We start from the raw sequence: 144,179 nt of genomic DNA on the forward strand, positions 1-144,179 counted from the left end.
TGCAGACACCTTTTATTATTATTATTATTCACGCGTTCATTGGTCGAGACCTCTCAAGTCACTACTTGCACAGAGGGTTTGTTTTAGTTTGCTTGCTCTGCAGGCTCCTGGGACAGAGTATAGAAACCAACTATTAACCCATCTAAGCGAGAGTATTTTCAAAATAAGAGTTCATTTTTGCTGTTAAACGAAAAGTAGCGAATGTGAAATAATTTCATAAATGAATGCAAAGTGTCGAAAATGATTTTATACAGGACTTACACTGCAGTACACTACCCACACATATAAATAGGAGAGAGAGAGAGTAATTTCACCAGTGCATATCTTCGTCTTGGGTAGACTAGGACAGCGAAGGTTAGCCAGTTTGAGCAATGGAATTATGTTGATGAGAACTAGTGATTTATCCACAACCACCACTAATACCCAGCAAACTTCGTCAACACCCCTTTAAAATTTGGGTTATTTTGGCTTTAAATTGACACTAAATATAAATATGAACTTACATACCCAGATGGAACATTCTGGACAAACCTCTGATTTCAGAGATCAAAATTTATAAATTGTGTATTTATATGGACCTATCTAGGTAACCGCATTCTAATCTTGGTTTAATTAATCCAACTAGAGTATAAACCGGACTAATTAACCCGATAAATCAAGATTCATTCTCTGGAACAGGGGCTAATATGTACTCGGGGGAAAAGTATGTCAGTGCAGGGTCTATTTAAATACGCCAAAAAAGAGTTTCAACAGAATTTAAAGACGAGAATTGGTTGTTGGTTGAGTTGGTGTTTTAAGTCCACTTTATGCACAGTAAGGCTAATCGGGATTGGACCTACAGTTTAAAGTGGGATCCGAATCACTTGTGCCTCCACCGGGTAACCCGGGACCCCTTGATTACAAGGCAGCGACGCTAAAAGACGAGAATTGTAGATAGTTCTGCGTACGCAGAGAATACTTCCATTGACCGAAACTACTACAGCTTGGTTAGTGTCTAGGCTGAACAATGGGATTTTTCTAGTCTAAAAGGAAAATGTTAAGCCCCTATCACACGGAACTGGATTTCTATTTGGAATGCTCTAGTTGACGCTGGACTGGCTACCCATTTGCTAGTTTTCGCCTCACACGGTACTTGTTATACCGTACTTGTCGATAGTCTTTCGTTCCCATAATGGCGGCCGCGCGAGATGTAAACAACGTATCACTTCACACTTTTAAAATACGATAACTATCCAACCGAGAGGAATATCGCATCGCATTAAATGGTTTTAGGTAGAGAAGAACGGCGCTGATAAAATACGTACTTTACAACGTTCACTATACACGTATGGAAGAATATTTTAGCTTTTTCAATTGTAAACATGCCTTTCGTGTTGTATGCCCTCGGAAGCCACAGACAAAAAAAGGCTACTTCTCAAACTCACAGAATATCTTCACATGACCAAACTTTGCTCTGATTGGCTGTTCCACAGAATATAGTCGAAGAAGTTAGTAGCAATTAGAACATGTCCTATTCCTCAAAACCAGTCAAGCAGTCAGCCAGGCGGCCATGATTAAAGCCCCTATCACACGGAACTGGATTTCTAGTTGGAATGCCCTAGTTGGTGATGAACTGACTTTCTGGGTAGTAATCATGGCCGCCTGGCTGACTGCTTGACTGGCTTTAAGGAATAGGACATGTTCTAATTGCTACTAACTTTTTCGACTAGATTCTGTGGAACAGCCAATCAGAGCAAAGTTTGGCCATGTGAAGATATTCTGTGAGTTTGTAAAGTAGCCTTTTTTTGTCTGTGGTTTCCGAGTGCATACAACGCGAAAGGCATGTTTACAATTGAAAAAGCTAAAATATTCTTCCATACGTGTATAGTAAACGTTGTAAAGTATGTATTTTATCAGCGCCGTTCTTCTCTACCTAAAACCATTTAATGCGATGCGATATTTTTCTCGGTTGGATAGTTATCGTATTTTAAAAGTGTGAAGTGATACGTTGTTTACATCTCGCGCGGCCGCCATTATGGGAACGAAAGACTATCGACAAGTACGGTGTAACAAGTACCGTGTGAGGCGAAAACTAGCAATTGGGTAGCCAGTCCAGCGTCAACTATAGCATTCCAACTAGAAATCTAGTTCCGTGTGATAGAGGCTTACTACCCAGAAAGTCAGTTCATCGCCAACTAGGGCATTCCAACTAGAAATCCAGTTCCGTGTGATAGGGGCTTTAATTGATACTTGACCAATTCAAACAGGCTATAAATTAATTTTGAAGACATATGAAGTCTTTTCAAGAGCCCACATTTACAGTTAGTAGATTCCTAGCGAATTAATGCATTGGGTTATAATCTGAGCTGGAGTAGCCTAAGAGGAGGACGACTGTCTAAATACACACAAAGTGGACTCCCATTCGCATTGATGCTTATTAAAAAACTATGTAATTATGACTTGTGTGCGAATTAAATGTATTTTTGGCGATGTGTGATTTCTTTAAAAATTCACATGTTAAGCATTTAACACATAATTTATAATAATTCACTCTGGGTAGGGCAATTTATTACAAAATGTTAATGAATAATATCAATTACTTAGGTAACAGTTTCATACATCGGAGACACATTTCTTCAATTTTACACAAGAAACTACTTACGGAAATGAGTTTCTCCAAGGTTTACAACGTTCGTCGAGGTATTTTCTTTCATTGTGGAATATATTTGACCGGGAAATCATGTATTTTTCAAGAGAAAAATTTCACCGACGCAAAATTGGCATTGCTTTCATTTGCTTGCCCTACGACAACCGGATGCTGCGTACGTTTGATGACGTAAGACCCTATCAGTGTTTCAACCCCCCCTTTTTTACAATGCTTGCCTAACGTAACCGAACCTTATCGGAAATGGTTCGTGGGGCTATCCGTGAATGGTTTGTGGGGCAATCCGTCAGCTACCCGTGCATAATGTATAATTTCCACCGGTGACGAACACGATAGTAGGTATTTTTCAATGCAGAAGGTTGAAACACTGCATACCCACAACCTGAGTCAAGATGTGCCCGCCATATTGTGTGTTCTGGAAGCGAAGAAAGGAATGGGAAAAAAAACACTCAGAATGTGAAAATTGATTGATTGATTGATTTAGTTTACTTTACTTCGCGTTTTGTGCCTCTTGGCTAATTTGCGAAGATGGGGATGAGTGTTGAAATGATGAAATTGATGAATGGACATTCACAAACAACCAAGCCCGACCGGGATTCGAACCCGGGACCCTTGGCGTCGCAGCGCGATGTGCTAACCACTCGGCCACAGGGTCGGGCAGAATGTGAAAAATTGTGTTTGTCTTCGTGTGAAAAGCATAATGGCACCTTGAACTATGTTCCGCAATACACAATTGGTACGAACCATGCGAAACACAAAATATACGATTTTAATGTGTCTCCGATCTATGAAACTGGTACCAATTACTTATACATTTTAAAAACTTACGTAATTTTTTATTTACGTCATTTTTCTTCTACTTTTGTCCAATCACGAGCAAGAGAATAAGTGATTGGATGAAATTGATGAAGGGACACCTCACGGAGAACATCCGTGCCAGGCCAGGGTTCGAACCCTGAACCTTTGGTGGCGAGAGACACTGATATCTTCCATTAGCATTTCGTTAAACGGTACAGGTTTTCGAATTCGGACGATTTTTATTGCAATTGGCATTGGCAACGCTTCATTTCTTCCTGACATCTTCATATAAGTGCACCATACTAATCTTAGAAGTTCTTATAAAAATTACATCATTTCCCAATCATGATATTCTCATCCTATCAGGCTCCAACTTATTTTTCTGGCGATGTTACCGTAACAAGAAATGTGAAATATGTGAACTCTCGGACATAAACATGGTAATACTCTGTACTTGCAAACGGTAACTGGGCAGACAATTATATAATTACACAAGTATAATTATTGACAAATCTGCTTCAACACCAGTAAACATGTGCTGTAATTTATCCTATGTTGCCGTACAAAATTAGATCCTGTGACCGATTTCATATTATTACTTCTACAAGTATAGACGGCTGTAATATCTAAGCATTCCCGTAAATATGAAAATTATTGGTATCCGTTCAAAAAATATTCGGCAAGTCATCAGAGATATTAAATCACTTGCAAACAACTCACCAGCCAAGCACTGAACCAAAGCATTCAACCTTTAGATATTTATACAAGCATCGGTTCGAAGAAACTGTTAAATATAGAAAGTCAACAGCATAAATATCCACTGTTTTTGTCTGTGCATGAACATTTCGTAGCACGAGATAGTCTGGCGGGACAAAGTTCGAAGAGTCTTCCGAAAAGTCTGTGTTTGTTTCTTAAGGTCGAAAACTTTCAAAGGAAAACAACGACCAAACTGACGAACGTCAGGATGAGTGTTCCAACTTCTTGTCAGTTGGTCAGGTGCAGAAAGCAGTTCACCGACAAATATAAGTATATTGATTGATTGATTGTTCAAATTGTCTTAAAACTCATTGATTGATTGAGTTGCCTTATTTTACTTAGCTTCTTGTGCCACTTTTGGCTAATTTGCGAAGATGGGGATGAGTGATGATATGATGAAATTGATGAATGGACACTCACAAACATCCATGCCCAGACCAGGATTCGAACCCGGAACCTCTGGCGTCGTAGCGCGATGTGCTAACCACTCCGCAAGGTGGGCCGGTTACAGGTATATTACGAACTGACTTTTGATATTAGGACAGTTTGGCGTGTGATTGGCAGTTCCTCAGAAAGGATGGCCAAATATTTCCAATCGAGTCAAATCGAAAATATTAACTGCGAGATATCTATTTATGAATTGAAACTTTAAATATAATTTAAGTTTAAAGGCGCATGTCAGTTTTTCTTGTGAGGAACAAGCCCACCTTGATACTTCGGTAAACAAGTTCATTATGATTACTTAACCGCGTCTAGCGGAACAGAAAGTACACGATATATCAGAACCATGCATTATGTAACTTTATCACAGTTACATAATATACAATAACAGAAAATAGTTTCAATTGGTTCCTTCATGACATGTTGAATCATTCTAGCCTCGGACACTTTTTTCTCTTGTCTACTGACACCGACTCTAGCTGCTATTAGGAAAGACCGTATTTTCTTTTATCATTCAAAAACATAAAGGGTGCAAAAGTTACATAATAACATCAAACCACCACCACAAAAAATTTCAGTCAATTTGAAGGATTTCTAACCGAGCATCATGAGGACTCGCTTTTCCTATATCTAACCATTATACAGGAAAAAACGTTGGACCGTGCAGGATCCGTGATATTAAAGAAAACAACCGCATGTTTTTCCATCTTCACTTCCAATTAATTGTAGAGCAGTCTAAAGCACTAGTTCCTTGCTTTCCTCGCCTTTGAACTCTGCATTAGTCTCAAGGAAATAATATCGCACCGTATCACAATCCATTCGTTAGGTCCTGAAACTCAAATCAAGAGAGAGAGACTGGAAAAGACATTACTTCTTGCACAAATCAAAATGTACAATTTCTCAGGGTTTTTTTCTCAAGAAGTAACTTCCGTCCGATATGTGTTCTTGATTTTTTTAAAAAATATATACGTTACCCACCTATCAGTTATAAAAATGAAAACTGCAAGAATCTACGTTAATTAAAATATTTAAACGAAGTGCATTTCTAACATTTCTCTGACGTTGGTTCTAGCACATAACTGGAAGACAAAACAAAGATCAGTTACAATATGCTATTTCAAAAGAACCATTATTATTTATATAATTTGAAAAATAACTATTATTGATTAATATGTAACGTGTGCTTGTTACCTATTCGTTTAATCTCCATTATTTTTTCTAATTGTGTTTCAAAGATCATCAGTGTCTGGTGCACATTGATGCCACTAGGAGCATCATTAGCACAGTTAACTCGCAATATAAATTTGGTGTGTGTATATATACTGTACGTAACACGGTGTTGTAAAATATCTACAAAAAAATTTGACAGCAGTTATACAACAATCATTTTACCAAATGAATCGATAGTTCTAATCAGTGGCATGCACTGACGAGTACATATTCTAGTAGTATCACTCAACCGTGCTTTTCATAAGTTTTAAATCGTAATATTTACTATCTTATCGAAGTTGTGGTTTAAAGGTGACACTCTTTTTACTTTCTTTCTCATCCCTCCTTGCGACTTCACAGTAGGGAAAGAGCTACCCCAGCTTCGTTTTCCACCACTCGACATATTACCGAAGAACAGACTGTGGAAGGCAGGCAGATTTTTTCCTTCTGTTTATAGTTCCCACGCCCTCGCCACCAGTCCATCGACCTATTAAAAGGTTCAAAGGCAGTGGTTTCGGCGGTCTATCACCACATGGACTTATAGGGAATTGTTTTCCTCTCTAAGCTCTTTCATTTCGTCTAAGGAACTTTTGGAAGAGATTTCGCGCAGTTACTGTAATGCTGGCACCGCAAACGTTACACATCACATTTATGCACAAGACAGCACGATGCAAGATAGAAGTTCTACGAAATGTATGATTTAAATACATCTTGCTACGGAAGGTATAACAACTAATTTAGTTTGATTTTTGTTGTCTAGCGTCACTTTTCTTCAACTTTTGGCTAATTGAGAAGATATTTCGAAAGGGGAATGCTGTGTCAATTTCTTCATATATGAAAGGTTGTCAATGGCAATATCCGTTGCAACAGACTCCTTCAGGAATTCCAATTTTGAGTGCCTATGCGCACAACACGTTTAACAAAGACCTATTTTACAGAATATCCTAGATTGGAAATTTTAAAAAAAACACTCCTCTTTTATAGTCTGCCCACACAACATAATGACCCCCCCCCCAATCAAGTGTTGACATTTTCAATACAGAGTATGTCTTTCGGTCTTCCATCAGAAAAAAGTGCTTGTAAATAATATACACGTAATAGTGTCATCTTGACTTATTTCTGTTAATATATTTGTGTTATTTTGTCATTTTTATTTTTAAAATTTTCATTGTTGACAATATCAGCGTAAAATGGCCATTTGTGCTGTACGGAATCTGGAATTTTCCAATGAATAAATAAATTATATATGAATGCATAGTGCATGACCCTTTTGAAATATCTTCGCCACGAGTCTAAAGTGGCAGAAACGTGAAGTAAAATAAACCAATCAAAACTACTAATTGTCTACCCATTATCAATTGCTACCCCAAGTGCCGAGTTCACTGTACTTTCCTGGTTCCACACATTTAAATTAATACCACGTCTTTGCCTTTAATCCTCTCAAGGCTTCAAGTGCTACACATCTGAAAGCCTCGCCCACAAGTCTCGGTTTCAAACTCAAGGTGGACTTTCTTACGATCATCTGGGGATGAGAGGAAAGCGAGTGAAGTCCCCGTGACCCAGTACAGGATTCTGGGAGTTTATTTTCGTCGCTTCTCTTCCGGAAATATCGCCTCTGCAAGGTCAAGTTCCTTTCTTCCCTTCTTCCCTCTGTAGGTTTCTGCTCCTTGGTGTCAAAAAGAGAGAGAAAAAAATCCCGCTAACAAAAGTGATTACGCAAAGGCCATGTCCCACGTCACACGCCTCCTCCGCTGGTCCAGGCCGGAGCTCGAAATCCATGTAGCAACAGGCCCGGCCCTGTCCAATGTTGCCATATGAAGGGAAATACTCCGTAGGAAAGAGAGAATTCGGGTAAATTTTAGGTCCAAAGGGGGGGGGGGGGAGATATTTTATGGTAACCGAAATTCTGAAACATGTACTAATTCATTTGTCTGCTGCTTCTTTGTTCACGGTCCCCGTGGCGGAGTGGTTAGCAGATCGCGCTACGACGTGGAACAATGGTCCATCTTTGGCTGATGTATGCAATGGTTTTGAGGAACATTTTCATTTACGAGCACCACCAAAGAAAACCATATTGCAGTGGAAATGTTCAGAACAACTCGTTCAGTGAATAATCATAATGCAGGACGATCCGGACGACCACGAAGCACAAGAACAAACGACAACACTGGTCGAGTGACGAACAAGGTTCTCCAATTTCCAAAGAAAAGCATACGGCGTATGTCGAAAGAATTATCTATAGAAAGAACAGTGCTCTGGAATGCTTTCCAGAATAATCGAGCGCATGGAATATGTTATTCAAAAGGAAGGAGGACATGTAGAACATGTAATTGTACGGCAGAGAGTTCTAACTTAAATAGTAGAGTGTATAAATTAATATAACACAAAATAAACAAAGTAAAATTTCGGATACCTTTTTTCTTGCACCACTCTGTACAACTACCATAGCCTAAGCCTAATGTTACGAAATTATCATCGTATTTTGTATATTTTCCTAAAGTGTAAATTTGATATCAATAAGCTTCATTTTCTGTTATTCCTTCAACAACTACAAGCATTTCTGTGAATTAATGCTTCTCTATGGGTTAATTAGTAATAATAATAATAGCCAGTGGCCAATGAGAAGAAATTTGTTTAGCGAACAACTTTTTCTGAGATGAAGGGGAAAATAGACAAAGGGAATTGTGCTCTTAGAAGGTGGCAGTACTGTTTTTATAAGCAAAGAAACTGCCAACGCTAAGGCGAGGGCAGGAAGAGGCCTAATACACACTATCATGGGCGCCAAAAACGTCCCCACCCCCGCAATAGTCCATCTTATACCCTATAGCAGGGGTCCCCAAACTTTTTCGTTTCACGGCACCCTTGCGTGTATCAAGATTTTTCCGCGGTGCCCAAGTCAGAATGTAGGCCTATTTACCACTTGGAACCCTCAGTTGTTGTGGTTAGGATAAACATACATTTCAAACTCAAAAATATTTTATATGTAAAAAGTACTAAATAAGCACATTATTTGGAACATTCATCGTATCAGTGAAAATATTGAATCACTGCCCTATTGGCTAAAATTGCCTTAAAACAATTCCTTACTGTGCTCAACTAACTTTACCCATTGGATTTATTACATAACTACATATATATGTCTGTTTATTATTAACAAGCAACAAGTTTCACGGTTTAATGCATATACTGTATCTTCGAACATCTAATGGCACATCCTCCATAAACATTAAAACCATTATGAATTTGGGAATTTGCCGCCATTTTGAAAAAGAACATGTATTCCATTTACATCTGTGCGAACTATTTGTCCAAAAATGATGGTTTCTTTGTTTTCCTTGAAACCGGCCACTTTGAACTATAAATTTGTCTATTTTTCGGAAAGAGTCGTGCTGCCAGCGTTACATCATATGGTATATATAAAGAAAACCTCAATCTTATGAGAATTTGAATAACTTCCTCGGCAACCTTTCTCGTTCAAAGAGAACCTTTAGAGTCCATCGCAATGCCCAGAGATCCCCTGGGCGCATGGGTTTTAACAACAGTGCCCATGAAAAATGCCGCATTCTTAATAAGGGCATTCGCCTAAACAGCTCTCTCACCGCGTTAATTCTGGTGGAAACACAGACCTAATTACTAAACAAATCTCAACCAGGAGAGAATTTGCCACTAGCTTATCCTAGGAGGGGGCCGCATGTGCACTGAGACGCTGAAGGAACAGAAGTGACGAAGACAATCGACTATTTAAATTCCTGAATATTTTGATAACAGCAAAATAAAACAACATATCAAGTCCTTTTACTTGTTTATTTCAAGAAAGTAGGTAGCGTTTAAAAAACTTCCTGTACATCATAGCCTTATTGTCATAGGTCACGTAACAGTGTGCGAATATAAACAAGAAGAAACTAATGTAAACATTTTGAATGTCAACATTTGAAAGTTGAGTTGAGGGATATTGATGATTGAAATCAACATCCTTGTTTCTCAGTTCGCGGCCAGTGTGGCTACCTTAATGTAGTGTCGGTTTCTTTTTCTTTGCTGCATGTGTGGTGAAATGCATAGTGCAAGGAGTGCTTATAAAAGAAAACTAATAATCTAATGAATAATTTCTAATCAGTCAGATGTGTATTTATAGTGGAAGTGAAGTACCATGATAACAAAACTGTTATTATTATTATTATTATTATTATTATTATTATTATTATTAATAATAATAATAATAATAATAATGTCAGCAGGGTCGAAAACAAAGGATGGTTCAGGGGCCCAAATTTTATACCTCCCCTTATATTTTTGACCTATTTTTGAGCTAATTGCAGTGCACTAATAAACAGAACATTTTGTTTGAAGAATCCTTTCCAAAAATTCCTGTCCTAGCTGTTCTTTGTGACATTTATATATTGCATCTTAACCATCATTTACTTCCTCTCTAACTTCGACAACAAAACGCCATTAGCCATTTATCTGTTACGTCTCTCTTATCCAGGAAAGCGGACATGACAAATGTCAAGCTCGAATAACCTAAATATCTCGAAAGAGAAGTCAAATTGCTGTTTGTTTACGCTTCAACCTTGCATCCTGTCTACGGCTATGCACACGTAGTCCAAGTACTCGCCACCAGATGTCGGAAGTTTGCACGACGACATATTTGACACGTGGTGCCATACCGCGGGACACGGATTAAACCGAAACTTCTCCAATTGCTCAAGTAGTGACGCGAGACATATCCACGAATGAACACGTGAGAGGGAACGGGATTGCGTAAGGAAGGGGGAGCATTCGCAACAGCGTGTAATCTACTGCTTCGTCCTGTCCACTAGATTTTCGCCCTATGCGCGGCCTTAGACAGACGTCTATTTCACCCTGTAGTTTACCAAATTTTCATTTCACCCACAAATGTGCTTATGCAACGTTTTATTGATCAACAATTTTTTATGAGAAGTTTAATTCCGCCAGTTTTCTTCTACTAGTGTGATCAGAATTGCATCCTATGACAAACAATGCAACAAACTCTCAGTGATTTTATTTGAAGTTTAATTTTACTATACAAGTACAGTGTACAATTTGTGGAATTTTTTACTTGTACACTGAAAAGACAAATGTTATGAAATCAGTACTCCTTGGCGTTTGTGAAAATCTGATTTGTTTTCATCTATTTGTAAAATGTGTCTGGTGTCGAAAAATTACTGATATTGTGTTTTATGAATGTAATTTGTTTACAATTTCTCCTCTAGTATTTCGGGTATTCGTTTCATGTTTTCGTCTGGAAATATGTACTGAAGGATTGCAGTGAACGGTTACTGCAACGCAAGAAATTTGTTCACAGACATGTCAAAATTTTATTTTCAATACCTGTTAAGGTCCACTCTGTAATATTTTGTTAAGTGAGCAAATTTCATCTTTAAGTTGAATGTTGAATATAATAAAACAATTCTTAACGTTATTACCAATGTATGTACGAAGTAAATAAGAAAAGCGTGACAATAATTAGATTGATTGAATATTTTACTTCGCTTCTTGTGCCACTTTTGGCTAATTGCGAAGATGGGGATGAGTGATGATATCATTAAATTGATGAATGGCGTCGTAGCGGACATTAATTAGAATTGTGCCAGCCACTCTTACTACGCCGACCAAAACTGTACACGAGACATTCTTCACATAAAATTATATTAACTGCTTTAACATTGAGCACAACAGGCAGCTGGTTATACTATTTGGTAACGGAAAATACAGAGACTCCTACTGGCTACTGTAGCTATCATCCACGGTCTCCTTTATACTGTGTAGCCTTCAATGAAAGTAAATTTATGCATATTTGAGATTTTTCACGAAATGTGATAAAATTTCAACCGTATTACTGCAATTAAAGTAACACTGCGAATAAAATCTGTGTTACAATTGATATCGCGATATATTTGTCCTTCGAAACTACTCAGCACAAATAAAATATCAAATTTTCTTCATGGTTGACCATCGAACTGCTAAATTTAATTTAGTTTTCCTGCAGAAATTTTAACCTACCGTCTTATTAGCTCCTTGAATATTTTCTCTCGACTGTTTCCCCTACACTTTCGAATCACCAAACCAAATTTATTTTTATTATTGCGTATTTAGAAATGCAGGATATTTTAACTTCCTTAACATTTTTAAAGTGAACAAATATTCCTCAAAGCAAAAAAAAATCATTAATTTGTGCACACTGAAAATTTTGATACCACTACTTTACAGGCATGTAAACAATACACAAACGGCATGAAGATAAATGATAAATGTAATATTTTACGACCCTCTCTCCAGAGGTGAATAATTTTAATTCGTTTCGTTACTTCTGGTTAGATTTCCTCCACGACTTAATTTCATATACCTTTGCAAGTTGTGAAAAAATCCAATTTGTTATAAAGTTTAATCATTTGCGACAGTGTATGGAATACTGTTGAATACAAACGTGTAAACACATCGTAAGCTTTCGTCGTAACATTAAATTACAGTCAAACTTTTTAATAAATATACAGTAGTGGCATTAATTCTGGACACTTTTGAGAATTATGATGAAAATCACATTCAAGTTTTGATTTTAATTTAAATTTACGTTTTTATTGAAGTCAGATTTTCAGGAAATAGACAAACATGTCTTTACGTTCAATGTTTCAAAGAGTGAGCACACTAAATATAATAATAATAATTATACAGAAAATGTAACTAAGTGTTCTTAGCATAACAACACCTGTAAAATGTTCATTCAGTAAAAAGTAAATTTTGGCACACACTCATTACGGTTATTGTAACTGCGTTGTGTTAATATTTTGTGGGATATCTTTTCGATTTGATAACTGCCTCGATTCTTCGTGGCATCGAGTCCACCAAACATTTGAGATCTTCCGGTATTATCACTCTAAACAATGATTGGACGATGGCCTCTAACAGCTCCCTCTTGTTGCTGGGATTCCGACGCACCACGAAAACTTTCAGCCTTGACCATAAGTTCTCAATCGGGTTGAGGTCGAACTGTTCCCGGGCCAAGGCAGAACAGTAATACCATGGTCCCTGAACCATGGCTGATTGATTCCAGCAGTGTGACACCTCGCGGCATCCTGCTGAAAGATGCACCGCTGAACGTTACCCCCAAAGAAATCACGAATTGTGGGTAGCAATTTTACCTGTAAGACCAGTTCTTGGTATTTTTTGGCATTAATGTTGCCTTCTAACACTGCTAGGCACCCGACACCATGCCTTGCCATGCTTCCCCACACCATGACACTGATAGGATGCTTCATAGTGGCGGTGGTGCACTCAGGTATCATGTCTTCACTTTTACGGCGACGCACATACCTGATACCATCACTTCCAAAGATGCTGATCTTGCTTTCATCGCTTCAAATTACTTTACCCCAATCTTCTTGTGTCCACTCCCTGTGTGCTAACGCCCATTGCACACGCTTTTTCCTCTGCTTTTGGTTGAGATAAGGCTTCTTTCTTGCGACCCTCGCTCGTAAACCATTTTCACAAAGTTTTTGTCTGACTGTTCGGTCAGAAACCACTACTCCAGAAGTTCTCAAAATGGCATTAATATATTTTGCTGTACGCCGGCGATCTTGTAGAGAAAGGCGACAGATTCTACGACAGTCTGGAGCAGTTAATTTTGGTTTCCTGCCACTTCTTGGAGCCTTTTTTGTGTTCCCTGTTGCTTCATACCGCTTGGAAACCTTTCTAACGCCTGACGTTTTGCTATTTCTTCATAAGAATAACCTTCATTACGAAGTGTCACTGCCTTACTCCTTTTACTTGGTGACCAATCAGCTCATTTTATTGTGTTAGGAGCCATTATTTGCAATTTCAGTATCACTTTTCAACTCGCTCCACTACACAGAATACCTAACGATCTTCTCTTCACAGAAGTCAGCTGCCAAGTGTTGTAAAGAATGAAAACAAAGAGTTCAGTTGGTTGAAAATACCAATAACAATACTAATAAATATACCAATAATCAAACAACAATGCTGCAGTAAGGTGTGAGCGATTCTTGAGGTCAGCGAACGATGTACAACAATGATGCTCAAAGTTGATGTAATACACAGAATCGCACATAAGCGTTCTGTTGGATGAAAATAACAATAACAATAATAATCAGGCTACAATATTGCACCAAATGCATTATTGAAGTTACTGAATGATGTAATTTAAATTGCTAAATTTTTCTATATAGGATATAGTTTTACATTCGAGGTATTCTAAAAAAAATAACATTTCACAAAAAGTGTCCAGAATTAATGCCACTACTGTATTTACGCGTCGTTGTAAATCATATTTTAAAAATAATACTTGCAGAAAAAAGTAAACACCCTGGTAATTATATCATCGATTTGTACATCCAAACACTGAACACGAATATACCATGTTCAACCCATTAAGACTGGCTAAACTCAAGGAATATAGAGTTAAACTGTTCGAAACAATACATGACAACTATGAATGTAGCGGAAAAACACTTATATAACATAAGACTTCATTCATTTACAGCCCTAAATGCCTATACTTTTAATAACCTTGCTGAATGCATACATATGACTAAATCACATTTCTTTTTGTTGTATAGCAACGCAAAAAAAGCGAGAATACACACGCTAGCTTCACCGCTTGCATGGAAGCACTAATAGCAAAAGTGACTTCACTATTCGCGGCCGATCAGCGTTGCAGCGAACATTCCAATTATATACAGTTTTTTCTTTTTTATAAATGTATATTTGGTTGTAGCTTTGCTGCTATGCACCAGTTACATTTATTTTACATTTCATAATTTTACAATTTCATAATTTTACGATTTCATAATTTTATAATACAATATTTTCTCTCACAATATAGTTGGTAAGTACATATATTATTTTCTTCGTTGGGTTTCTCAAAAGTGTTGACAAGGCGTATGGGACATTATATCCTGTTTCTTTTAGGTCTCTAAAGAAATAATCACTGATACGGTCCAGGTATTAAGCGTATGGCTACAAGGCTTGGTCTTCACGGCCGGAAGATAAATCATAAGCAGATGTATTCTGTGTGTAAATCTTGCTATATCATGGTTCAACGTATTTGAATGTTTCGGACATAACGTGCAATTTATATTAAATATGTTAATTGTTCACCGTCTGGTTTTTATCTTGTGCAACGTATATTAATCCACATTACCATGTCCTTCACTTCGAACCTATCAATTTGGCGCTGCGGACAGTGAATAGAGGATTTGAAGGATTCTAATCGTATCGTCAGGATGACTTTATGACTTTATCGGCACGGGATTATGACAAGTAAGATTTCATGGAGCAAATCAACAAGACGGTGTTTTACAGGTAACATTTAAATTTTTGCTAATTTTGTTCACGCTTATGCAAAAGGAAGTTTCAATTACACATCGTAACTTTCATACATGCCAGTGATTTCTATCAGTTAATGTAATTTGAAGTTTCAACAACATGGCTCTCAACATTGCATTCAGCGAATTTGTTGAAGAAAATGAAGATATCGAAAATTACTTCATGCGTTTTGATAAACTCTGTCTCGCCCAGAATGTGGCAAATGAAAGAAAAGCAGCAGTTTTATTAGCAGTCATTGGTCCTAAGGCTTTCCAAGTACTTCGCAATATTACGGCTCCTGAAATGCCATGTAATCTATCATATGCTGTCATTCACGACAAAATGCTTCAGTAGTTCAGGCCCAAAACCAACAAGTTTACGGAAAGATTCAAGTTTCGAAAATGTATTCAGTCTCAAGGAGAATCAGTTACTCAATTCGTAGTGAGAATCAAACAACAAGCAACCAAATGTGCGTATGATCAGTATTTAGATGAGGCACTTGGTGAACAATTCCTTGTTGGTGTACAGTCAGACAGTATTATCTGAAAGTGATATTTCCTTTGCTAAATGTCAAGAAATTGCTTTGCATTGTGAGTTATTAGAACGAGAAGTTAAATTATTCTCGAATAAGTACAATGCAGATTCTGTGACTTTTGCCACCAACTCAAGAAATTTGACGCGGATGAATCCAGATCACCACACAGGCCCTTCGACGAGTTCACGCTCGGGCGAAATGAAGCAGAACAGCCGCAATCAACCTCAGAAATCAACAGATACCAGGCAAAAATTCACACTTCCAGTGCGGCAACTGCACAAAGAATCACCCACAAGGTCGTTGTCCGGCAAGAAACGCAACCTGTAGCTACTGCAAACGACAAGGCCATTGGAATATACGATGCAGAAAGAAGCAGAAAGATAGAGCCGTGAATAGAACGTCCAGTTCAACCTCACGGAGCACAATATCCGATGAGTTGTCTACGTTCAGCTTCAACCATCTCAACACTGATGCGCTCAGTCATCATTCCACGCTGGTTACTTCTACTCAACACATTTTGGAGCAGCAATTCAGTTCGGATAGCTTCATAATAAATCTCCCAATCAATAAGTGTATTGTTAAATGTGAAGTAGATACTTGGTCTGCTGTTACTCTTTTCAACGAAAAGTATTTTGACCAGTTGTTCCCACACTATGTTAAATCTAATTCCAGCCTACGATTACGAAGTGTAAACGAAGGATATGTACGTGTTACAGCACAAACATCCGTCAAACTATACTTAGACAATAGGGATTATACTTTACCTGTCTTTCTCTGTCAGGAGAAACTTTTATATCCATTGATCGGTCGTACATGGTTGGACATTATTCAACCATCTTCGAGGCGATTATTAGTTACAGCTAGTGTTCTTTCAACTAACACCGTACAAGGTACTATTACTAACGCTGGTGCCGACGACCTAAGGCGAGGAATTTCTTCTAGATACGAGAAAATTTTTGATGGTGATTTGACCAAGCCCGTTGCACCTTATTTGGTCGATATACCACTGAGATCCAACTCTGCACCGATATTTCGTAGACATTACGAAGTTCCTTACGGTATTCGAGACCGTGTTCAGGACTCTATTCAAAATCTAGTGAAAGTAGGGTTATGAGAACCGGTCGAATATTCTGATTGGGCCTCACCACTTGTCGTTGTTACCAAGAAAGATGGCTCACTTAGTCTCTGCACTGACTTCTCAGGAACGGTGAACAAAATGACTGAAAACGTCAAGTTTCCAATTGCTAGAGTCGAGGATATTTTCTCTAAGTTGGCCAGGTGTAAATACTTTACGGTAATTGACCTTCAAATGGCTTACGGACAGTTGGAACTTTCTGAAGCTGCCAAACGCATCACTGTCGTCAACACACCTTAGGGATTATATAAACCTCACAGACTACCTTTTGGCATAAACATAAGTGGAGATCTGTTTCAAATGGTCCTAGCGAAGATCCTAGATGAAATTCCCGGAGTTTCCTTCTACTTTGATGACGTCATCGTCGGTGGTGAAACATTGCAAGAATGCTTCACACGCACGTGTGATGTCCTGAGTCGTCTGGCCAAACACACTGTGAAAGCGAGCGCCAGCAAAAGCCAATTCCTAAACTCATCTATCGAGTACCTAGGATACAAGATTGACGCCACAGGTATACGGCCGTCAGACAAGAACTTGGAGGCCGTCCTCAATTCTCCACCACCTCAAGACAAATCACAATTACGATCTTTCATCGGGATGATCAACTTTCATCGAAAGTTCTTTCCAAACTTAGCTTCGAAACTTCACTTCTTGCTTTCTTTACTCACGAAAAACTTCTCTTGGAATGGGACGATAACTGTCAATACGAGTTCAACAACATCATGGCGGAACTTCGACAGGTAAATCCTATTGTGCCTTTCGACCCAACAAAGCCAGTTGTACTTATCACCGATGGGTCTCCTTTCGGCTGTGGCGCGCAATTGTATCATTGAGTTGATAGCGGTCTACAGACCATCACCTGCTCTTCTACCACCTTCAGTGACACGGAGCGGAGATACTCCCAGGTAGAAAGAGAGAGAAGCTCTAGCCAGGGGGGTGAAACTCTAATGCCACGAGCTGTGGTCTTCGTGACGTCAGCGATGTTAGCGACATCTATTGGCAGTGCACCCAAGTTATGCGCTTCTCAGTCGCGAAGTATTTCATAGTTCTACGCTAGATGTCACTCCATCGCCAACTAACAGTGAAACCAAACACAATATACATTTGCTGATCCTAGTTACATTGAACGTTTTTAGGACATCTACTTGAAAGTTCTCGCAGGAATATCTCCAGAAGAAGTCTTGAATTTTAAGTTTGTTTTATGCACAGATAGGCTAGTTGGGACTGGCCCAGCAGGTTAAAATGGGATCACACCATTAAATGCTTGAAATGAACAACGATGTGCGGGGTATCTCCAAGGTAGAAATATCTACGCAAAGCATCCCCATCTGTCCTATTTTATAATTTATTATTTGAAAACATAGGAGCATTCAACAACTGAACTCACGGCTCGAGCTAGCATTCCCTCATCTAAAAACTTCCATTTCGAACACACTCTCCCGTCTCCACCAGTGTGATATCGAACCCGACACACCTTGATTACATGGCAACGAAGTTACCATTACGCCATCCGGGATGCGACATGGTCTTATGCATCGTGCATTATGTAATACAGTGTTGAATTTCTTTCCTTGAATAAGAAACTCGAAATTTGGCCCTGAGTTCCCAAAGAATACTGTAGACATCTTAGAACTAATTATTTATTAATTAGTATTAATTATGAATTATATCTAATCCTTGGTATTTGCTGCTTGTAATATGAAGCTTATATTACACAGCGCTTCACATTGATATTTATTTCCACAAAACATTTTTTTCTGTCATCCAGTGCTTAGCTCATTTTCTGCGGGTAGAGTTAGTAACACTCATTCAACGTTCGCCAGCCCCCGCGAGCTCAGCTTTGAATTTGAAACGGCCGTCACCGCCAGTTGGACAATAGATGTGGATAGACAAGGGTCGAAGGTGCAGGGTGATGTATGGAGGATGCTTTGATTTGGACTCGTTAGCAACGGCAGTTTAATGCACTGTTATTGTAACCTATAGCTGCAAAATTAGTTATTTCGCTCATGCTTTCATCGAAGAGAAGATGATATTAACAGTAGGATATTTAAAAGGTAAAAAGGAGAAACTTAGAAAAATATTTTAAATATATTTGTTGGTACAACCCCTCTCCCCTCCCTCTCCTCTACACAGCCTGCCATCTAGCGTGCCCACAGAGAAGCAAATCGGCAACGTAGTTGGGTGCACTGCCAATAGGTGTCGCTAGTTTCGCCCGTGACGTATTAAGGCCACAGATTTTAACATTGAGTTAACAATTCTCTCCTAGTAGTTTGTCTATGGCTCTAGCCCATGGTGTAAAGACTAAAGTGGTGGATGCAAGCCGATCCTGAAAACTCCCCCTTCCGGCGCATGACGTCATCATCGTTGCAGAAGAGGACTGAAAGGAGTCCGTTCGCTTTACAGTGAAGCGCTCTTCGTGAGACAAATTTCAACTACAGACTCAATATAACTTCAAAACACGCGGAATAACCATAACCATGGTGTACTGAACCAGGCACGTATCCAAGGAGAGGTCTTAGTGGGCTCGACCCCCCCCCCCCCCGAAAGTTTTCGGTTTACACTAGATAAAATGAGGTTTGTTATTGTTAATAGTGCGTATCCAAGGTGGAAATCAAAGGGCTCAAGCCCCCCTGTAGGATTTTTTTCTGTTTATACTACATAAAATTAGGATTTAGGCTTCTTGAATAATGTGATGATAATTTGAGAGAAATAATTATCGAGAATAGACGGAGAATGTTCTATAACCCTGTTATTGTTACTAGCGCGTATCCAAGGTGGGAATCAGCTGGCTCGACCCCCCCAGGAAATGTTTCAGTTTACACTAGATAAAATTAGGTATTTGTCTTCTTGAATAATAGGCCTATGATGATAATTTAAGGAGAAATTATTGTCGAGGCAAGACGAAGAATGTTCTATAACCCTCTTATTATTAATAGCGCGTATCCAAGGTGGGAATCAGGTGGCTCGAGCCCCCCCCAGAAAAGGAAATATATTAGTTTACACTAATAATGTGATGATAATTTAAAGAGACACACACCCCCACACACACACACACCTTCAGGAAATATTTCTGTTTACATTAGATAAAACTAGGATTTTTGGTTTTTGAATAATGTGACGATAATTTAAGGGGAGAAATACTTATCAAGGCAAGACGGAGCATGTTCTATAACCCTGTTGTTGATAATATTGCACGTAAACTTTTCTTGATCTTTCAGTATTGTCGGAGCTTTCAGTATTGTTGCAGCAAACTTGAGCACTATGTAGAGACTTGTCAGCATTTGGAAGCTGCACAGCAAAGGTATCGCCACACGTAGAGCGATTCGTTGTAATTTTTAATCTCTGGAAGGCGCGAGAGGGAATGTTCTTCAATAAGTGGATCGAACTACTGGCAATATTTATAAATCATTTATTTGCGCAACGTTCTAGAATATACTGAGGATATAAATGCGCGTTAATTAGAACCATTCCTAAATAGAAATTCTTTGACCGAACCTTGGATTCAAGAGAAAAATGGCGTTGTCTCTGACATCATTTCCTTTTAAGCGTTCAATTCAAGGACTTGTTCATGATTCATTTGATCGTGTTAAAGGTCAAATTGATCGGGGGATCGAGCTGGGCAGTCATCATGCTGGTAAATCATGTCACGTCTTGTAGCTAGAGGCACATCCTCCAACAACATTGCCATCCCGTTCAGCAAAAAATGTTCATAAGTGATGCCATTTAAGATTTGGGGCAGGAAAAATGGCTCGATGAAATGATTGTTCATTACGCCCATCCATACTTCTGCCTGGGCATGCGACAGTGGCTGGATGAAAATTACCCAAAGAAATGGATTGGCCGAGGCGGACCGATTCCCTGGCCGGCTCGATCCCCCGATTTGACGCCTTGCGACTTTTACATTTGGAGCCACATGACAAGGCACCGGTAAACTCGCAAGAAGAGCTCAGGGAGAGGATCTTAACAGCTGGTCAACACGTCAAGGCCACCATCACATCACGAGTTAAGAGACCAAATGACCCGTAAAAACGTGCGTGCCTGCATTCGTAACGGAGGTGCTCACTTTGAGCAAGACGTGGAATGTTCTTTAATTGTATTGTTCATTGATTCCATTCACATGAAGATGAATCAAGTGTTATTTCTTGTACACAAATGTTAATGTCAGCAACATTTGTACCTTGTTGGATAGCTGATGAATCAAGGAAGTAATTTACGTAATTTGTACGCTTCGTGTCATACCATTTTTTTTATTAATACGTTGCCAAGTAAACTAAGAGTGCAATTTTTTATCATCACTTGTAAGTTTAGACCCACCCGTTACTTACATGTGATTGTTATTTGGGAAAAACATTTTTTTTCAACTAACCACTTATTCGTTAGCTATCAGCAAACGCTGAAATAAGTTCCATACAATGAGCAGTTTTTTCTCAATTCAACTTTTTATGTGGAAAATTGTCATTTTTTTCAAAAACAATTGAAACTCGATTATCTCGAAAACTATTAATTTTCCGACGGGGTATCATATGGTCAAATTTATTGCAAATTGTCTCTACTTTAACCCCTTTCAGGGAATACATCTAATTACCAGTCACCCTGTATATATATATATATATATATATATATATATATATATATATATATATATATAAAGAGAGAGAGAGATATAAAATTGTTTATTTTGTTCTTCCGCCTGCAAGCCAATACCCATTCGTAACAAAATTCTTCTTTTTTAACAGGAAACCCAAAATACTTGATATTCGTTTCTTTCGTCTTTTTGTAATGATTGCTACAGCCGTAAATAGCACAGTTAGGCATATTTTTTTTTGGCAATGCACTTAGATTCTTCTCACTAGAAGTGAAACGAAGACAACAAAAAAAGAAACACCAGTTCAATGGTCTACAGAAAAGAACAAACCCGGAAACTCCACTTGTTACCCTCTGAAAAGCACCCCCTCTCTTGGCTGTGGCCACTATGTTGACGTCAGAGCTGTGACGTATGGCTGAGAGCCATGCGCGTGCATCCACCTGTCTGTCATTCCACCATGGCTCTAGCCATAGTTCACGGTATCAAGGGATTTCACAAATTTTTACTCGAATCCAAGTTCGAGATTGTTACAGACGCACGTGCTGTAAAGTTTATATTCTCCGTATCGAGCCATTTCAAAACATTCATCCAATAGATTGATGCGATGGTAAAGTGCTCACCTGTGCTTAGCACCACGCCATGAAGGCGTGTAGGGGCTGTGGGGGGTAACGCCCTACACTTTCTTGATCCGGTCATGAGTGGGGGTGATGTGATCAACATCACGCCCCTGACCGCCTTTACCCACCAGGTAACCATGTTATTCGACGCTGGGTGGGCGCCGGGGCCGCTTCCAACGTTAGAAAAGTTCCCGGATTTGAACCGGCCGGGGATCGAACCCGGGACCTTGAGAATGGTAGTCAGACGCGTTACCGACTTTTTTTTTTTTTTTTAATAAAAGGAAATACCCCCTACACGGAGGTATCCCCCACCATTCACTCTTTTTCTCACTTTTACACTTTTCAATTCTTACATTTTCTTTGTTTCTTATCAACTGGACGAACACAAATACCCATGCCTTACCCGGGACTCGAACCCAGAACCCATGGCGTTGTAGCGCGCTCTGCTAACCACTTCGCCACGGAGGTCGACACCGACTGAGCCACTACTTTTATCTTCATATATAATTCATTCCAGCAAGGTAGAAGTAGCTGACATGCTAAGCAGGTTGCCTACGCAAACACGTGACACAATACCAACTGGAGAAGAAGAACTTCATGCATATTTCGGATCCATTGAAGACGCTGTAGCTCCTCTTTCTCGAGACTCAATACAGAACGCCACTTCAGAAGACCCACTGCTCTCATTAGTTGTCTCCTGTGTAGTAAGTGGTTGGCCAGATCAAATCGACACGTCTACCGAACGGAAGAAGCTCGCACCTTTCTTCGAAAGAAGAGCTCTCCTTACGTACGAGCAGGGAACGCTCATGTGGTCGGGTAGACTTATCATTCCCACAGTTAAACGGAATGAAGTACTTAATTAGAGCTTTACACGATGGACACATAGGTTCAACTCGTATGAAAGAGTTGTGTCTATCCAGATTTTGGTGGCCCGGCATGTCAGCAGAGATTACGGATTTTGTAGCGAGCTGGAATACATGCCGAGCTAATGTTCCTAAGGTCCGCAACGGACCCAATTCTGTCCTCATCTTACCATTTTGAAAGAGAGAGAGAGAGAGAGAGAAAGAGAGTTAATTGTATAATCTTTCGTTGTTAGTTTCAAAGAAGACATTCAAATAGTAACAATGGGAAGGAATAAAGCTTACGAAAAGTTTTTGCCACCGTGGGGATTTGAACCTACGACCATTACAGTGACAACCCACTGCGATAACCACTACCCCACGAGTTCGTTCCTTTATACGGCATGATTATAAGTTAACACCACCCGCCTCTTTATAAACAACACACCCAAACGCTCCTTTGTAGCAAATTAAATAAAGGTGGTATGAATGTCACAACACATTTCAGCAAAATCTACTAAATTTACGACGCAATCGTTTTACATGGAGAGGCTACAGCTTCGAAAATTGAGGTTGTGACGTGGCTTCTTTTAGTGATTGGGTAGATATTGGTATGGGAAGGTTCTAGCGTGCACTAGGCAGTCATTTCCGAGAAAGAAACTTCAATTTTTTTTTAGGATGGTAAAGTGGTTTGGTGATAGGCTATCAGTATCACACGCCCAAGATTATAGGTTTGACTTATGTTCGATTACCCCTATTAATATTATATAGAGCAACTAAGTACTGTATTTAATTAATAATTTAAATACATAAAAATGTTATCTATTTTTAAAAATAACATTCCTTTCTAATGATTTTTAATGTTATTTTTTAAAATAATTTTCCAGAATATGTTTTTGATTTTCTCATCATTTTACAAATATTTGCATAAAAATTATCCACGTGTTATATTCGACGAAATGTCATGTACAGCGAGAGTTATACATTTTTATTTTAGGGAAAATTATCAAGAAGCAAAACAAACAAATACTATTGACATCATTTTGTGAATAGTATTTATTTTACATTATTTTTTGTTCACCATGCATAGTTGTATTCTTGTAAAAGCATGAAAAGCAATATATTTCTCTACATTTCGCAAAGAAAATAATATACGAATTTTCGTAATAAGTAAAATGCAATTAATAATTTTTCGGTTTAATAAAGAAAAAAATCGCAGGGTTAACCGAACGGGGAATCGAACACAGAATTTTACACCCCATAAAATGCCTTGTAGCATTTGCAATGAAGTGATGTAGATTCAAGTAATAAAATTTCATGCAAAACCGCACGTTATAAGATTGTTCAAATATATTAACTCAAATCAATGTGTCCATAATTTATTATACTGTCAGCCATTCGGCACATGTCGTTACAAAATCTCACCATATCACCATTCACTAATTAATCGAACTGAATATTGATCCACTTCACAGTTCAATGTGCAACAATAGTTTCGACTCATATCACGTGGGACGTAAACTCAATTCAATTCTCTCATTGTATGTAACTTGTATGTTGAGCTCATGTAGAAATATCAATTATGAGCTCTTAAGTTAATTTGACGCTACAATCGCTTGATCAACTCTTGCGTCTCGCTGCCAGACATTCTAGTACGTTCCTGTTTGCTCCAGGTCGCTTCTTCATTTCATTATCATTGTTTTTACCTCTGTTTCATTCTCATCGTCGTTATAAACCTACGTAATTTCTACTGTTTACAGTAATCAGAATCTACTGTTATCAATTATAGTACTCACTGTGTCTCTCGGAAATCTACTCAAAATCAATGATTTCCTACTGAACACTTTCAGTAGGCCTAATGTGCAATTACAGTTGAGGAACTACAGTGAAATATTCTCTTCAGTACTACATGTAATATTGCATGTAGTGTGTTTGAATTAGAATTTCAATTCAAAAGTTTGGGTGCGTCAGCACTTAGGCTATATTGCACCTGTCACTTTATACGGGGTCCAGCCTATTACCATAACTAAAATAACATAACTGTAACGTTGTGTTGTAACTAAAATATTAAAATGTTCTGAACTCTGTTAAAAGCTGAGGCTGTAAAGGGACACTCAGCACCCACAAGGACCAAACACAGGACAACACAGAAAATTATACTGGCCATGGGGACAGTCGCCAGAGCCTCGTTTGTCTGCAAACTTAAGTCCAGGGTGTACTACGTGGAAGCAACAATTGGGTGTACTTCGTGGAAGGTCATCCCTTACAGCCTTGTAGTGTGTTTAGCTCAGCATGATGGCTGTAAATGTAACTTTTTATTCCTCCTGATTAACAATTTGTTTTTATATCTATTTAAAATCTAAACCAACCTCACTTCCATGTAGTACACCCTGAACTGCATTTTGGAGACTAACGAGGCTCTGGTGACTGGACCTACTGTTAGTATAATCTTCGTAGGACTGTGTGTGTGTTGTCCTGTGTTTTGTTCTTATGTTTGCTGAGTGCCCCTTTATAGCCTCAGCTTTTAACCCAGATAAGGATATTTTAGTTTTCAGACCAGCTTTTATTTTTGTCATGATAAGGGGCTGGGCCCCTTATAGCGTGACGGGTGCATAATACCCTAAGTTTTGATGCACACAAATTGTAATTCAAATTTTAAAATCTTAACATAGATGTTTCAAAACACCTATTCATCTACTGAAACCAGTACAGTAGAGAAACTGCAAGTGAAAATAATTCATTCAGTATAGTGTATAATATGTTAAGCTTAATATTTTGGCTGTAAATATTAATTTCATTCCCCCTTATTATTTTTTGTATTTATATCTTTTTGAAAATCTGAACACAGTAGATGTTTCAAAACACCTATTGATCTACTGAAAACGGTAGACAAAAGATTCAGAGGAGTAAGTAGAAATGAGACATAAATAATACCCAAAGAAGTCAACCATTATGAATTTGTGTTACATACTTTTTTTATTTCACTTTCCAAAACCTAGGAGATCGAAATAATACATGGCATGCGATTTACTAGCGTAACGCAACTCCCATGGTGCGTTTGGGATCGAACCAAGAACCTCTAGATTGAATTGGGTGATGTAGTTATTTCTCATTCATCTCTCAGATGGTTATCACTCGCTTGGCCTAAATGTGATAAATGCAAGAGGTTACCTTTTGAAGGAATGGCGATAGAAATTAACTTAGATTAGATATGGGTTTTATACTCTCCATGACTGAACCGATATGGATTGGTTAAGAAAAGGATATTACTTGCCTTACAAATATATGGAGATTGTTCCTACGCTTGTCCTCTCAACTATCACTTGTCTCTTGTCACACACCATCGTCCAATAGTCGTTCCCCACTTTGCTCCTCTCTCACAATCCGTAGTCCTTACTCTCTCTCCTATTCTCGCCAACTGATCACACCTCCTGACAATCCCAACACTCATTCCATACCCGTCTCCCAAGTCACTCACCTAACGTTTGCCTAATTGCTTATTCTGCATTCCTTTCTCTGCTTCCTTTATACTCCTTACCCAATACCTTGGGTACGATACGCTAGACAGTCTGCTTTTCTGTGATTGATTCGTCGTGCCCAGTCGGGGATTACTACCGTTCAAGGTAAAAGGGGAAGGGGAAGAAATCCACCACAGTACCATGACATATGAAGTAACATGTTCACAGGCATCCAATACAACTGATAGGGTTCACCTGACCTTGTAAATGTGGGGAACACGTTTCACGCTGGTTTCCAGAATGCAAATACGCGGTGGCTGTGGCTAAATCTGGAACGAACGGTGGAATGAGAAATCGTTTGTAACATTTAACAATGACATTTCGCATTTACAAAATATGAGATATGTAGACTTTGATCTATTTATTATTATTATTATATATTTATTATACCACGAAAGTCCAGTTCTAAATTGCAGACATCAAAATCTACTCCAGGTTGTAAAATAAATTTGTCATAGACAGCAGATAGGTTAATAAGGTGTACAAGATTGCTAATGACTCTTAAGACAAACGTTCAACGAAGGTTATTGAGTGAGAAAATGGGAAATTGTTAAAAATTGCGGCCTAGTTGAGTGAAGGTCGGAAGTTCCAATCTCTTATAGAACCGGCTATTTTTTCAACTAATTTTTGTGAGTAATAGATTTAATGTATTGTCGACATTTATAAGAAACAAGATATGAAAACTCTCCTCCTCCGTGGCGGTGCGGTCTAAGACTCTGCGCTTTGGACTCTAGGATTCTAGTCGTCCTGGGTTCTCGGCCTGTTGTGTGTATAGGACCGGTGGCAACACACCATTTTGAGGAGATTGGGGAGCTACGATTGACTGGTGTAACCCGGTTTCAGATATCTTCTATAACGGCTGAGGGTTCGACGTGTTGACCAACGTCACTTCGTTGAAGATCTCCACAACTCTAGGTAGAATTGTGGAAGGGAGACAGTCGAGAGATAGCCCAAGGCCCTTCGAGGTTTTAAAATATGCAAACTATTCCTTCCGTAAATCTAATTTCTCGTCATTGTCATGTGAGATTTCTTTTCAGTATGACTCCTGCAATACTAATTAGTTCCTAAGTGAGATAATGAGATGGACAGAGAGATATTAAAATATGAGTTACTGTTTAAAAAATAAGCATTAACACATTTTTATATTCACATACCTCTTTACAAATTCCTGAGCACGTCACTACAAATGAACCAATCTAGTGCACACTAGAGCCTTGGCCTATAAATACCTATGGGGTATCCTAGAATTACAGTGAAACCACAACCTCAATTTTCGAAGCTGTAGCCTCTCCATGTAAAACGATTGCGTCGTAAATTTAGTAGACTTTGCTGAAATGTGTTGTGACATTCATACCACCTTTATTTAATTTGCTACAAAGGAGCGTTTGGGTGTGTTGTTTATAAAGAGATGGGTGGTGATTATATTTCTAATGAACATTGAACGAATTGGTGTTAACTTATAATCATGCCGTATAAAGGAACGAACTCGTGGGGTAGTGGTTATCGCAATGGGTTGTCACTCTAACGGTCGTAGGTTCAAATCCTCACGGTGGCAAAAACTAGTAAGCTTTATTCCTTCCCATTGTTACTATTTGAATTAGTCTTCTTTGAAACTAACAACGAAAGATTATACAATTAACTCTCTCTCTCTTTCAAAATGGTAAGATGAGGACAGGTTTCTTGGTCTCAACGCATCTAAAATCCAACATACTAGATCGACGTTATTTTCCTACTGAATTGTAAGTCCACGTTATGCACAGATAGGCTAATCGGGCCTGGACCTACAGTTTAAAGTGAGGTACGAACCACTACATGTCTCCACTTGTTATCCTGCACTGAACTTAAACAAACAGCTCCCCGCACCAATTTCTAAAACAAATTCACATGAAATATGGTATTTATAAGATAATCATTATTGATTTAATTGTTTTTATTACTGAACGTCAAATAAAACATTTTTTTTAACATCATCTCTTCGCCCATTCTCTCCCAATAGCTTTCTGTTCCTCTCTTTTCCCCCTTCCCCCCACACATGTATCAAAATAAATATTTTCTTAGGTTTGTATGTGTATAAATATAACATTAAATACCCCCCAAAATACTATTTATTTTCTACTTTCCGTCACCCCTCCCCCACTCCCACAACCCCTCATTATTATTGGCGTTCGCCAGACCATAGTGGTAATGTATCTACGTCTTGTAATCAATGTGTCCTTTTCAGAGTTCCAGTCAGGTAGCATAATATTTCAGATTCCAATTGAAATGTATCCCGAGTCGTGATTACCCTATGTGTGCAAAAAGTGATGTTAAAACGAACTCTTGACCTCAATAATTCAATTTGTGTATTTTCTTTCAGCTGTGGTTCCCTCTTTTCGTGAAAAATAACGAATTAACCTAATCATTAACTCAACAAATAAAAATGAATTTCTAAATTAATTAATGAAAACTGTTATTACACCCAAACCACTATTTTATCGTAAATGTAAATGAAATGAAATGTCATCTCACGTAGTGAAAACAATGTGAAAATTGTTCTAATAAGTGATTTATGATTGTCAAACACATGTCATGAATACATATATGTTCGTGAATTATAATTGGGACAATTTAATACTAATTTGAAACGATTAAAGGCAATTAAAGCGACAAAGTAAACTTTTGCGCAATCTTTCTGCTGATTCGCGTTATTGAAACAATATTTAACCAATGGGGACGTTATCTCATGATTGAAAATGCTGCATTGGTTAAACTTCCTGTGGACAAGACCGTGAGTCACGCCTCCTGCTCCTCCGAATCAAACTTCACTCTGATTGGAGGTTCATATATTTCACAACACTTTCTTGTTTCAGAGCTACCCAACATAATTTCGTAAGACGTTCGACTTAGAAAAATCCCATGCGACAGATATTTCTAACATGACTGTACCTTCGCCATCAACTAAGCAGTTTGGGTTCAATCACCTAAGCACCGTACTCCAAATTACATCCCAGGAGTTGTCATTCGTCGAATTGGGGGATAGTATCGTCTACGAGATAATGTTGGAAGATGGGGTCACACGAGTGGTACACCCCAGGTGGTTGAAGAGACTTGTTTCACGCGACACTACAGATGGTGACGACTTCAACGTTACAATACCAAATATAAATTCAACAAACCCCGGTGGAACAGTACCAGAACCTACCCCAGGCAGAGGCGGATACCCAGGACCAGGTCCTAGGACACCTCACTCTTCTCCGAGAAGGTCTACCAGGATTCGCCGCCCGCCAGATCGATACGGTCATCAGCATACCTGATTTTTTTTTTAATGCGACACCTGGAGGGATGATACGGTCCAGGAATTAAGCGTATGGCTACAAGGCTTGGTCTTCAGGGCCAGAAGAAGATAAATCATAAGCAGATGTATTCTGTGTGTAAATCTTGCTATACCATGGTTCAATGTATTTGAATGTTTCGGACATAACGTCCAGTTTATATTAAATATGTTAATTGTTCACCGTCTGGTTTTTATCTTGTGCAACTTATATTACTCCACATTACCATGTCCTTCACTTCGAACCTATCAATCACGCGTAGTTGCATTAAGATGACATTCAAATATAATATGATCAGGTGTTCCTTCAGTTGCACCACACTGACAGATTGGGGATTGAACAATCTTCCTAGTGTACAGGTCCTTTAGGGGCTAGGGTGTAATTTAGCCGACATCTAAGAACACTTGTTAAAGAGTTTCTTGAAAGGTTAATATCTTGATACCAAGGTTCTTTAGGTATAAGTGGTTGAATTGAATAATATTTTTTTCCCATTAGTCTTCCCTGTAATTGTCCATTGTTTCTGCCAACTTTTCAACAATTCTGTTTTAGCATGCGACTCTAGCGCTTTTGCAGAAAATTTAATCCGAAGCGATCGGTGACTTGATTCTTCAGCTACGTACTTGGCTAATGCATCTGCTATGTGGTTTTATATACAGTTCAATGTGGTTCGTACGTACAGTAGAATGCAGAGGCAAATACAGTAGAATTACCAGACAAATTGTCCATCTCTATTTTCACCTTTTACATCCTTATTATTTTTAAGGAATGGGATTTTACTTGTACTGGTTTGGATATTTTAAAAAGTGCTGCTTTGGAATCTTGCTTCAATTAAAACTAAATGAATGAACATGGTGGACAATTTGCCTTATAATATTTATGCATTCCACTCCACCGTCCGAGGATTCGGGTCTCCCTTTTTGGACAACACTAGAGCAACCTTGTGTTATTCTGACGTCACGAAGGAAAGCTTTTTTTCTTTGTGCTAAATGACTAAGTTTTTAGGTTAAGCTAGCTACGTTTAGTTCTCTTAGCATAAATAACACATTTTCGGTGTATTTATGCTAATAGAACAAAACGTAACAGACCTAACCTAACAACGTAGGCATTCCTCGTCTGATGTCAGAACGCAAGGTTGCTCTAGTGTTGTGCGATAAGGGATACCAGTCCGAACAATCAGTGGTCAAGCACGTAGAGCAGTCTTTTCTTTAGTTTATCGATGGTCGACCCAAGATTTCGTCACGCTGGTTGAAGGTTTCTGGTTCGAGTTTCAGGATGGGCATGAAGGTTTATTTTTAGCCTGAGCGCATAGTTTCATCAGTTTCATCAATAACCATTCATCCTAATCGTCACGACTAGCTAAGAATGGAGTAAAGTGACGTGAAATAAAAATGCAAAAGATACACCCGATCTTACTTCACACATTAACAAGCTAGGAACTAGCAGAGTAGTGTATTGTTTGGTGAAAGAGTCACAGAGGACAACAAAATTCATTCTTAGGCTTGCAACACTGAAATGAGTATGTACTGTAGCGCTCCTGGCCATTCTAAGCATTTGGGATCGGAGGAAAGATTTCCAGAACTGCATTACTTACAAATATGAAATGTGTAATTTGTAATTCGAATTAATACTTACCAAGCTTGAGTAGTGTTATTTGTGCTACAACCATTTCGATAAATGATGAACCCCCCTCAGGCAGATTTGGCTACACTTAAAACTTGCTCAACATGCCCATATGAGCTTTTTGCTCAAGTGTGGTACTCCGTCTAATCCAAGATTTTTGTAAAAATGCCCTCGGGAAGTTCCTGTGAAATGATGAGCCCCCTCAGATTGATTTGTCCACACTTACAAAAGGCACTTCTGTCAGATTGTTGTCCATAAGCTTGTTAAAAATATGCCCCTCTTGATATTTTTTTTGCCCATACCTAAAACTAAGCTCTTGCATCATGTTATGCATCAAATTATGATGCAAGAGCTTTTGTATTATGCAACAAATTATGATGCAAGAGCTTTTGCATTGTGCAACAAATTATGATGCAAGAGCTTTTGCATTGTGCAACAAATTATGATGCAAGAGCTTTTTGTATTACATATCAGTTAGTATTGTGAGAGTAGCTGAGGAGTACAGGTGTGTTGTTGCAGTGCTCCTCTTATTTTTTTTAAAATATAGCAGATTTGTATAAATTGAATTATAGGTTTGTTTGATTCAATATATAGAATTTTTTAATATATTGAACAAAGGGTTTATATTTGCCCTAGTTTGTTATACAAGATCAATACATGACACATGGTATTAGGTCAATGCCTTTCCATGCACATCACGACATGCCTGTGCAGACATGCAATTGTGAAAGGTCAGTGCTTCAGTGGATCAATACTTATTCTATCTTTGTGCATGTAGGCTATCCTGTACAACCTGTCATAGGTTTATTAAGTATAGAGTTTTGATTTGAACCCCAAGAAATTTATATAAATACCAAAGCCAAAAATATTAACACACATACACACACACTAAATATACAAAACACACTGCTGAACCCAACTGATATTTTTTATTAAGCATAGAATTTTGATTTGAACCCCAGGAAATCTTATATAATAAACAACAACAAAAATGCCAAATCAAAAATATTGTAATCAATGCAATAAGAATATAAGCAGCCCCAATTGGGCCAGGCATCAAAGGAATTGTAATCCAGACAAATGCAGAACTCCCACAAAAATATGCCCTCAATGCCATAGAAAATATAGCATGGAATACTTCACTTATAAACATAAAGGTACTTGTTCTGCACAGTCATCAACATTGCCCCCTCAACCATGTACATCTGGTCTGAAAAGGAAGCATGAAGCACCTGTTAATGCTAGAGCAGCAAAGCAGCCACGCTATGAACCCATCCATAGCAGTTTTAACGGCCAATTAAGGGATCACCGTTTTGTATCAGAGCCAAGATGTGACATTAAGAATTTTTTGAACAGTATAAATCCAGATGTGCAGGCAATTCTAAATGCACAAAATGGCTCTTATAAGCTGTCCCTCAAATTGTTTACACAATATAAGAAGCCAAATGGCACAAAATTTACACAGCCCCACATAACAGAAACTGTACCGGTATATTCAAATGCAAATTCAGACAAAATAATAAGCAGTTTGATAGATCAATTGAATATTAAACACACTGAATTTGCTGCAAAAGAATCAGGATGGAGCCTATGCGGATCTCCACACAAGTTATATATTAATATTTCTGAATTCAGCCCATTACAAGGATCTACATATCTGCCATTACCTGCCAATATCAAAAACAAAACAGCCGTGGTTAACATAAAAAATAATGATGAGAAATGCTTTTTGGGGTGTATTTTAGCTGCTTTGTATCCAGTTTCAAGGAATCCTGAGAGAATAACTTATTATAAACAACATGAAAATGATTTTGATGAGGCAATGGAGGGTTTAGAATATCCAATGTCTGTTCAGAATATTGATAAATTTGAAAAAAAAAGGCCAGGGATATTAATGGTAAACAATTATCTATTAATGTATTTATTTGTTCTACTGGCCGTGGCAATTGCTTGATAGCACCTCTCAGAATCAGTACATTTGATGATGATTCTGCTGTTCCGATTGATCTGCTCTTAATTGAAGGGGATGATACACACCATTATACTCTGATACATAATCTTGAAGCTTTAGTCAGAAAACAACTAGACAAAACTCATAGAATATTCAAGTTGTGCAGAAGATGTTTGACTGTATTTGATGGTAGAAAAATGGTGAATGGTGTTTGTGAACAGAATGCAGAAATTGCTAAAAACAAGTTAATTGAGCATCTGAAATACTGTGGGAATCATAAACCTGTTCATATGCTTATGCCTAACCCAAGTGAAAATGCCAAATTCAAAAAATTTGAAGCCTTGTTGGAACACCCAGCATATATAGTCTGTGATTTTGAATCAAATCTCAAACCTCTTGCATTCTGTAGCCCAGATCCTGATGAATCTTCAATTACATCATACCAGCTACATGAACCTTCTAGTTTTTATTATGTGGTTGTACAGGATGGGGTTGTTAGTAAAGAAGATTTATACATGGGAGCAGATGCCATCAAAGAATTTGCAGATAGAATAGAAAATGAGTGCCATGACATAGCATCTAATGTCTTATTAAAATCAAAACCTATGTTGCCTTTAACAGAGGATCAGATTGAAGATTTCAACAATGCAGAAAAATGCCCGGTATGTGATTGTGAATTTTCAGATGCAAATATCAAGGTGAAACACCATTCTCATACAGATGGTAAATTCTTAATGGCCCTGTGTAATAGCTGTAATATTAAGATCCAGAGACCAAAATTTGTCCCTATATTTTGCCATGGTGCATCCAATTATGATTTTCATCATTTGATTAGGTACGAGGGGTTTGACAAGCAGAATTTAAATATTTTAGCTGAAAATAATGAGAAATATATTGCTATTAGCAAAATAATTAAAGTTAATGGTGTTCCTATTCACTTAAGATTTCTTGATTCATACAGAATTCTGTCTGCTAGCCTGGCTACACTGGCCACTCAATTATCTGATGATCAATACAAAATCACATGTGCTTTGTTTCCAAATCAGGAGCTGAAATTAATTAGGCGGAAGGGTGTATATCCATATGATTATGTTACAGATTTTTCTAAATTTGATGAGTGTTCTCTGCCACCACAACAAGAGTTTTACAGCAAAATCAGAGGATCTGGAATCACTGATGAAGATTATCACCATTCCCAGTTGATGTGGAACAATTTAAAATGCCAGACATTTGGTGATTATCACAAGGCTTATTTAAAACTTGATGTGACCCTCTTAGCTGATATACTGCAGGCATTCAGAAAATCTTCCATGGAAAATTATAAGCTGGATCCAATGTATTTTTACAGTGCTCCGGGCCTAGCATGGTCTGCAATGTTTTTAAACACTAAAATGCAATTGGATTTGATTCAGGATCAAGATATGTATCTGTTTATGGAACAATGTATAAGAGGAGGCATGGTGCAATGTTCTCAGAGATATGCCAGAGCAAATAACAAATATATTCCTGATATGATCCAGCACTGCCATCAAATTATATACTGTATGTAGATGCAAACAGCCTCTATGGTTATGCTATGATGAAAAAACTGCCATATGCAGGGCTTGAGTGGGTTGAAGATTTCAATATTGAAGATCTTAAGGATTTTGATGACAGTAACTATGGCCTGTTCTTAGAGGTTGATCTGACAATTCCAGATAATTTACACAACACATTTTCTGATCTGCCCCCAATTCCTGAGGTTAAGTGTTCACCTGGCTCTAAACAGAAGAAATTGATGATGACTCTAGAGATGAAACAGAATTATGTCTTATATTACAAAAACCTCCAGTTCCTGATGCATCATGGTGTTCAAGTGACCAAAATTGGCAAAGTCTTAAGGTTCAGGCACTCAAGATGGTTGAAGCCATATATTGATACAAACACAGAGCTTCGAACATCTGCAATGAGCCAATTTGATAAGACCTTGTTTAAATTGATGGTCAATTCTGTGTATGGCAAAACAATAGAAAATGTCAGAAAACATATTGATGTTGAAATAATTACTGACCCCAGCCGGAGCAAAAAATTGATTGCAAAGCCCAACTTCAATTACAGAAGAATTTATGATGAGAATATGGCACTTTTCAACATGAAAAAAACAAAGATTAAGTTTGATAAGCCTATTTATGTAGGGGCTGTGATATTGGAATTGGCCAAATTACACATGTTAAAATTGTTTTATAATGTGTTGAAGCCTTTTTATAAGGATCGTGTAAAACTGATGTACATGGACACAGATAGTTTTGTTCTTGATATTCAAACAGAAGATGTTTATCAAGATATGGCACAGCCTGAATTGTTTAAATATTTTGATACCACTGAACGTTCAAAAATTAAACACCACAACAAAAAAGTGCCTGGCAAGTTAAAAGATGAGACACTTGGTGATGTTATTGTGGCATTTGCTGGGTTAAGGGCCAAGATGTACAGTTTTGAAACATGTAGTGGCGCTGTTGCCAAAAAGGCCAAGGGCATTGGCAGAGTAACTAGACAAAGAGCTTGAATTTGAAGATTACAAAAATTGCCTCAAATCATGTAGCACAATCAGAACATCAGAATCCAGAATTCAGAGTGTGGATCACTTGTTGACTACAAATATTGTAAGAAAAGTGGCTCTGGACCCACATGATGATAAGAGATGCATTTTATCATGTGGCATACATACTCTACCATGGGTCATTGTGATTTGAAAAGTGGTAATCAATGCCCAATTACAGAGCATGATTTGAAATAAATAAACATGCCTATGAACTTATTTGGGTTCAAAAAACAGGCTATTATGGACCTCCCAACACCACAACCCTCTTCTGATATAATATCTAAACTAAGTGCTTTGTTAATTATTCATCTGAACAGCATACTTACAGATGTTGATGATGAAACAGGTAAAACATTGTACATATTTAACAATAATTTAAATCATTACCAATTACCTGTAGGTGGTCAATTGCAATTTATTACAACCCCTGAGGGTAATGTCAAGATTTCAGTAGGGAGAAATATTTATAGAATTAAGCACTCAAACATGATTTCTGGCACTGTATATACTGTTTCTGCTGGTGACTGCTTATATATTGAGGTCCCGGGATCATATGACAAGCTTATACCTTTTTTTATAGAATTAAGCAGATCTATACATCAAATTTGATGTTGTAAAGCTCGATGGTGCAGATTATCCGGCAAATTCAAATATAAGATTGGTGGACAATTTTGTGCCGCATCTGTTCTCTGAAATTGAGATCAGAAAGCATGGTGTTGTTATAAACAGAGTGGATTATCCCGGCATTACCTCCACAGCTTTGGCCACACTAAAATTATCCAAAACCGAGGCTTCTTACTACAAAATAGGTGGATTTGAGGCTGGTGATAAAATTATATCTAAGAGCCACACAGTGCTGTTTCCAATGCGCCTGTTGCCAGGATTCTTCTCAGATTACAAAGATATTATGTGGAAGGGTGGTTTAAGAATCACATTTAGAAGAGCTGCCAATGATAATAATGCTTTGATGAGGTACAGCACATTAAACTCTACAGGGGAAGCTCTGCCCAATACCCTACCTGATGAAGGCAAATGCATTATTCAGACTATGGAGCTAAGAATCCCGGTTGTTGAATATGAAGCCAGTTATGCTCTTAAATACAAAGCAGATATAATAAAAAATCCACAGATTCCTTTACAATTTTATACATATCAATGTGTACAGAAGCCTGCCACTGGTACTTATTATGAGTTTGATGCTACAAATTCATTCTCCAGTATACAATATGACATGCCGGATTTTGTGGTGGTACTGTTTCAAACTGGAAGACACAATAATCAGGAAAAAAATTCAAGTAGATTTGATAACTGCAACATCAAGAACATATATATCTTAAAAATGGCAGAAATGAGGTATTCCCTAGAGAAAATTATAATTTAGACATGTCCAAGGATGATTTCCTTAAATTATATGAAGCATTTACAGCATACAAAAGGGTCACTACTGGCAATACTGACATGTATTACACACCAGATGAATTCAAAGCACAGAGACCCATGTTTGTCATCAACACTTCAAAAAGGAAACAAGTTGTGGTTAATGACAGGACAAACATTAAAATTATCTGTGAATTCCACAATACACTCCCTGATGACACTATATGTAGTGTTATTCTCATAGGTGAAAAATCATATGTTTATGATGTAAGAAATGAGAGTCACAGAGCAATTCTAGAAGAGCTCTGCTTATTACACAAGTTGAGCCTGGTGTATAATTAAACTTAAACCGGAAGTAAATATGTGTGTGTGTGTGTGTGTAGGTGTGTAGGTGTGTGTGTGTGTGTGTAGGTGTGTGTGTGTGTGTGTAGGTGTGTGTAGGTGTGTGTAGGTGTGTGTAGGTGTGTAGGTGTGTGTAGGTGTGTAGGTGTGTGTAGGTGTGTAGGTGTGTGTAGGTGTGTGTGTAGGTGTGTGTAGGTGTGTGTGTAGGTGTGTGTAGGTGTGTGTGTAGGTGTGTGTAGGTGTGTGTGTAGGTGTGTGTAGGTGTGTGTGTAGGTGTGTGTGTGTGTGTGTAGGTGTGTGTGTGTGTGTGTAGGTGTGTGTGTAGGTGTGTGTGTAGGTGTGTGTGTGTAGGTGTGTGTGTAGGTGTGTGTGTGTAGGTGTGTGTGTAGGTGTAGGTGTGTGTGTAGGTGTAGGTGTGTGTGTAGGTGTGTGTGTGTAGGTGTGTGTGTAGGTGTAGGTGTGTGTGTGTGTGTAGGTGTGTGTGTGTGTGTAGGTGTGTGTGTGTGTGTGTAGGTGTGTGTAGGTGTGTGTAGGTGTGTGTGTGTGTGTGTGTGTGTGTAGGTGTGTGTGTGTGTGTGTAGGTGTGTGTGTGTGTGTGTGTAGGTGTGTGTGTGTGTGTGTAGGTGTGTGTGTGTGTAGGTGTGTGTGTGTGTAGGTGTGTGTGTGTAGGTGTGTGTGTGTGTAGGTAGGTGTGTGTGTGTGTGTAGGTAGGTGTGTGTGTGTGTGTGTGTGTGTAGGTGTGTGTGTGTGTAGGTGTGTGTGTGTGTGTAGGTGTGTGTGTGTGTGTGTGTGTGTGTAGGTGTGTGTGTGTAGGTGTGTGTGTGTGTAGGTGTGTGTGTGTGTAGGTGTGTGTGTAGGTGTGTGTGTAGGTGTGTGTGTGTAGGTGTGTGTGTAGGTGTAGGTGTAGGTGTAGGTGTGTGTGTAGGTGTGTGTGTAGGTGTAGGTGTGTGTGTAGGTGTGTGTAGGTGTGTGTGTGTGTGTGTAGGTGTGTGTGTGTGTAGGTGTGTGTGTGTGTAGGTGTGTGTGTGTGTGTGTGTAGGTGTGTGTGTGTGTGTAGGTGTGTGTGTGTGTAGGTGTGTGTGTGTAGGTGTGTGTGTGTAGGTGTGTGTGTGTAGGTGTGTGTGTGTGTAGGTAGGTAGGTGTGTGTGTGTGTGTGTGTGTGTAGGTGTGTGTAGGTGTGTGTGTGTGTGTAGGTGTGTGTGTGTAGGTGTGTGTGTGTAGGTGTGTGTGTGTGTAGGTGTGTGTGTGTGTAGGTGTAGGTGTGTGTGTAGGTGTAGGTGTGTGTGTAGGTGTAGGTGTGTGTGTGTGTAGGTGTGTGTGTGTGTGTGTGTGTGTGTGTGTAGGTGTAGGTGTGTGTGTAGGTGTAGGTGTGTAGGTGTGTGTGTAGGTGTAGGTGTGTAGGTGTGTGTGTAGGTGTAGGTGTGTAGGTGTAGGTGTGTGTGTGTGTGGCTTAGTTTTAGGTGCGGGCAAAAAGAATATCAAGAGGGGCATATTTTTAACAAGCTTATGGACAACAATCTGACAGAAGTGCCTTTTGTAAGTGTGGACAAATCAATCTGAGGGGCTCATCATTTCACAGGAACTTCCCGAGGGCATTTTTACAAAAATCTTGGATTAGATGGAGTACCACACTTGAGCAAAAAGCTCATATGGGCATGTTGAGCAAGTTTTAAGTGTAGCCAAATCTGCCTGAGGGGGGTTCATCATTTATCGAAATGGTTGTAGCACAAATAACACTACTAGCTTGTTAGAGAGTTATGTTGAAAAGCTAATTGGGGAAACAAGTTTTTAGTCTTCGACTATCGGTTACTATTATGTGGTGTTTGAAATGAATTAGCCTACCACTATTGTAGAATTCAAAACAATCTTACGAGTATATTGAGAGATTTACCACATTTCATTGAAATTTTACCTTATTATTCAGAATTGATTGATTGATGTAATTTATTTTATTTCGATTTTCTGGCACTTTTGCCTAATCACGAAGAAATATTATCCAGAAGTCTTGAATATTGCTTCAAAAATTAAGTTATTTTGTTCCAGGAAGATAAACTCAAATTTTAATTTTCTAAAATGACAATGAGAAAAAAAAGTTTAATATAAAAGAAATTTATTTTAATAATATTTAATATTTGCACTTATACACTTTCCACATCAGTACAACAGCAAACTTATGATTGATTGTAAATGAAATACTCTTATATATACACAAAAAGGTGTATCCAAGAAAATTACTCTATACAGGTTTGTGCAAACAGTAAACAATCAGTTCTCATCAATTATACATAAAACATGTGTATCACAACCAGCATACACTGTAAACCCATGCACAGAGAATATCTGTTAAAAAGCAAACACAAGTAATCATGGCAAATATATTTAACATCGTTATATTTGCGTACTTTTAACTTCGCAGTGTTCAGAACTGTAATCACAGTTTTAAATATTATATGTTCAGCAACATTGTTTCGGGATTTCAACACTATTATTGAAGAGGCAGAGGGACTGTGCTAGTAGATTTTAAAGTTTATTTAAATGGGCAATTTTACAGAATATAATTCTTGCCTATTGTTGCTTGTTCTTTTTAAGGTTAACTTGCCCCGAAGAACCAAAAAAGTAAGCTATTATTCTGCGTAAGAAAATTAGGAAAGGAAATAACTAGTAACAAGTAATATTTGTGTATTTTGACTACTCAATCTTGCCTGAAATGCGTGTAATTAACGTTATATTTTTAGTCTGAAAATAGGCTGAAAGTTTTCTTCCTTAGAACAATTCTTCTAAGGTACATTTCACTACAAATAACTATATAACACTTTCAGTGGCGTAGCAAGAGGAGGCCGAAGTGGGCGACCGCCCGGGGCTTCGCGCCTGAAGAGGCCTCACGTCCCATGGGGTTTATACGAAAAATGTAATAAATAGAAGTAAAAAAAGATGATTGAAAAATACTAAATAAAATTGGGTGCAATAAAATTAAGACTGTTTTTATCTGGCTTTAAATTCTAGTTAAACGTTATAATTGAATGAATATGCCAAAACGGGCATAACATACAGGCAGGAGGGCCCAAAGCTTCAGGGTGCCTGAAATAAGTAAATATTATTGTTGTATTTCTCATATGAAACATTTACTAAAAATTCACGATAACTTGCTTGGATATTGACCCATTTATTATTTTCTTGAATAAGAAGCCCTTTGTCTTGTCTTTTCATCTTTCTCTTGAGCTTGCATTCCCGATTTTAATATGTTAACAAAAATAACAATAAAGTACCTCCAACTGGCAGGAAGCAAGTGTGAGGCATTTAAATGCTTGTGTTGTTTTCAACTCAAGAGGGCATGGATAATATTAGTTCTTCCTTCCTTCCTACAGCTTAAGTAAAATTGTTAAATATTCTCGTCAGTAATTTATTATTATTATTAAAATATGATATTTTGCTCACGTATCTCCGAAGATTTTTTACAGATTCACATTTAGATTTCAAATTTAAAGAACGGATGGGGGCCTCGCATACTAATCTCGCCCAGGACCTCGCGATATGTTGCTACGCCACTGAACACATTACAATACGAAACTACAACAACTTAATAAACCAGGTAACATTCACAGTCAAGTTTCAAGATTTGTAGACACAAACTTTCCATCATTACCACTTTTCATTCGCATCCTATGCGCTTTTACAGGATGTTTTTGTGCTGCTCTATGACGGTTTTGTTTCCATATTTAACCCACTCTGAACTCTATCGAACAATGCATCCGGTGTTAAGTGGGTTGTACAGGTACGTTCGTGTTCGGCATTTAGATGTACAAATCGACTAGAAAACTGTTCGGATGTCCACTGTTATCGGTGTCATTTTAAAAATATGTTTAATATTGCTTCTAAATGTATTGATCGCAAGTTCTAACGATGCGGACAGCAAGTGCGCAATTCTCGATTCTTCCTCAATTCTCAACTTTTACTAAGCAGCTGTTAAAAATAGTCATTGATATCTTAATATTTGCTTGAATATGGATGAGGTACTCCAGTTTAATTTTTTCTAACAAATTATAGTTTTTGTTTATTAAGTCATAAAAGTAAGTTTGCTGCTATAGAAAAATTCGTCTGCTTCAGAGTTTCATCTCTCAAGATCTGGCGCAACTAAGCGAGAGAATGGCTTCACTTTTGAGGCATAAAACAGACCTTTCAGTTATATATAGCTACAGATAAATGATCTAACATATATGAATGAATATGGTGTAGGACAATTTTGGTATACGTAGCTATGAACTTGACTGTGCGTTACTTAGTAACTTTAGAAAGACTATTATGCCCAGCAAACACTACTGATATTTTCTAGGAAAATGGATACACCTTTTTGCACTCTGTGGGCATTTAAGAAAACTTTTGTATTTACTCTGCTAAACAGTAAAATATGCTTTTTGAAGTTTGCAGACCACCATTTTTTCAAAATATGTCAAGAACAAAAACGAACGTAACATATCAAATACTTGTTATACCTGGGTAAATCTGGAATCACTATCAATTTTCGAAGCTAAAGATTTAAGCATAATACTGCTTAGCCGTATTAAGGAAGATACATTGCCAAACAAATTTACCAACCGTGTAAACATTCGCTTGTAACATATTTAAGTCCACCACGCCTTTCACTTTCTTTGCAATTCAAAACACTATGCAACAAAAACAAGGATACAATCACATGTATTATAAAACAGATCTTTAGCTTGAAACGAACAGAGCATATGCATTCATCCTTCATCAACGTCCATCGAAATCCGTTACTATCTGAATGTAATTCATTTCAGACAGGTTTTGTTATTTGAGATTTTAGATAAAATCTAAATTTTAGATAAAATTTAATATCCACACTTTCATTACGAAATATTAATTACAACGTAACAGAGTTTTTCATTCTATTTCTCTCAAACCTTTTACAGTATATTTTCGTACAAAAAAACGTTGGCACATACAGTATTCGTATTAGGACATTATGTAGTACTACAGAGGTAACCTAGTGCCTACTTAGAAATGATTTATTAAACTTATGCCAAGAACACTCGTTAAATACTATAGTGTAAAATCTACAACACTACATTCAACATTTTGAATGTAACAATATAATTATCTCAAATTTAATGACATTGGTGTTGTGTTACCATCCTTTTCAAAATTAATTATTCCATTGTCTTACTTTCTTTCTCTATTCCATTAATGGCCTGCTATTGTGTTAAAACATTGTCCAAACAAGATATTCCACTTCGAGTGTGCATCTTGCCAACATTGATTCCCCTGTTACCTTTCCTTAATTGTAATTTCAAGAATGGGTGTCATTTCAAATTGACATATGTTTCTACAGTATGACGTGAGACATCACAAAGCTTGTCAACTGCAATGTTGTCAAATATCATTACTGAATTGGCACCGTAACGATCTGCAGATTAAACAGATAATGAACTAGCGCAACTATATGTGATAAGAGGAAATGTAATAAGAATAACAGGGAATTTAATGATGAATTAGGAGTTGTAGGATACACTACACTGGACAAACAGTATGAAATTCAAAGTTTAAAATTATTGGGATAAGCTTAACAGAAGATAACAGTTTCCTTTAACGAAAATACATTTCTAAAGACGGCAAACTTATGACAAAGTTTTAAAGGTGAAATGAGAAAAAAATAACTACAATGGACAACACATGCAAATCCAAATACCGATCCTCAGTATAATTCGAGTCAAACATTTCTCATTAAATCTGTTGAAATTGAAGGCATGTACGTTGCATAAAGTTAGTGAGTATCGATAAAACAGATAGAAAGTAAAATATATTTACAATCTATTTGTAAAGAACCACAAGTTTAAAGCTAGAAATTTAGAAAATATCTAATATTTAAACACGTTATATCACAACAGCTTTAAAAAGGCTTCACAGTATCACTAATGTAAGTTCGTAATCATAATATATGGTATGCTGGATAAGGAACCTGTGAACTACATGGAAGAGTAATTTATCTAAAATAATCATAACTGGTAAGTTTTCATTAATATTAAGTGACAAATCCACTAATTTTTAAACGTTGTTCTAAAGAGTGCAACCAATTTTAAGATTACCAACTAATTTACATAAGCTATAATATTTGTGGAATGCATGATTACACAATATCTCACTGTAATTGAATACTGTTGTTCCGCAACACTTGCTATTCATTTCTGAGTACAGAGCAAATTTTCCACTAGAAATTATACGACACACAGAGTTTTATTACATATACTCGTATTTTCATTGCATAACTGTTCTTATTGGCTGTGCTACAGTACTGTTAAAATATAAGTAAACAAAATTATAATTAGTTTGGCAATTTTATGAGTTACACTACACATAACATTAGAGCACAACGCTTGAGTATATCAATTATTGAGAAAGATAGAAAATACATTTTACAACTAAATAAAGTAATTTCAATGCTTGTCAACAATCTCACTAAAGTTTTATATAAACAATGTTAATTACAATATTGTGTCTTGTCTTACAACTATAACTGCATTAAAGTGCATCAACAACATGAATGGGGTTATTTTAACATTGTACAGTAACAATTGCAACTATGTCTTACTGCATGTAAAGTCTGCCTTCGTGGCGCTTCCCATTTCTTGGCGAATTTGCTTTAACAGGCATAAATATTGCGTCTTACATGTACTGAAGTCTAAAAATGAATATATTCGGACAATTGATTTAGTTTTAGTATTTTTTAAAGGATTGTTTAATGTATGGCGTACCGCTAGACCTTGGATAATGTTCAGGACAAGATTCCTGTCGGATAATGAAGTAACTTTTAAGATGCCTCAATCAGTTAATCAGAGAAAACCAGATAGAAGTAATTCGTCTCGGATAGTAAGGAGATCTTCAACTAGAATTGCTGCAAGGAATGCTGAAGATAAAGGCCATACTAACAAAGAGGAAATTGAAATTAAATTTGTTACCCAAAGAAAGCAGCGCAGACGTACGAGGAAGTATGAGCTGCCTGATGGAGGATCCATTCATCTTAAATATTTGTAAATGAGAACAAGGCTGAAAGTCGCATTCTAGTTTTGTTACAAAGTCACCGAATCTTGCTGTGGAAGATTATGTGAGGAAGCAGCAGGAACGAAAAGATATGAACACTGGCAACCAAGGAAGTGAGAGAAAGCCTATGGTGGCAACTAAGAAAGCCAGGTTTCGTTCCAATAGTGACTGCAGTTTGCAAAGAGAATTTCAATAAAACACAGGAGAATGTGTCACCTCATGTGCGTTTCACAGGCAGCGGTGCTTCTACTTTCAGAAGTTCTCTAAGGGCACATGAGAGCAACAGACAGAACGAAGCTGAGAAGATAATGGAGAAGGCTCCTGTGAAATGAAAGAGAGATCATATAACCAAAGAGCAAAAGTACCTATTGCTAGGATTTCCCTCAAACAGAAGATTCAACCTCCTGATGCAACATAGGAGGATGAATTAAGGAAGCATCAAATACATCACAAGCATACAAGCATTACTTACAATTCATATTACTATATTTCATATATTATGGCTTCAAAAAATTATATTTTTATATAAGGTAATTGCGGTTCATACAAGCTTTTCATTGAACTGGTTGTTACAATATCATGTAGCAAAATAACCCTTGAGGATATTGTATCTTGATGGAATTTAATTATCAATTTACAAACATAAACATGTCTACATACATAGCCTAACTGATTGAGTGTATGGAGCATATACTACTAAGCACAGCTCGACTGTGTATGTCTAATGTACACTTACCAGTTAAGATTTAAAACAAATTCCTCACTATTTCTATTTCATATCCTTCATATATGATGCCTCACATAGAACACACACACAGGGTAAAACTAAAAGAGCACCTAACGTAAGGTTATTTTTTCACTGAAATCTCATATTTATGTAAGATCACATGACATTTTATTTATGAGAATACAAAAGTTCACAACTCCCGAGTAATGGGATCATATGAAGTACAATTTTATTTTTTATAACAAAACACAATTGCATCTCTGTCAGAAAATGTAGTTTCAAGCGACTTACATTATAATTTGATTTTATAAACAGATGGTATATGTATATATATAACGGGAATATACATATATTTTCTATTTTTTTTACCAACACTCTTGCAATTATTATCTGCAAATCGCACAGATAACTTGCAACTCTCAAAAGAACAAATCAAATTTAATGAACTCGTTAGTACAGGCTTTGATTCCTAATAAACAACACAGATTTAATATTCACATAAAAAAGGCTCAGAAAAGAAGAAGTCAAATAGCCGTTGCATTGATAACAGACTTCCAGAAAAGAGATAAATGATTAGCAATGAAATCCACAGAAGAGATACACAAGAAATTTAGTAGGAAATAATCTGTCCTTGCAAAAACCGAACAGATTAAGGAGAGAACTATTATACCAATGAAGACAGTATCACAAATACTATAAAACTGGGTTAAACACTATTTGTTTTTTCATAGTTCCGTCAGGAAACCATTTTGTATGTGACCGAATAACAAAAAGTACATTGCCCAGTTTTATGACGAAATGAAGAAAAAATCTTAATCTTCTAAGTACTTTGCCACTAGAGTTGGAACTGGACTTAAAATCTTTTTCATCCTCTAATTGAGAACACTTTTTCAAGTATTATACATAATTTACATACCTATCACATTATAGTCTTTAAGTACGTAGAGACTTACTCTTTGCAGTAAATAACGTGCAACAACTCGACATGAAACAGCTACTCTACAATCAACAAAATAAATATATATTTCTGTTTTTTACATACCTGCAACTAAGTACATTAGAAAATATGAGATATCTTGTATATTCCAAACGTTACAGCAAGGCACTTGAAATATTATGAAGTTACCTACCATGCAGTTATATCACAGCCAAACTTGCACAAGGAATTGCATTGTACAACTGACACCTCTTGTGGAGGCTCTGTTAAACATTTCGACGCTGCAGGAAAGAAAATCTTTGAAGCAGCAATGCCGAGAGCAGCTAAAAACTTCCTTAAGTACAGCAGCTATGGAAAGAAGAACAGCCTGTTACAAAGGCAAGTTTTGGCGACGAAGTAGTTCCTGCTTCTTAACGACGTAATGCCACAACTCTGATATCGTGTCCGTTGAAAAATCTGGTGCACCGAACAGGAATCCTATATCTGAGTCAACTTGGGAGCTCATCAGCCTCTCCGCGTCTGCGACGCTCAGGACCCAGTTGGAAGCTAAGTGAGTGTGGCTCACGTTCGCCTTAACGGCTAACGTTCCAGTAACGTGCACATCGTCGATCCAGAAGTAGGGTGACTTCTGGGCCTCCTGGTAGAGCAGGTACACAATATCAGGAGAATATATCACGCCCCAACCTGCACAGTACGCCGGGTACAGTTTGTTGGGATACTCGTTGTACGAAACTCGCCACTTGGATCTGTACGATCGTTTCACGTACGCGAAAGGGAACCTGCTACAAAGTAGCAAGCGTCTGGCTCCGTGAACGGACAGGCGCGTCGCGATAAAGTCAAGAAGGCGGGGTGTGTTCACAAAAACGTCGTCGTCGCACTTGAGGACATAGCGAACCTTATGGCAATAGTACGTTACCCACTTAAGACCCATTATATGCTTGTAGGTCATGTTGCGGTAGCTGTCGACGAAGCTACCTTGCACCAGATCGTGGTACCTGTCGTTCTCATCTTCGAGCGTGAACTGGAGTTCCGGTGACGACACCTGCCCGATCAGGAAGAGCACACGGACGTCGGGATTCCGTTTCTGGGACCCCCACGTGTTCCTTATAGTCTGGCGTTTATCGAAATTCCCTGGAGCCGAGTGCACGAGCACCAGAAGTAACACAGTCGACTGCCTCCCAGTTTCGTTGCATGGGAAGTTGTTCATGAGGAAGGTGAAGTTATCGAGATCTATCAGAGTCCCGTAGTCCGACGCCTGGATGCTGTCCAGAGGCGGCAGGAGCGACAGGTTCTCCGACAGCAGGACGTACTTCAGGGGCGGGTCTTCGGGGGGAGGGCACGCCGACAGCCACAGCAGGAGGCAGCAGGAGACCAGGAGAAGTCCAACGCCCAGGTGGATGCGCTGCACCTGCCCCGATGCAAGTCGCCACGGCTCGATCATGACGCTACGGCGACTCACACATGAGTATGCACGGGCGAGTCGCCGCCTTGCTGCAGCTAGAAAAAGGGCCGTTTCCAACAGTGGGCTGGGAGATGAGACATTGCACCGCCTCAGACAGCTGGAAAAGAGAAAAAACAGACTGAAAAAACAAATAACGACATACAAACTGAAATAATTTTGTGATTATAATGCTCATAACGTCAATAGTCTAATACATCTGCATGCGGTGTCTACACGTAATCTACGTTTAAAATTTACACACTATACCTAGACAATAATAACCTACACTAAAAATTAATTTAAAACTGTGTTCTGAAGAAAAAGTGCCATTTTCAATGGTATTGATTCGTTTCCAGCTGAAAACAATCCAATGTACTTATAACAATAAATTCCCGTACTCTATTTCTATTCTATTTCAAACGACTACTTTTGGGAGAACGTAAAATATAGAAGAAAAAAAAGCTTGGCAATAGTGAGACAACAGTAGGATATGTTTCCGTCAACCACGACAATATTTCCTACATTTTGTTTGATACTCAGCGGAAAATTGTTCATAACTGTAAAGTTTGAGTCTTGTTTTTAAGTCCACTTTATGCACGGAAAGTCTAATCGGGATTGGACCTACAGTTTAAAGTGGATCCAAAATACTATGTGCCTCCACCCGGGAATCCTTGATTGCAAGGCAACGACGCTACCACTACGCCATCGGGGTTATAACTGTCTATACGTAGAATACAGACTGTCGCTGTTAACGCGCAGTCACACATTACTGATGTGGACAATGTAATTATGCAAACTGCATGGTGAAAAGTAAAAGTGGGCTGAATGCTCTTGCGTTTATATTGTTGAATGATGAGAAGAACTTGCATTCTGATTCTCAAATTACAAACATGTTGTCCAACCATTGTCACGTGTCTCTTCCTCTACTCTTCACTTTTAACAAACAGTTAGGCCTAATGTTTGGAAGAGAATACGAATATTTTGTTGTCAATAGGATTGTGCTAAGCTGAATCAGAGTCGACATGATTGATAACTGAACGTCTCCTTCCTTCGTTGTATAGCCAATGAAATCTACGTACAGGTTATGTGTTGACCACGAACGCAGACATAGTTGTTGGTTTATTAACTATATATATATATATATATATATATATATATATATATATATATATATATTTACCAGCTGCGGCGTTGCTCTGTGAGTAAGGCCAAACTGAGTATAATAATATAAAATATTCCACCCTCTTAAGAATTTTATTTCGGGGGTGGGAGCTCATCCCATATGAACAGCAGCTCTGCAGCTACATAACACTTATAAAATGCGGCATGATTATAAACCAACACAACATTTGTAGGGTTCTTAAAGGTCCATGAATTTTAAATAAATCTATTCCCGGTCGAGGGGACAAAATCGGCAAGCGTACATGGGTTCTGGATCGTAAAGAACCTTTTTATGTTTAAAGTTTCTCAATTCGGTCCAAGAATATTTTTTTTCGGATGAATTTAAATACGGTCAAGGGACCTTTTTTTTTCGGACCAATATAAATAAGGTCCAGGAACCTTCTTCCCCCCCACCCCCAGGGTAAGGGTCCTGATTGAGTGAAAAAATCAAAAACTTTTAATGGATATTTGGACTCGTGGAAGCTTTTTTTTTGTGCGAAAAAGAAGCAGAACCGAAATATTTTTAGAAGCTCATCAAAACAGTTGAAAGTCACGGTTTCACCTGTTGAACGCAAAGGCTCCTCCGGTAAATTGAAATGTAGCAGCTTGCCCGAACATGAAGTTGATTCACGAAATCGCCACCAGGAGAAAAGTTTGCGGGCTTTGTCTACAGATGGCAGCAGTATCGGGAGAAAATGCCTCCGCCGCATTAGTTTAGTTTTTCTCACTTTCGCATTTTAAAAAAGACAAAACAGCACCATTTATTTTTTAGTTTCATTTTTTTATTTGGAAGGAAAAAAAAAACATCCGTGGGTCGCCACTGTGGTACTGGATTTTTAAGTGAGGAATGAGGGAATTCCATTTACTTCCGAGTTATAACAGACAACCTCGTGTCTGGTGTTTTTGGATCTATTGTGGACAGAATGATGAGACACCAAATCTATTCCAGAATCGGTTTCCCGCGTGGCAGCCAGATGCCCTACCCACTGATTTACCTGTTACTTATCGAGACCTTATTTAACTCTCACCACCACCAGCAATAATATAACAACGTGGAGATTAAATTCATGTTACATGATGGAGTTTAACTCAGTTTTTTAAAACAAGTAAATTACCCTTAAATATTCGCGTACGCAGAGGGGGAGCTGATGGGGCTACAGCTCTTCCAAAATTGAGAAAATCAATATTTTGAAATAAAAGCAGTGAAGAACTCGGGGGGGAAAAAACAGGTGCAAACCTGCTTAAAATGACCGCACATAACTATTTTTGATAATAGAAAGCTCTAAATAGGTATACATAATATATTGTTGTATGCCTCCCCCTCCCAACAAGGCTGTTATGTATCATCCACCTTTACAATTCCAACTAGCCCCGAAAAAAAATTATCCGTACGCCAGTGCCCTTGCACACAGAAAAGTTCGTTTGGAGTAACCAAATAGTTTTTCGTAACCATATACACATACAAATGATCGTTCACTAAAACCAAATTGTTTTAGAAATCGTGCACATATGGTTCGAGTTTATACACACACACACACACCAAATTATTTAGTCAAAATTATCAAATTTAGTAAATTTTTTGTTTGCGGTTACCAAAAAGTTTAACTAGCGTGGCTCGTTGGTTCAAACAAGTTCGTCTATGATGTATATGTGGCGTCGTCTTGAATGATTTATGGGGATTGTCATCTTACTTTTATTCTTCGTACAGCGCTGAAGTTTTCACGCGTGTGTAAGAGGTAAATCCGAAGCCTGTTGCACGCGACTGGGGTAGAGATTACAGAGCCTCACGTGGACATCCAAAGTTTACGAGCGTAACCTTATTCTTACGTTAAACAGCCACGCAATATTGCCTATGATGCACGCAACACCTCGGCTCCATCAAACATACCTAAAATTATCTTTTGCGTGTGCATTTCTGCCCTCCATACAGAGAATCAGATGTCAACTTTCAAATGTTTTGAACTGTAAGTTGTATTCGCAAAATTTCTGCAGAAGAACGGAATGAACTATAGCTACTATATACCCTTTGCTCTCCGATTCGAATTCGGTGTGAGAGGGTATTTCTGTGTTATGGTGCTTGCGAGGTTTAGGGAACACTGTAGGTACTAAAGAGTTTCCCATCCCAACAGGCTTTCTTGTCTTTTTTGGACCTAACAGCTTGGTCTCTATCCATCCATTATATACACACACACACACAACATATTTATATCTACCTACAATTTTGTCATTTTATATTTAAATAAATATAAATTTATGTTCTTAAATATTACATTTCACGCACATATCTACATACAATTAGCGTACACACCTGTAATTCATCCCTTCATAAAAAGTTTTAGATCTTGGTTATGTATTCTTCTAAAAAAAACTATAGCTATAGTATGTAACATTGTTATTCGTACACATAGAATTTCCGAGGAAAAAATGTCATATCTACTAGTAAATATAATCATTTTCATATCTACCAGGAAATTAATGTTAATGAAGGTTTCACCAACAAATGTCAATAAAAATGTATGCTCAAAGTGTATAAACAGAGCATATAATTTGAGTGAAAAGAGAAAAACACGCTCTTTCATGCAACATTGTTATACGCATCAAAGTATTAGAACTGCCAGTCAATTTGCTCTGAATATACTTTTTTATTTTATATTTTAAGTGTACGAATAGAAAAGTTGTACAAAAAATGGCATGTTTCTCTTTCAGTTTAATTAAATTTATTATCGTCATTGTTTATACAGAATTTGGGTAAGATTTTATGTTCCTAATGATATTAGTTATTGAATTGTAAAGAAACAATTTCAAAAGAGTGTATTTCCTTTCAGATATTAAAGCATTTTCTTTGAAAATCCGTGTGTACGAATAAGAATGTTACATACTGTATATACAGCCAGTTCTTATATCCGGGTTGTATTGTTATTTAAACCCAATGTGTCTAGAATAGCTTTTCTCAAAGGGTATGCTGCGAAAATCCACAACAAAAACATTAAGCATGAGCATATACAAAACAGACATATGTACGAAATATTTTAATAATGCTATGGGTTGTTCAGTACGGGGAGGAATTGCAAATACACTCGGGCAAAGTGATTGCGAACCCAGCCATATTCATTCACATTGAAGGAAGGAAAGTATTGTATTTTATCCTCCAAAACAGACAGATGTTCTGAAATCAAACTGGAAGCAATATTCGATCAGTAGCAGCTGTGGAAGGAAACTTTTCAAAGGATACAGTTTTCAACTTTGGACCTCCACATTTTCCTTTTGGAAGAACTTTGGACCTCCACATTTTCCTTTTTCCTTGTCACTTGATGTAATGATATTTTCTTCCTTCCTCAAATCACCAAACATATCGGCTAGCTATGCAACTTTTGAACAATGTTTCCTCGTTAATGAGGGCAGCAAAATTAGGTTTCTTTGCGGCAGACATTGGTAATAATTCATTTCTCAGTTCATTAAATTTGAATGCCTTTCTTTTGGCAACCAATGAATGTTGGTGTGAAGGGTCAGAATTTCATGAAGAGCGCCTGCTTTCTGGCTTTTAATATACCGTATCGTACCCAAGGTATTGGGTAAGAAGTATAAAGTCTTATGGGAGTTGCGTTACGATACGTAGTTAACCATCGCAACAACAGAGCCCATTACATTATTTAGGATTGGAGCCTTCGAAATGCTACAACATGCACGGTTGCAATCTACTGTGTTTTGCTCGGAAAACTGTTGGATGGGAGCGAGTCATGTTCAACCCAATCTAATTATACAGGGTGTCCACAAAGTCTCTTTACAACTTTCCACATGTATTACGTACACCCTGTACTATGACAGATCATGGTGTTTGTTGCATAATAAATTGTAAATATCAAAGTTTTAATGGGAATTTCAGTTGTTTCAGGTGCCCCACTGACGTAGCAGGCTGTGTAGTATGAAAATGTTGTTTCCGCAATAGAAAGTGCAGTGCGTTGCTTGGTTCATCGAAACAAACTCTCATACACAAACGCAACGACATCTCAGGACCAAGTATGAGAAAACCAATCATGTCGTCCTACTATCCGCCAATGGCACCAGAAATTTATGGAGATTGGGTCCGTGTTGGATCAAGATCGTATTGGTCGCCCAAGAATATCGAATGAAGACATCGAACGTGTTCGTAATTTATTTTCATGAACGCCAAGAAGGCACCTTACAAGCTTTTATGTCGAACGACGAAAGAATTTGCCCTCCCAACATTCACTCAATCACTTTAATTTCGATTTGATAAGAGAAAAATATGTATCAAAACAGTTTGTAAACTATCTGAACCTTTTGTTTAACACACACACACTGCTGGAAGGAAAAGCAAATTAGTAATATTCAAGGCAGAGAGAACGAGAATAACATATTACTGTTAGGAACACTGTTCTTTGTTCTTCGAGACAGTCAATGGATTCATTCTTAGGTAAGATTTATTCCAGTGATTGAAATGGCTATTACCACGAACTTCTAGGTTCGCCACCGCCATTAACAATGAATTGTGCTTTACTGTTGTGACTACTTTTTGTTGGCAGTGTGTGTGTGGGGGGTGGGGGGAGTCAGGGTGCGAAATCATGGGGGTACAGTGTTCCCCCCACCAACAATCTTGGCCTCAAAAATCCCAACCAAAATTTTCGGGGGGATAGTTTTTGTTACAACAAACAAAAGATAAACAACTACTTTTAATTTCAAATATACTGTACTAAGAATAATATCGAATACATATACAAATTAGTGTAGTTGTGAGTGTTCAATGCTTTTTCTCTCTCAAGAGATCATTAACAAATCTACGTCAATACGCACAATAAAATAAAAACAAGAATGCAAAACAATAATAACTATAAAATGTAATTGATTTAAATTAACATATAGCAAAAACTTAATAAAAATTTACACATAATAAAACCACTTCAAGTATTTCATAATTTATTAACATTTTTAACCAGTTAGTAAAGGACGTAGTTTGCTACTATATAATATTAATATCTGATATATTTTAACAAATTTATTTATTTTTGGGTAATTAATAATATATTTTTAATTTAGTAATTTATTTTTACTTTTAATAACATTATAAATATATATATCGTATAATTTATATGTATGTTTGTGGGGAGGGGGTTGTAGATTAAGATCTTTCTCCCCCCACCAGTCTTAAATGATTTCGCACCCTTGGGGGGGGGGTATTACGTAGTTTATGCTCTCCCAAAATATATGAAGGCATCTTGAGAGTACGGATGTTGGGCTTGAAGGCGCTGGCAACCATCGACCCAGAACGTTGCGACAAACCACCAGCCGCGGAAGTGTTCACATCAGCGCCGTATCATTTACAGCGACATCTGGTACCCTCCTTGGCAGGTTTTATCTGTGATCCTCCAAGTGAAACATTTTGTGTGAGCGTCCGATTTCTTCGACGCCAGAGGGAGTCTGCCGCAAGCCTTTGCCATCGATTTCTGCTAAATTTAGAGCCGAAAAACGACTGGATGAAAAGAACGAGGCCGAAGGGAAAAAAAAAAAAGTTTCCACACCATGTAAAGACATCATATCTTTAGGTTCGATTAATGGCTCTACTTGGCTCCCTGCAAACCATCGAAACTATGATTAATCGATCGTGGTTTCGAAAGGAGGGCGTGCGACCTCCTCTCTCGAGAGTCCAGTGTAGAAATCACTGCGGTGATTGAAAAAAGTTACATGGGCCAAAGCAGTGATTGAAACGGCCCTTACCGTGTCTCAGAAATCAAAGGGGTGGCTTACTCCCAGAACAGATAAGAAAATGTGATTCGACCAAAATGAACTTTTACAAAAAAATATATTTTCCACGTCTCACATAAATATGGGTGGATACAGACAGGGGTAGTAATAATAATAGTTTAATTTAAAATAATTATATTAAATCAAATTAATACTAATTAAAATACATAAATTAATATTATATTATTATTACACGAATCGGTGAAAAGACTGTATAAGAATAGATATAACAGCGCATATTCATTACGTAGCTTACCTGTAGTTAAGATCGGAATATTTACATAAAAACAAGTGACCTGGCAATGAAATTAATGTCAAATACATGAATAATTGAATATTTATCGAATAACAAAAATGTTACATGTAGTTGGAGAAAAGTAAGTATCTGGTTAATATTTTATGCATATTATTTTGAGTACTAGTGTACATAAATCTTCTTTGTAATGTCATTAAAAGCCGTATGATGCCAATATAATATTTGGCTTCTAAAAAGTTCATAGGAAATTAATAATCTATTATGCAACAAATGCTTATATTCTCTTTACTTAATTTTAGTACTTTGTCTTTCGGGGGTCCGGACCCCTGGTTTCCCCTAAATACGTCCTTCCTGTCCTTCAAAGCCATATGATCCCAATATAACCCTTGTCTTCCGATAAGTTCAGAGAAAATTATACAACAAATGCAAAACTATTTCCATTATTTAATTTTCGTACTTAACAAGTCTTTCGGGTAGGGAAGGGAGTCTGGACCCCCTAAATACGTCCTTCTTGTTCTTCAAAGCCGTATGATCCGAATATAATACTTGTCTTCCGACAACAACTGCAAAACGAGTATATTTTCATTATTTATCTTTAGTACTTGATAAGTCTTTCGGGGGGGAGGTCCGGACCCATGGACCCCTTCCTAAATACGTCCTTGGAGTGGAAAGAGGTATTTGGTATCATATGATCCCATTGAAAGTACAGATAAAGAGACAGATGTGCAGGTTTTCAGCTGCACAGCCTCATGTTTTATCTTGTTACACGTGAAGGAGAAGTACGAACGCAGAGTAAGGTTTGTACACAACACATACATTCAGCCTCATTGCGCCAGAACACACAACACTACCATCACTAACTCACATCAAAAGACAACCATAATTAAATCGATAACTAAAGACAACAGAAATGACAAAAGCTTCATGAGGTCTGGCGTTTAATGTTGACCTATTTTCACACACACACACACACACACACACACACACACACAAAAAATCAATCAAAACATATCTCTAATTGAAGTGGATATTTTTAATATCGAGCATTGGTCCTGATGATTCTGTACAATTATTTCTTCCACGAAATTCCTGAACCTTTGCTATACATATTAACTCTTTTGATTAGCGAGTTGGCCAACGCAATTAATAATAATTGTCATAAAAACTGTGTTAACGTGGGTGATTGTGCCGTGCTTTGATTATTTTTAGTGCATTAACCATTCATGGTGTTCATATCACCTGTTGGCAAGAATATTTGTTACAACTGGTACTGTAGTTTCAGATGCCAGTCTGCAGTGGGCATACAAGTTGTTGCAGATAACAAAGTTGAACTCATTAACTGGCATACTTAAAAATAAAGGAGGGGTGTAAGGAGTGGCCCTTCCACATAGTACACCTAATTGTCAACCTGAACTGAATTTTGCAGACTAACGAGGCTCTGGCGTCTGAACCATCGGCCAGTATAATCTTCGCAGGATTGTGTGTGTATGTTGTCCTGCGTTTTATCTTTCTTTGTGCTGAGTGCCCCTTAATAGGAGTCAGAATATTTTAGTCTCAGACATTACAATTGTGTATTAGTGATATTTTAGATAAGGTAAGGTGCTGGACCCCGTAGCATGTGACGGTTGCAAAATAGCCTAAGTCCTGACGTTGTGACAGTCAGATTTACCGACGTCATTATTATTATTATTATTATTGTCCATAGCGGTAAAAAAATGTGTTGATTCAAAGCGTTGAGAGTTTTAAGTTGTAAGAATACATATTTGATTTTTGCCAAGCCGACGGGAGGAACGAGACGTTCACGTGTCTTAAGGGTGAGCACCTGAAGGGTCACGTTATGCGTCTAAAGCTTAGGAAATTCGACCGTAACGACGAACATTTAAATATATCTGTTTCCAGCGGTCAGATTCATGTGAAACTTATACCAGCGCAGCGGCATGTGTGCAAGGACGGATGTGTGGAGTTTCGTCGCGATCAAGCAACAATTACGGACGCCAGATCAAATCGGTTGTAATTGATCAGTTTGTGGACACCGGTTGCAATTGAGCTATGGCGACAGCGAGGCTGAGGCTTAATCCGCAGAAACTCAATTTCGAGCACGGCTCGTCCCAGTTGGGAGACAATAGAGCAAAGTGGAATGACCTCTTCGGAAGCGTCACTTCAACGTACGCCTAGCGTCGTTTTTCAAAATCCAAATAAAACGAAGGACATGGTTTTTCGATACACAGTCTTACCGCGATCCTTGTAGCGAGAGCAGCTCCGTGCTATCTCTCCATATACAGTTTTGCTGCGATTCTTGTAACAAGAGCACCTTCGTGCTACCTCTGCGTGTACAGTGGACTTTGTTGTGTTTTACGAACACCAGTGTGTGTGATAGACAGTAAGTCTACACGAGTGCGCCTACCTCAACCGCTGGGAGCATTTGAAGCGAGACCGTGTTTTTGTGATTGCCTTACGCCGTTTATAATTTTTTTGAGAAACGAGGAACACCGGAAACTATGGCGGGCTAGAGGAAGAAGAGAGATGAGGGCGTTACGTCGATTCGCCCGATGTCAGAAGAGACTACGCCGATGATGCCTACCATACGCCACGGAGAGAGAGAGGAACGACGAGCCACGCCGATGATGCCTATCCGCCGCCATGGAGAGAGAGAGAGAGAGAGAGAGAGAGAGAGAGAGAGAGAGGTCGAACGCCGCCCTATTGATACGCCGATGATGCCTACCATCCGCCACGTTGACGTCCCGACGCCCAGACCACCGATCCCGAGGGAAAGAGAAACCGAGGAACCAGAAGTATGAACACTTTCCGCATCTCCATCGTCGCGACCAAGGAAACCTTCCGTGTGAATACTATGTGTTTTTCAATCGCCCATAACGACGCCAGGATGCACCTCGGAAGCTGAGAGTTGGTAATGTATTCATCTGTGTGATTGTCAGCACGTGACGGCCCGATTGATTTAGAGAACGCCCTTGAAATTCGTCAACATTTTGAAAACGCCCACTCAACTCGAAATTTTATATCAAACTCCCGTCGCGCTTGTCATTTGTAATTTATTCGTCTCAGGTCAATTTTTCTTATTCCTTGTGATATTTTTTTTTAATGGTCTTACATTTATTGTTGTTTGTGCTCCTTTGTATTCGTTTAAAGTGCGTACTATTAGAGTAAAGCGCCGCCCACTTAATTGTTTAATCTACTTGAGGTGTTAATTTTTTGTGTGTCAGTGCTAGCTATGTCAGGCAGCATGTGTGATTATTTGGTAAAAGTATTTGTCTGGTAATATGAATTGCTCGTCGCGGCGAAGTGTTTAAGTCCCGCCTGCTAGAGAGTATATGTTTGCGTCACTCAACGGAGGTTATTTGTTATGTTTGAACCACGTGAGGTCTTGTAAAAGGAAAACGTCCGCCCACGTGAATGTATTGCCGTTGAGACGCCTTTGTTTATGCTGATCAAATAATGTATAGTCACCGCGCCGACTAGTTTCTTTTTAAAAAAAGGTGAACTTAAGGGCTGGCTAGGATTTGAGTAGCACTGGAGCAAAATCACAAATGACCTGATTAGACAAAAATTAAGGTAAAATTAATTGAGAATGCAATAATTAGGGTTTATCGTCATAACACCTGTACATGTCATGTATCATTCTTTGTGTCGATGACCCCGTAGAGAGAATCTGTGAGAGAATGTGTGTGGAATGCAAGAGTGGGGACCTGTAATAATTCCATTGTTTGTTGGTTATGAATAGAATATACTTTTTATTTTTCATGTTAATTTTTGGGCTATATCATTTCGTACGCATGTGGCTACCCGTGATTTTCAGGTATGCAGCTAGCCGCTTCCCGGCTACAGGTAAAGAGGTGGTTATTTGAAAGTACATATGTCTTTGTTTTTATTCGATATGGCTTATCACTATGCACTGTCGGTCACCGGTTCCTACACACGAACTTAACCTGGACCGTAACGCTATTTCGCTTGTCCGAGGGAGATTTTGCCGCCTCTATCTAGGTAGTGGTAGCATTTGTTTTCCCGGGCAAGGGAGGGCGTTTCACAACGTACCCAAAATTTAAAATTCAATCAATCAAAATAAACTCAGCTAGATCTGCAGATTTCTAAGCCAGTTTAATCTGCTACTGAAAATTCTGACACCTTGATTGTTCAAATGAACGATCACTACAATAAGTTCGTCATGAAGTATCAAGCTTAATCTTTCTACCTACCGCAGTACGCAACAGGTAAGACGGCAGGAGAGTATTAACATCTATTTCTAGACATACGAGGGCCACTATTTATATTTTGAGCCTTGGCAAAAAAATTGATTGAAGTTAGGCGCGATTTGACGTTTGCACGGAATCGTCTGGCATTATTGACCATAACGTACTTCAAATGTTGTGTCAATAGCTTCATTTGTGTTGTTTATGTTGCCTTGGAGATTGCGCGACAACAATAAAATGGAATTAACTCGTGAACATTTTCGTGGGATGATTTTTTACGATTTTCGACGTGGATTATCAAGACAAGAGTGCATCGATCAACTTACTTCCACATTTGGCGATGAAGCCCCATCCTTTGCCACTGTGAAACGCTGGATTTAACGAATTTAATCGTGGCCGTCATTCGCTCACCGACGAGATTCGCGAAGGTCGTCCAAAATCAGTTGTTGTTCAAGAAAACATTGATGCTGTGCAAAACCTAATACTGCAAGATCGTCATGTGACATACTGTGAGATTGAGGCAACCATAGGCATTAGTTCAACCATCATATATAAAATATTACATGATCATTTAGCTGTGAGAAAGGTATGTTCTCGTTGGATCCCACACAATTTGACAAAAACTCACAAATACGCTCGCGTCAATTGGTGCAAACAAATGCTCAATAAATACAATCGTGGTTCTTCAAAAGACGTATATAAGATTGTAACAGGTGACGAATCATGGATATATGCATATGAGCCGGAACGTAAACAGCAGTCGACTGTATGGATGTTTCAAGATGAACCCAATCCAACAAAAGTTGTTCGCGCTCGAAGCACATCGAAACAAATGGTCGCCTGTTTTTTCGGGAAAACTGGTCATGTGGCAACTGTGCCTTTAGAGGAACGTAGAACGGTCAACTCTGAATGGTACACAACAATTTGTTTGCCAGAGGTCTTCGGTTAAATACGGAAAACAAACAAACGCCGTCGGATCATTCTTCATCAAGACAATGCCAGCTGTAACACATCTCGTCTAACAACCGACTTTATGAACAGTCAAAAAATCGAATTGATGGGTCATCCGCCGTACAGTCCTGATTTGGCACCCAATGACTTCTTCTTGTTCCCGAATGTCAAGAATAAATTGCGTGGACAACGATTTTCGTCGGCGGAAGACGCAGTTGATGCGTTCAAAAACCATATTATGGAGGTGTCTCAAGAAGATTGAAAAAATTCTTTGACAAATGGTTCGAACGAATGCAAAAGTGTATTGACCATAAAGGAGAATACTTTGAAAAACAATAAAGCAGTTTTCAATGCCAAATTCCTGTTTTTTCATTGTTAGGCTCAAAATATAAATAGTGACCCTCGTACCACTGAACAACATGCCTGTTTATATTCAACACTAACACCGCATATTCACAAACTTTATCACAATATAATAAGTTTACGTCAGGGAATTTTAATTTATAGGGAAAAAATGGAAAGTTAACTAGATCACAAAAAAGAAGTAAGAGTTCGTTGTTGATGCTGCCGCTGAAATATATGGAACGTTATTTCCAAAAAGCATTATCGTTGCGATATCGGGCGCTTTAGAATCAATAATGTCTACCTCATTTTGGTCGGCGAGGTCTTGTGAGAAAATCCCGCATCAGCATTGAAAGATATTAAAGAGGAACTCTTCGTAGAAATTTCAGCTCCCAGAAAAATGTTTTTTAAAAAATAGTTTCCCTATCTCGAGTATTATTCATGATCGCACAGGAAAGCAAAAAATGTTCTGAATTTTGATTTACAGGGGGCGGGGTTCACGAAGCTGGTATCGTCGTCAGAGCGGCATATCTCCTCTTGCAAAATTGAGACGACCTACAAAGGCTACGTCACAAACCAAGCCGAAAATGAAACTGTCCGGCAGGTCGACCCATCTACAAGGACATGTAATGCAGGTTCTATTGTATGTATGTATCTTCAGGAGAGTGAATATTGTTGAGATTTAAAGTGAATACATTTAAAAACACACTGAAATTGCTACTACTTACTCCTGAAAAAAAAAACCTTGCATTGTATATTGTCTAATTTTTACCATTACCTAGCTTGACTGCCTCAAAGGAATGTACATTATGGGAATGTAGTGAATTTTTAATGATCAACAAGAGCAGCAATTTTCCCCTAACTATACACACTCACACAGTGTGTACACTATATTACTGCAATTTAAAACAATGTACAATACACAGTTGGTACTTCTGATGTGACTAAGCAGAAAATTTTGCAATTCAGATACATTAGATTATTCTATAGAAATGTTTTTTTTTTCAGCATAACAAAAACAATATTGCATGTATATATGTAATATATATTTTCAGAGACTTAACTCTAGTACACAAGCAGTTAATGTGCATATTTGAAAAACACACGAATTCATGTTCTTAGTAGTACTGAAAATAAAAGGCTGGCAGATTCAAGATTCTTCGCCGAAATTTCTACATATGGCAGTTTCAACTTCAGAGAAACAAGTTTTTGAAGCATTTCTGCACTTAATCTACTATTTCTTATGTCACATATCTGTCCAGCAACAATGATTACTTTCACTTACTTCACATTCCTTTCAAAAGCAATTTGAATTCAAACATGTACAGTCGGAAGTATAAATCTTATGCAGATTTGCCATCACTTTCATTAATTTTTCTTTTGAGAATGGAATTCTACTCGTACTGGTGTACTAGTTCTGAACTACTTATTCTTTCAAGTCTTGAGCCTCAGTGAGTGAAGCAAGTGAAGGAACAGAGATGGGCAATTTGTCTGGCAATATTTACAGATCCCACTCTATAGTGGATATAAAAGTTGATGCAGTTGAACTCTCAATACCTGATTGCTCCATTAAGTGCAAAGCTCACATAATACAGAGCATTCCCTGACATTCACTACGAGACTCTGCGGCAAGCGGCCCGGCGTCAGAGATTGTCTTTCCCGGTGAACTGGTCCGCGACAGTCGCATGCTACAGTCTTGTTTTTTCGCTCTACCTGCCTTCGCTCTCTTTCACTTTCTGTTGACGTTGCAGACTGACGCCAGTATAATCCTCCCGCGGAAGTTGTGTTGTGTCGTGTCCGTGTGTTGAAGATTGTGGCTTAATATGGCACCACAAAAGTTTACATTACAACAAAGGATTTACCTTGTCGAGTGTTACTTCGGAAAGAGGAATTTTGGAGAAGTGCGACGACGTTATGCAACGAAATTTCCTGGTATTCTCGTTCCACATAGGACCACTATATTAAACCTCGTAAAAAAGTTTAGAGTAACAGGGTCAGTTCTGAATAAAAGTGGAAAGAAAAATGGGGAAATCTAAAAAATAAAGTAAACAAATATAATCCGTACACCATCCGTGAGTTAAAAGAGTATTGTACGAGAAATCGGGAGAATTACAGTAAAAGAACTTGTACGTGTAAATGCCAATTTCCTTCAGAGATGCTAGGAATGTGTTGCAGCAGAGGGTCATCATTTTGAACACCTTCTGTAGTCAAGGTTAACACACAATATGAAAACTGTAATTTTAATAGCAAACTCTAGCGACTGTCGCGGACCCCGTTCACCGGGAAATACAAGCGCTGATGACGGGCCGCTTGCCGCCAAGTCTCGTAGCGAATGCTCTGTATATAAACATACATTTACACCCCCCCCCCACATACACACACAGTGTGGTATTTGATAAAAAATTATATGGGGGAAATTCTGGCAACTACACAATATATAAATTACAAAATCTTCCAGGAGCCAAGAGCCCAGCAGAGGGAGGAATGCTGAAACCAGAGGGGTAATTTCATCCCATCCTCCTTCAAATACCCCCCTCAGTGTGTGAAATATTATATTATATTATATATATATATATATATATATATATATATATATATTGGTATAAACAATTAGTTTTAACTTCAAATATACTTTACTAAGAGAGAATCAAAAACACATAGAAAGAACGAACGATAATATCTGTCTCTCTGCGTGTTTGTGAATGTTCCATGCTCATATCTTTCTCTCTCTCACTCTCCCCCTTCCTCATTCTCCTCTCTCTTTCACGAGACCATTAACAGATCTACACCAACTACAAAACATTCAGAATACAAGTGAACCAACAATGCAAGGCAAATATAAGTATGAAATCTACTTGATTTATATTAATAAAAAAATAATAAACTAAAACTAAAACATAGTAAAACAATCTCAACTAATTTTGCAATTTATTGGAATTTTTAACCAGATGATAAAGTAATTAATTTGCCACTTTATAAATATCTTATGTACACAAAAGTAACAAATTGATTCCTTCATATGTATTTAATGTATGTAAATATTTAGTAACTTACTTTTTATGTAACGTGTGTGTGACTTAAAATCTTCCCCCACCAGTCTTCAATGATATTGCACCCTGTATATTATTATATACATGCATGTGTGGAAACTTTTACAGCGAATGAACTCGCGCAAAGAAAAAGCCAACCAAGGCGACATTGTTCTAAGCAATATTCGAGAACTTTGCGCTATCAGCATAGATGTATATAATTCAATGCCTCCTAATAATTCAAGTTTAGTTTATCTGTGAGCTGTGTCGTGCACCCTGCTGAACCGGTAAGGTTGTAAAGGTGAGAGAGAGGCTTCAGTTGCAGAACAAAAGGCTTGAAGGTCATGCGGGAAGGGAATGAGGGTTGCCGACCTCACCGGAAATCAAGGTCGTCATGCAGACACACCACGGCTGGGATGCGAATGTGCGACATGACTCACTTTTCCGACAGGTGCAGAAAAAATACCAAACTGCCTTGCTTTTCTGGTTGAATTCGGATAGGTTTCTTAGAATAAATTTATTCATCTTTACAAACATTTCATTTTATTACGACAGTCTATTTTAACAATATCACTGTAGGCAGCATTGCTAAAAAAAAAGTTATTGTGTTTTCATCCTGTACTGCAATGTAATGCTTATTATTTTACCTCAGGTTAATCGTGATAAGGATGAACTGATGCAAAGTACATGATTGGACAAACACTGCCACATCCGAGTCTTGCCACGAAGGGAATTTTTTCTAGGTAGAAATTGAAGGAGAGTTTTGAGTTTGTTTAAAATCCACTTTATGCAGAGATATGCTCATCGGGACTGGACCTACAGCTTAAAGTGGAATCCGTACTACTATGTGCCTTCACCGAGTATCGAACCCGGGGACCTATTGATTACAAGGCGACGACATTAAAATTTAAGGTAAAGAATAAGAAAAAAATGAAAAATATTAAAAAGTTATTGAAACCTAAACTAAATTAATTTATTTTTTATGTGCGAGCCATCGGCTGTGCACACTACAACACTTTGTATTTTCCCTTCTTCACTTTCCCGCCCATTCCGTATAGGTGTTATAATAGCAGTTTTGGTCTATTCTCCCTGACTTTTTAATACTTTTTCCAGTGTATGTTTCTTTGTCCTCCAATTGTTTCGAGCATTCATTCCCAGCCTGCAGGACGTGCGTGTCCTGGCATAAGAATAACTCAGTGGCGTAACAGCCCACTGAGGGCCAAGACCTGCACAGGGGCTTTTCATTGGTTGGCGCGTCGAGACCGCTACTGGTTCAACATCGATATTTTGAAACTCTCTCTGGGGATCGAACACCAAACGGGAGAGCGCTAACTATGAGTCAGTTGTAATAATAATGTTGCAAGTTATGTTACTACGATTTCAATTTTTTCGGGTTCTATCCCAGAACCCTGGACTCCGCAGCGCGTTACGCTAACGACTCAAGCACAGAAAACAGCAAACGCCGTGTGTGCTGCAGTGAATCAATCTTTCGAACCACAGAAACGTAACTCCAAAAATGCAGTTTTAAGTTTTGTTTAAATAATCTCTGAAGAGCTCCATTTCGAGTCAACTCGACATATCTTCACTTCTAATGCTTAGTAAGGTGGAGTCGCGTACCTCCAATTTACTGACTTTTCAACAGTCAAACAAGAAATCTTAAGAATAGCGAAGAATGGAAACAAGAAAAAGGAAAACAGAGAAGAGGAAGAGAAAGGGATTATCTACGAAGTGAAGTGTAAAGAATGTCAGTGTGTGTACATATGAGAAACGAAAAAGAGGCTAAAAGACAGGTTGAAACAACAGAGCTCATGTACGACTTAAAAGAGAAAAATGCGATATTTAAACACACGAGAGAAACAAGACATGACAGAGTGGGATGAGGCTAAGCAGATAACAAGGGAGAAGAGAGTACTAGTAAGAAAATGGAAAGAGGCCAAGGAAATAGAGAAGAAAGGAGAAGACAATGAACTGGAATGGGGGACTGAAGATAAACAAATAATGGAAGAAGTGTTAGAAAGAGTGGAAAGGACAAGAGCGAAAGAGGAGAGAAGAAGGAAGATGAACGAAGAAAGAAGAACGTGAGAAAGAGTCCAACCACTTTCCAGATGAAAGGAAATTTTTATCCAAATCGCCTGTCAGGTGAAAGTACAGTCGACAAGGGAAGGCCACCTGCTGGAATGTTCTAAAATAGAGAAAAAAATCTAATAATCTTGTCTGAAGGGGAATGATTTCAGTGTGTGTGTGTATGTGTGTATATATATATATCTTCCTGTTTTGTACCTTGTTTCATTTGTACTGGGTACAGAGTCTGAAGAAGACCTTGCTAGAAGGTTGTTTAATGTGTTTTAAAATAAAATAAATTTTCTGCCTTGGTCAGCATATTGAGTTTTTCATATCATGGAAACAAGGCATAATGGTGTTATAAGTCAAACTAACTCCTAAGAATACATTATTTCCTCTCTCCTGTAAATTTGAGTTACGTCCCTCTGGTTCTCACACGACACTTTACAGTCTGACGATAATCACTGTCAAGTATCCTGGCAAATTAATCCATTCTTGCTAATTATGGTGCAACTCTGAAAAACAAACTACAGGAAGACGAATACTTCACCATAATAAAAACTACAACAAATTTTCTGATTGATTTGGTTAATTTTACTTCGCTTTGTGCCAATTTTGGCTAATCGCGAAGATGATGAGTGATATGATGAAAATGATGAAGAGACACTCGCAAAGCACGCCCATGTCGTGATCCGGGACCCTTGTCATCGTAGCGAGCTGCGCTAACCACTCCGCCACGGAGGCCGGCGCAGATGTTTCTGACTCTTTCATTCCAGTCTGTCCATTCCATAACAGACCCGTACGGTCAGTCAGTTAAGAAAATAAGTTCAGAATCTGGATAAATATTCATTGGGTTGGCAATACTGTCGACGCCATTTCCCAACACTGTTCCCGAGACCAGCATTATGAGGATGCTAAAGTTTTGAGTGCTTCGACTTCATTATGAGCACCTTGCGCCCACAAAATGACATCTCAGTAACATCCTGATGTGAAGATTTCCCAACTTGAAAACAATTTTCATCTTCTAGAAGACGCGGAAGCTTTTAACAAGTGAAACCCTTCCTGGAGGGAATTTTACGACACAATATTCCACCACTGCGGATTTAGGATGACCTATTATAGCATCCAGAAGGATGAAATTCGCCAAGATGGAAGTGGATTTTGCGGCATATGCTTGCTTCTTCCTTTGCAAATCGCTTGGATGATTGTTTGCTTTCATTAATTGCACATTTTTCTTTGTTTTCAGTTCAGCCGTTAGTCTCTCCCCACTGTCTACTACCAGTGTGACAGTCACTAAATCTGGAGGCCGTGCAATGACAGTGTGGGCATTCTGTGGATCGGAGAAATCGCCATTTCTTTGCAGAGACGAAAGGAGCGGAAGCATCTCTATTCTATAATTCTGCACATCAACTGTACTTAGTCTCAATTTTTGTTCACACACGGGCAGGCACGTAGCCAGTGGGAGGGCACGAGGGGCTGAAGCCCGCTCGAAATCCTACAAATATCTAATTTAAATAGTGTATAGTGGTAATTAATTTTACTTCTTTAGCAGGATTGTTGTTAATATACTGAGAAATCCATTTTTAGGGCTTCTAGCACCCACCCTTCCCAAAATTTCACCTTTAGATGGTTGCTGCTGATAAAGGATGAGCCCCCGAAACAAAATTCTGGCTACGGGCCTGCACACAGGATATGTCGTCATATTTTTATCACCTACTTCGGATAAGCTGTGGTAAAACTGCGACATTAAATTCCTTTTTTGGTGATCTTTGGGAACATTTTTTTTCCTTCTTGTCCTTAACATTTTGGGAACACTGCTGTGGGATGTATTTAGAGAACTAAATATTCTCGTAATGATTCATGTAAGCAATTTATACTCATTTCAATAAACGTATGGAAGAACGTATGCATCAAGGGACAACGTATGTGATCTCGCCGCACTTGTCCAGTCACTAGGGTGTCTGGACACACGGGAGAGTCCCGGATTCGATTAACAGGGTGGAATATAACTGTTAGCCTCTAACTAATCAAGGGAGGCCGAGGTAGCTGGAGTGCGATCTTGATCACATCTACTAAAGTTTGGTAAGTTACTAAAAAGTAACTCGTCACAGTTACTTGCTTTCAAAAGTAACACGTTTCCGTTACTTCGTCATACAATAAGAACATTCAACTGTTTACGCAAGTATCACATCTGCGATATGATCCATATTTTTATGTGACGTCACAACTTCAAAATATGTCGCTAATATATTTATTTTGAGCAAAGAAAGCGTAATTTCCGTGTCATTATATGTAATATTGCACCTTGTTTATAATTTATATCTTTCGTTTAATGTTTATTGTATTTTATGCTCTATTATGAGTAGTTTAATGTATCTTCATGTTTGCAAGAGTGCACTATGTGAATTTGTATTTCTAAACATGTGAAGATGTCAGTTTTGTTGATAGTATCCTTTTGTAGATAGTGAGCGATTCATCTGTACTTGAATCTGTGTTCTCGAAATACTATAAAAGCAAGGATATCGCTAAGAAATATCACACTTTCGCCAAGGATCGACGAAGCTTTTAAACCTAAAATGAACTCTTCGGGGTTGTGCATATATCTTGGTATGGTAGTTCGGGGAGGAAGCTAGGCCTATGCGATCATAGGTATGCCGATGGCCATGCATTGATACTATGCACAATACTGCAACCATTATTCGTTAAGAAATATAGCTAGCCTAATGATTAATTTGGACTAAAAGGCTAAAAAGCAAATATTGGCTCGGTTATTATTGCATATCTCTTGGTGTGATAGTTCGGGGCGCAAGATAGGTCTATGTGATCATAGGCATGCCGATAGCCACGCATTGAGTTGAGTTTTAGTTGAGTCAATTCATCGACAAAGCGAAATCCTCGCCTTCGTCTCAAGTATATTCGCATTATAATTGTCATAAATAAAGAATAAAACTTTTTAGTTTATCTACTGCAGCAGTGTGGTTTTATTTCTCTGTGCTGTGAATATTGTCTTTGCCCAACACTATCCCTGTACCTGAGAGGAGTGTGTACTTCACCGAGTCTCATCGTTCACCGCTGAGTATTATTAAGTCATTATTAATAAATATAATAATACGTTTAATAGTATAATAATACAGGCTTGAACGTTTCACCTGTTCTCTGTATTGCATCTTCTCCCAGAGCATGTTCAACCTGTCATATAAATCCTCCGCTTCTGAATGTATTAAGGGAACGCAAGTTAAAGTAACAGAGTGACGAAGTGCCGTTACAATTACTCATGTAATGTTGGTAATGCGTTACTAACGTACCGAAGAAGTAACACATTCTAGGGCTAGGATCTTTGACCTAAAAATCACCAAAATATGCAAAATAAAAAAAAGGCTCTTATGACCTAAAATTTAAAAAAAAATATACACTATAATTTGAAAATATGCCCTTACGACAGAGTTTCCTCCAGGTACCCACTTTATATGACACTGGGTGTGCGCCGGAGCCACTAGAACAGGTGCAAAAAATTCCGGTTCTCCCACGTCGGGATCGAACCATGGTAGTCAGACGTCCTCCCGTGGCTCATAATATTTAACATATTATGCAGATATAGTTTCACATATTATTTCCATTTTATGAGCCCTGAGTTGCAATGTACTTGAATACTTTCTGTAAATAAATAAATACTTCCTATCTTTCCATTAGAAAAGGAGGCGGGATTCCACCTGGGACGTATTATTGTAAAAAAAAAATAACAACTTGAATGAACATGGCTGTTTATTCCTTGAAAAGCGAAAATATGCTGAACATCCGAATATCTATCAAAATATGGTCCATCATGTACAAATGGCCAAATATGCCCTTAAAAAGCACCTTAATTAATTTCTTCACAATATCATCACCTTTACCAATAGCTATGCTAAGTCCTGAACATACTAACTCTACAAATTACTAATGCAAGTAACGAAAAATTATCATTTTTCTTGCGTTACATCAAGTTACGCTACTCCCCAACTCTCTCATCCACTATGGCTGAGATTGAGAATGTGTGGAGCTCTGGACAGTGAAGATAGTTTTACCTTTACCTTTTAGGTAATAAAAACAGACACACGAACTGCACGATCAAATCAATCGGATAACTGGGATATAGAAAAAGGTGGTATCCCTGTCCTCTGAAATATCTATGGTAGTAAATGACGTTACTTTGAAATCACTCTGTATTAGATTATTAAGCTATCCATACACGATCAAATAAATCATGAACAACACACTGAATTCCACGCTTAAAGGAATGACGTCAGAGCACACATGTTTCTTCTCGCATTCAAGAATTTCTATTTAGGAGCTGTTCTAAATAAAGCTTTTCGTTACCGACTGTCGGTAAATCAGAGCACATGCTCATTAAATCGTTTATATTATCGAAAAGAAGCATCCAAATACAGAATGCTATTTGTTTCTATTCTGTGGTGAAGAGAAATCGACGCGGAAAGTAAGCATGTGGCCGTGACTTTCTAGAAACTAGAGTAATAGTGGAAATTCTTGTCTAATCGCAAATTTACAACAAAGAATAATGTATATTTCTACAACAGTACGTGATGTGATGATAAATTACACTGGGGGAAAAATTAAATAAAAAAAATCGTGGTGCCTGGAATTTTTTACCTGATTCTGGGTATTTTGGCGCTGCTGATTTCGAAAATGCCATCCATTTCATTCTAGCAGCTCTAGTTTATAAGATATTGATGATATCATTATACATGGCTCTTGTGACTACTGTGTTTTTACACCACCATTTGTAAATTGAATGTTTGCATAATACTAATTGATTTTATCCAAGCTCTATTCATGTTGTTGTTTGCATATGTACTTTAACTATTCTGACATTTATTTATCCTTTTTACAGGCACTGACATGGCTTCATCACGAAGAAAATGTGTGAATAATCCTGATGTGTTTTGTTACATCTGTGGGGATTACACATTCATTCAGCAAAGAAAACCCATAACTGACTTTGTAAAACTAGCTTATTTGGCCTATTTCAAAGTAAAACTGGGAGACCAAGATAAGGTTTGGGCACCTCACATTGTATGTAAAACGTGCACAGAGCATCTGGGACAGTGGACAAATTGGAAACTGATGTGCTTGAAATGTAGGGTACCAATGATATGGCGAGAACAAACAAACCACAGTGATGACTGTTACTTTTGTTCTATGAATGAAAAGGTAGCAATAACCGGAATAGGTAGATATATCCCGATCTACGCTCCGCAAAACGCCCCCTGTTCAACTTCAGAGGAGATACCTGTTCCAATATTTACCAGTCTTCCAGAGTCATCAGAAGAAGAGGAAGAATCAGCTGAAAGCTATGCTGAGCAAAATGATAGTGATTTCGCAGGACCTCCATCAGTTGCATCCAGTTTTAATCAAGCGGAATTGAACGACCTTATCAGAGATCTAAGTCTACCAAAGAAGTCGTCTGAATTGTTAGCTTTCAGGCTGACAGAGAAACAATGTCTGTTACCGGGAACAAAAATCACAGTGTATCGCAACAGAGAAACAGATTTCCTGCCATTCTTCACAACAGAAAACCAATTTGTTTTTTGCACCAATGTTGAAGGACTGTTAATGAAACTGGGTATAAGAAAATACACACCAAGTAAATGGCGGTTATTTATAGATAGCTTCAAACGCAGCCTCAAATGTGTTCTTTGCATAATGGGAACATATACAGGTCAATCCCAATTGGTCACGCAGTTGCTATGCGTGAAAATCAAGCTACAATAGCCACAGTGCTAGAGAAGATCTCGTATCGCGATCACCAATGGGTTATCTGTGTCGATCTCAAGATGGTGAATTTTTTTCTAGGTCAACAAGATGGGTACACCAAATACCCATGCCTTATATGTCTATGGGACTCTAGAGCTAAAGATCAACACTGGGTGAGAAGACAGTGGCCTCTTAGAGAAAGCATGATCGTTGGAGAATAAATCATCATCACAGAACCTTTGGTTGACAGCAACATCATATTGCCACCACTGCATATCAAACTTGGGTTAATGAAGCACTTCATCAAGGCGGTGAATAGAGATGGAGCATGTTTTGGCTACATATGTACAAAATTTCCTGCAGTGAGTACCGAGAAAATAAAAGCAGGTATATTTGATGGACCACAAATCCGCCAACTCATAAATGACCAGAAATTTCAAGACTCAATGAACGATACTGAGGCAGCTGCGTGGTTGTCGTTCTGTATGGTAGTGAAGAATTTCCTTGAAAACTATAAGGCCCCTAACTATGATGCACTAGTGGAGAATATGCTCACTGCTTTTTGTGCACTTGGTTGTAACATGAGCATCAAATTACACTACCTGCACAGTCCTTTGGACAGATTTCAAGATTGTCTTGAGATGTAAGAGAGGAACAGGGTGACACCAGGAAATAAGTACAATGGAAGAACGGTATCGTGGACGAATACATAATGGCGGACTACTGTTGGATCATCCAGCGAGAATGTCCAAGATCATTGCATCGGAGGAAATCACACAAACGAGGATTCAGCGACCTGATGGAAGAAAATAATGAACCTAATGCGACAAATGTATAAATAAATAACGGTGTTTAGATAGATACAGTTGCTTCATGAAAAAGAAAGTGCTTGATCCATCCAAACGTCTTTTGTATTTAATTGTATGCGAGTGATATAGTTGTATATGCGGACCAGTATGGTTAGACTGGTATATAATGTGAATAAGCTCTATCTCAAAAACTAGAGCTGATAGGGCAAAACTGAAAGCATTTTTGGAATAAGTGACCCACATATACCCAGAAATAGGTCAAAATTGTAAGGCACCAAAATCACTGTTCCCCAGTGTTATTTTCGACAAAGAACCGTAAAATATAATATTTAGTGGTGATCTTAAATTGTAGTTGAAAAACAACTATACCTGTGTGGCTGTGAAAATGAGATTTTATGAAATTATTTTGTCATGCTTACCTATAATAGTTTCTCTGGTGTATCAGACTTCATTTAGACTAATACTGAGAAATGCATCACACTTCTTTCGACTTTCTGATATACCATACATCTTCCTTTGGATAGAAAATTATAATCTTTGTTACAGCTAATCGCTAAGCTATTTTGCTTACCGCATAACTGCCGATTTCGGTAAAACGTGGAACTGTGCAATAATTCTTTGATTGTGTACGGATGCAATTTCAGACATTTCAATATTTCTACTATGAACGTTGTTCGACTTCAATTATCGATTTTGTTGGGTCATGAATGCTCTGTTTCAGTAACAATGGCAACGTGTAAGGGCGACTTTAGCAGTAACAGCAGAAACTGTCTAGAAGTTCAGCTGCACAGGTGTAAATCTTCCGAATATTTGATTTGAACTGCTCATGCAGGTTTTCCTTTCTCGGACGACCGGTTTGCGTTGCATTTCCTGTCGAACTTAAAAAGGTCACTCGCCCCACGCATTTATGACGCACCGAATATGTAATAAATGACATTGAATGTCAACAGATCGTGTTACGTTGTGCACCAACTTTACACCAGGTGCAACCCGAGTCTGCTGACTTGGGTTTTATTTGAAGTTCGTGATACTTGTTTATTAAACACACAGTCTATATTTGGACAGAGTTATATTCATCGCGCACGCTTTCATACAAGGCATATGGCTGTAAACGTCTGCAATCAGCACGTCGAGATAAGGAAACAGTCTTGTGAAAGAGAGTTGCTCCAACTGGTGTAACAAAACACTGCAAAGCAGCAGAATTAATAATACACAGACAAGTTCTAAACTTATCAGAAACTTCCTATAACTATTGATCGATTGTATCGAATACGTGGCTGTTATGTAGTCGACTTTCGATTTCGCCACCGACACTCGAGTTTGTGTCCTGGCCTGGGCATGAGAGAGTGTCGCTCATCAATTTCATATCATAATTCATCATTAGGGAACAGATTTTAAGGTGCAACACCTTTCCAAAACTATAGCGGTTTTCATACCGATCATTTGAGATATGTATTTAGGACATGAAATAAAGTAAAATGAACACACTTTGTTGCACCTTTTCGTGAGATTAGTAACCTATATTTATCACCTTTTTACCCAGTCTTTGATGCTTCAGCACCTGTTATCCTTCCTTTTCTTTCATGTTTTGTTAAAAAAATTAATTATTTTCACTCTTCTTGAGCAGCTACATAAACGAGCAAAACGAGAGCTATAACATGGTATAATATAATCATTGCAGCAACAATAGTTCCCAAAATAATGTAGGGGAACCCGCGAGAGAAAAGACAAACTTCAACAAAACCTATTCGGCAGATCGACTGTTCTCTCTGCGGTCCGCGCGCATTTCACACAAGGCGCAGAAAATGAGAACATTGTTGATCGACAGTAACTAATTACTAATTATGTTATTTGCTACAGTGTTGAATAAAGAATGTTAATGGTAACACTGTTAAGCCTTGTTTCCATGTTAATAAAACAATCAAATGCTGACCAAGGCAAAATGTATTGTAGAATTTTGTTTTACACTAAAATGAAACGTTTCCACCCTCCAACAGGGTCTTCCACAGACAGATTCACAATAATTTGTGCAAGAATGTTGGTGTAACTGGTTTAGACCTGGATAAAGGCATTTTATCAGCATCTTTTTGAAACTTTTTCAGAACCTTTTTATCCTTTTCCCGACCATAATTTTGCACCTTAAAATCCGTCGCGATAACCAAAAAGTGGCAGAAAAGCGACGCTAAGTAACAGTAATGTAAATACGAATACGTCTATTATGTATATACATACACAATACAGACAATTTCTACATGACCTGCCTATTTAAGTAATTATATAAAAACTTCAAGAGGCAAGGGCTGAAAATATATGAAGATGTACGTAATTACTGTAAATAGTGTTGCGTTGTATAAAATACTAAAATATTCATCATTTCCAGGTTTGCTCATAATCTATTTAGCTGGGAATACAAACTACGAACGCGCATGTTTTATTTTTACCGTGTCTGGTGATGTACCAGCAGAATACTAATTAATACCATAACGAATAAGGGTGCACACATTACTTCTGTTTCTCACTAAAACTTATTTTAGTTCGAGACAAATTCCTTGATATTTCCAGAAACACAGTGTGTGTGCAATTAAGTTAATGACAGAAAATAAAAGGTAGATTTTACAGCTGTGTTTCATATTGATACTGCAAGGAAAATAAAAATCAAGTTGACTTACAAGATAGCGTTCAGTAAATCTGGCACTTTAGTTGCTGAGGACGATGTGATAAGAAACAGACCAAACGATTAAAATTATTGACATCTTTTAACCTTTAAAATTGTGTGCATTACTACGATATTCACTCTACACAAATCAAAATCTAGGAAATGGTTAATGTTGCATGGAACATGATAATACTGAAAATAAACGGGAGAGGAAAATAAAGGGGAAAAAAGTTTTTGCTTGTAAACATTTAAAAAGATTTAAATCTGCATGTTCCATAAACTTGGCAAATTTAAAGAATCGTCGGACAGTTAAGTCACACTTTCGACCGGCATTGCACATTGATATAGGCACAGATCAACATAGTTTCCGAAACACCCACTAAATGAATGAAGGAAAGAATGAATGAATGAGAAAAGGAGGAAACAATTACAGTTTGAAGTGCCATTTCTAGCGCGCGGGCGCGAAATCGGGAGCTGGATCGAATGGGTTGGTGGTCACCCTTGACCTTTGAAATTGGTATCGTTCGCTTCAAATTAAAGGGGGGGGGGAGCACAAAGCTTTATTATTGAAGTCCATGAAAGAAACTTCAATTAAATTAGAATTAAAACATTTACACCAAAGAAAAATAAGTTAGTTCGAAAAAAAAAGTTTAACATATAGGAACCAGATAAAGAAGTTTCTTTAACAAATGCTATAACTTAATCCAAAGATAAATGCTTCCATGAATTTTCAGTAATCCAAAAATGAGATTTTGGTATGAGACGTCACACAACGTAAACTCTATGACTAAAATTTCACAATTTCAATGATTTTTCTCGAACGAGGAGTGTACAAGTAAATAACAAAATTGAATAACTGTACATTTCAGTGTACAGATATGATATGCATAGAAATTTAAAAAAAGAAAACAGTTGTGCTGGATAGATCGCCGCGGATACAATAATATCATTATTATTATGGCGACGTGCTTGTATGTATGGAAAAAGACTAATAACTGCAATATAATATGGTACTATCGTGTGATCGGTTATTTTAATCTTGAAAACCTGGCAACCCTGACATAATGAGGTGCCCAACAGGAGGTTGATGAGGGTTTAACTTGCACAGTTGCACTCTTTGACCCAACTTTCTAAAATTATGAACGTCAGGTATATGATAGATTGTGAAAATAGAGCATTGAGTAATTAGAACAAAATAACAACCGCGCCACCTTACGAAATCCATGAGCACGTCACCACACAGAAGTCGTAATTACTTGGTTATCGAAGAGACCAAGAAAAGAGTCACTTGATAACCTTCCAACAGACGTTGGCACAGCAACTTAAAAAAACAAAACACGTAGACACAATAACACCACACAGATCAGGATGGGAGAACAATGGATGAGAACAATGGATTACTACGCATGTGCGTCTGCGTGTTTCCTTGTTAGTTGAGTGTGTGAATTCACAACTGCGCCCCTTCCTACGTTTATTTAGATAAAATTTTTGCGTGCACATTCGTGCACTAACGTTTGGCACCATTTTGGTGAAAATCGGAGAAGGTGGGGGGGGGGGGCTATCTAAATAAAACGTCCCATTCCTCCATTGGTACTGTGACGATACCTTTGCAAAAGCATAGACTTGTGAACATATCGCAAACCGTCAAAACTGTATGAAAACAAAACTGTTACTTACATATCGGTAGTAGAAGATTAAGCATGATGTACATAAAAAGTCCATGGTTTAAGTTTTTGACTGACCTGAAAGAAAAACGAAAAAACAAGCATCATAAAAATGTGAAGGATAGAAATTTGGTGAACAACTTTTGATTATGTCAATCTAAGATACAGTCTTATCAGAACAATAAAGCAGGAAATTTTAAAATTGTACGATTCACTGTTCCATAATTTCTTTTACGTTTTACACAATTCATGGAAAAAACAGATTCTTAAAAAAGTAACCAAGTAACGTCTGGTGCATGGCAAACTTTACTAACTTTGATAATTTTGACTAAATTATTTGTAATTTAAATAAATGAACCAGACTAGCAACAAAACAGGGCAACTAATGGTTAACAATGGTTTGTTTGTCGCACATTAAAAAAAAAGTTCACCTGAATCTATTTCTTGAGCAGTTTCATGCCTAAAAAGATTCACTACTTCGTCTATAGCGCCCATGTTTCAATGGGAGAAGGCTTGTTAACTACCAGGGAGTTATCTTGTTAGGTCTGACCCACTTGCATAGTCATTAGTGTACTTCCATAGTATAAACATCTTTGAGAAAGCAAACACGGTGACGCCATCCGGGACCATTCGGCCAGTCTCTATGAAAGCAGACTTGCATTACTTAAGCAGCATGAAAACACTTTGTGGTAATTTACCAGAATGAGGCGAGGTCAGAAAACTTCACGATGAATTTGTTAAATTTGCTCAGGGACGTCGTTATGGGGGCACAGGCCCCAGCAAACGTCCACGGGAAACTGTTCTCTATTTGCTGGAAATTTTACTTTGATGACAAATATTGCAAAATAATTCTTCAGTAAATTTTGCTTGCAGTTTGAAACACTTCTTCAATTTTCAGTAGCACGAACCCAAGCAAGGCATTTCTTTCTTATTTCCCCGTTTCTTGCTTGTTAAACACAAACAGATGTATTAGCAGATAGCAGAGGATGCAGTTCATGGTTTTGTGGTCCGCCCCGGTCAGGGAAGTCTGACACCTAATGAAAATTCACTTTTCCTCCCTGCTGCACACCAGATCCAGGATCCCCCAAAACCCGCACTTTCTCTTCATCCGGCCCTGCACTGGCACCATGGGCGCCGAAAGAACGACACAAACAGGAAGATTTAGCTGCGGGTGGCTAGAACTTTCTGGTTTTATTATTTTATGGTTCAGAAAAGATATCCCCATGCGTTTCAAATTCCAAGAAAAGAATTCTATTGCTTGTCCCTTTTTCGGAGCGGGAATGAATGACATAGCGGTTCTTCTCACATGCACTCAACCCTCCTGCTAATGACCTGCCCTGCAAAGGAGGAAAAGGCCACTTTCTGAAAATTTGGAGAAACATCGAAGCGGTCGGTTCATCTGTTGATTTGATGGACAATTCATATCTGTCAGATAGTTTGAAGTAGGGTTTGTGGTCTGATCGGTGGTTAACTTCTGTAAACGCGAGAAGATAGAATCACTAAGTGTTTGTGATCAAGTTTTCCTACATCGCGAGTGAAATGTCGAATGATAAGCTGCCAGATTGTCTTCCTCTGGAAACAATGGATCAGGATCGACTGATCGACCAATGTCCAACATATTGACGTTCTAAAAGAATCTGATTACCACACAAGATCCTGGGTTCGATTTCCAGGGTGGTTGATCTCATGTATAATGAAGAATAAACCACGTTTCAATTAAGGAAGAAAACTACACTGGTGTCCAAAATTAAGGTGACAAAGGGAAAAAGTGGGAAAAGTCGGAAATACGTGCATGAAAATGGACAACACTTTCGGGAAATATGCAACACGTCGCAACACTTCTATCGAAACACTCCAGGGAAGGATAGTGCGTGACGTCATTGCACAATTGTGGAAATGGAACAGCTGCGCCGCAGGTGAGCAATGTGCAGACGGCAGAAACCTCGTCAGTAGACAGCTGTAGGTGGATGAACAAGCATGATGGCTCATCACCAACGTCTGGACGATGCAATGCGATGGCGAGCAATCGGTCGAATGGAAGCAGGGCAGTCACAGGCTGACGTGGCAGGGTGGTTGAATGTGTCACGCTAAGTGGTCTACAGAATGTGGAACCAGTTCCAGAGGACAGGAACCATAACAAGACGGCCAGAGCAAGGGAGGCCACGACGGACAACATCAGCCGATGACCGTTATTTGACAATTATGGCCCGTAGCTATAGAAACAGGACTGCAACTCAGCTCTCCCAGGACCTGTATGCTGCGACTGGAGCCTCAATGTCGCGTCAAACTGTGTACAGACGACTCAATGCGGCAGGACTCTTTGCAAGACGACCAGTGGTGTGCATCCCCCTCACCCCCTATCACCGACGAGAACGATACATGTGGTGTCGCGAACACGGACAATGGACCCAAGAACAGTGATCATCTGTGCTCTTCACAGGTGAATCGCGCTTCAGTCTCCACAGTGATTCTCGGCGAATGTGTGTATGGCGACAGCCTGGGATGCGTTTTCATCGATCTCGCATCCACGAGGTTGACCAATACCGCGGTGGTGACATCATGGTCTGGGGAGGGATAATGAGTGGTGAACGTACGCCCCTGTATGTGCTAAACCGCGGCACACTCACTGCCCAGAAGTACAGGGATGACATTCTGGAACCAATAGTGCGACTTTTCCGAGGGCCTGTTGTCCCAGAATTCTTGTTCATGGACGATAATGCCCGTCCACATCGTGCTCAACTTGTGGATGAGTTCCTGGAAGGTGAGGATATTCGACGGATTCCATGGCCTGCACGTTCATCCGACCTAAATCCGATCGAACATGAGTGGGATGCATTGGGGAGGCGGCTTGCAGCACGTCCTATCCCTCCACAAACCCTCAATGAGCTTCAATGTGGTCTCTTGGAAGAATGGTTTGCCTTACCCCAGGAACTTATTGACACCCTCATGAACAGCATGGGAAACCGTTGTGCGGCATGTTAAGCTGTTCGTGGTGACCATATTCCTTATTAAGGGGCAGTGCCTGTTCACCAGAATGCCCAGGATGGAATTAAATCGTTGTATTCCTTTGTATCAGTATTGTACCCAATCCCGTAATACAGGTTTTTTCCTTAAATGCTCTTCCTTTTCTGTTCATTTGGTGCATCCTCTCTCTTCTTTATTGTTTTCTGTCTCCTCTTTCACCCACAACCCCGTTTTATACATCATTTTGTTGTTCTATTGCATTTTTCATTTGTCACCTTAATTTTGGACACGAGTGTAGGTATGTAGCAATTTTATTTACAGCCGTCTGCATGCTCTAAGTATTATGTTACAAAATTTGTATATCTTTCTGACTTTGTGATTTTTCATCATTTAGCCTCGACCTGCAAATGCGGAAGTTGCTGCTGCTTAGGTGGCTAGATTGGCTAGACATACAAATATAATTAATCCATAGTCATACAGAGAATAATAGTTATATAATATAATCATGAGTTATGGAGAAGCAAATTACTTATCTAGCATTTTCTGTTTCTATTTGTTGTGCTGTGGTTAACAATGTGCACTACGATGCCAGGGGTCCTGGATTTGAATCCCGGACTGGGCGTGTGTGTTCCTTATGATGGCCCTCTCATCAATATCACACCACTCATTTTCATCTTCATCTTCACGATTAGCCAAAAAGTGTCAGAAAAGCGAAGTAAAATAAACAAAATCAATCATTTATATATTTATATATTACGCCGCTTTTCTACCTCTTGGGTTAAATGCGACGATGAGGATGAATGATGAGCTGAAAGAATGGCGATGGGACAAACATGATACAACCATACCTGTCCAAGGTCCAAGCCTTGGACCTCTGGTTTCGTAGCGTGTTATACTCAGTGTAATTCTTAGGAAGAAAAACTGTAAAAGTAGGGTGAAAAGAAGCAAAATTGTACGATGCATAAAAAGCCACGTTTAGTTCTTCTAAAACTTTCCAATTATCGAGTTTGTGTTTTAAGTCCATTTTATGCACAGTAAGGCTAATCGGGGATCCGAACCACTATATGCCTCCACCGGGTATCGAACCCGGGACCCCTTGATTACAAGGCGGCGACGCTACAACTGCGTCATCGAGGAGGCCCAGAAAAACTTACAATTAGTCAATAAAATTAATATTGAGGGACAAGGCCTGGGAAGAAGAGTTCTTTCATTCGGTTTCGCGTGCTCATCACATCGAGAGCAGAATTTGCGTCCATATCGCTTTCAAGTATTTCCCAAATTGTCCTCACGATGTTGGAACAGCACAGAAATGTTGGAACTAATACAATCAGGCACGTACCCAGGGAAGGGGCTCGGGAGCTGCAGTCCTTTCCTGAAATCCTACAATATCTGATTTTAATAATGTGTAGTAGTAATTAAATTTACTTCTTTAACAGGATTAAACATCTTGTATATGGTTAGTTCCAATATACCAAGAAATTCATCTTCAGCGCATTTACCCCTCCCCCCAACCTTTTCGCCTTTAGATGGTGGCTGCCGATAAGGGATAAGCCCCTTCCGAAATCAAATTCTGGCTACCAGCCTGACCACCAGGGATCGAACCTTGAACCTTTCAATTTATTGATTGATTGAGTTGGTGTTTAAAGTCCACTTTATACACAGTAAGGCTAATCGGGACTGGTTCTACAGTATAAAGTGGGATCCGAACCACTATTAGCATCCACCGGGTATCGAACCCGGAACCCCTTGATTACAAGGCGATGATGCTACCATGCGCCACCGAGGAGGCCAGGCTCTTGCTCCTTTCCTTTCCAAAACTATATATATAATGTACGTATACAGTATAGGCCTATATGGTGTATAAATAGTTTGTTAATTTATAATAGTTTGAAAATATCTTACGTTTGCCCCCCCCCCCAAACTGATCAACCTAGCTACGTCCCTGACTTTGCTTCAGAGAAACAAGCCAGTATGGTACGGCTTATGGCTTTCAGTGTGGTGATCTAGGTACGACTGAATCTTAACACTTACTAATACATTAAACCTAGTCGCCAAATTAAGCGTCATCTAAAGAAAAATATGCCAAAGCATGAAATACATTATTTTCTACTTTGGTAGTTTTTAGATTAAAATTTTTGTAGTGCTAGATCAAAATTTACGTAAAAAAAGCATTTGCAGTTTATTACAAATCTACAACAGTTAGACAATCACCGTCATAAAAGGTGTCAAAAATTCTTCTCTTTTGGCGTTCTCAAAAATGAGCAATATAATGTCGTCAAAATGTTTGAGGATATTTCTTGAATATAAAATATTTTATCTCTATTTAATCATATCCATTCGGTGTTTGCCAAGTACAATTTATTGCACAAAAATACCTAGAACGTGAGTGTGAAAACAAGTATTATGTTTTTTGGAGGTTGCAATTAAGCCATTACGAAAGTTAAAAGTTACAAAAAATGACTGCGGGCATGGATTACCAAAATTCTAGATGCATTTTGCGCCTTGAGACCGTGAATTTCGAACACTGGAACACCCATCCCTACCTCCTGGCAAAGTTGTAATTCTTATGCACGAATACATAAATTCTGTAAATCCTTTCCCTGCAAGTGCGCAGGCATTGAAGCGATATTCATATCTCAAGATACTCAAATTCGAAAATGCAGAGACTGCATTGATTTAACGATTACTCGTTCAAAGTTACTAATTATGCTGAGTCAGTGGCGGCGAGTAGGGGCGAGGGGGCAGTTGCCCCTACTTTTCGCCACTTTTGCCTCAGCACTATGCTAAACCTTATCTACAAAGTGAAATAAACCGTCTTTGCCCCCCCCCAATTTTAGCACCTTGTCCCCCGGTTTTGGAACCCAATCGCCGCCACTGTGCTGAGTTGATCAAAATACAGACTACAGCGTGTCGGCATTGCTTCTTGCATATAACCATGAATCTGAACTGTCTATTCTGACGGATACGCGACTGGCATTTTATGTTGCCTTAAGTTACAATTCTTCGACACCTGTGTTTCATCACCCTACTCTTTTTTTAACGTTCTACACCAAAGTTTTTTTTCTTTTTTTGTACAATTAGAAGTTTCAGAAGTAAAACGAAGACCCCAAACTTTGCTTCAGAACAGTGCCATAGGACTCTAGTCGCTTAGATACGCGTAAGCTTCAAAAACAGAACAAAAAAGGAGTGTTCAACTATTGTTATATTTGCCGTCGACTGTACTAAGACGTTATTGACAACATGTACAGTCACCGGCTATAACAAAGAGGACACTTAGATCCTGAAATACTTGCTTTGCACCCAGGATATGTGGGTGTTGCCCAACTCTACGGCGGTGGTAGAAGTTGCCATTGAAAATGCCTCACCTACGCAAGAGGATAACCACATGGTCCACGTGCTTAGGTATCGTTTGTTATTGTGATGCAGTTATTTATTTCTCCCCCGTTGGAACAACTGTAAATTTACGGTGACATCACTTTTACCATAACCTTCGGTGATTTCACCGTAAAAAGGAAAATTTTGAAGAGTCTACAGGTAAATTTGCGCAAAAAAATCGTCAACTTAATCTTTGTAAAAAAATTTAGATGTCGAAAAAATTCGCTAAAAGAGTATTTGGATAAGTGAACAAATCATTGTGGTTATTTTATTACAGAGAAGAGATGTAATACCTGTGTAACCCAGGGTTGTTCAAGGTCCAGGAATTTCTAAAAAATTCAATTCCGACCCAGGAGAGAAAATCAGCAAGCGTAAATGGGTTCTGAACCGTAAACAACCTCTTTATCTTATTTCACGGTGCAGGAACCTTTTTCGGATGAATTTAAATACGGCCCTGGAACCTTTTTTTCCGGATGAATTTAAATACGGCCCTGGAACCTTTTTTTTTTTCGGATCAATTTAAATACGGCCCTGGAACCTTTTTCCCGGATCAATTTAAATACGGCCCTGGAACCTTTTTCCCCGGATCAATTTAAATACGGCCCTGGAACCTTTTCCCCCGGATCAATTTAAATACGACCCTGGAACCTTTTTTCCCCGGATCAATTTAAATATGGCGCTGGAACGTTTTTTCCGGATTAATTTAAATACTGTCCTGGAACCCTTTTTCAGGATCATTTTCAATACGGCCCTGGAACCTTTTTTCCGGATCAATTTAAATACGGCCCTGGAACATTTTTTTCCGGATCAATTTAAATACATCCCTGGAACATTTTTTTCCGGATCAATTTAAATACATCCCTGGAACATTTTTTTCCGGATCAATTTAAATACATCCCTGGAACATTTTTTTCCGGATCAATTTTAATACGGTGAAGGATTTTTCCTCTCAGTGAAACAATACGCAACTTGGACCGAATTTAAATTGTGCTAGAAAAGATTCCGGTCCAATAGAACCCATTAGAATTTATGGAGTCCTAGACCTTTAACAACCTTGGTGTAAACAATTACACGTCCTCCTTGTATACAACGTAATGGTGACTGTTACATTTTTTGAGCAACAGATTCTGGTAGGGCATAAAAAATTACGAGGTTTTAACGAATTAAACTCTTTGTGAATTTATGTACAGTGAACTCTTCTTAATTCGAACTTGGATAATTCGAATTACCTAAATTTATTCCCCTTGAAACCATATTTATTGATACATGTTTTTGTTAATTCGAATTTTGGATAATTCGAACATTTTTCGTGTCCCCTTGGAGTTCGTGAAGGATTTGATAGTTTAGAAACACCCTATAGTCTTGCAGTACGGCGGCACGCTGAATTTGTTGGCATACAAAACAGGCGTGACGATAAAAAAAAAAATACCAGAAAAAAATTCAGTTTTCATTCTTCTGTTAACCCTACGTCCGAAATTCATGAAGCAAAGAAAACAATGTTCTTTTTAACAAATGTCCACTCGAGTCCAGAAATAAAATACATCGAATTCGACATGCAAATGGTCTCCCATCGCCAGCATGGGACCCGAATCCCAGACCGTCAGTCCGCCCACGCCACAAAGGCAGACATACAGATTGGAAGGCGTCCAACTATCCAAGAGATAAAACGCATACGAGGACAAGCTTCGCTCGCTTACGCAAAACGAGTACGATAGCGATTCTCCCCTCCCTCTTTTCGCGAACGGGAGGAAGGGCTCGCAGCCAGACATTGTTGCCAAACTTATTGGAGTATCACTAGACGCAGACGACTGAAGGTTTGCGAGACACACTGGCGACGAGGCAAAAGTACAGCAATCGTGGCGGGTGATTTTGGTATTTTGTCCGAATCTAAAGAAAAATAGATACACCAGCACTGAGATTGCTTGCACCCTATTCTTAATACGGGGACATGAGGCCTTCAGCACACACATAAAAAGTAATCTAAAAGGCAGTGTATTAAAAGAACAAATATTTTGGTGACGAAATTCTTATCAAGATTTAATTAAAACATCGAAAAACTAAAATCAGAACCACACTGATAAAAACAAATCCGTATAAGGAACAATGTATATCATATCGAAAAACTAATATCACTACCCCAATGATATTCCCTAATCGCCGCCACTGTAGCTGTGGGATATATACTCTAGCATACGAGCAGACTTCCGTGGCGAAGTGGTTGGTACGGACAACGAAGCTAGTAATAAAGTGTGTTTTATACAGTGTATTTTGATACACTTGCAGATTGAAATGTATCGTCTGCAAATATGCTGTATAAAGAAACAAACTGCCGGAGTACTAAGTGACGTTGAGAGTACAGCGCACTACGACGTGAACGGTCCCGGATTCGAATCCCGGCGTGGACATTCTTTGGAGGGATAACGTTGAGATGTACCTAAAGGAAATCGGTAAGGATGGAAAAGATTAGATTGATCTTGCCCAGGATATGGGCAAATTGAAAGCTTGTGGTGCTGCAGCCATAAACCTTTGGGTTTAATAAGGCTAGAGAGTTAGTTAATTGTTATAATATTATGCCCTAATGTGAAAGTTTCTTCATCTAGTTTCAGGCTTTAGATGTGACAAATTTTATTTTACTTTTGAAACCTATTTTGGGTGCCAGAAACGGCAATTTTTCCAGCCTAAAATTCCTAGGTCTAGTTGTCACTTACAGCGGAATTCGAATAATTATGCCCGAAAGTGGGTCATTTCAATACCAGGACGAGATAGGCCCAATCACGAGATAACCAAAAATAAACTACATATTTGTTTTTGAAAAGTGGTTGTTAATGTTAATAAAATTACAGTGATTGTATTTGAGAGAAAAATGTTAATTCACCACTGCCATTATCGCCAATCTGGAAACTGAGAATTCTTTTTATTTAAGAGCTAAGAACAAGATTGCCTGGAGTAGGGAAATTTTTCAATAACTAGTGATATTTCATCCTTCGTGGTTGGAAACACTGCAGCCACGCCGGATCCAGAGCGACGTCCCTGTGGAGGAAAGGGCGGCACCGTGTGTTGAATGATGGCTACGGGAGTCGAAGTTCGGTTCCAAAAAAGGAACGGCCGAGTTGCAATATCTTTTGCTGGGGAACAATGGAATCACACACTCCCGTGCTAGTTTCAATTATGCCCTTCGGCGAGGGGAGAGGTTTTCAATTACACGAAAAAACTCCTCCCCTCCCTCCTTTTGCCTAACAAGTGGGAATAGAGCGCATGATTCAAATGTACGAGGGTCGTACAACAAATTCGTTTCTGTTCAAGTCAAGTGGAGAATCAAAATGAAAACCTGAACAGAAGCAACCAACTGGTAAACAATTTCACTTCCCCCTGGAAGCTGACATCGTTAATTTTAAGTTACATAAATTACAAGTTTGTTATTTTTATTGTTAATTACAGAAATAAAGTTTATATTCGCACACACCAATCAAAATAAAAACTGCGTTAGACCCCAAAAATGAGTAAAATACGGAAGCCAGGTCATGTTTTTTCACATTCTACCACTTAATCCAAAGAATAAATGGTTCCCTAGCATAGCTCGAATTCCTAGCTGGGAATGTTTAGTCGAGTTTGGTTTCAGGAGGGGGAGATGCTAGTATGATTCAGCATGGAGGCAATGAAGCAGGTGGGAGGATAGTTACGCAAATCATCCTAACTGGGAGAATGTTTTACACAAATTTTCTTATTTGGAGGGGTAGTTCCCCTCCGCCCCGTCCCCCACTTCCGAGCACTGTTCCACAGTTTTCAAAATTCAAAAAAAAAAAACAGTAGTGCTGTATATTCTCTCACCTGGTGGATCGAGAAGAGTCTTCCCAAGAATATAACAAACATGTTTATTTTTATAGGTATTATTATTATTTCTATTCAAGTTTTAGCAATGGGCTGGTCCGTTATAAAAAAAATTCTGGTGACGCCCATACTTTTCGATAATTAAGGAACATAAGATTGTCAACAGAGTTAAGATCTATGCAAAATATGATTTCCAGCCATATAATCATCTCAACGGTTATCTCCGAGACACACCGATGAACTGCGTTGAACTATAGGGCGAGGGCATATAAGGAAGAATTCACACCGAAGCGACAGCCTAAGGCGACACGTGTCGCTTGAGGATTTCATAAATCGAACGCAAGCTTGTGCGGCCTGTATTTGCTACGGTGCGAAATCTCCCTAAATCGTATAGCCAACGGCAAAGATAATAGTAGGCAAACTGTCTACAGCTATTGTTTTAAGGAACGAAATTCTGTTGATGCGATGGAGATGTAGCCTACTATTACTATTGCTGTTGGGTGTACAATACTGAACTAACAATATCATTGTAGTGTGTGTGTGATTCTGTTATCTACTAATTGAGGCTTATGCATATCAGACGAGAATTCATCTTATGCTTTGTTCTCTGTAAGACTGGCTTAATAGTATAAATTGATCAGTCCCAATCTTGGCACTATCAAAGACATAGAAATATGTTTTTCAGTATTCGTCTCGGTGCAGACTTGAATCGGAAGTATAAAAGTTTTTCGATACAAAATACATAAGGCCAACAGAGCTAAATAAAACTGTTATAAAATATTTATTACAATTTTGGCACATGGACATTAAATATAATAACAAATGCCCAATTCCAGAAATCAACACAAGTCGTCAACGTCAACACATTATTCCCATCGCACAATTTATGGCAGTTTCAGCCTATTACCATTCAAGTTTCTAAACACGTTTTGTACTCTATGTTACTTTGTTTGTCGAATCGTAAAGTAATTCTCATTTACGACAAATTTCCATACATCTTACACTAGGATTTAGCAAAAACTGTAACGAGGCGATATCCTTGTTTCGAGACTGCTTAGTGTCGTTTACATGTCTCGACCAAGAACTAATGGAGCGTGAAAATGCCCATTCCGAGAAAGCAAGCGAGCTTCCACTTCCCGCCACAGGGACATGGATGGAGCAGGAAGGAGATTCCAGTTTCCCAGACTACGACAGGGAGCGATGCTAAATTTGCCTGTGGGTCATAAAACTGCGAGTGACGTCAAATTTAGGCCGTACGTCACATGCATTGCCACGATTTTGATATTGATCCGGAAGTACGATGGCTGGAAATCCTAAAGTGTGTGTGTGTTGCGGTGGTGGTAGGGGAGGGGGAGAGGAGTTACATAGGTATGTTCATAAAACTGGTACATGGGCGATAATCTCCCTTCTCTCCACATCATAATCTGCTGAAAAATTCTCCCGAACCGCATGCTGTGACCTAGAAAGGTCGCACAATGATCCACTGTGAGGGCAAAATTAGCACGAAGACTGCAAGGGAAGTTGTTGAACATTGGCTTCCACAGAAAAAAAATCCCCTTTTTTACCTTCGATCTTGCCTCGTCGAGTCCTTGTCAATTAGAGAACCAAGTGGCTCACGAAGAAGCAATAAAACTTCATGTATTAGCCAAGTACGACGACAAAGGTGGGGGGGATACAAGTCATGTATAGAGCGAAGAAAAACATTACCGGTTAAGTAACGAATAAAGGAAAAAATAAGTAAGAAGTGAAGAAAAAATAACAGTTAAGATAACGACCGTTAGAGAAAAATAACGGTTAAGTAATGAACGAAGAAAAAATACTAGTTAAGTAATGAGTTCAGGAAAAATAGCAGCCAAGTAACGAGCTGAGAAAAAAATCCAGTTAAGCAATCAGCGAAGGAAAAAAATAAAGATAAGTAACAAGCCAAGAAAAAACAAAAAGCTAAGTAAACGAGTGAAGAAAAAATAACAGGCAAGTAACGAGTAGGCGGGAAAGATACCAGTTAAGTACCGAGGGGACAAAAAAGTTAAGTAAAAACCGAAGAAACAATAAGTAACGAGCTGAGGAAAAATGCTAGTTAAGTAAAAAGCCGAGGAAAAAATAACAGAGTGAAAGGAAAATTACTGATCACGAAACAAGAGCATGGGATATGAACTTATGAACAATGCAAAACGAACACTGAAAAAAAAAATAATAATTCTACACATACAAGTAACAAAAAGGAAAAATACCACCAAGAAAGTAACAAAAAATTACATGTTGAAAGAGGGGAAAGGGAACGTGTAAAAAAGTAGATTGTGGCTCATAAAATTGCGGGTGACGTCAAAGTTAGATAACGCATGGAATCCATATGAAGGGCCAGGGGGAAAAACGATGAATGTTCATTCGAGACGATTTGCCAGGAAATGAAGAACAAAGTATTTCTTTTCATAAGTACGTTAATATATGCCAAAATAATAATGTGTTTTTCAGGCACTTCTCATCGTTTCCCAACCAAGGCCGTTCTCATTCTTATAGTACAGCTTCTGAACTATCAGATGGCGTTGCGATCTCAAAATGGGCAAAAAATCGACATTCATCGTTTTCCCCCCTGGCCCTTCATATGAAAAGGATAATACAGAATAATTCACAAAGCTTGGCTTTTCCGGAAGTTAATACTGTGTCGCTGACGTATATAGGTGAATGAAAATCAAATGATGCAGATAATAGATTGAAATACTTGACCGAAAGTGCAGATTGACCAAGATGAGACCAACCCTCCGACGCTGTCGTCGATTTTTCAACTGGCCGAGAATTTCGTCTTGTTAGAGACTTCAGTGAATTTATTTAGTATGCGACTTATACAGACATGCCAATGGGTTGGAGGTCTGGTTATTTAGAAATAATTTGTATGTTATATATAACGTGCATCAAATTTGTAGGTATTAATTGGTTTAATATGCATTTGATTTGATGATGTTTGTTATTTAGCAACGCTTTTTTCAATTTTGGGCTAATCGCGGTGATGAGGATGTAAAGATATGATGAAATTGATGGAGCAACACTCGCATAGAATACCCATGCTCAGGTCGGGATGAATGAGATTGGGTTTCAAGTCCGCAAGAGACTGGCTTTCGAATGCCAGAAGGTCACACCCTGGCACCCTTGAGGCTGGAGACTAGATTTCCTTATCCAGAAGGCGGCGTCAGGTTTCGTGTCGGCACAAAAAGTATTGAAAGGTGGAAGAGCCGTTAAGTAGGAAAGATTTATGAAAAGAAATTGACATCTGCTCACTTGGAATTTCGACATCGCTCATTTAGCACGGAGAGAATTCCCCAAGGTATCAAAAGCGACGGACTGTCTGTCACACACGTCTGAAGCAGTGACGGAGATCGATACATGCAGCCACGGCTCCTCCTTGCTCTATTTCCGAGATGGTTAAATTTTCAGAAGAACGGTGTTAATTAAAGGGTCGCATCTCTTTCTACGGCCACGAACAAAGTGGTGCAACGTGGGCTTTCTAGACTCGACGCCGGTTCTGTGAGACAAGTGCCAGGTGATCCACGAAACCCACAACCTCATCAACGTCCAGATGATTAGTGGGCGCAGGGAGGAATTCCGGACATCGCAATGTAAGAGTTCTAATATGCGCTCACTAAAACATTGGCTGTAGCATGCTCTATTCCAAGATAAGAGTTCTAATATGCGCTCACTAAAACATTGGTTGTAGCATGCTCTACTCCAGGGTAAGAGTCCTAATATGCGCTCACTAAAAGATTGGATGTGGCATGCTCTACTCCAAGGATTCCCAATCTTTTTACTTTCGCGGCACCCTTGTAAATAAGATCAAGAACTTCTAAGTGGAATATATAATCAGGAGCAAGTTAAATTTACTGTCAAATAAATACCTACTCCAGTATTCAATTTATTGAATAAACAACAAACATCAAAATAGAATACAGTTCACTAAATTGAAATCACTGAAAAGAGTTTTGTTTTATTAATGTGAGACTTGAGATTTATGCTTAGAGCACAAATGTTTGATTTCAGGCCTTACAGTTGACAAATCATCCTAATATAATATCATCCTCAAGGATATGCAGTCTATTTCTTGCTTTGGATTTAATTGTCTCCATAGCAGAAATATGAAGTTCAAAAGGGCAAAAGTACGACCATTGTTTTCTGCACTAGGATATAATACTCCTCTGCCAATCCAAGCAAAAAACAGCCGGCGATGCTTCCCTCTTGGTGAACATTGAGTGTGGAATCAGCTTAGAGATCAATGAATTCATCTCGTTAGCAAGCTGTGAAATCTATTTCCTCCGCACTGTCTGCAAAATCAAAAGGTGACACAATCCAGTCGAGACAGTCGGTGGAATCATCAATGTCACTATCTGTTGAGCGTGAGAATAATTAATTCGACTTAATATTTCTTTTCCCTACTTCCTAATATTATTCTTTTTCGTTTTTGCGTTGTTTTTTTTTTTTTTTGTTTATCCCTAAAATATCACGCGGCACCCTGGTTGGGAATCACTGCTCTACTCCATCTAATGTGGGTACAACAGAGGACAAATTGTGGTCAAGGGGGATTTTAACAGACTCTTCGTCACCTACGAATCTTAACTCGCTGCGACGCGATCCTCTGAAATTTAGTGTAACGGCTAACGAGTTATGATGCTTTCTTACGGCTCATCTTGCATTTATCCCGTAGGCGTCGGGAAGAGAGGGGAGGGGTGTAGAACGGGAACTTAGCATCATTCGCTTGAAGTTACAAAAAGCAGAAAGCTTGTTATTTTTATTGTTAATAACAGAAATAAAGTTCAAAGATACATAATTTGCTGATGTACACATTCATTAGAAAACTATATTCACAATTTATTTTCAAGTTTTATGGCACATTTTCCAAAAATAATTGTTGTGTACGAAGTTTTAAAAAATCGAAAAAATTCTCGAAACGTGTGACGCTAGTGTGTTTTTTTCTGGCCTCCCCGATGGCGTAGTGGTAACACCGTCGCCTTGTAAAAAAAAGGGTCCTAGGTTCGATACGTGGTGGAGGCGCATAGTGGTTTGGATCCCACTTTCAACTGTTGGCGCAGTCCCGGTTAGCCTTGCTGTGCATAAAGTGGGCTTCAAAACAAACTCAAATTCTGATCTCCTATGAAAGGTAAAGAAGGGAAGGGGGGGAGATGAAATGATCACAGAAGACGCAATTAAGTAAAGACAAGTCCCACACTTAGCACTCATCTTTATGAAAAATTGACATAATTTTATCAACCAGAAAGTATAATCAATATCGGCAGATTAAAATCATATAGCTGCAGCTGTAAACGGACTTTCGGCACACATGATGCGGACCCCCCTCCCCCTCATACAAAATCTTCTTAGTCAACGATTTCGTAGTTTCTAGTGGACGGAAAAGGGATACGTGCACAACAATACTATATGAAAATGACATTTGTATGACCTTGTACAGAAGATCTTATTGCAGCTTGATAGAATAACTCCGTTTGGAAGCCAGTTATGAAGCCCACTTCTAGCAGAAAAACATTGGAAAGGATTCGTGCAACGCTCATGGTCTTCGCAAGTGCCTCAGCTACAAATTCGCTAAAAGTAGCTAGAATTTGCAACACAGACACTACTCGAACAAGTGGAAAGTGCCACCATATGATCTCAAGGAATTCCTTCACGAGACAGATCCTTTGACGTCATTAACATCTACCCGTGACGTTGTTTACGACGGTATGCCCTTCAAAAGACGTACTCCGGATGAATCACTGAGTGTGTACAGCGAGGTACAAAAATTTACGATCCCAGTGCTTTCATTGTATCTGCATCGCACACCACCCACGCGTTGATGTTGGAAATCTCGGGAGTAATCAGAGCCATATTTACAGTTTCCACACAAAATCATATTTTGCACAAATTTATATCACTGAAACCAACATTCATCATTTTGTGTATTTAACCTTGGGGATCATATGTGTCTCGATCTAGTCACAAATTTTAGGACCCAGCCTACAATTTAAAAGTCTAGATTTAAATGTTAAATGAATTAATCTAAGAAAAATAAATTAAATTAATAAAAAATAAACAATTTAATTAAATTTAAATATTTTAACTATTTTAATATTATGCAATTTAAATATAAAATTTTTCGTAAATTAAAATTGCTTTACTGTACGAATAATTTAGCTATATCAATATGTGTGTGGTCTAATGAAAAATTTCATGTCGAGACACTCGGATTACAAAATTACAGCGTCAGCGACTTCGCTATCGGGGAGACTCAATGTTTGTTACATTACAAATAATATGACGCACATAGGGTTCGTATATATAAGTTCCTTGTTTAAGTGTCGTGTTGTCTGACAAAACTCATCGCGATAGGCTTTTGCCCTCATATAACTTCTCTGGATAAACTTATATTCTATCTTCCCATATAGTGGGGAAGTATACTGTGGTCGTAAGTTACCGATTACAGTATATACGGTATTCCATAATCGAAAACTCATGGAAGCGTTGCAGAAATTCCAACTTTTACAATGACTAAACTCCAATGACTGCATGTTCCACGCGCATAACGGAACCACCTCAGATCAATTCTCTTTAGTTAAACATGCCAAGTGTAAGATGATATTGTATTATTGTGAATTCTTCTGCCAATTCAACTCAATGTCGAAAAAGGACTATTTTCTGCCTATATCTGATGCTACAGTTAACATGGTTAACATTCTTAATCTCTTTACTGTTTCTGTAGTACAACACACTTTGATGTCATGATAAAAATTATAGCTTTGTGCTGATTTTGGAGAATACACACCCTAAGTACACATTCTGCCAGTACTGATGAGAGCCAACAATATGTACTAGAACTACGAAGGATCAGCGGCGCTCCAATTCGTTCCTTGAGTTCATTGACCCGCTCACTTGTACCATGAGGTTAATCGCGACGGGAAGTAAGATGATACAAGGGAAACTGACAATGACTTATGGTCATTTCAATTAACAACCGTGCATTCACTTGAAGTGACTAAAAAAAAGAAAAGCACCAAGCCATAAAGGTTGGGAGCAGAATTACTTCGATTAAATTAATAAAATTAGTGATTTTACTGAACACTTATTCATTTCTATTATTCGTGTAAAGAATGGGGGGAAATTGTATTTTTTGTTACATTGCGACGCTTTTTGCATCATTTTGGCTAATCGCGAAGATTAGAATGACTAACCCTAAACCTTGATGAGTCGACCACCACTCAAGGCAGCAGCGAAAGGGGAAACTGCTTGGTCATTAACTATATTCAAGTAGATTCTTACTCTTATTAATTGTATATGTAAATGCAATTGCTCGCTGTATCAACATTCTTCACTTATTTCAGTCTTGATTTTATCATATGTAAAGAGACAGTCCTGAAATAATGGTCCGCTACTTTATACGCACCCTGTATGATCCGAACGGTTATTATTCTCTCCTGTCTTTTACGATTGGTTTCGCTCAACTGGAAAAGTTTTTTTTTTAATTTCCTTCTTTCTTCCTTCCCCCCTCCCTCTTTTCCCGGACGACCCACGCTTCATTACCACCCGGCATGCTGTTTGGTTAGAAGCCTGCGAAAAGATCCCAAAAGGCTTTTGTCGATTGCGATCTGCCATTCATCACTTTCCAACCTCTTCCCCAGCCAAGTCCCTGGCTCCTATAATCGGGAGAACACATCAGCGGTTCCTGTCCCAAAATTTCCCACTGGCTCTCCAAAATTTCCCCTCTTGCTTTCCAGAATTTCCCCTTCAGTAGATACGAGCATTCTTTCTCGCTGGAAAGCATTAGGATCCACAAAGCATAGGGAAATCGTGCAGTCGAAACATCACAAGTTCGTGCACAAGAGATATCAATGCTGGAGGTTTTCTTTGAAGAAATAGTTTTCCGGAATACGAGACTCAAAATTTACGCGTAAGACAGGGAGAGCATGTAGGAGAATAAATTAATTCAAGCATTCCGAAAAGTTAGACAAAAAAGGACAGATATAAACAAGAAAAGTGGATAGAAAAAGATAAAAAAAAGTGAAAAGAAAGGCGGATAAGCAAAATCAGGGATACAAGAAAGATGTAAAGAGGAACATGAAGGCGGAAAGAAAATAAAAGATCAACAAGAAAGATGGAAAATGAAAGAAAAGAAGAAACCGGAGAGGCGGAGAGAAAAATAGACGAAAGGATGGAATAAAAAGAAAGGAGAAATAGAAAGCAAAGGAAAAATAACAACTTAATGAAAACTGACACTTGAAAAAGAAAACTAATTTTCAGAGAAAGAATTGCAGACTGTGACCGAACATGTTAAGTGGTCGAATTTCAATCTCGCCACCGACGCTACTGGGTTCGAATCCCGGAATGGTGCTTTGTGAGTATCCCTTCATAAATTTCATATCACCACCACCCAATCTCACAGTCGCGATTAGCCAAAAGATGCAGAAAAGCGATGCAAAAAACGAAAACACTGTATACTTTAGGCCAGTAACATATTCATATTGTAGTCGACGGTGAGCTAGTCTTCATCCATCCAATTGTCTACATAAGACATTTTCAAACTCAGAATGACAGCCATGAAAATGGTTAAAGGTGAAAAGAGAAGGAATTGGGAGGAAATTAGATAAACAGAATAAAGGGGAGAGAAAGAAAGAAAAACAAATAGAGCGTAATGGACAGAGAGAAAAGAGGGGTACAGAGAGTAATAAAAAGAATGGGAGAAAAGAGCATCTTCGTAGCCATGACAACCGATGCAGAGCTCACCTAAACAGAATGAACTAAAAATCCGCAACGCAACAAGTAGGAACGGATTGCAACACAACATATACCTGATTAAGAACCATCTACAATAATCATTGATGAACTACTGCCGGCAGTAGGATGAGTTACAATTTCTGAAAAATTGTAGTTAATTCCAATTTTTCAGATTTTATTCTCTTCAAAGCTTATCTATGGTTTTTCCCTCTCAAAGAAGGGTGTTTTCCCTCTTAAGAAATGGCGCTGGGGCATATCGGAGAGTGGGCAGGAGAAAGTTGGAACTGAGGTTACAGAATCGATTGCTCTGATTGCGGCGCCACGTTCCAGCTGGTCTCGACTCCAGACAATATAACATAAAAGCAGTATTAAACTATATGAGGACTTAGTTTTTATTCATTTTTCACTGCAACCTTCAGGGTTTCCGATTTTACGCCTTACGTGTCATGTCAGCGTAGACTCCACTTAATTAAATATTATCTTTCATCTGATAGCTTCTTCTTTCCCGGATCCTTTCCCCATTAACCCTTCCTCCCACTGCATTTTTTTCAGCAGTTCCCAATCAATTTCTTTCTTTTCTTGATCAGTTTCGGCATTGCTCCTTCACCAACTCTTTCCAACACAAGTTTTAATTCTTACTTTGTCCGTTTCACACGCTCCACTCTTCGCCATTAGTGTTGCCCACGGGACGAGACGGAACAGGCTTTTAAAACTTCGAGACGAGACGAGACTGATCATGTGTCCCGAGACAAACGAATATTTTCGAGACGAGACCGCATTTCCACGAGACGAGACAGGCCAAAGTCTCGTCTTGTGGGCAACACTATTCGCCACACACACATTTAAAAAAATCTTCTAGTCGTTTTTCCTCACTTCTTCGTAACGTCTAGGATTATGTGCCAAGCAACACTCCGCTCCACACTATTTCTTTAGTCTTTTGTTGAAATGTCCACAAAGCACACCTCTCATTCTATTAAGGCTTCTTTTGCCATTACTATTCCCACGATGACTTCCTGATTGCAGCTCATGTCATTTTTCATGATACATCCCAGGTATCTCAAGCAGTTAACTTGTTCAATATGTTGGCCTCGAATCCTTGTGAATTTTTTCTTTGTTTCTTCTAATAACCATTGCCCTTGTCGTGGACTGACAAGAAATATTAGTTCAATCCCACCCCTCCATCCTGACTAACAGACAAATTTCATTAAATGAGATATGGGGAAAGGGGAAAAAGTGAGATTTGTAGTGATTGGATTCTAATTTCTCCTTGTTTATGGACATATATTACCACCTTTTAAATATTTTTACATATCAGAAAAATGTCTGACTTATTTGATCCTGAACGTTTTTTTTTTATTTGTTCTGAATTTTAACACTTCGGCTATGTCCAATATTGCTTAAATTTCAAATTGCTTTTACCGTAATATTGCAGTTTTTCACAACATTTTCGAGCATCCTAATATTTTACATGATGCATAGTATTATTAACATAATCCGATATTCTACAATAAATTATATATTATATACATATTGTCACATTGTTATTATTATTATCAACCAGTGTTTTTCTCAATACTTCGAAAACAAATATTGAGGCTCTACGCACATTAATTACATATTGTCTACAATAATATTGGTTTTACATTCCACTTCATCACAAGGTTAGGATTTTTAAAAATTGCATATATTTTTTTCAAAATATACCTATATGTGTATATATGCGTGTGTCCATTTTTGAAAAATCAGTATTATTGTATGGCTAATTCAAATTCTTAATGTATCTTCTCCATAATTGTTTGGAAATATTAGGCATTTATGTGCACACAAGTGCTGGCATTCAAAACATACCGCAGTCATGAACTCGCATTATTGGCATTCAAGAAACATCTGTCTACCTAGGTAATATCTATCTACTATATGTATGTACACACAATTAGGGGAAAAGAGACAGAAAAGATTTTCTAAGGATTTCGCAGCCTGCTACCAGATCTACCAGAGCGACAATTTATTTACAGAGCGGAGCATTTGCGAGCAACGAGTTTTATCAGCCTTTCGTTATCGGAAGCCTATTCTTGCTATGCAAAAGCATGCTCGAGACAGTACAAGGGCACACAGTACGTGGCACGAACAGGAAGTCGGAGGAACAAAGAAATGTTCTCCCTCAGTCTGCTGTCGGAAGCAGTGCTACAGTCTATTTACAGAGCACGCGTCAGATTTCGCACGGAACACGTCAGGATTTCTTCCCCCTCTCGATTCTGTTCCCACATCCCCTTTGAAAGATTCGGGAGTTCTAACCCTTGCATATTACATGAGATTTTTGCATCCCATCCCCTTATGCAAATTCATAGAATTCGCAAAAATCCAACTGTAAGTAATTGGACATTTGCAGTGATGATATGTATGTAGTGGAGATAATTTTTACACAAGAATTAATAAAATGTATCGCATGCACTTTTTAAAATTTTCAGCCTAACTTCCACTTGTAGGGGAGATAGACTATGTTTTTTCATTCCGCAGCACCTATTTTTTTAAAACACTGCTTTTGATTGATTTGGTATAATTTGCTTCGCTTTTCTGTGATGAACTGATGAAGGGACACAAAGATTCCATGCCGAGATTCGAACCCTGGCGTCGTAGAACACTGTGCTAACCACTCCGCCATGGAGTTCTGCTCTTAAATTTTGCGATCATTTCTCCTGACTTTATTGCAACTTTTGTTATCCGATCGGAATTTATAATGAAACTTCAAAATCTTATGATTATTAAATGGACATTCTGTAGATGACCATACCAGAAGCCAAATATAACAGCGTAAACATTCAAACTTGTTACAATAATTTAAAAACTGTTTCAGGGAACATTGCTACCTTCATTTGGTGCAAAGGTACATAAACCTTAAACTTAAAACTCAGCTAGCTTATCTACAGGGTAGGGTTCTTTGTAGACAACGAAACCAGACAGGATGCCTTCCAATGGAGACGTTTAAACGAATATATTATTTAAACACAGGATACATGGAGTAAGAATATTTACATGATAAGCTACATTCTTCTATAATTTTCTTGTTACAGTCAATTTTCATCTCAATATTCTTTTCATTATTTATTTTCTTTATTTGGATATTCTTCTATTTGTACTTCCTTCGTAGTGGGCAGATCTGGATCGGGACTTCCTTCTCAATGGGCGGTCTGGATCGGAACTTCCTTCTCAATGGGCGGTCTGGATCGGAACTTCCTTCTTGATGTGGAGGATATGGACTTCCCTCTTAATGGACGTTCTGGATCGGGACTTCCTTCTTATCTTCTTTGTAAACTTCCCTCTGGATTTCAATTTATTTAGGTTTTGACTATTTAACGAATTCCTTTATCCTTTTCCAACTCTTTCCTCCAAGCTTTGGGAATAATACTAATATCCTCCCTTGGGGCTGCAATTGGAACGCGCCACCACTAACTAGGTACAACAGAGTGTATACTTGGTGCAGCCGATTGACATGCGCATCCAAGTAGGTGCTACAGTTAAACTGCGCAACCAAAAAAAGCTGTGGGGCGTCGATCAGAACGCGCTCGCCACTGATGTAAACAAAATTTCCCCTATAGGAATGGTAAATCAATCATACAGATGCAATATCTGTTCAAAGACACAAACTTGTATCAGTGCTTTGACTTCCTTAATTTTCATATTAACTTACATGTGATCATTGATTTGATTTATAAGATATATATATATTAATTTACTTCTTTCATATTTATTTTTTGTCTTCTTATAATATATTCTATTGTTTTTCATCTTTCCAATTTCCTTTGTTCTTATTTATAGTTATTCATATATATTATGTCAATTCTTAACCTTGCACGCCTGGTGCTGCCATCTCTATTCGTCTTTGGCAAACTATTCACATTACTTGGTCCTATTGGGTACGTAACAACATTGTCACACCCGTCAGGACAATTTTTATGTTAGCATCTATGAAGACAGTCCTCAATATCTAAGCAGCAAGATTTGCAACCCTGCGCTGAGGAAAAAGAACCCGAATTGGAAATTTCATTAATTTTTCGCATAACAAGCTCCGACATTCCCCCGTCTCCACGTACTAGCGCGTGCCTTTATGTAATCTCGCCGCCAGAGCGTGATGAGGACACATTACTTTGCAAGTTCGCGGATTGCGTGCCGATGCTTGCTGAGCGGTTAATCGACTTCTGAATCAAAGAGATCTTAGACTCACGCTTCACAAAGACGACCAACGTCTTCTTCAGTGAGATATTCGGGGTTCGAAACAGACCAGACCATCAATTGTTAATTTTTTGTCAGATGGTCCTATTTTACGACGCTCTTTCTACCACTAACGGCTAATCGCGACGAAGAGAGACAAAGGAAAAATCTGTACATTGGCAAGGACTCGAACCCAACTGCGCGAGCCTACGTGTAGGGAGAACTGCAAAACATGCATGTAAATGTGGATTTAGTTCTTAAAATGATATAATCCAACTTCGTTGCACAATAGCGCAGAGGTGACTCGACTAAATTGAAAATTTTGGGTACGTCAGAACTTTATTTGCACCCGTAACATTATACGGGATCAAGCCCCTTATAATAATAACCCGTGGCGCAACACCCCGTGAGGACCAATGCCTTCTACTGACTGCCGGCCTCAATCCCACCAAAGGTGAGAGATCTAACAAGTTACGGGGTGACGTGTGGTAAGCACGACGAAGCCCCGGTCGTTGTAGGTTTTCTATGACCGAGTTACACTACCCATTCGTAGCTCCCAAATTTCCTCACGATGGTGGGCGGCCACCGGTCCGCCGAAATCTCAGGAGAAAAGTTTCCCAAGGAGACTCGAACCTGCGCGCGTCCCGTAGCCAGAGCCCAAAGTCTGGCGCCTCGCAAGGCCACGGTGCGGAATATCAAGCCCCTTACCATGACTAAAATTAGCACGTGCCTCTGAGATTAAAATCTCCTTACCTGGGTTAAAAGCTAAAGCCAAGTATCCACTTGTTGCAAGCCAGCGTATCGTATCCCCGTTCCGTATCAATCATTGATACGATACGGACCCCGATTTGTCGCGTATTTGTCTCAATTTTTGTAAATATATATTTCTTTCGTAGTTTATATTCAATTACATACTTTCTAGTGTGTCAATTATTTACAGGTCCTTTATTACACACATAATTAATGTATTTCTTCAAGGTAAATAACTTCTATCCTTGATTTATACTGTGTTTATTTTATTTCTATATTTTATGTAATTTATAATATAAATTATATTAGTATATCAAATATATATATATATATATATATATATATATTATATACATATATTGTACATGGTGGTAAAGATCTGAAATACTGAGTGTAAAGATAAATACGTTGTGCATTGTAGTACTTAATAATTGAAATATTGTATTTATGTAGGCTATTTTTGTAGATAATAGTTAGATATTATATTCCACTCTCTTCAATTAACATGTATTATTACAACTTTGTTAACTGTTGTATACACATATAATTTAGCGTTGACATGTTTTATGTTTATTTACATTTCTGCACAATAATATTTCTTATCAAACAGCAAATTTACAAACTCAAAGCAAGAAATGTAGAACACTGTAATTGGGCATTCGCCTGTTGTGTTTAATAATAAATAATTAAATAAATCACTGCGTTCCGTATCGTCCACCCTGCAGCATGATTGATACGGGAGTGCGATACGGTTCAGTCTGGTCTGAAATGACGATGAGTACACCGCTGCAAGTGGCAGCAGCCGCATATATTTTCATTAATTAAGTTTTATCGAAAAAGAAAAAACGCAAATCACCACGTTGGTGGATGACAAACGTGTACGCGAAACGTGAACTGTATAATGGAAGCAGCTTATTGGCAGACTTGCGGTTCCAGCAGATCAGCGGATTATACAAAAAATTTACTTTATATCAATAAATGCAATAGTATTTTATTTTCCTTATCCCACTCCATAATAAAGAAAACAAATTGACAATGGGACGTACTGTCATTCACAGAGCTCACTACACACTGAAGGATGATGCAACGGAACGCCCGCATGACCGTCCACACTGCCCCTCCTCCGCGTATCGTATCCTTTCTTTGATGTGACGGGGAAAAACCGCCAAATGAGCGATCGGATCCGTTGCGTATCTTTTCTCACATTTTCAAACGGAACGTTGTAAGTTTTTTCGAATAAATGAATACGGAACGGAGATACGTTACGCTGGTTTGCAACAAGTGGATAAGGGCTGTTCAACACATAAGGACAATACACGCAGTCCTACAGAGGGTTATACAGACTGTACAGTCACCAGCAGTAAAAATGGGACATCTAGATCTTGAAATACTCTTCCCTGCATGGCGTTGTGTGTGTTGGCCGAAGCTGATATTGCATATTTACTGCCGAAGTTCTCTCATAGCCTTGGAGTTAGGCAACACAACGCCATGCAGGGAAGAGAGTGTTTCAGAATCTACATGTCTCATTTTTACTGCCGGTGACTGTAGACTGCTTCAGGGATCTGTGGAGCAAAGCCGCGCATAACGGCAGAAAAAGAGAGGAAGCGAGTGGGCGGTGTAAAGTAGTGCGCGCCGCTGAAAAACTGTTGGCAGCTCCATCCGCATTTTCCCCTCCATGCACTCACTTTCTTTTTCAAGCTTTCGTTGCTATAGTGGAACCGCAAGCAAGAAAACCTGCGCAGACCCGCGACTCCTGTGCACTGTACTCTCGCGTGGAGGGAACGGGGAGAGTGGACCATGCTTTCTTATGTGGGCCGAGTTGAACGAAGAAGGGAAAGCTGCGCGTTGACTTTTCGTCCAACAGCAGACACTTGTTTCCGTTCACACCGTTCAGGGTCCTCTTTACTTGTCTTGCCTTTTCTTTACTGTTAGAAATATTACATACACGACACTTGGTTTTCTTGAATAGTTGTTTCTAGCTTTCTCGTAACTGTCGCGATGCTCAACCATAGTTTGAAGAATAACTAATTTAGATATATTTCTCTAGGTGTGCGTATGAACGTGTGGTTGTGCGATTGTGCAGAAGGCACTTATGAGGCTGAGGACCAAGCACTAAAAACTCAAAATAGATAAGCAAAAAGGCACCAAAAATCACAAATTTAAAGTTTTCTAAAAGGACGCATAAAACGCATCTGTACTTTAATACTAGAATATTACATACAACAAATTACTATTTAGTTGTAAAATGCTTTGCAGTTTAAGATATTTCTCCATGGTTTCTTCTTGAATCAGTGTTCTTTCAATTTCGCACGATGCTATTGAGCCGTGTATACGAGGGTCACTATTTATATTTTGAGCCTTGGCAACACTGATTGAAGTTAGGCGCGATTTGACATTTGCACGGAATCGTCTGGCATTATTGACCATAACGTACTTCAAATGTTTTGTCAATATCTTCATTTGTGTTGTTTATGTTGCCTTGGAGATTGCGCGACAACAATAAAATGGAATTAACTCGTGAACATTTTCGTGCGATGATTTTTTACGATTTTCGACGAGGATTATCAAGACAAGAGTGCATCGATCAACTTACTTTCACATTTGGCGATGAAGCCCATCCTTTCCACTGTGAAACGCTGGTATAACGAATTTAATCGTGGTCGCCATTCGCTCACCGACGAGATTCGCGAAGGTCGTCCAAAATCAGTTGTTCAAGAAAACATTGATGCTGTGCAAAACCTAATACTGCAAGATCGTCATGTGACATACTGTGAGATTGAGGCAACCATAGGCATTAGTTCAACCAGCATATATAAAATATTACATGATCATTTAGCTGTGAGAAAGGTATGTTCTCGTTGGATCCCACACAATTTGACAAAAACTCAAAAAGACGCTCGCGTCAATTGGTGCAAACAAATGCTCAATAAATACAATCGTGGTGCTTCAAAAGACGTATATAAGATTGTAACAGGTGACGAATCATGGATATATGCATATGAGCCGGAACGTAAACAGCAGTCGACTGTATGGGTGTTTCAAGATGTACCCAATAAAACAAAAGTTGTTCGCGCTCGAAGCACATCGAAACAAATGGTCGCCTGTTTTTTCGGGAAAACTGGCCATGTGGCAACTGTGCCTTTAGAGGAACGTAGAACGGTCAACTCTGAATGGTACACAACAATGTGTTTGCCAGATGTCTTCGGTCAAATACGGAAAACAAACAAACGCCGTCGGATCATTCTTCATCAAGACAATGCCAGCTGTCACACATCTCGTCTAACAACAGACTTTATGAACAGTCAAAAAATCGAATTGATGGGTCATCCGCCGTACAGTCCTGATTTGGCACCCAATGACTTCTTGTTGTTCCCGAATGTCAAGAATAAATTGCGGGGACAACGATTTTCGTCGGCGGAAGACGCCGTTGATGCGTTCAAAAACCATATTATGGAGGTGTCTCAAGAAGATTGGAAAAACTGCTTTGACAAATGGTTCGAACGAATGCAAAAGTGTATTGACCATAAAGGAGAATACTTCGAAAAACAATAAAGCAGTTTTCAATGCCAAATTCCTGTTTTTTCAATGTTAGGCTCAAAATATAAATAGTGACCCTCGTATATATATATATATATATATATATATATATATATACACACAGTAGAGCGTCGATTATCCGAAGTAATTGGAGGACATGGGTGTTCGGAAAACTGGTTTGTTCGGATAATCGAACTGTACATGTTTATTTGCCAAAAAGAAGTACGTACTGTACAGTAAATTTATTCATAAAAACAGGCATCTCTTTAAGTATTACAAAGTAACGTACAAAGGCAACTTTAGTAGGAATATATAGTATGTGGTACAGTTTATTAAACAAAAATATGTACATATTACATACGCATTTTGCATGAACAATACATACACCGACAGAAGTGTGCTGATTGTTGAAACACAGCGACTGGCGGCTTGGCCGGTCAGCAGCGCCTTATGAAGGCCCCATTAGAAGCAATGATCCGCCAGCGGTGGCTCAGTGCGGCGACTACTGTGGGAAACTTGGTTTGGGAGTGAGGGGGATGATGGACGGTAGGGTAGGAGAGTAACAGGTGCGAGCGAGTACACAGTTCGGTTAAGCGGTCGTTCGGTTGACCGACGTTCGGATAATCGACGCTCTACTGTATATATATATATATAGACCACGGAAACGTATAGACATCAAAACAAACAACTTTTCTCAGTAACACACACACACACACACATATTATATATATATATATATATATATATATATATAGTATACAGACAATGAACACGTGAAAAAAAAAATCAATCGTTTCAACATACTCAGCGGGATGCCCTCACTAAATACAGCCAATTAACACCTGATAACAGTTTCCACGCACAGTCTCTCTAATGAGTTTACACGTGATTATGTACAATGTTGTGCGTTTGATTAGTTTACGAGCTGATGTACAAACAGATGAACAATTTATGCACCATTTGCTAGCACGAAGTGATGTATAGGATTGATACGGACAAAAGGAAAAAAAGAAAATAGGAATCTAAGCTGAATATGTAAAGATTCAGCACATGTTTTTCAGCATTTTCCCACGATCAAGGAAGTTATCATCAGAACAAGGACTTATGACTGAGATAGGCACAAACAAGCACTAAAAAAACAGTAATATTTGTTCAGAAGTAGTCTGATACAGATCTTAAACTTTAAGCTTAAGTTTTCTGGTTAAGAAACAAGAAAAAAGGGCATTTTAAGACAAATACTCAGCCTATTGGCACAATGCTAGGCAATACCAGGTAACGTGCGTCAAACAATGCGAAATATTGCAAAAGAAACTTGACTGCGAAACACCTAATGCCTACATGGGCATTTCTCGGAACAATAATGGGAACTGTGTGTGTGTGCCAAGAGCTATGTGCTACGTTCTAATGAATACATTCCAAGAAAACTGGGCACAAAGAGGTTGTTGTACTCGCTAACCCAATGAAAACTTTCAAAACAATTAAAGTGGATCCGCCAACAGTATTCAACGAAGGGATTGCATGGTGTCACGTGGAGGCCTTTGATTTTATTCCGTGAAAAAAGCATTACGATTTTAACAGTTTTATGCAATGTATTACCATGATCATGGGCTTTCCCTGAATTATCCTCGGAAACTGCTGGGGAAGGGGGACCAACTTAGGTCAAACTGAAAATCCCGAATACAGTAACTACCCATGTGTGTATATACAGGGTGATTGGTAATTCGACCTATTCCTGGAAAGGGGGTAATACTAGAGCACATTTGCAACAAATTTGACCCTATGCACCGGGGGTCGGAAATCATAGGGTTTCGAGTTATTGCAGTTTGTAGATTTTCGTGACATATTCCGACTTGCGACCAAAAAAGTACTATACCCTAGGCACTTAATCGACATGTTGCTAACAGCTGACGAATGAGTGACTACTGGGAAAAAAATTCATGCCCAAAACACCAATACCCACAAAAAGAAACAGTCATTGGAGCACACGTCATAAAGAAATTTGGAAATTATCGTTTAAATCGAAGAGGATTACTCAAAAAAATGATAATACAGCGTAAAAATTACGGAAAAAACTTAGTTTCATAAGCTCTCCAAAAAGATACAAATGTTGTCAACTGGCACACGGCTTGGGGGGAAAAATCTGAATAAAAAGCGGAGAAGGCGCGTTGCAGACCTCTTTGTAAAGTGAAAAGAAGTTGTCCGTTGTGAGAAATAAAGGAACGAAAATGAGTGAAATAATAATGTTATTTACCATTCTCATGATTCCAGGTTGTCAGAATTAACTGTTACGAAAACTACAAATTCTGTTCAAATTGCCTCCCCGGTTACGTATGCAAGCATGCAACTTGCGGCGTACTTCAGACAGTCACTCGCGTTGACACTCAGTCTCTTATGTATTGGGCGGCGGTCACAATTCTCCCTCTCAACTCTTCTTGGTGGTGTACTGTAGACTAACTCTTTCATGTGACCCCAAATGTAAAAGTCGCATGGCGTCAAATCCGGACTCCCCTCGCCGGCCGCCTCGACCAATCCATCGCATGGGATAATTGTCATCCAGCCACTGTCGCATACCCCGGAAATAGTGGGCTGGGCAGACGATCATGTTGGTAAATCATACCCCTTTTTGTGGCGAGCTGCACATCCTCCAGCAGCGTCGTCAATTGTTCCCTTAGTTTTCATAGGTAATGCCGTTTAGGCTTTGTGGCAGATAGAATGGCCCCATCACATGATTGTGGATGATTCCCATTTAGTGAGAATTTTCTCTGGTGAGCCTTTTCTTTAGATTTTCTGGTGTTATGACATTTAGGGAATCAAAAATGCGCATTATGAAAATTCGTAATACCATCGCGGTCGAATTTGGATTCGTCCGTCCACAGAATTCTTGTGAGAAGATGGGGGTCTACAACGCGCCTTCTCCGCTTTTTATTCCGATTTTTCCCCCAACCCGTGTGCCAGTTGACAACATTTGTATCTTTTTGGAGAGCTTATGAAACGAGGAAGTTTTTTCCGTAATTTTTACGCTAAGTGTGTTACCATTTTTTTTAGTAATCCTATTCGATTTAAACGACAATTTCCAAATTTCTTCATGACGTGTGCTACAAATGACCGTTTCTTTTTGTGGGTATGGGAGTTTTGGGCATGGATTTTTTTCCCAGTAGTCACTCATTCGTCAGCTGTTAGCAACATGTCGATTAAGTGCCTAGGGTATAGTAATTTTTTTATAATTAGTAGTTTTTTGGTCGCATGTCGGAATATGTCACGAAAATCTACAAACTGCAATAACTCGAAACCCCTTGATTTCCGACCCCCGGTGCATAGGGTCAAATTTGTTGAAAATGTGCTCTAGTATTACCCCTATCCAGGAATAGGTCGAATTACCAATCACCCAGTATATACGAAGAAATGCAACCAAGCTTATCGTAGCGACGTCACGAGTTTTGCTAATCCTCCTTCGAATAATTCCTCTCCAACGACAGAACAATTCTCGCGTCGCACTTTTGGACTTTCCCATCGGAGTGACATTGCTGTATCGCATGTTCCACTTTCCTGGGACCGAAGACCTGGAAATCACAAGGTGAAAGACCTGGACAGTAGGGAGGATGCGCTATTCGTGTGCTCCTTCTCGAATAACGCGAACCATCTTGCGACCGCCTCGCGCGGAAATGCTCTGTCACCGTACACACTTCTAGCAAGTGACGATGTATTTCAGTGAGGTTAGCCTTATTTACTCATAACACCAGAGACACTACTTGGTTTTACAAATCTGGACGCTATTACTTGCAACGCACACAACATCGTTCACGACCGATACCGGACGAACTGTTCTTACCAAGCAGTGGCGACAACTGGGTTCGAAAACTTAGGGGGCGCCGGGGGAGGTGCCAAAACTGGGAGGGGGCAAGGCCAATTTATTTTCCCTTGGTAGATAAGGTTTAGCATAGTGCGGGAGAAAAAGTGTCAAAAAGTGGGGGGCGCCCCCCTTGCCACTCCTAATCACCGCCACTGCTACCAAGTGAAAACATTACCGTGACTGTAAAAAAAGTGGAATCCGTCCTACTATTCACGCCAGGTCCGCATGCGTTAATTGGACGAGTCTAGTGGCAAAATAGGGAAAACAAGTTCCGTGAAACAATCCTTTTTCCATTCGGAAAAGATCGGTTACGAGTCATATGACATGTCACAATGTCACAAACCCAAAAGAAGTGAGCGATACAAAACAGTGGAACGCATACAATACTGATCTTAACGCAGGATAGTTTCACGCCGCCAAATTCCTACCTACCTTCCCTTCCGTGTTTTAATTCGTCCACTCAAGCCAGCAGCGAAGTCCTGAGCGAATACCGCTAACTTTTTAATGCGCCTCGTATGTGTGCACATAATCACAGTTCATGCATTGACTATTATGGAAAAGGAGGAAATATACCACCTCAATGGCCGATGAACATTTTTCACACACTGTCAATGTTTTGTAAGTCAAATCACTCCCACTAACCATAAAACATACTATGGGTATTAATATTAATTAAATAAAGGGTATTATTATTGTAGAGGACAGTTAACCTAACTACCTTACACACTAGAAATTTCGGATTATATTTTAGATAGACGAAACCTAACTACCAGCTAAAAAAGATAGAATCTTACATGAGAATGTGCATGTTTTATGATAGAAATCCCCACACAATGACAATTCATGCGATGCGGAAAAATAAAAGCTAGGTTCACCAACTGGTAAGGTAGTTACTCTGATAAAAAGTTTAGTGAAGATTACTTTCTAAGTTTTCTGTAAAAGCTAATACTATATACCATGATACACTTCGGTGTACATCACTTTGAGGCTACAGGTTATTTCACTTAAAGAGGGAAAATCAAAGGTATACCAGGAAAGCAACAACCTTTGTTATTTTGTTTTAAACAACGAATACAGAAACAACTGGTTGTGTAGGTTATCTTTCGAAGCAATCTCTGGTCATTGGCTTCTTTTCAAGCATACGAAGAATGTATGGGAATTAATAGTCTACCCTATACCCGCCTTAGTTCCTGCTCTTTGCTTGTGCATAAAATATGTATTTTCCTAACCACTACTGTGCTCATCTCGATCGTCCCGGGTTCAAGGCCTGTCCTGACGTTGGATGTTTCATTTTAAATGTCGTCTCATTACTTTAATCGAATCATCATTCAGCTCAATCGTCACGATTAACCAAACGTGATGCACAGAGGATATATGAATTTGTTTGTGCAATACTATGACTGTAGACTAACATCAGATATTTTCTGATCCTGATAAGTCCAAAGAATCCTAACTGTAGTATCTTAGTGTGAGCTAAGCTCTTAATATCCCAGACAGAAACCGGGAACTTCGTGCTGCTGAAATAGAATTCGTCCCTCCTGGAAATAAATTTCTATTCGTTCTATGGAAGTCTGAGCTGCATATGCTCAACAATGCGTAAGACCGGCTTGGGAAGGAAGATGAGAAAAGCACCTGCAGTAAACGAGAGGAAAACAATAGAACGCGAGGGAAAGCTCATTGCTTAACAATGACGATGTGTAGGGGGCGGGTCAAGGAGACATCCAGACCCTTACATCCGTTACTCTGCAATTTCTGATGAAACCAAGGCCAAACGAAAAACTTATCTGACGACCGTTGGCCATTTGAGATTCTTCTGCGAAGGCTGTGGGCAGTCTTGAGGATATCTATGCTAGGGATAATAATGAAGCCCGTTTGGATGAGTGCTGCCACATGAAGGTAAATGTCTAATTTTGAATGGAAATTCTGACCGAATTTTATAAAGCAAAGGAGAAATTGGATAAAAAATAAAAAAAATGTCAGGGAAATTTGAAGACACTAAACTCAATAATGGTACGGATTATATTAGATTTCAGTTTCATATCCATAAATATCTTGCTGATGTATGCAGATGTTAATATGGGTTGCAGCATAAATACGTAGTGAAACCATGTCTACTGTCTAAAAAATTATTTTATTATTTTTAATTTTCAAATACTGTATTTCTTAGTGTGGCTAATGTGTTTTTACATAAGGGCATTCAAGAAAGAGCTTGTAAGCTATCGTTATATTTTTATGATTTAATGTTTCAGACCTTTCTTATCTCAGCCATAACCACATCATATCAGCCCGCTTGTTTCTTACGCCTCTGTGCCTACTCTTCTAGCAACACCACGCTTCGCCACAGGTTATACGTATTGTTGGAATTGCAGTTTTATTCACGTAATACAAACATGTCAGTAGTACTAATACGATTATCACTTTCTCTCGTTAAAATCAATTTCCAATACTGAATTACTACTTTATGTTGCCTTTCTGCAACTTGTTGACTCATCGTGACCATCGGGATGAATAATTGGATAAAACTGATGAGACACTCACCATGGAACACACTACTCTATGACACGGGCTCGAACGTGAAAACTTCGGTAGCGAGATTGCGAGTTGGCCGATCAACGCGCCAAGGTTACCGAGAAAACTAAGTTCTTGTATTGAAAATTATTTTTAATAATAAAGAAATAACTATGTTAGAATATATATTATCAGAGCGCAGGAAATATTCCCTCCCCAGTTGGAAAAAGCAAAGCATCGGGGGAAGTTGCAGAGGAGGAAGGACTGACTTTCCCTCCCTCCCTCATTTCTTCAATTCGAACACCTCCTATATGAATCGTTTACTGTGTGAAACCTTACATTAGTTTAAATATGCGGTATTATTTGTAGCTTTAGACGCGCTATAATAATAATTCATTTATTTATTTAGCGGGCGAGGTTCAGTCATATGCAGTCTACCACCTGACCCCGTCATTGTCTACATAGATAATACCGGGTGATTCAAAAGTGTCTTGACATTTTCCTTATATTGCTAATGAATGGTTTTTCAGGATGGGATATAATACACTGTTGTTTTCCAGCAAGATTGTGCACCACCCCATTTCGCCAGAATCGTTCGGGACTACCTCGCTGACACCTTCCCCGATAGGTGGATTCGCAGTGGCTCACGAAGACTTTGGGCGGCTCGCTCTCCACACCTGACTCCCCTACACTTTCCTTTCTGCGGATTCGTTAAGTCTAGGGTGTACCAAGTAAAAGTCTACACGATAGAGCAACTGACACAGCGAATAGTTGCAGCAACGGGGAGATCACGCCAGCTATCTTGGAGGACGCACCCCTTGATTACAAGGCGACGACGTTACCACTACACCATCGGGGAGGCCCTGTAATCAGTCTTTTGAAACTAACGAGTCACTTAAAACTAAATTAAAAGTAATGCTACATTCATTTACGTTCTTGCATAGAAAAAAAATTCTCTAAACTTTCCTGGGACACATTGATCGAACCGATTGGCTGAATGGTCCTGCCTGAAACTGTTAAACTACTTCCGCGTGTACCCTGATTGGTTCATTTGTACAGCTAAAGAACACAATGATCATTTTGGACATGTATCTGCTTCTTTGCTCCAAATTTAACATAATTCGGGTTTGCTAAAGAAGTAATAAATGGTAACCTTCTTGTAGTAAATACCTTGGATGGGAGCAACAATTTTCTTTAAATATACAATTATACTTTGAATTTTCTAGCGTCTATGACGTTTATTACAATTTAATAAAATTAATATTAGTTTTAAATCGTGAAGAGGAAAATATTGAACACTCGGTTTGTTGTTAATGCATTAAATTAAATTCTCTTACAAGTAATATCTTATCTAGAAAAAAATAATTGTAAAAGTAACACTTTTGTGAAAGTGACATTCGAAACACCGCTAATAATGAAGTATTATCAATTTCATTGCCACATAGAAATGGTATGTAATAATAGCAATTTCTTATAATCAAATAATGCAGAATTTTAAAACAGTGGGCTGCTTCTAGTCATTTCAATTAGCCTGGAAAAAAATACGACAAAATTAAACACAGGGTGCTATGTTCAAGGCTTCGGCACACTGTTACTGTGCAAACACGTCGCAGTGCGTGTTTCCTGCATGTCATGATAATTAAAATTCCACCTCCCAGTTGGTTGAAAAGGAACAGAATGAAATTCAAAAGCCTAAGTGATTTCCCTTTACTTGCTGCGCTTCGAAACCATTGCTACAGAGTGTGTGCGAATTAAACTTTTACATCATTGCTTGATATGGGTTGCTAATACACACGAATAGCAACCAGCAGAAAAATTTCAAATGCCAAAAACTACACATTAGTTTTCTCACACCAATATATTTCCTCAGTATTCATTGTTTCAATACTTTCTGTAGTGAATATTTGTTTTTCGTTAATTGTTATTGCATTCTCATTAACAATTTTCTCGTAACACAGAAAATGCAACTGCCCCCCAGAACATAATGTTTGTAGGATCTACACTACATGAACATCCAGAAACAGTTTCACTTGTGCAAGGATTTAAAGTGAGGATAGCGAAAGGAGAAGCCTTACCATAGTGTATATTTTCCGATCTTATAAACTTTTTACATGAAATTTCTAAACATATCTTAATAAGCTGATACACGCTCTCAGTTTAATAACAGTTCAATGTGTTGTCATCGATTGCATTGATTACATTGGGAAGTATGAAACTAAAGCTTATAAAAATGTGCCACTTTGTGTGAACAGGAGTGTACACTGAACAAATTAAGGTTTAATGGAATCATTTCTGTTATAGCATAACATATGAGATTGGTAGGAGATAAAATATCAACCCTAGCAGTGGTAAAGATTTACTGATCTTCCCGGAGACAGTTGAGTGAAAGAGGATAAACCCCCTCGCCCCCTAGAAATAAATACAACAAACCACTACCAAAAAAAACTATCGGGGTTCTTCTTAGAACCCCAAATATGAACTAGTTAACGGAGACATAAATTTGGCAACGTAGCGCCTATCTGGTACGTTGATTTTTTTTTTAGATTTTTCTATGTTGTCCAGCTACCCGTGGCAAGTGGTTCGTATTCGCCGCATTGTTCTACAGCAGCGTCGGAAATTACTCTTGGAGAGCCAAGGGTAGGGGGTTCCACAGAACCCCCCGCCCTTTTCCCGTCGGACTGCTTCAGAGTAAATTCACTTAAAATGTCATGCTTGCTGCCGTTGGTAAACGCGTTGTCCTTGCGTTCTGAAAAGTGAAAATATAGACAACTTCCATTTCTCGTACTTTTCTTTTTTTAACCTACACTTAAAGCAATATTGCGTAATTATATACATATAAACACAGGGTTTCGCAGATAACCACCGACAAAATGTAGTACCGTGTAGAGAACAAGGCAAACAAGTTTCCTCGATAACTTTTTCCTAGTTGAGAGCTCAGAAGGGTGCGAAATCATTTTATACTGGTGGAGAGGGGGAGAAATATATTAATCTACAAAACCCCTCCCCTTCCCCATATACGATATACATATTTATAATGTTATTAAAAGTAGAAATAAATTACTAAATTAAAAATATATTCTTATTAATTACCCAAAAATAAAAATAAAATGTTACTTTTAAATATATCAGATTTTATAAAGTAGCAAACTACGTCCTTTACTAACTGTTTAAAGACGTTAATATATTATGAAATAGTTGAAGTGGTTTTATTATGTGCAAGTTATTATTAAGCTTTTATAGCATCAATAAACGATTTTTGAGATTCATTACTTCAATTCCTGGAATCTCAACACTTTCTATTTCTTTTACAAGAACCTAATGTAACCTCTGTTTTTTTCTTCAAAATTCAAGCGATCTTTTCGCATGTGTCACTGCATAAATCAATTAGATTTCAGTTTTTATTGTTTTGCATTCTTGTTTTACTTTTATTGAGCGTATTGACTTAGATTTGTTAATTATCTCTTCAGAGAAAAAGCATTGAACCCTCACAACTACACTAATTTGTGTATGTTTTCGATATAATTGTTAGTACAGTATATTTGAAATTAAAGGTAATTGCTTATCTTTTGTTTGTTGTAACAAAAAGTCTGCCCCCGGGAATTTTAGGTGGGGGGATTTTTGAGGCCTAGATTGTTGGTGGGGGGGGGAATCCCACAGGATTTCGCAACCTGGTGCTCAGAGGCAAAGACGTGTCCAAGATTTTCGAAAGAGGGAGGTACCTACATTTTTTTTGTAGTCAGCCCTCATTTTGCCATCTCTCCACGTAAAATTGAATCAGTTCAATTTCCTAAATATTCCACTATTGCACTGCAGCAGTAAAATTCATCAACCTAGTTAAAATCAAACTCTGGATGCGTAAGCTAGAAGGAGCGTGGTCCAAATTTATTTTCATCTCAAATTTTTATTGCAAGTTGGTATACACTTGGCGAAAAAATTCAGAATGTGGAACCCCAACGAAAGGTATTAAGTAGTAAATCAGATTAGATAAAGCCCAATCCAGGTTCTCTCAAATAAGTCACCTTATATACCTAATCCCTACAATCCGGATAGAGAGCTTATCTTTCATCGGAAGTACAATGTCCCAAAATTTTACAAGTATCAACAACACATAAGTTACATACAGGCAGTGACGTGACCAGGATTTTCGAAACGGGGGGCGGGGGAGTAAGGATAACTTTTTTAGTAGTCAGCCCTCATTTTGCTATCTTCCTGCCTCTGACGTTCTTTTTTTTTTTTTAAGGAACATTTATGACACCCACCAACTCGCCATGGGCACGCCACTGCATACAGGTGCCATATTACGACCTTTGGCATCGTAGAATTTCGGTGGGCGGGAACGTAAAGTGGTTGACTCGTAATCTTGCAACCGAGGCTTCCAGGTTCGAATCCCGACCTGGACATGTGGTGCTCTTTTATGAGTGTTCCTTCAATTTCGTCGCAATATGCCAAAAGTGGCACAAAAGGGATGCAAAATACAAATATTTATGACAAAGAGTAGAATTGATCAATGGGACTAAATTTTAATACGAGTAATCACCAAGTTTCCTGGAAAGGAAGGGGTTCACTTCTAATCGCAAGTTGTCAATTGACACATATTTAAATAATTAGTTTTTAAGCATCTATCGATGATGACCTCTTTCACTGAAACTATACTGCTAATTCCGCCTAGCTTTCAGTTGTATAATCAGTTTGATGGAATCTTCAGCATGATTTTAAAATCAGTAAATTTCTCTTCGGAACATCAATTTTGTGGTCTTTTGGAGCAATTTATTTCGAACGTTTTATTATTTTTTTGTCTAAATATTTTAGCTTTTAATCAGCATGAGGCAAACCTTGAATGTGCCGAGAAGAGTTGGGCCAACCCAGTGTCCAGGTAATAACCTTGCCCACGTTGACGCGCAGGTGTTAAAACATTGGCGAACCTTCAGAGGTTACTGGACGCAAGGTGACTCGCGTAAAAACTTTCAAAAGAAGTATTCTACCTACCTGTTTAAGCAGCTGTCCCACGTCTCAACGTGGCATACTGTCAACTCTGCCGTGACGGATATTCTCCTACCCTTGCACACGAAAAACTACCACAATCACTTCCTTCACAGTTTCCGTAAAGTAACACTTCGGCCGGTTTTCCTTGTAGCATGCGAGATGATACTTAAGAACACTGAATAACTTCGCAAGAATCCCGGATTTTTTTTTAAGTCTTCTGTCGAACCTGAGCCAGTTTCTTCACAACGGCCACATTATTCAGCCGGAAAGGTAAAACGTTCTGCCCCATGCAAACGAGACTGTGGCACAGCACACCAGTTGAACAGCGCTGCTACGCGTTTCGTCTTCCGTGCCTCGCCAGCAACTGAATTCCAGTCTCCCCCACCCCCACGGTCACGCGTAAGGGAGGGAAAGGAGGGAGAACGCCCGCCTTCCCATCAACCTGCCCAGCCAGCCTCCGCCGCTGCCAAGGCCACGGATTCCGTGGGAGTAGTGTATGCAACGCAGACTGATGTACACACCATTGGCGTAGCCAGCCAGGACTACCCAGGGACGAGCCCCTCCCGACATTTTGCCAAATTAATAATGAAGATTTCCAGAAACGAAAGTGGTGATTTTTACATATTTAGAAGTGTGTTGGCTCTTGTTTTCGTGTATTACCAGAAAATGTAATTGAAACATGTTGTATTATGTCCTCGAGGACGTATTTTGAGGGGGGTAGGGTCCAGAGGATCCGGACCCCTATAAAACTTAAAGAAGTCCAACACTAAATAAGTAAAACACTTGTTTTCTGTTGCATAATAAAAATGATTTATTTCCACAGAACTTATATAAAGTTAATTATAAGATTATGATAATACAGCATTGCGCTACGAATATACGTACCAATATCTAATAATAATAATGTTGGCATAAAAATAATGATCAGGTACTTTACGTTTCAACAGTTAGACCTAACAGTTTTTTGGTATTAAATAAATAATCCATTTAAAAAGGTTTGACATTAATTTCTTTGGAATGACAGCTGCTTTGTACAAAATTTAGTGATAGTAACTAGACCAGGCGCGGCTCGTGCATAATTTTCCTGGGGGTTCACCAAAATTATGAAAAGTGGACTTACCTAAACCTTTTGAGACACTACACGCTTTGGTTCGTAGAGATAGTTCTGGGAAAATTATCAAATTTTGGCCGGTAGATTACTGACAAAGTTGATTTGCTTTATGTTCAGATAACAGTGACAGCACCAAAGAGTGTGTGTGTAGGGGGTGATCATTTTAATTTAAGATTTTCGTATGGTATTGTATTTAGGGGTATCTCAGAATTCAGAAAATATTCTCGCCTCAATTTTACCTCTTCCACTCTTGCCAACTCTTTTCTGGTCCCACCACTGTCAAATAGACTATATTATTGAAACTGGATCCTGAACCTACAGTTAAAAAATACAAATCTCTGCCTGCTAAAATGAGTATGTATCAGTAATCGAACCCAAGACCCCTTGATTACAAGATAATTCTTATATAACTATTCGAAAGTATATCGCTAAATCAAAGCGATTAGATTCTATTCTATGCAATATGTTAACTTCTCGCACAGCAACAACTACACTCCTTCCAATACACAATCCACCTCACTTCACTCAACGTATCACTATGCCATATATATTTCAATCACTAGCCATGCACTTCAAAACAAACTAACAAGTATGGAGACAATGACACGTAACAAAGTCAAATGCGCGCGTCCCTTCGAACACCCTCTCGCGCTAGAGTATAACTGATCGCACGAAACCCAAACAACTTTTTGGTCGTCTTCTGACGTAAGTGCGAAATGCCTTCATTGTTAGGTGAGGCTTGAATAAATAGCAAATATTACATTTTTGGTCAAGCACGGTAAGCCCCGAAAATTGAGTGTATATATTCTAAGACAACTAAACCTAAAAAGCCTAACATGTCAACGAAAGCATTTAGTCTGACGTAAGAAGACCAAAAGGTTGTTTAAGTCTTGTCCGATAAGCGACCACTCGCCCTCGCGCTATTTTTGACTTTTCGGCTCCTTCCACCTGAAGTGTTTCCATCTTAAAGATGAAAACTCTGAATGTGTAGGCAAGTTGTTTTCTGTCATATTTATCTTATTTGTCCCATCATCTTTACTTCTAGCTTTCGTTCGGTGTTACCTCTACATTTGTATTACACCCTCTTCATTAATCTAATAAGTCTTGTAAAATATAAAAATACAAAGAGAATGCCAAATGAATTCAAATTGAAACACATAGTGCAACACTGGAAGAGAGAAGAGCGTGATTCACTCCAGCTCGCTGGTGATCCTACGAACTGCGCATGTCCGTTTTGACGAGACGGCCTTTCTCCAGTCTCAGACTGCATGTATTTTCGCCATATGTACGCGTCGAGCTTCTGCTAGCCGTCCTAAGCTTTTAGCATGGTAGGGGTTGCCTTGCGGCGGTTCAGCGGAGACTTTGCACGAAACGGAACTAGAGGGGAGCTGAGTGGCTCTGGCCCGCGGTTTCTTCTTCTCACTAAGAGAATTTGCCACTCTACGCTTATGAACATCTCAGTTATTGTTTATTTTGTATATTACTGGGGGTTCACTGCACATTTGCGCTATACAGCCAACTGCGCCTGAACTAGACACAAGCTAGATAATAAATAAATGCTATTATTATTTCTCTATTCTTATATAATATTTTTACCTGTTCAAGTAATAATAATAATGCTAATACTAATGTTCGTATTATTAATAGACATGTTAACCTTATTAACTTATTTTAAACTTTATTATTATTATTGTTATTATTACATGTGAGACAATTTGTTCGGACCCCTCTCGAAATACAGTTCTAGAGGTGTGTCTTTGTGTCATATGTCAGGCCCGGCGGAAGGGGGGCGAACCGTGCCAGTGGGGCAATTTTTCAGGGCGGCAAAATTTGAAGAGAAGAAAAAATAAGTCTATTGAAAACTTTAAAGTTTCGTATTATATTATATAACTTGGAAGTTAATATATGCCAACCCACAGTTTTGAAGGAACATATCAGTAGTCTCACATTAAAACCCCTGAGTGCCACAAGGGGGGAAGCAGATTCGATGTCTTAACTCCGTTGAGATATCAAGTGGGGGATGTCTATGATGCGCTCCTTCAAATAAGTTGCGACAATATAACGGGATGATCGCACGTGAGGCTCGTGTATTGCAAACCAGTCCTTTGCTCATTATCTGATATGACTTTTTACTCCACGTAATGTATGGAGCAAATGTCTTCAAGACATTAATCTACAATGTGTTAGATGCTGTTAGATGATTTCTTGCAAACATATCAGCTCTCTGAAAAAAAGCAGGAGTGATTAAAAATTTCAAAGTTTCTTAGACGCCACTTGGCAGCCTTGCAGAGCCTCCCTCCTTCCACTCGTGGAGGCTTCCGGGGGCGGCGACCTGTGACTCCCGGTTGATGAGAAAGAATTGACATCGAATTTAGATATAGATGATCCAAAGATAGGCAACACTGCACAGGGCTGAAATCGAAAGAAGAAGCAGTTTCACTATGATGAAACAGTTGAAGATCCACAAAAACGGTACAAAGTTGATTTTTATTACTAGAACCCGGAAGTTTGGCAAAATGCCCCTTTTTATCTACTGCATATATTGATAATTTTTTTCCGGATATACGTTTCTTATGTTGTTTCGAATGTTTTAGAAGCCTTTTCATTTTGTCTATTTTGCCTATTTAAGACCCCACTGCCTATTTTTAATTATAATGCCTTTTTTTGCCTTTTTCAACGAAATTTGACATTTTTTTTAAAAAAAATGTGTATATAAATTATTTTTCTCCCAAAAAAACGTTGTTGGCATTTATTTTTCTTCCGTTTATTATGTGAATAATTTTCGCCTTATTTAAGTAATATTGAACTCACGCATGTTTCAACATTGCTGAAGGAGAAAAGTGTGAGAAAAAAGTATTTCATGCTGAGTCAGTATATTGCCTTTCGGTTAACATTTCTTGTGCATGATTGACTGCTGAAGTGGACAGGTTGATTTCGAACACAAAGAAAATATTTCTGAAATCTCCCTCTCGAACCCGAAAATTTCAGGAAGTTGCTATTGAGCTTAGTTTACCTCAGCAACCAGTCTTGACGAGATAGGGAACCTGGATATCAGCAGCTATATATTATGCTAACAACCTTCAAAAAATCAGTGAGGTGATCGATGCTCTTCCAGAAAATGAAGCGGCTTCAATTCGTGAAGTGAAAAAACTCCTGTGCTATTCAAGTTTACTTTTGCACATTATGGTGAATTGCCAGAGACAATTACAATTATAGCATCCATGAAAATCTTCGAGGAATCTATGCAGCAGATGATGGAAGTGCCAGGAGAAAAGGGGTGAGCTGTTGCGGAAAAGTGCTAACGGGTAGTGAGTGCAAATTAGGATTTGAAACAATTGAAAACAATTTGTGATATTCTAAAAGGTGAAAATGCTGTTACCAAAATGAGTCCAGCTACATTAGCTTGTTATATGTATGCTCCAATAACTTCTGTCGAAGTAGAAAGATCATTTTCTATTATGAAAAACATTCTCTCTGACAGACGACTATCAATGAATGTTGAGAACTTAAAAAAACTCCTTGTAGTTATGTGCAATCAAGACGGAGAAAATTGAAATGCTCTTCCCAATTTAGATTTTAACATTTTGCCAGATATTATAGATAAAAGTAAGCGACTTCTAAATGTGCCTTTTTTCGGTTTATTTTGCCTTTTCTTTCATTTTTAGTGCCTATTTACCACATTATAAATGCCTTTTTGCCTGCCTATTTTAACGAAAATAAATGCCTGAACTTCCGGGCTCTATTTATTACCAAGTCCTAAACGATTATTTTACCTCTAAGAGAAAGATTTGAGTAGCTTAAACACCATAGTGAATTTTCAATTTCTTTTATGATATTAGTAATCATAGAGACATGCCATCTGATCTTTTGTCTGAAAAGTTGAGAAAACTTGCGGGGATGTTAACACATGAAGGCTACTGAATAAAAAGATGAACTAAAAGTGTTTTTGGCTATAATAAAACAATTACACCAAAGGAGACCTTGAACTGATAAAGGGTCATGTTTTTGCACCTAATGTGAGTGTAGAACTTCGAATTTATTAACTTTGTCAGTAACCCGTGGCAAGTGGCAAACTTTTTTTTTTTTTAATAAGGCTAATAAAAATACTATCTTCGATCAATCATGTCTGAAACACGCTTGTTTCCACTTTATGCAAGATGGCACTTTACGAAAAAGAATATTACATGCAAAGGTAAAGTTCCCTGTGAAGATAGCATCATGTCATGAAGGCACATTTAGAGGAAGTGGGGCTAGGCCACACACATTCTCGAGCTCGGCCATTTTGGAGGTGATGTGATCAGCACCACTCTCCGGCCTTTACCTCTCAGGAGACAACGCAGGAAAGAATTCAGACCTTAGATCACGCACGCGGGAGATCCGGCAATATTACATGTATTTTCTTGTAAAAAAAAATCCAATCATATATCACAGACCTACAACGGTAAACATATGAAGTCAAGCCTTCATTTCTTTCCGAATACTTGTTACATTAAAAATACGTATCAGAGAGAGAGAGTTTTCATAAAATATAATAATATAATAAAATTAGTGTCGCATTGTCGAGATATCCTTTTGTTCTTAATAGTATTGAAATAGCGTAACAAGTCTTAGTATTTATTTTATAGTTTGATGTTTTACTTAGGAATATATTGATTTTCAATTTCCCGTTGCTGCGTAATGACCGGGGGGGGGGGGGCGTTCGAAAGAGATCTGCATCAGCCGCCACCGCCCAGGGCGGCAAAATGACTAGCGCCGGCCCTGCCTATGTGTAGATCATCATTTGCACATTCGCGATAAAGGAAAAACGTTAATCATTGTGGGTCATTCCATTTCAATCCGTCCAATGAAGAACTGAAAAGTCACACATTTCAACGAAATTTTGTATACTTTTAGCTTTGACTAGTTAAGAAAACATATATTTTTTCTGGATTTTATACTTTTACAGTTACCGAAGGTCAAAGTTTTCAGGATTTGCTGATATCTAACGCTCCTCGCTCCTCGTTGCAGGAGTGTAGTATATTAATTAAATTATTATATTTCATCATGAAACCTTCGTAGCTCCATGAATTTTTTTCTGTAAGCCAATCAAAGTGTTCAGATTCTAGTAAAAAATGCCCGAAGACTTATGTGTTTTTCTCATTGCTGCAAAAAATGATTTTACATAAACAGACCATGTTTCTTACTGCAAAAATCATCAAATTGCATAAATTAATATTTTAGCCAAAGGCGCTCCTTTGAACTTGTCTGTATTTGTGTTTCACTAATCCTCTTAATATCTTTAACATATTATGAAACAAAAGTTGTGGGATTTTAATGGCTTATATGTAAAACTTATGAAACACGCTAATGGAAACTTCAATTAAAAACACGCATATTACCAAGACCTCTTTTTTATATTACAATTGTCAACAGAAAGTGACAATGATTATATTTATGAATGTTACAACAAACTAACTGCATGGATTTTCGTGCTATTAGGAGATTTACCGGTACCTACTGTACATTTGTATACCAATAGTTTGGAATCACCTTTTTAAGAGACATACAAGCTGATACAAACAAATTAAATGTTGCAAGACATGATATGATGTGTAAAACCATCCAAACCATGCTACCAAGATGGCCGCCATCTTAAAAGCCGCCATATTGGAGTCAACGTTATGTAAAATGGAAAGGTGGTCATGTAGCATATCAAAATGGGCTATAATTTGACGAAAAACACGATGGTGAGCTCAGCTTTATCGTAACTTCAACCATTCTCACGTAGTTGGTCATTTTGTATCGTAGGCAATAGTTTGGAACCACCCCTATAAAAGACAGACGGACTGATACAAACCAATCCAATGTCGCAAAACATGGTGTGGGTGAGGGATAAAACGTTATTTTTTTAATGGAAAGGTGGCCATGTGACATACTCAAAATGGACCAGAATTCCATGGGAAACACGGATGTCTATTCGGTTCTATTATAACTACAGTCGCTACACGCTACGCTTGCACGTAATTAGTAATCATCTAAAAGTTCACCGGCTGTTCTTCGTTCTCTGTTAGATTTCGGATCGATTAGGAGAACATACCATTCACATGTTATCCTTAACATAATAAGGAATGTACATTTTTTAAACTTCTTATTATATAATTATATTTTTCAATAGAAAAATGTATTCTACAATAACAACACCAGAAAAAATTGGGGGGAGGAAGAGTCGGCGTCATTATTTTCTCAGGGCGGAGTCATATTTGATGTAACTTTAAATGCCATACAAAAATGCGTATTTGAGTCAAAAGAGCAATTATTTTTAATTGGGTAGGACTACGGAACGGATAGAGTTGTCGCGGGTCTAAAATTTTACCTTCCGATTTAAACATTCAACATATATCAGGAAATTAACGCAATGAAAAAAATCCCGACAATATTGAAATATGAATGTTTTTGGCGCTTTCAACCTTAAAAAAGGACACTTTCGACTTTACTTTTGGATCACCCTGCATGGTTTCGAGTAGCTCAAGGATGCAGCTTACTTACCCCCAAAAATTGTAACTTTTCGGCTAAAATTAAATTTTCTACTCTATTGTGAAAATGGTTGAAATTTGTGATTTTGACTCGAAAATCAAACTTTTGTCGTGACTCGAGCATTCAACCTACTGGTTACGTTACCGTCAGGCTATCTTCCCACGTTCGTCTTTTGTCAACCTGACCTATCGGATAGCATTATCCAGCACTTTAGGCTGTGACCGGCGAAAATGGCTCCAATCCCTGCTTCGACTGCCGGAGCACGCTAACCGCTAAACCAGGGTGAAAAGGGGAAGGACCTGGGAAGATAACCTGACGGTAACGTAACCAGTAGGTTGAGTGTTCGACACACCCGGCGAAAATGGCTCCAATCCCTGCTTCAACTGCCGGAACACGCTAACCCCTAAGCCAGGGTGAAAGGGGAAGGACATGGGAAGATAACCTGACGGTAACGTAACCAGTAGGTTGGGTGTTCGAGTCACGGAAAAAGTATGATTCTCGATGGCTGTTTCCAATCTTGTTTTCGGACCCCCACTTCCCCCCATGAATGGAAATCCCCGAGAACAGGACCTCTGCACCTTGGAACTTTGCTGTAGCAAAATCAACACGATTTTTTTCAATTTTGAGCTAGACAGCTGAAATTTGACACAAAGGTAACTGATGTCAAGCGAATCAAATATATACTTGCGTTTTTGAGATTGCCCAAAAAATACGGTAGCCATATTGGATCAAAGCGCATCTCCCCTTCCCGGTTAGCTTCGCTTGTACAAATATTATTAGCGAAAGGATGCAGCTTGCTTGCCCCCCAAAATTATAACTTTTCGTCCAAAATTAGATTTTTTATTCTATTTTTCAAAATTGTGAAACCAGGACTCATAAAAATTGTACAGAGTGATCCGTTTGGGTATGGATTAAATAAAATGGATGTGAATTCTTTTTGGTCAAATGTAATTACCTGAAATATTGTATACAAAAGACTGAAAGGTGGGAGTTTTTATTTTTATACACTACTAACAGTTTGGTACAGTTTTCAGTTTTCCACATGGCCTTCATTGCGAATGCACATCTCATAACGGTGATTCAATTCATTCCACGTCTGGTGTAACAACTCTGGGGTGATTCTGTCGATAGCCCGTGGACTTGAGTTTCAAATTATCATCATCTGTGGGTTTCTGTGAATAGACAGTGTCTTTAACGAAATCCCAGACGAAGAAGTCTGGAGGGGTTATACACTCTTGCACTTAATATACCAAAGGACACATTTTAGCAAGGTTATTAGAAGTATAGGTTGGGCCAATCCGTTGTTTACTCGTGATGACGAAACGACGGTAAGAAGTGAATTTATCCATTAAATGAATTCCAAATCTATGCGCTAGTGTTGCACTATGCAGATAGGAAACAATGCCAGAAACTGAACACACGAAGTCGAGTACACTAATGAGCATTTCCACCCATTTACATTTTGTGGCTTCAGACAAATTGAAAATAAATATCGATGGGTACTTATTGTTATGCGGGACAGAATATTATTGATCGGAACGGTAATTTTTTTTTAAATCCCGACATTCGGGACTGGAAATATTCATAATTTCTCGAATAGTCGGGAAATTTTCGGGAGGGGAAATTTCCGAAATTTCCCGAGGCTCTGGATATCTAAAATTCTACACGTCATTTTCACCTTAAGTGATTGTCTTTGCATTTCTGGAATGAAAACTAACAATTTCCGATAAGTTCCAGACACTTTCAAATAGAAAACGTCAAGAATTAATACCGTTTTAAAATGACCATTCGGTATTTCCCGATTGCTCGGGATCCAGAAAAGTAGGGAAGCCATTTGCTGAAGTCGGGATCGGGACGAAATTTTTCTTTCCGATCCCGGTCCCGACTTTTCGAGATACCGCACACCACTTGTTATTATTATTTATTTTAGTTCAGCACAAGATACATCTTCCAAGTGCGTTGAACATAATATACTGTGCATACCAGAAAAGAAAAGTTCAAATGAGCATTTATGTACGCTATATTTACACTAGGCTATGCACTTGTGCACAACATGTTTCCGCGAATAAATCAAAGTCTGCCTAATGTAATGTAATACTGTTCAACTTTGCTTTCACGCAAACTTGACATTAAGAAATATTTCATTCTCTCAGGCAGTGGCGTGCCCAAGGGGGAAATGGTAGGGGTTATAACCCAACCCCTCTTGGCCCAGTATTCCTAAAAAAAAAAAAAAAAAAAAGAACGTCAAATGTAGGAAAAGATGGCAAAATGAGGGATGACTACCAAAAATAGTGTACGTAACCCCTCCCTTTCGAAAATCCTGGGCACGCCACTACAGTCTCAGGTTAACATGCAAGGGCACATTTTTTCCACCTTTTGATGTGTAGTCTTTAATTTCTGCAGTAGAAACCAAGTGTTGCTTCTTTCCGATGTGTAAAATGATTAATACGACAACTTCCGTGTCGAAATTTTATAAGCACAAAATATACACAAATTTTTGTTCAAAGCTAAGTTGCGTTACTGCGAAGCCGTAATTAGATTTTGATCAGCTGTAGGAGTTTAGCTTAATGGTTTGATTTTTGCTTTGTAACTTGGCCATAAGGTAGAATTCAGTTGCAGAAGTATTGTATTTTTTAATATCGCTTAACGTTCTAAGAAATAAATATTACTTTGTCTGTAATGGTCTTACATAGTAGTATACATTTTTAAGAATACTTCAGTGAATTGAATACGTTGCCACGAATATTTAAAATACTATTACTAATTTGTATAATAAATTTTAAACTTCTGCTCTATAGAACCCTTATCCCTTCACGCTCGACGATGAGGATGAACGATGATTTGATTAAATACATTTCACAGCAAAGACAAATTCACTGTTCCATGTTTGTTTGTTTTTATTTTAACAAATGATGATACTTGCGTTCCACTTATGTTTCTGACAAACTGTTAATTGTTATAAAATGTAAAATATATTCGCATTCTCATCCGCTAATCATATATTTATGCCGTGCAAATAAGCAATACATCTGATATTTCATAACTTGAACATTTGAAGCAATGATAGTATCATTCATTTGCATGTCAGATGTTACGTTTAAGATGATACCAGGTATATTTATTTACACTCATCCTCATACCTATGTGGGAATTATGTAGAAATTAATGAAAATGAACAGTAGTATTAATCGTGACAATAGGTAGCGTGAATAATTTGCGATATGAAGCCTCGCAGGAGTGGACCTTAACAATAATATGAAATATGAATTGGAGAAAGGTGGAGGAATTGTGCGCTCCTATGCATAATTACTCATGGCCGGGCATGTAATGGAGTTAAACGAATTGTAAAGAGTAAAGACATATAAATTTTGACTGGAATACTTTCAACCCGTCAATACTTTTTCCTTCAGGGCAGAAATATTGTTTTCTTGAAACATTAATTTAAAACAAAATTAAAGGCGTACAGCCAACTACAAAGATTAATTCATTGATTTTCATTCACTTTATCATACAAGTATAAGTTTCACTATGATATGGGATATCAATAATATTAATGTCTAATTTTGAATACAAGGAAATTAACCTATAGACTAGTTATATCTATTAAATTAGTAAAAACAATAATACTTTAAGAAAGTTAAGAAGTAATGCAGTGTATTTTGTAATAATAAGGAAAAGTTTTAAAGTTAATGTCCATTAATGGAAAATGTGACACAAATAATCTTCAATAAAACAAATGTTACATTCGCAAGCTCTGTAGTGTGGTTCTAAATTTAGATGTATTTTTATTCTTGAAGAGATAGATAATAGTATGCAAATTGTCCATCGCTATTTTAATTTTTTTTGTTCTACATCCTGTGTTGTTTTAAATAATGGAAAACAGATGTTGTCCTCTGCTTATTTCAATTTGTGATCACCAGATTGGGGAAAACAGACTGGAGGAAACTGGTGATGGGCAATTCGCCTACCATTTCTTTTGCCATTGGTGTACAATTCTCTCTCGTTTTTCTCTACATATTCACATAAAGCAATAAAAATACAAACTTCTAATTTTTCATTCTATTTTGATTATTTATTAAACTGTACGTGTTTGCATTTATATTTGATAAATTTACTTTGCTCTTCCGACCATTTAAGTCAATTGAGATGATGAAGAAGTGATAAAATAGATGAATGACAAATCACAGTTCACCTTACTTATAAGAGCGACCACAAGAAAAAGAACCTTCGTCGAAAAGTTCCCGCGCACCTTCCTCCTCTTCCGTTCAACTCGGGCTATAAGAGAGCATGCTCCACTCTCCCCCTCCCCTCCACACTGGAGTACGGTGCACAGGAGTCGCAAGTCTGCGCAGGTTTCTTTGCTTGTGGTTCCACTATAATAGTAATATAAAAATGTGCACTCACCTGACTTAGTTCTCCGGCAGTTTGTTTCTTTATACATCATATTTGGACAAGATACAATTCATTCTATAGGTGTACACTGTATATAACACACCTTATTACTGACTTCCCTGACCCTGGATGTACAGGGACAAGAAAAACAAAGAAATGAGCATAATTTTCTCTTCGGAGAAGATATTGAACCTAAACCAAAAATAACACAAATAATGAACTCGACAATGTAAATTGATGAGATTTAGTAAATTATTTGATGAAGTGAACTAATTCTGAGTGAACTAATCGCAAAGGACATAATCAGCTCAGATCCTATTACTTCTTCATGCTATGTGACGTAAAGTTTCCGCCCAACCGTTTGACGGCGTTAGTGGTTATCGCATCTCCTTTTCCACAGCCTGTAGTACACATCCTCATCTAGACATTGTTCTTGTTCTGGTGTTTAATATCTGCATACTGCAACACTGTCGTTTTGTCATTTCACGTGACTTCACATTGAAGTGATGCATTCACTTGGCTGGTTACACGTCATCGCACGCAAAAACTACAACCGTTACCATGGTTTTGGGCCAGGGCTGCATTTTAGCCCGTTGCTGGTTCATAAACGTCATTTTAACAATAACGAATTAGTTCAAACTTCATTGTTGCCAACACACTACAGCAAAACTCTCATGTTTCACGGACGAAAACTCCAACACGAAAATTTTCCTACTGTCATATTTACGTTTCTTTTAATGTTTTATTTTATCCATATCCAAATGGATAACCCTGTATATTAGCATACCTCGATCATATAAGAATGTAAATTTCTTGCATTTCTCATATCTTCTTATTTGTATGAAAAACAAGTAATGCAAGGCAAGGGAAAATGTGTGAAATGTTTAATTGTAAAACAAAATACATTTTAATTGTGACTCAATTGAAACACTACGATATTTATTATAATCTCGCCTTGCACTGCAATGCAATAAAGTTACAATAAAACTGAACACGCAGTCGTGTTTCCCATGGAGTTCTGGTCCATTGTCATACGTCATGGCGACATTTCCATTTTAGAGAATAACGTTGACTCCAAGATAACGGGCACAATTCAGCATATGCTACTCTCCCACATAACCCTAATCAGAATAAGTTTACATATTTGGTATGAACAGAATATCAGTACAATTACAATATTTTAGAGAAAAGGTATGAAATGACAAAAATATTATGAGATATAACATGGAAGAAGGAAAGCATATGAGCTACAGGGAAGGTACGTAAGAAGAAAGAAAATTATATCATGAGAAGGAGAGAGGAGACAGACAAATGATGGACGCAAAAGAAGGCAATGATAATAAAACAAGAAAACGAAAATGTGCATGGAAGAAAAGATAATTTAAAGAAGAGGGTAAAGAAGAGAAAAGATACAGTAAAGGAAAAACACAAAGAAGAGGAACATAAAGAAAGGTTTGCCAGAGTTTATTGTAGGTCCACCTTATGCTGAAAGAGCCTAATAGGAGTGAACCTACAGTCTCCTTTTTAAAATGAGATCCGAACCACTGTGCAATGTTCTTCCAGAAGGTATCGAACCCGGGACCTCTTAATAGCTCGGCGACAGTCTTACCAATACGCCACCAGGGGCGCTTCATAAATGAAGGACTGTAAGAAAAGAAATGGAAAAAAAATCGGTGGAAGCAATAAAAACGGAAGAAAGAGAATTATTTAGGCTTTGAGGAGAAATAAAACCATCGTATTTGAAATAGCTTACATCTGAAAAATGTAATCTGTCTATGAAAAATAACAAGATAGTATAGTTCAAGTATAAGTGTTGAAACATATTTCTGAGACAAACCTCAAATCAACAACCAAGAAAATGCAACGTTAGAAAAAAAATCATATCTGAAATAATCAATGTATTCAACTTTTTCAATCAATCGAACACGAAATTGAGTTGTAAGACCATTTCATCACTTGTTAATTTAGGGTGTAGTCGGTATAGAAGTAAAGGAGGAAAATCTTGCATGAAGATCGTGTCATTTCGACTTCTCAACTTTCGATATCTCTATAACTTGCAGAACTAGAAAATAAAATTAGGATGACAGAAGAATTGCCTTGAAATATGTTCAAACATAAAGCATTCGACTAGGCTCAGGTTCGTACAATGCTAGACGCTTGTGAATTACAACCCCTTCAAAAACATCCCACAGAAATATTAGTTCAAGACAAGACTACTTTAAGAGCTCTGCTGAGTATGTATGTTGGATACCAGATGTTTCCCCTCGCGTAATTATGTAGAAAAGTTAGAAGTGCCTAAAAGCCAAGTTCTGCTAGCCGAGACTGGTAATTATTATTGAAAAGTTGGAAACCTTGGCATAGGAAATAAACTTTATTGTCATATTAGAGTTTAACTACACTTAGCTACGCTCTCTGCTAATACAGCTCAATAAAAAATTAAAAGCAGACAGTGTCGTATTTACAATTTCATTTATAGCAGTGCAAATGGTATTATCCTATTTGCACTTTCCATGATTGTATTTTCTTTTCAGGTTTTGCTTAGGAAGATCCTAAATAACACAGAGTAATTCAAAATTCGTGCACCCCTAATCTTGATCGCTTACAACATGAAAACTGGGAGATATATTCTCACCGGGTTTTCTGCATTATGAAGCTTCGTTCATTCGGATATTTTTTTTTCAAAAAAATAAAAATAAAATACATTTTGGTGAGAGTTTACGTCATCCAGGAAATTCTAGAAATATATGCATGGTTCAAGTTAGAAAGAATATTTCTTCAGAACAAGAAATTATCAAAGGTTCATAATTCGAAGTTTTGTGACTGAGATGCCATGCTATCCTGCGTCTTGCAACCAGTAGAAGTCACGTACAGGTACAGCACTTAATGGATTTAGGAATTGTGATTTTATGGGCGAAGTGAAAAGTAACAGTCTAGTGGGATGTAATCTTGGTTTACAACATTAGTAGCCAATAATTTTGTAGACAGAAAAAGGCAACATGTATCCAAGGATTGACCATACAACCGCTTGAAAAATCGAACATGATAATTTTGCCTTAAATTCTACTTTTGAGTGTAAATAATATTACAGTTAGCAACACTACTTAAATTGATCTATATATGAGCTAGATCATGTTTCGTGTGCAATGAAATGTAAGTACCCTTAGCTGCTACAATTTCCAGTGATTTATTATGACATTAATTGAAATCGATAATCTTCCTTGGAGGCAGAGTGCGTGAATGGTCAACTCACGGTCTCTCTACTGAAGGAGCCGAGTTCAACCCCAGTTCTGGGCATTCCTTTGTGAGTATTCTTTCATAAACTTCGTGTAATCACTATTCACCATCGTCGTCGCTATTAACCGAAAGTAACAGAATGGCAACGCAAGGTTAGAAAACAGTAGCGTATCTAACACGCTCTGCGCTCCCCCGCAACTTACAGTTTTGCGCCCCTACTCATTTATTTTTTAAAAAAACTTTATTTTCTAAAATGTTAATTTACTTCTACATTTAAACTAGGTATTTACAAATATGAAAATACATACAAGTAATTTGAATCCATTAAAAAAACTGTAAAACATTGTGTTACAATTACAAATGAAAATGCACTGTTACTACAAAAAATTACGATTTGTTAAATGCCCATTACCAGTCCTCTGTGTGTTTTGATGGAAGCGAATTCTTTTGCTAGCTTCGTGAAGTCCAGTTCGAGCACGATCGCTTTCAATGCTTAACAGCGTTCTTCTTATGATTTCAGTTGATACTGCATTCCGAAATGAAACAATTTCTGTAACTATAGTGCAATATCTTGTTCATATTTCTCCCAGAACTTTGTAGCAGATTCCCTTACAACAACAGCACAGTTTCACCAAACCTTGCTAAAACGCGTAGGAGAGGGGAGGGGAGAAAACGTTTCCATCATATTTCCTTGCCTGTCATCTACTCTTCGGTGACGTAATCTATGACTTGAACTATTCAGCTAATGAAGGTTTTCAGCTAACCTGGAAATTCACTTTCTACTTTTCTAGTCACTAACATTTTCTCTTTGCAGTTGTAGGAGCATACAAATATAATGTGTTCGGTTGAAAATGTATTTTAACGCTGAATGGAAAACTTTTGTGAACTGTCGGTCTTTCTTACTTTTTCATTTTTACTGCGCCCCCAAAGCTCGTGCGCCCCTCGCGCCGCGGGGCTTACTGGGGTGTTATTTACGCCACTGTTAGAAAATTACAATAGGATACAACAAAAAAAAGTCGTTAAGTGTGCAGTTGACGAAGGAAATCAATAAATTCTCTTTCACAGTATATTTTTGGCCTCTTTTTATTTTCAATTGCGTACTTTCATTTTGGTGCCTATTTTACAGTTTTTTTAGTGCCTGTGAATCCGCTCCCTAATGATATCCATAATGATTTATAGGTTCGAGGCCATTTCGGGGGAGGGAGCCTCAAGACCAGCGGCGGCGCCAGGATTAATCATGAAAAATGAAACATGCTTGCATCCTTTAACCACTACATCAACTAATCAACTTTTAGTAGGCATCTATGGCAATATTCCACTGAATTTGAAGAATATAGTGACTTGCTTCATTTTCCTTAGTTTTGTCTCAACAACCACATGTTTGGAATTTGAAAGGAACAAATCTTGTTTTCAAGGCAAACCAATGTCATATATTGTGTCATACACTCCGAAAGTAGTCATAGGGTATAAACATTCAGCAACAAGTTACAGTCTTATTGAACTTTGTAGTAGAATACAAAAAAAAATCCTCGTCTTCAAGAACATACTTCTTGAATCTTTGCAATGTAATCAATAAGATGCAAAATGCAGTTATTAATTAAATGTTAAATACGTTATTCAGATACAAGAAGTGCTGAATCTTCAACTTGTATGCGTTGGGTGAAAAAAGTTCGCTATGCAATCTGGAGTTCTGCTATTTGAAGAGGAAAATAACACGTTCAAATAATACGAAATCTTGTAGTCACTTTCATCTAATCATCAATTCACTTTTTAGACTGCTTCACTCTGAAAATGTTACGTTACTTTGTTCCCCCTCTATCATATGCGTGGACGAAACGTAAACTGCACAGCATTTCCCAAACATCTCATTCTGCAGCGCTGTTCTCGGCAACGAACTTCGCGAACTTTGGGTATCTTCGTAAAAGTCTTTGAAAAAAGATCTGAAATCGTACGTTTGCTAGACATGTTAGAGGTGTGTATTAACCTATTAGCCTGATACGATCCCCAGCTGTGGTATTGACAAAAGTGACATGTCAGGATACAACTTGTGTTAAATAATTTCCCCAGCGCGACCTGATGACATCTTGAAAACAGCTGAAATCTTTGTTGCAGTGCGACTGGATGAATAGCGGAGGAACAAATAAGCAAAAAATAAAACTGTTTCATAACAAGAATGAGAAATTAGAAGAAAAAAAATGAAACAACTCACACTGATCTGTAGGCAATTTTCGAAATTCACGAACAAACCACCTGAATAAACAAAGTAAAATTCTAACAACAATGCTGACGAAAAAATACAACGGCCGCTGATCTTTGCGGACTGTCGCCAGTTGAGAAAAGTAAACGTGTCTTCTCTCTCAGAGTAATATTGAGGCTTGCCTGTATAACAATAAAAATAATACATTGTCATAACTACATTTGAAAATAGTTAGGCTAAGTCCAAAGTTCCACATTTGTGCAATATTTATAATAATTTAGTCATATGATTACTCAAAATTTATTCATATAATGCAATTAAATGTCTGAAATTATTATTTAAATTAATTTTATTAAATATGATGTTTAAAAAAAGACAATTTGTATATAATGACAAAATTATCAAATTGTGCAATATGTTGAATTCATATTCATAACAGTTATTTTTGACTGACAAAATGAAAAACAAATATCTTCAATCATATGTGTTCTTTCAGACAAGAAAGATATGATACATTCAAATTTATAATTACATTTATTGAAATTGTGTACATTTGCATTGGCATCAAGGTTTATATACAAGGGTCAACTCTTTAAAATTGTTCAATGTATATTATGATGTCATACTTGGTATTTTGTATCAACATTCAAAAAATGGTAATTATTATCATTAGATAAGTATATTGTGATATACATAGCAAAATAGCTGTAACAGAGCAAATACGTATGTACATTTACTACACAAACATTCAAGCTGTTAAGCACTTATGGACAAAAATATAAAACAAAAACAATTGAAGATAAAACATACTAAAAAATCTGGCTTGAACTAGTTGCTCTAATACTAGTTGTCTGTGACTTTAAAAGGATCTCAGGATGGAAAAAAGATAGTACAGATTTAAGAATATGGAATGGTGATATATTTGTACAATAATTGTTGCTTTTAAAGCATTAAACTGGGCAATGTTATAATAACTTGGATGTTTAAGTTATATAGAAGCCTTTTATGACTCGAATGAACTTTGAATATGATATAATCTTATAAAGATTCAAAAGTTGTGGAATGACACTGATATGTATAATAGATGCCATGTTGAATTGGAAGCAGTGAATAGGTATCTGTTTTCATCTTCCTTAACGGGCAGGCTTGTAAATGTTACAGTTCCTCAAATGAGTGCTTTGAGGAAGGTCGCATAGAGTGACACTTATATGTTCTACGTTTGGAGGTGATTTGATCAGATGATGAATTTCGAAAACTGAAGCTCAGAATTGTAGATACAAAGACTTGCTTTATCCTGGAAGGAGATAACAAAGATATATTTTTTTTTATGTATAGCATTGATATCTTATAAATGTTCTTGTAAACATATGCATAATTTGATGCTATTGTAATTTTTGTTGCTTCTAGGTTTTTTTTATTTTTATCAATATAATAATTATAAAGTTATCAGTATATGTAAATTTAAATTTCCTTTTCAATATAGCACCATAGCTACCTATTGTGCTGATACTGAGTTTGAATTATACTGACAAAGTCGTTATATATTTAAGATTATTAGACGTCAGGTGATTAGTTGAAAAGGTTCAAGCTTATAATAATCTTTGTATTGTTTTGCTTCTTGTTCTGGTTTCTGAGGTTAGGTGTTTTTACCTTTAAATATGTCAGATCCAAAGGGTGATTTCTGCTTGGCAGATGTTATGGCTGCTCTCAAGGCTATCAAGGATGGCCAAACAGAGCTCAAAGCTAATCAGGAGAATCTCAAAGCTAATCAGGAGGATTTCAAAGCTAATCAGGAAAAGACTGAAGCTCAATTGATAGAGTTGAATGATATTATTAAAACTAGTATCTCAGAAGTCAGAGTGTTCAGAGGTGAAATCCAAGCTACTTGTACAGAGCTTAGAGAAGAGATCAAAGATGAACTCGAGGTGGGCAAAAATACAAAAATGGCAGCAGTTATATGTGTGGTAAGAGCCCAGTCAACGTCAGTCTCGAGTAAGTTGGACGAAATAGATGATCTGTCCAGGCTTCTGGAAGAACAGGAAAATCAAAGTGAAGAAGATGCAATTTGTCTCAAAGAACAAAGTATCTTGAAACTAGGAGAGACTTACAAGAGAGATGGCAATGCAAAAGAACTGGCTGAACTTATTAAAGCAGACGAGACTCTTCCTCTGCACCATTAGTAAGGCGAAGGCAGCAAAATTGGTTCGTGCTCTGGTTGACATGTTCTTGGATCTGGAAGCCAGCATTGGCAGTAAAGTTCAGTTGTGCAAGGAGCGCATCGAGTGTGCAAAACAAGATAAAAAGACTATCCTCCGGCAGTATTTGGAAGCCTGCCTAATAGCTTTGTATTTTGACACTGGAATGTTTACTGAAGCTCTTCACTTAGGATCGACCTTATTAAGGGAACTGAATAAGTTAGATGACAAAAATTTATTGCTAGAGGTTCAACTTCTAGAAAGTAAAACTTACCATGCCTTGAGTAATCTTCCAAAAGCATGTGCAGCACTTACCTCAGCTCGGACTACAGCTAATTCAATATATTGCCCTCCAACACTACAAGCATCGCTTGATATGCAGTCAGGCATTCTTCATGCTGTTGATGAGATAGACTTCAAAACAGCATACTCTTACTTCTATGAAGCATTTGAAGGCTATGATAGTGTGGAAAGCTCAAAGGCTTTGACTGCATTGAAGTACATGCTGCTGTCTAAAATAATGTTGAACACACCAGAAGATGTGCAGCAGATCATAAGCGGGAAACTGGCTCTGAAGTATGCCGGAAGTGCAATTGAAGCTATGAAGTGTGTTGCTCAAGCAAGTCTTAAGAGATCTCTGATATACTTTCAGGAGGCTGTGGATAAGTTTAAAGAAGAACTGGAAAATGATCCAATTGTTCGAGCACATTTAGACAGCCTTTATGACACAGTGTTGGAACAAAACCTTTGTCAAATCATCGAACCTTATTCTCGTGTTCAGGTGGATTATGTTTCAAAATGCATTAACATACCTGTAAACCAAGTAGAGAAGAAACTTTCACAAATGATTTTGGACAAGAAGTTTCACGGTATTCTAGACCAAGGTGAAGGGTTGTTTCCCCAAAGTGTTCCAAATGTCCACTTGAAGGATAGAATAAGGAAAGGCACCAAATTTAAATTGAAAGAAATTAGTAAGACTGTTTTCACCAATTGCCCAGGTGCAAGGAGAAAAGTAATAACTCATCCTAAACATGTTCGTAAAAGAACATTCAGGCAGCGATGTTTGAAATTATGGAGGAGAAAATTTAGTCTAGAAGCATTCCATGCTTACTCCTCACATATTTGTGCTTTGACTGTGATAGCATACTTGATCATGCATCGTACACATGTACGCAGAAGATGTCACGATGATGTCATGAAGTTAAAGTTGACTTCAAATTTGTAATGTCGTAGACTTACATTTTAATCATTTGATTACTTACCTGTAATGTATCTTTTCAAAGGCATTGTTGCAGTGTGCAGACATGTCTTACTATATTTTATCAGATATGTGACTGAAAATTACTTGATGGGTAAAGATTGTTACATACTTATAGTGCTTATCATTTGTGATTAAGTTCAGAATTACAGTAATATGAGCTATGAGTGTTGTAACATTCTTATGTAGTTGCATATATTTAGAAAAAGTATGTTATGAAACATACATAGTTTTATTAGTATGTGAATTTGAAACATACAGTTTAGCAAAATAACTATATTGTGTACATGTAACATCTGATATGAAGAGTTATCTTGAATACTTTCACTATGACAGTATCAGTACATGTTTTAATTTGGGTATTGTCGATGGAGTAAGGTCAGTGGTTACATAGCTTGACATGTTGAGGCATGAATATAGTTCTGTTTCAATGCTGAAATCAATCAATCACATATGCAAACCCTAAAGTTGAAAAATATTATCAAAGATTCTTTGTTTAAAGAAAAGAATTACACTTTACTTTGTTCTGTGTGAACATAAAGTATAACTTAGTGGCCTAAGGATAGGTTCACATGCTTCCGATATCATGTGACGTAAAGACATGTCGACTTCGAAGTGTTAAAAGGGGATGTTGAAGAAACCGAAGACAGGTTTCATCCAAACACAGAAATGTCTCGGAGCGTCAAGCCTTAAAAGGTTCAATATAATAATTTGGAATTTAATATCGTTTATCTCAGATTGCACGGTGATGGTAGGGAGAGTAGTTAGAACGCTCACACCCGATGGTAACCTGTTGTCTAGGTAAAGTAGGGGAATATTAATAAAGGGGTTCATGCATATTTAATCACTTTGTTCAGCAGTCTGATTCTTCTGTTGGAATACACTGTTAGCAATAAAGGTGCGGTAATTTGGGCACACGTGTTAACATTTGACCACATGTAAGCTGACAACTTATTATGATTGTATACCCATCTGACTTTCAAAGATTTTTAATTTTAACAAAGATTGATTTGATATACATCCTGAAATATTGTTGCAGGATAATTTAATCTATACTTACCATCCACAGAGTAAAGTAACTCTAAGGGTTGGTTGGTTGGGAGTTTCTTATTGACTGAGTGTCAAGGGTGGTATATAAGACCTCAGTTCTTTATTTTTTCATTCTTCGTATATTAATTTTGGCATTATGAAATTGCTTATGCTAACATGTTGTTTATTTTGTTGTTTTAAAAGGACAAAAGATACTGTTGCATTTCACAACCATACCCATGAGAGTTGGTTGGTTGAGTTCTTCTCTTAGGCTGTTGGTTAAAGGTGATACTGTGAGTCACAGTACTTTGTGCATAATTTTTCTTTTGTCGGCTGTTAATGTCAAAATTTTCTCACTTTTCGTGCTTCTTTCCTTGAGTCAAACATTAGTTCAGGTATGAAGTATTCCTCTGTAGAGTTTGCCTTAAGTTGATCTTCAAGATCCGACATTGGTCCTCATTCATATTTCTTGATCCTTAGTTGTGTTGAACGGTGGAAAAATTTGATATAACAAATATTCTTTGTTATTTGTATTTTGAAGTGCAAAAAATGTATAATATAATGTGATGGCATGTGCATAATAATTTTGAATGCTAAGATTTAGCTTTGGCTTGAAGAATATTTACTAGAGCACAAAGATTCCAAGAATTGAATCGTAGGCTCAAATAGGAATGAACTTGACAAAGAGCAAAGTGATTCACGTGTTGATCCAAGCTTCAGTCAAGTAGTTGTTTCCTTTAAAAATGCTAGAATGCATTATGGCTCCAAAATGTGTTCACAAAGGGCTGAATAGTAAGTTCGAGCCGTGACGCTGCGAGTTCAGGAACAACAATTATTTATGATTTATAATTTTTGTGCGCACATCATAATTTATACATTTCTTGCATGAATTCATTTGTGATGTAAAAAATCTTATATTCAGCACTCCGTAAATCTGAGGATGTTTGCTTCTTGATGCAGAGACTTATATTTTTGTCTTGTTAGCTGATCTTACCAGATAAATGGATGAATTCCCAATGGGAAACTTAGTTGGATTAGAGGTTACTTACTTTACATGTAGAAAATTATTATTAATATATTTTTTTTGGCTAAATAAAGATTAATATAGAAATTATGCTCTCAGGTTGAGAATGAAGTTCTGAATGGTGCTTCATGGGTTGACAATAAATAATAATGTTAGGTAGGTACATTGTTTATGTTAAAATGGTTCATGTGGTACTTTACTAGATAATAATTGTTGGTATGTCGAACTTGAATTTCATTTTTTCAATATTATTATGTACTAAAAATTCATTATGCATAGTTGCACTGTATTGGTTCATGATGAACAAGTTCTTGTTGTATTGTTGGAAAACAAATATTCAGTTATACTCAATTGATTATAATGCTAAACATGTAAACAGTTTGTAAATATAGAGGCATTATATTAATTATTATATGTTTAAAAGTCTCAGTAGTGCTCAATTCTGTTGTGGGTTCGTATCTTGTTGAGCGCCAGTATGACAATAAAAATAATACATTGTCATAACTACATTTGAAAATAGTTAGGCTAAGTCCAAAGTTCCACATTTGTGCAATATTTATAATAATTTAGTCATATGATTACTCAAAATTTATTCATATAATGCAATTAAATGTCTGAAATTATTATTTAAATTAATTTTATTAAATATGATGTTTAAAAAAAAGACAATTTGTATATAATGACAAAATTATCAAATTGTGCAATATGTTGAATTCATATTCATAACAGTTATTTTTGACTGACAAAATGAAAAACAAATATCTTCAATCATATGTGTTCTTTCAGACAAGAAAGATATGATACATTCAAATTTATAATTACATTTATTGAAATTGTGTACATTTGCATTGGCATCAAGGTTTATATACAAGGGTCAACTCTTTAAAATTGTTCAATGTATATTATGATGTCATACTTGGTATTTTGTATCAACATTCAAAAAATGGTAATTATTATCATTAGATAAGTATATTGTGATATACATAGCAAAATAGCTGTAACAGAGCAAATACGTATGTACATTTACTACACAAACATTCAAGCTGTTAAGCACTTATGGACAAAAATATAAAACAAAAACAATTGAAGATAAAACATACTAAAAAATCTGGCTTGAACTAGTTGCTCTAATACTAGTTGTCTGTGACTTTAAAAGGATCTCAGGATGGAAAAAAGATAGTACAGATTTAAGAATATGGAATGGTGATATATTTGTACAATAATTGTTGCTTTTAAAGCATTAAACTGGGCAATGTTATAATAACTTGGATGTTTAAGTTATATAGAAGCCTTTTATGACTCGAATGAACTTTGAATATGATATAATCTTATAAAGATTCAAAAGTTGTGGAATGACACTGATATGTATAATAGATGCCATGTTGAATTGGAAGCAGTGAATAGGTATCTGTTTTCATCTTCCTTAACGGGCAGGCTTGTAAATGTTACAGTTCCTCAAATGAGTGCTTTGAGGAAGGTCGCATAGAGTGACACTTATATGTTCTACGTTTGGAGGTGATTTGATCAGATGATGAATTTCGAAAACTGAAGCTCAGAATTGTAGATACAAAGACTTGCTTTATCCTGGAAGGAGATAACAAAGATATATTTTTTTTATGTATAGCATTGATATCTTATAAATGTTCTTGTAAACATATGCATAATTTGATGCTATTGTAATTTTTGTTGGTTCTAGTTTTTTTATTTTTATCAATATAATAATTATAAAGTTATCAGTATATGTAAATTTAAATTTCCTTTTCAATATAGCACCATAGCTACCTATTGTGCTGATACTGAGTTTGAATTATACTGACAAAGTCGTTATACCTGTTGTAAACAATAATAGCGGTATTGCTCACTTCAATATCTAACATTGTACGCTCAATATGACGACATGACATAATATGATAGAGCAAGAGTTAATAGGTTTTGAACAGGGGGTGCTGGATAAATCCAAGCTAAATACGCCACAGAAAGAATGAACATGGTCAAAGGCATACTGTTCAGAATTTAGGAGAAATTCCAATCGGTGCACTCTTATATGCGCACACTTAGATTCGCCATTGGCTTTCTATTAAACGAAGCATATAGTGGCATGAACAGGTTGGTGTGTTGAGGAGACAAATGTACGAAATGTACAAAGTATGGCAGGACTGCTGACTATTATACTACCCCACCTTTACGGTCATTTCCCCCCTCCATTTCGAAACTTCTCGGCACGCCACTGCACGCATCATGGTCGTTAGTAGTTTTGTTAATAGATAAAGTCATAGTTAGAAACTCGTTAGTCTTTAATTACTTCAGATTGTCTGGATATTAAGGCTTGATTGATTGATTGATTTGGTGCCTTAAGTCCACTTTATGCACAGTAAGGCTAATCGGGACTGGGCCTACAGTTTGAAGTGGGATCCGAACCACTATGTGCCTCCACCGGCTATCGAACCCGAGACCCCTTGATTATAAGGCGACGACGCTACCACTGCGTCATCGGGGAGGTCTTATTGAGGCGTGAGTTCGGATACGACATTCGTCCTTTAGTATATACAATAAAGGGAATGTCTGACTTGGTCAACTTTTCCCATCGTGAAAAACTACAAAGATAACCGTTAATAGATTGATTTCTGCCACTTTTGACTAATAGTGAAGATGAGGATGAGTGAAAATATGATGAAATGATGAAGGGAGGCTCACAAAGAACACCCATGTCCAGGCCGGGATTCGAACCCGGACCCCTGCCGTCGTAGCGGGCTGCACTAACCACTCCGTCACGGAGGCCGGCTGTTAGAAATTGAATTTTGCAAGATGCAAATTCGAGAGATGCTAGAACAAGAATCTATATACGCTTTTACGCAAAGAGTAATGCATTTTGGGCGCAACAACCCCATCGCTTAAGTCGCAGAATTCTTAATATGATAAAGGAATCTTAGGAGACACATTAGTAAAATCCCCAGATTAAATTGATAATACAATGTATCCTAGTGTTGCATCTACAGGGTGGTCCGAATGTCTTTTTACCCCTGCAGAACAATTTACAATGTTACCGATCCAGAAGGTTAGTATGTATGACTTCCACCCTTTTCTTGATGCAATTTGTCTGCATGTCCTGTGTGAGATTATTATCTGTCCCGGTTGGGTCTCCTTGTTAAATCTTGCAGCGAAGTCATATTACACTTCCTTTGTTGTTTTACTGGTCTGTGGGCGTTCATGTGTCTATACACATGCTACTCACCATTCATCCACCCTATAGTTACTTGTGTCATCCATTGAAGGCAGAGAAAAAATTTAATTAGTTCCACTGTGATAACCACCTGGGGTAACAAGACATTTGGACCACCCTATAGATTGCTTTCAATTAATGGGAACTGTTTTCGTGATAATTTGACTAAAATGAGAGGGATCTTTTCTTGCAATGTGGGAATTTTTTATACTACAACGAGGGAATTCTTCAAAAGTTGAGAAAATCTATGGGAAATTGTATTGCACTGAGGGAATTTTCGTTTTGATGGAAAACTTCCAGAGTTAATGGATATACAAGGAAAATTTTTCAACGGCGAAGGAAGTTCCCTTCCATCGCAAGATTTTTTATGGCGCCAGTAAGTGCACAGAAGGAAGTGGAATGCGAAAAATTCCGATCTAATGATGTAATTCATCTTTCAGAATAATGGGAGACTCTCAATCTTGTCTCCGCGAGTGCAGCAGGTGAAAGATGAGCCACGAAAGGGGTCGGAGACGGGACGGGACGCCTCCACACTCTTGACTGACGCCCACGCCAGTCTGCTTCCAGAATCAATGCCCCACTGGAACTGGAAGTGGTGTATTATTACTCCCTGCCAATGATCATGGGAGGCAAAGCTCGCATCGCCCAAGGAAAGAAAAGCCGTGAATTGTTTATAAGTGTAATCCGAGATCTTACGGAATGTTTTAACTACAGGAACACTATCGCTGAATGTTCCCACGAGAGACAGAGCAAGGAAGATATTTTCGCTTCAAGCCAGTCACCATGGGCTTCGGGAGGGAAGGGGTCGAAAGGGTCCGTCGACCCCCCCCCCCCCTCCTGGAAATTGAAATCGTTCAATTCAAAGTTTAAAAAGACAACAGAAAAGTTGTTATTTTTATTTTAATAACATAAATAAAATTCATTTAGCATTCGGGAAGAAAAAACAAAGTAAAACCTTCATTACATAAAAAATATGAGTAAAATACCGAAGGCAGGTTATGTTTTCAAATTCTGCCATTTGATCCAAAAATAAAATGGTTCTATAGTTTCTAAAATAAAAAAAATATGTAGTTTTGTGGGAGAAGTCACACAACATAAACTTCATGAGTAAAATTTCTCCATAACTTCAAAATCTTTGCCTTGAACGAGGCGTGTAAAAGTTAACAAGTTAATAACAAAATACAATAAATAGTATAACAATACTCAAACTGTAAGCATGTAAAAAAAATAATGAAAATCACTTGTACTGGACATTCACTCATCTTGTGCATCGCGTAGCACGGTCTCCCCATTCAGAAAATAATAAATTTGGAATAACGTTGGTTCATTTTTAATAGTTTATAATAGTTATTATTGTAAAATAACAATTATAACCGTGGTAAGAATAATTATTGTTATTATTATTTCTACTAATCAAGTATTTTCAATGGCCTGACCCCTCCCCCTGCGAAAATTTCTGGCGACGCCCATGCCAGGCACAGAACTGTATGAGAATCTGAGCATGGTGGAAAACCGGAATCTGCATAATACACCTCCCGAATACGCACCAGATGCACGTTGCACAAAGGTTCAGATCCCACTTTGAAACATGTTCAGTAACGATTAGTCTGTAGGTCCCTCTACAACCTTGCACTTTTGACCTTTCTCAAGGCTCCATTTTAAACTTGAAGCTAAGAGTTTTCCTCGTATGCGTGCTAAATGGCCATATTTCCTGACGTACACCAAAATTTTAACTCATTCATTCATTCAAACAAACTAACTTTGCGGAACGCGCTCAAGTAAGATACTATATGCACAGAAATTCACAGCGACGAGAGCTATATCGTATGCTTTATACCATGACTTAATGCTGTCTTTGTACCAAAAGGTGCATTTTGTTAGTTCCAAAGCCTAAACCAGAGACTACGAAACTACAGAGCTATGGAGCTACTTCCCACATTTGAAAATGCATGCCGAGCGACCAAGGGTTTATTGAATTTATTGCTATATTCTATGTTCATAAAACTTTAAGATGTAATAAATTTGTTCTTTTAATAGAGATAAACAGACGGGACAATTCAAAATTATCTTGTGCTAAACTTCTTTCTTACGATATTTTTAACTTTAGATTTTAGAACTTCACATTTCTTAGTTCCTGATATATCGACAAAGGACTGTAAATTGATTGTTGTCTCTCACAGACTGACAACTCGATCGACTTAATTGAAGGGCTCTGGTGCAAAACATGGTAAGTGACATTTTGTTCATTTCTGAGTTCATTAATAAAAAAAGATTATTAGAAGCTATACTGTAGATAAATTGTTTTCGTCTTGTGTTTACTAATTTCAGAAGGCTTCAGTGGCGTATGCTGGTTCTAAAGAGTGGGTAATCTCCGACCCTTGATCCTCAAACTCCAAAAGTTTCCGTGCAATTTATGTCAGGATCCATATTGGATTTAGGAATATTGTGTCGAAATATGTCTTATTGCTACGACCATACCCAATTAATTCTCGTTATTGCAGTTTAATATACGTGTAGAATTTCAAATAATAAAACAAGACAGTATTATAAAGCTATAAAAAAACAACCTGTGAAATATAAAATGAAAGACGTGCACTAGTGAAATAAAAACCCGCAATATTAATTTAAGGGCAAAATTCAACTTACTCCAGGACCCGATTACTTGTGCTGTACCACATCCAAAGCACACTGTTTGTCCAGTTGCACGTCGATACGTGTCTGTGCGAAAGATTGCAGCTTAACAAAGGAAGTTATGTGACTTTTGAATTTTTCATGTTTGACACAAGCGTTGCAAAGATTAGAGTATCCGCCACGCGTCCATACATTCTTTTCAGCCCCGAAAAGTAAGCACGGCCA

General features: G+C 38.0%; 1 protein-coding gene and 1 pseudogene across 1 annotated transcript; one reads left to right on the forward strand and one right to left on the reverse strand.

The window, feature by feature from the left end:
* Window positions 1–39,705: 39,705 nt before the first annotated feature.
* LOC145998955 (beta-1,3-galactosyltransferase 5) lies at window positions 39,706–115,505 on the reverse strand. Its single transcript, XM_083135786.1, has 2 exons — window positions 115,154–115,505; window positions 39,706–47,874 (listed from the first exon to the last, which is right to left on the reverse strand). Exon 2 carries the CDS (start codon window positions 47,754–47,756, stop codon window positions 46,686–46,688), a length of 1,071 nt encoding a protein of 356 aa, XP_082991912.1. The 5' UTR covers window positions 47,757–47,874; window positions 115,154–115,505; the 3' UTR covers window positions 39,706–46,685.
* Window positions 115,506–134,255: 18,750 nt separating this feature from the next.
* Window positions 134,256–136,017, forward strand: LOC145998382 (26S proteasome non-ATPase regulatory subunit 11 pseudogene; annotated as a pseudogene).
* The last annotated feature ends 8,162 nt before the right edge of the window (window positions 136,018–144,179 follow it).

This window comes from Lepisma saccharinum, chromosome 14, assembly GCF_977018435.1.
Source record: "Lepisma saccharinum chromosome 14, izLepSacc3.1, whole genome shotgun sequence".
Lineage (NCBI taxonomy): Eukaryota > Metazoa > Arthropoda > Insecta > Zygentoma > Lepismatidae > Lepisma > Lepisma saccharinum.

Bases quoted from the DNA above. Each gene is read 5' to 3' on its own strand.
- LOC145998955 (XM_083135786.1), bottom strand. From the start codon at position 47,756: ATGATCGAGCCGTGGCGACTTGCATCGGGGCAGGTGCAGCGCATCCAC.